We start from the raw sequence: 144,179 nt of genomic DNA, 5'->3' as shown, positions 1-144,179 counted from the left end.
TAAAGGAAAAACACATCTAAATGCAAAGTAGGTGTTTCTGCAAATGGTATGTCTTATGATGTTTCTTTTTAGAGTCCAGAAGCAAATTAGCATGTCTCCTAGTTTTTTCAATCATGTTGGATCTGTCTCCCTATACATGAAAACTAAATATGTACTATATATACTGATACTTTTTTGTATTAGCATATAAAAAGGTAAAGGTTCCCCTTGAACATATGTGCTAGTCGTTCCTGACTCTAGGGGGCAGTGCTCATCTCCGTTTCAAAGCCGAAGAGCCAGCACTGTCCGAAGATGTCTCCATAGTCATGTGGCCGGCATGACTAAACGCCAAAGGCGCATGGAACGCTGTTACCTTCCCACCAAAGGTGGTCCCTATTTTTCTACTTGCATTTTTTACGTGCTTTCGAACTGCTAGGTTGGCAGAAGCTGGGGCAAGTAACGGGAGCTCACCCCGTTACACGGCACTAGGGATTCGAACCGGTGAACTGCTGACCTTTCGATTGACAAGCTCAACGTCTTAGCCACTGAGCCACCGCGCCCCTCTGTATATTAGCATATACATGCTTACTAACTGAAGTATTGTATTCTGCCCATCTTCCAAAGCCCTGGTAGCGCAGCAGACTAAAGCACTGTTATTAACATCAGCTGCCTGCAATTACTGCAAGTTCAAATCTCACCAGGCTCAAGGTTGACTCAGCCTTCCATCCTTTCTAAGGTAGGTAAAATGAGGACCCAGATTGTGGGGGCAATAAACTGACTTTGTATAAATATACAAAAGTATGAAGGCTATTGCTTAACGCATTGTAAGCCGCCCTGAGTCTTCAGAGAAGGGCAGCATATAAATCAAATAATAAAAAAAAATGCCTAATTTTTCCTATTGGCCCAGGTAATAGACATGGGCAATTTTTTTTTTTTACAAGCCTTATTGGTTTCCTGGAGTAACTTCTTGGTGAATGGGCTGTAAGCACCAAAGTCTTGCTCATTTCTTGTTTGGATTACTGCAACTTGCTCTACATGGGGCTATCCTTGAAGAGAATGCAGAACCTATAACTGCTAAAGAACACAGTGACATGGACAGTTCTGGAAGCCCGGAGTGTGGCACATTGCACAAACTGCACTGGTTACCAGCTTGCTTCTGGGTCCAAATCACAGTGTTCATTTCTACCTTTAAATCTCTTTATGATATGGGTCCAGGATTAGGGTTTGGATTAATCAAGATAAATCACTTGCAGATTTTATCACCCTCTTTCCAAGTGCAAAGTATTATAGCAGAATTAGCAAAGTAAATGGTTAAAGAGCTTGGAGGGCAGAGGCAGACTTTAAATTCAGCACTTAATTTATTTATTATATTTCTATACCGCCTTTCTCCCGTAGGACTCAAGGCGGTGTACAGTCAAGAAAAATATAGATACACAAACATCATAAAATTGCTAATTAAAATTATTATTATAACATAGTTTGGCCCAATTAAATAGAACCTAAAATTAGATAACATTTTAAAAACATTCACATGTTCATATGTTTAGCCCCGCTTGTTGGAACATCAGGGTTTTGAGGGCACGGCGGAAAGCACGGAGATCAGGGATATTTCGTATCTCAGGGGGCAGTTCATTCCAAAGGGTTGGAGCCCTCACAGAGAAGGCCCTCCCCCGGGAGTCGCCAGTCGGCATAATTTGACTGACGGTACCCTGAGTAGTCCCTCCCTGTGAGAACGAACTGGTCGTTGGGAGGCTATTGGTGGCAAAAGACGGTCTCGTAGGTACCCAGGTCCTAAGCCATGGAGCGCTTTAAAGGTGATAACTAATACCTTGAATCGCACCCGGAAGACCACCGGGAGCCAGTGCAGCACTTAATGATGGGTGGGGACAAGAAAGATCAGCAAATTTGCTCCCTACCCCCCCAGTTTTTTTGGACAACTTCAGTTTTGATAAATTGTAGTTTTGTATCAATCAGAATAGAGCTGGAAGGGGCTTTGGAGGTTTTCTAATCCAGTCCCCTGCTCAAGTAGGAGACCCTGTCTAAACCATTTCAGACAAGTGACTGTCCATTTTCTTCAGGGGTGGGTTTCAATTTTTTTTACTACCGGTTCTGTGGGTGTGGCTTGGTGGGCGTGGCATGGCTTGGTGGGCGTGGCATGGTGGGCATGGCAGAGGAAGGATACTGTAAAATCTTCATTCCCACCCCACTCCAGGGGAAGGATACTGCAAAATCCCTATTTCCTCCCGACCAGCTGAGACTTGGTAGGCAGAGAATGGATGGGGGCGGGGCTAGCCAGCATTTTTACTACCGGTTCTCCGAACTACTCAAAATTTCCGCTACCGGTTCTCCAGAACTGGTCAGAACCTGCTGAAACCCGCCTCTGATTCTCTTCTTAAAAACCTCCAATGATGAAGCACCCACAACTTCTGAAGGCAAGCTGTTCCATCTGGCTGATTGGTGTCTGGGAGTCTGTAAAAATAACTCATTTTTCTGAAAGTCTGCCTAAGAATGAGAAGTGCTTTTATATGTACACATTGTCCCTATGTGCATTTTTAACTAATATTCCTATTTTGACTATAGCTTTACTAAGGTATTTTTCCTGCACCGTAGAGTATCTACCTTCATATAGAAACCAATCACTCCACTCTGAGTTGAAGGAAGTTCCAGCAGCCATAGTCTTTGAATTCTATATCTGAAAGTAAGAGGGATGTTCTTTGTCTCTTGGGTCAGTGCTAGATATCTCTCATAGGATGGCTCTTTAACCAGCTGATTATTTCATGAACCTATGTCAATAAGACTGTTGGCAAAGGCATGTAATGACACATTGAAGATTAACTGACATAAACACGGGAGAACAGGCCAAGGGTATTACTTAGTTGGCTTAGTTGTTCAGTCATTTGGTCTTGCAATCTGGAGTCTGTACTAATAAATCATACTGTTTTGAGAAGAAGCAGGCTGATCAGCAAGAGGAATAGCTAACAAATATCACATTGCTGCCTTGCCCAGATTTGAGGCTGGGGAGAGGGGATTGGCAGGAGAGAGGGAGAAAAGACTTATAGAGATATTTATATATAATTCTTGATTTTATATGCTGTTACAGTTATCGACTCTAAGCAGCAAACATACCCAACATCCATAAATATGATTTAAAAAATAACAACCAGATCATAACAAATTACAAGCTCCCACACTGCAGCAAAGAACAATTAGAATTGCATTCAACAGATTGAATCACAAAAAAGACAAGTTTCATACCACATCCATCCTAAAGGCCAGTGTTGGGAAAAGCAACCAGAATCATTCATGAAGAGTGTCAACAATAGTTGTACTGGAATAAGAGGAATTATTGAGTTTGTCATCTTCACCTCTATAACTGTCTGGTTTGGTTCTGCAACCCAACAAGACAGACACAGACTTCAGAGAATAATTAGAACTGCAGAGAAAACAATTGGTACCAACCTGCCTTCCATTGAGGACCTGTATACTGCACGAGTCAAAAAGAGGTCTGTGAAAATATTTACAGACCCCTCACATCTTGGACATAAATTGTTTCAACTCCTACCCTCAAAACGACACTTTAGAGCAGTGCACACAAGAACAACTAGACATAAGAACAGTTTTTTCCTGAATGCCATCACTCTGCTAAACAAATAATTCCCTCAACACTGTCAAACTATTTACTAAGTCTGTACTATTAATCTTATCGTTCCCACCACCCATCTCCTTCCACTTATGACTGTATAACTGTAATTTTGTTGCTTGAATCCTTACGATTTATATTGATATTGTTTCCTGATTGTTTATTTGTACCCTATGACTATCATTAAGTGTTGTACCTTATGATTCTTGATGAACGTATCTTTTATGTACACCGAGAAGCATATGCACCAAGACAAATTCTTGTGTGTCCAAAATTCTATTCTATTCTATTCTATTCTATTCTATTCTATTCTATTCTATTCTATTCTATTCTATTCTATTCTATTGATGTACGAGATGACTAGGTGGAGCCGGAGGTTGAGAATCAATTGCATCATCAATTTGGAATCATTACATTCCCACAAGAGACCAAATTCTGTCCCCCTGTGAATTCTGTTGACCTTTATCTAGCGCCAATTTGGCTTGACTGTTGGTAGATCAGATTATTGTCTATAGGTAGCATGAAATAATCTTTTTAGTGCTTTGAACTCTACTCCTGTTCCTGGTTTGTTGCGCCTGACAATTGCTAGTCAACTACCAGACTGACTGATCCCACTGGGAATGGCAACATAAGGCTTCAAGGATTCTGGAGGAATCCTGGCCTGTACCACTTACTGCAGTGCAAAGACTCTAAACTCAGACCCCTCTTGACTCCTCCTTCCAGCCTAGCTGGAGATTCCACCACAGCCAACTGAAACTGTTGGGTTTTGCATACTTGCCTTCATTCCAATGGAATTGGTATTAATTAAGTGCAATTCCAAAGAAAGGAGGTAGCAAATGAGAAGTGGTTGAAATATATGGATTTGTCCATGTTGCAGTCCCTGATTTGTGCTATTTTATGCAAATATTTCATTTGCTTCAAGATATGATAAAATGGTCTGTTAAACTGCAGTTCAATGACTGATTCTTACATATGTTGTGCTTGAATAGACTAGCACATTCCTAATTTATTTTCTTGACTCTGTAATAAGACAAATTGGATCAGTTCAACTCAGACATTGATCAAATTTTTATGCACTGGAAAATGTTCATAAGATATATCATTGTTAGTTACTGCTTTGGCTTATCTGCCAGCAGCTTTTTTGCAGAGTAAAAACAAATGTAAGTAAATTAAGTGCAGTGAAATGCATCATTTTGAAATGAGTACTATACACAATTATATCTATTTGAATTGTTCAGCCAACAATAAATCCTTCTCCCAGGCTCAGTTCCTGTCACTGTAATTTTGTTATCTGCTTTAGTTATGATGGCATTTTATCTGCTTATTGGAGAATTTTGAAGGCAGTATAAACAACTAACTTTAGCTTTAACTTGAAGAGGAAGGTGAAATACCTACAGCCTTTTGGCACATTTTTATAATATTCTTAAAAGATGGGAAATATAAACACTTATTCCTGAAGATGATAGTACATCTTATCAATATTTGGTTTTAATTTGAGAGAGTGGGCTAGGGGTAGATAAGACAGGATCTGTAATAGATATCACCTGAGGATTGTCTGATGACATCTGTGGTCAGCAACCTAGGAACTCAGACCATTAATCCTCTGCTCAAAATAATACATTTTTTCCTAGCAGACAACATCTGGAGAAGGTTAGATGTCATATCTGGACAATAACTTAGGAACTTAGATGTGTGTTGCTAAGGATAGTTTTATAGGAAACATTACTCCCTTCCCTTTAGCAGATACTACATTAGGGAGATTGTGTTGTCTATCTTGTTACAAGTAGGGGATGCAACCTAAAACCAACCAACCAACCAATCAGAATAGAGTTGGAAGGGACCTCCTGAAGTATAGCAGGAGACCCTATATCATTTCAGACAAGTGACTGTCCAGTCTTTCCTTAAAAACCTCCAGTGATGAAGCACCCACAACTTCTGAAGGCAAGTTGTTCCACCAGTTAATTGTCCTCACTGTTAGAAAATTTCTTCTTAATTCCAGGTTGATTCTCTCCTTGATTAATTTCCATCCATTGTTTCTTGTCTTGCCTTCTGGTGCTTTGGAAAATAAATTGACCCCCTCTTTTTTGTAGCAGGTCCTCAAATACTGAAATACTGCTATCATGTCCCCCCCTTGTCCTTCTTTTCTCTAGACTGGCCAAACCCAAATCCTGCAACCGTTCTTCATATGTTTTTGTCTCCAGGCCCTTAATCATCTTAGTTGCTCTTCTCTGCACTTTTTCCAAAAGCTCAACATCTTTTTTGTAATGTGGTGACCAAAACTCGATGCAGTATTCCAGGTCTGGTCTTACTAAGGCTTTAAAAAGCAGTACTAATATTTCACCTCAGGGGTGGGTTCTACTTATCTTTACTTCCGGTTTTCAATGGGGCCACACATACACGCTTCTGCGCATGCACAGAAGCTTCCTGATGACATCAGGGTCAGTGGGCGGAGTCTCCCACTGGTTTTACTACCGGTTCTATAGAACCAGTCCGAACAGGGGGGCAACCCACCACTGCTTCACCTGATTTTGATTCTGTGCCTCTGTTTATACAATCAAGGATTGTGTTAGCTTTTTTGGCTGCTGCCACACACTGCTGGCTCATGTTTAAGTGATTGTCCACTAGGACTCCAAGTCCCTCTCACAATTACTGTTTTTGAGCCAGGTTTCACCCAATCTGTACTTGTACCTTTGGTTTTTCCTGCCTAGGTGTAAAACCTTGCTTTTCTCCACATTAAATTTCATTTTGTTGGATAGGGTCCATTGTTTAAGTCTGTCAAAATCTTTTTGGATCCTGAGCTTGTCTTGTGAGGTGTTAGCTGTTCCTGCCAGTCTGGTGTCATCTGCAAATTTGATGAGTTCCCCTTCTATTCCCTCATCTACGTTATTTATGAAAATATTGAGGAGTACCAGGCCTAAAAGAGAACCTTGTGGTACTCCACTGCTTACTTCCCTCCATGTAGATGTAGTACCATTAAGGACTACTCATTGAGTACAATTTATCAGCCAGTTGCCAATCCATCTGGAAATGATGTCTATCCCACATTTTTCTAGCTTACCAAGAAGTAGGTTGTGGTCTATTTTGTCAAATGCCTTGCTGAAGTCTAAATATATTATGCCCACAGTATTTCGCTGGTCTACTAATTTAGTCACTTTGTCAAAGAATGAAATAAGATTGGCTTGGCATGATCTGTTTTTAATAAATCTGAACTGGCTATTAGTTATAATTTTATATGCTGCTAGATGTTCACAGATCTGTTTTTTGATTATTTTTTCTAGTATCTTCCCAGGTATTGATGTTAGGCTGATTGGCCTGTAGTTTCCTGGATTGGAAAATTGAAAAGGATCCTGAAAGAAAGCAAGGAGGAATCTCTCCCATATTATTGTCAAAAATTATCTGGGCAAGTCCATGAATTCTCAAGGAGTTGAGCTCGAGCTGCAGGAGATTTGACCTTTAAGCAATCAGAATGGGGTGCAATTTATAACATAGGCTTGGAAGATTTAGTGAATCTATATTAAGGTCTGATACTGTATGGATAAGTGCCAGATGCAGTATGTCTGGGTTTTTAAGATGTATTTTGATTAAAAACTATTTTAGTTTTGAGTTAGCATGTTGAATGAACTCAATATGTTTGGTCATCATTCAGTCTGAAATTAGCCATGGTATGTATGGTATATGACTCTGAACAGTCTTTTGGTAACAAATTCTGAAAATTTCCAGCCAGTGTTTCAATTCAAATTCTGGGAACTGCTGTTTGGACAAATGCAGTGGTTACCAGGTAGCAGGTTAACTTAAAAATCAAAGAACGGGAAAACACATTTTTAGATCACCATATGCATGAAAAACAAGCAAAGGCAGCATGTTTTGTCTAAGACTAGAAGACAAGTTGTCATTGCTTGTGTCTCAGAGAATGTCTGCAACTAAATGAGGTCAGCTGTTAATCAGTTATTAAAAAGGACAGTGGCATTTTCAAACTCCATTGCAGGAAGTTACAGATGTTTTTACAGTAATGGTAGAAGTGCAAAAAGCATTTTGTTGCTTGCATAGATTCGCACCCCCACAACTGCGAGTTTTCCTCAGCCCAAATCAATACAGAATTTTCTATAGCACTTCAACCTACACACGATTCAGATTAACACTTTTGACACTGGAGACAAGATGATACGGTATGTAATTCATTGCTATCAGCCCACCAGCGTGGCAAGTGGGCTTACATAAGTCTAGGCATCACGCAGAACACTTCTGTGCTAAAACAGTTGCTTGACTTTGTTAATTCCAACTCCGCCCCTCCCCAAACAAAGTACAATATAAATATCCTCGACTTACAACCATTTGTTTAGTGACTGTTCAAAATTACAACAGCACTGGAAACAACAGTTGACTTACAACTGGTCCTTGCACTTATGGTAGTTGCAGCATCCCTAGAGTCATGTCATCGAATTTCAGGTGCTTAATAACCAATATGTATTTACAATGTTTGTAGCATCCATATGATCACCATTTGTAACCTTCCCAGCCAGTTTCTGATCAGCAATGTCAATGGGGAAATCCAGATCTGCTTAACAACCATAAGACTCACTTAATTGTGGCAAAAAAGGTTATAAAATCAGGTGTGACTCACTTAACAATTTCCTTGTGAAGCTGTGGAAATTCTGGTTCCTGCAGTACAGGGTAGTCCTTGAGTTACGACCACAACTGAGCTCAAAATTTATGTTGCTAGGTGAAACATTTGTTAAGTGAATATGCCCCATTTTCATGACTTTTTTTGCCACAGTTGTTAAGTGAATCAATGTGTTTGTTAAGTTAGTAATACGGTTGTTAAGTGAATCTGGCTTCCCATTGACTTGGTTTGTCAGAAGGCCGCAGAAGTTGATCACATGACCCCAGGATAACTGCAACCGTCATAAGTATGAGCAGTTGCCAAGCATCTGAATTATGATCATGTGACCATGGCGATGCTGCAATGGTTGTAAGTGTGAAAAAGATTATAAATCACTTTTTTCAGTGCTCTTGTAACTTTGAACAATCACTAAATGAACTGTTGTTAAGTGGAATGGAATGGAATGGAATGGAATGGAATGGAATGGAATGGAATAGAATAGAATAGAATAGAATAGAATAGAATAGAATAGAATAGAATATTTTTATTAGCCAAGTGTGATTGGACACACAATGAATTTGTTTTTGGTGCATATGCTCTCAGTCTACATAAAAGAAAAGATACATTTTTCAAGAATCATAAGTACAACACTTAATGATAGTCATAGGATACTAATAAGCAATCAAATCATACTAGGAAACAATAAAAACAATATAAGTTGTAAAGATACAAGCAATATGGATATAGCCATAAGTGGGAAGAAGTGGAGGATTACCTGTAGTTGTAAGCCAAGGAGTTCCTCTAGCTTAAACTCTCCCTTTTTACCAGTGTAATTATTACAAGTTAATGCAATTACAGCCCTGTGTTTAATTTTTATGGTATCAAAAGGCCTGGGGAGACTCCTGCATTTCAAGAGGGAATCCAATAGAACTATCCATTGGCCAAAAAAGGAACAAATGTGTAGAGCTGACTTCACTATTTTGGCTGGAGAAAACAATTGTCAACTGACCTGGAATTGTAGAGAGAAAGGCCATATTTGTTGTTTTGCATTCTGGTGTCTGTGTGCATTTCGCCTGCTGCTTGCCAGCCTCTTTGCACCTTGTATTTATTGTTTTTAATTTATTGCCTATTTTTCTAATATTAAAATTTGGCATGCTGCAATGCCAAGCCAAGCCCAAATCTCTCATGTCCTCGTTGCATCCAAGAATGCTTCTGAGGCTCACTAAGAAAACCAGCAAGTGTTTTTTTTTTCAAGTTCTTGGACTCAAATTTAAGCAGAAGTTATACAGACACAACACAGCATGGCTGGGGAAAAAAATCTATATTACAGACTAGGAAGAAGTCACTTTAAGCAGTTACTGCTCTCTGCACTTTAAATCTGGAGTTTCTTTTTCTGCTTTTCCATGGCATAATGGATATCTCACTTTCTGCTTCTCAATGATGTTTGTTTTGTGCTTTTAATAGGCTGTACACCGCCCTGAGTCCTTTGGGAGAAGGGCGGTATAGAAATAAAATTATTCTTATTCTTATTCAAAGTTGGTACTAGGAAGCAGAAGCAACCAAGTAGCTTTCTTGTTCTGGAAAACTGTGGCTTTCAGTGTGGGTCAGGGGTGAAATCCAGTAGGTTCTGACAGGTTCTGGAGAACCGGTAGTGGAAATTTTGAGTAGTTCGGAGAACCGGCAAATACCACCTCTGACTGGACCCAGGAGTGGGGTGGGAATGGAGATTTTGCAATATCCTTCCCCAGGAGTGGGGTGGGAATGGAGATGTTGCAGTATCCTTCCCCTGCCATGCCCACCAAGCCACGCTCACCAAGCCACACCACGGCCACCAAGACACACCCACAGAACCGGTAGTAAAAAAAATTGAATTTCACCACTGATGTGGGTCCCACAATTTCAGCCCGTTTGAAAATAAGCCAGAAAAGCAGAAAGGAAAACTGAGCTGCATGAGGGCATCTTAGTAGATCCACTTTTCCGAGCAGTGCCATCGATCCCAAAGTTTCCCTAGCCATGCTGAAAAGAAAAGACCCATTTTATGCTAGGTGTTTAACCTGCAGACTGTATTTTCAGAACATTTCAAGCACTGGGCTATGCCTACTTTAGCCATTGTTAAATAAGCTGTATTTCACATGGTCCATGCAATATACAAAGCCATAAAGCACTGCTAACAAATCAGAATATTGAGATTCATAGAACACACGAAACTGTGTTTTAGCAGTAAGTGCTTTTGTGGATTCAGCTGTTGTATGAAATTGGCCTGAGTTGAGAGTTCATGAATTCATGAAAAAGGTTATTAATGGCTGTGCCCTGTGATGGCCACATGCAATTTCTGAGAGCAACGGGAACATCAAGGATATCAGGGGGATGCTCTCTCTCTCCATGCTCTGCCAGAGGTCATCACAGAAGCATCAAGTTGAATATTCAGCGGAAGAAAGCTATTCCTGTCATTTTGTAGGTCCTGGTATGGCTGGGCTTAACTATTACACCAGCGCATGATTTATTCTGTGGCTTATTATATATAAAGTGGTGGCTCAGTGGCTAAGATGCTGAGTTTGTCGATCAGAAGGTCGGCAGTTTAGCGGTTCGAATCCCTAGTGCTGCGTAATGGGGTGAGCTCCCGTTACTTGTCCCAGCTTCTGCCAACCTAGCAGTTCGAAAGCATGTAAAAAATGCAAGTAGAAAAATAGGGACCACCTTTGGTGGGAAGGTAACAGCGTTTCGTGCACCTTTGGCGTTTAGTCATGCCGGCCACATGACCATGGAGAGTCTTTGGACAGCACTGGCTCTTCGGCTTTGAAACGGAGATGAGCACCACCACCTAGAGTTGGGAATGACTAGCACATATGTGTGAGGGGAACCTTTACTTTTACCTATTATATACAGTGATGGAATTCACCCATTTTGTGAAGTTAGAAATCATAGATTATACACCATCAGGTTCAGAAAGCACATTAAGTCAAAACTCAAACTGCATCTTGGCTTAGTGTGACATGTGAAGTCATCAAAATTCAGACACTTGGTTCATATTTGTGACAGTTGCAGTCTCCTAAAGTCATATGATCATCTTTTGCAAACTTCTGACAAGCAAAGTCAATGGACAGCCAGATTCACTTAACAACTTTGTCACTAATGTTAACAATTGCAGTGAAAGATCCTAAAATGGGGCAAAATTCACTTAACAAATGTCTCATTTAACAACAGAAATGTTGAGCTCAATTGTGGTCATAAGTCAAGGACTACCTGTAATACTGTATTCAGTTTCACATATCACAATGATCATAAATGTGAAAAATGATCACAAGTCACTTTTTTCAATGCCTTTGTAACTTTGAATGGTCACTAAATGAACTATTGTAAGTTGAGGACTACCTGTACAGTACTATTCATACTAATCTGTTCTAAGCCCCATGTGTGAAATTTGTCATCATCTATAAATAGAATGTTGTATTTGTAAGGCATTTATATAGTATGATACAACGAGAGTTTAGCACAATACATGAACTTAATATATCTGCATGTAGTTGGTATAGACCTACAGGATACTCAATGTATTCCTCCAATTAAGTTCCCACTAAGCTGTTAGGATCTGCACTGCTGATATGGAATGAAGTCCATTGATGCATGAAACTAAATGCAAGAATGGAATGACTATTGTTTTGGCACGGATGTTGGATGTTCAGAAATCCAGAAATCATGAAGAGATCTCATATTTTGAGATCAGTTGATGTTATTGCTATGGATCGTATGGCTAGCCAATGGTATTTAAACTATTTACCAGTTAGAAAACATTGATTTTTGGAACAAAGGCTAAGAAGTCATTTGTAAATATAAGAAATACACAAATACATTGTGAAATATCGAAACCTGCACTTATTTTGGTGGTGGGCTGGTGGTGGTGACCCAAAATATTAATTAGATGTGTAAGATAGATCTAATTAAAATACCATGGACTAGTGGAATGTTTTGGTAGGGAAAGGAGGAAAAACATTTAATTTAAGTGGCAGGAATGAGCTAACTAATAGTACAGCTGGACTAGAAACTTAATGAAGGATCTGATTCATTAAGAATCTGCTCTGCCTTTTCAAAGTAAGACAAAGAACCCAATTAGCTTTAGGTAAGTAAGTGGTTTAAAGATTGTCCAAGATAAAAATAGCATCACAATTTTTTGTTCTTTTAAACATCTGCCATTTAGCACAAAGAGTCTTGGAATAGTTGCATATTTTCAGATTCCTGAACCTTCCCCGGGGAATGTTTTGTCCATGAATCTAATGATTCAGCTGTCAGGTTCGTACAGTCCATCTTCAAATGTTGTGATTTATTCAGCTGACTGCTATTCTTAAAAGTTAGGTCAATTTTCCCATTGGTCATGGAACATTATACATTTTTATCTGTCATTATTTTACCCTCCAAACAACCCAGTCAGATAGATTAATGTGAGAGATAATGCCTGACTTATATTTACTTATTGTTGATCTTCCTAGCTGAATCCTAATCAACCATAATATTGCATTGGGTGGCCATGACATTTCAGTGTTACTTGGACAGGATTGGGGAACTTGTGGTCATCCAGAAAGTTTAGGAACTCAACTCCAATCAACAATTAAGTTAACATACTGAATGAGTGATGAAATCACAGTTTAGCTAAACTCATAGAGCCACAAATTCCTCAGTTCCGGACATAAAGAGCAAAGTAGTCAGAGATGGATTTCAGCAGGTTCTGACCAGTTCTGAAGAACTGGTAGTGGAAATTTTGAGTAGTTTGGAGAACCGGTAAATACCACCTCTGACGGGCCCTGCCTGCATCTATTCTTGCCTCCCGAGTCCCAGCTGATCAGGAGAAAATGGGGATTTTGCAGTAACCTTTCCCTGGAGTGGGGAAGGAATGGAGATTTTACACTATCCTTCCCCTGCCATGCCCACCAAGCCATGCCCACAGAACTGGTAGTAAAAAATTTTGAATCCCACCACTGAAAGTAGTTGAGATTGTGGTTATTACCGTCAGTAATCCACATGGTTAGTTGGATATTCTCAATGATTAGGGTCATGCACAATGATAAGCCAAAAACATAGAATCCAGCCATCGAGAAGAAGGGGGTAAGATAAAGGGTGAAGAAACTTCAGGATCAAACTTTATAGTGGCGCCTAAAAAAAACCCAAACTTGGAAAAAGTCACTGATATTTAAGGAAAGGAAAAGGAATCAGGTGCTTTGGGGAACTGTTTCAGCTACCTGTGGGACACCCTATTACCCACAATGACTTAGCAAGATATGTCAGGACCTTATACTGTAGTCAGCTTTTCAAACTCCATCATTAAGAAGCAATATTTTTCCACAGCCTTCAGATGTTAATTAGGGAAGATGCCAATTGCAATATAAACCCTTCAGGAAAGATGATTGTTCTGAGAAAAAAAAAAGTTATACTAGTTAAAATTGTTCCTTGGGATACTTTATATGTCAGGCCATAAGTAAAAGATGAAGCATCAACATTTCTAGGTCCGTCAAGTAGCATAGAAAGGTTTATTAATTGTCAATTCAGGTTGAGGATTTGTGTGTGTGTGTGTGTGTGTGTGTGTGTGTGTGTGTGTGTGTGATGGCTTAAAAATCTTACATTTAATTATTGACATTTAGTTTGATTGGAAATAACTGATTAGTTATTGAAGTAGGGAAAGGACTGGATTTTGGAAGGTTGGGGAAGAAATTGCATTTTAAGTTACTGTGATTAGTAATAAATCAAAACATCCCTTTTATTAATTTATATGAATATGAATAACGGAAGCCTTTTAGCCTTAAGGAGTAGCGATGGTGGAGCTGATATAAAACAAATTCCTTGGGGATGGAGAAAGCATTCAGTTAGAATTCACACTTGGAGACAGGGCTCATTAGCTAGCAGAGAAAGTGCATCTGGAAAAGTCATTTGCAGATGCTCACTTGGAAATAATTTAAGTAGCACCAAATGAAGGCATTTCCTGTATATCACACAGAATTTTCCCCTTGACCATTTTTTAGGATGAAGTTTTGCTGATGACTGAAAGCTTATGAAACAGCTTTTTGAGGGGGAGTTCATAGCTCCTGAAATGTAATGCTATATATATATATATATATATATAATCTCCATAGGGGGAACTCATCAAAAGTTGTGCTAGTCTCAAAACCTGAGTGACCCAACAGGTGTTGTTTGGTTTTTTTAAAGAAATGTGGCATCGCTGGAGACTTGCTTGTGAGCATAAAGTACAACTCCATCTCTCCATGGGGAAATTTTGTCTTTTTAGACACTTTAGACTAGTTGTGTGACTAGTTGTAACTCAAGAACTATCTGTACATTAATCCTAGGGGTATGAGAACTGCAACAATCACTTTCACCCTACTGGACAACGTATATAATTGTTGCACTGAAATGGGTGAAGCTATCAGGGTCTTTCCCATAAAACAGTCATTCTAACATCATCTAGGAATAAGACACATACAATGCAATATAGCAACATCTGAGAATAAAGTTCAGCCTGATGTTGCAGCTTTTCAAATAAGATTCATATTTTCCAGAGTTGCCTCTAATATCTTTTCAAAGATATTAGATAACTTTTAAAATATCTTTTAAATATCTTTTAAAAGATATTTTCAAAGATATTAGAAGAGCCTGGTGGCGCAGCAGACTAAAGCACTGTTATTAACATCAAGCTGTCTGCAATTACTGCAAGTTCAAATCTCACCAGGCTCAAGGTTGACTCAGCCTTCCATCCTTTCAAAGGTAGGTGAAATGAGGACCCAGATTGTGGGGGCAATAAGCTGTATAAATATACAAAAGTATGAAGGCTATTGCTGAGCACATTGTAAGCCGCCCTGAGTCTCCGGAGAAGGGCGGCATATAAATAAAATTAAAAAAAATAAAACAAAAATAAAACAAACAAGTGATAGTTTATCAACAGTTTTGCAGCTCGGATTTATTGTACTTATTTTTTCTTTCTTTCAATATACCTGCATTTGCAAAAAAAACCCAACACTTTTTCAGCTGCCAAGTATATTGAAACGAATAAAAGACAAGTAAATGTCATCATGGCTGTCAACAACTGGCTGAACAAGAGAGCCTGGCTTTTTAAAATCTAGAATTCTTGTTGAATGAAAAACATTTTACAGGCTGTAGAAAGTTTTAAACAATGGGAACAATTACACATATCCAGGTTGCGTTATTAGTGATATTGCAAGCCTGTCCAAAACATATGGATATTTTATATTATTACATAACATATTGTACATGTGCACCTACATGCCAGATCACTCATAGTAACAGGCATCATTTTTTTACTCTTACAATCTGTAATGGTTTGTAGGAATGGACTTGGAGAAGAGGAAGCAATGCAGGCTAGATAATGGTCTGATAAAAGAAATTTAAGTATGAAGGAGGAGGAATGGTGAAATGATCTCTGAAGGGACTTTCCCTAGTTTATTGGAGAGTAAAATGAGAGACTTTATAAAGTTTGGAATAGAATGTATAAGTGGTTAGAGAACAGAAGCCAAAACAAGAAATAGGAGTTTTAAATTAGTATTGATTAAATATTAACCAAAGTGACCAATTATTATTAAATTTAAATTACTGATTATAATGTAAATAGATTGTAGGTATGAGTAATTAGTATTGTTATAATTGTTATTATATCATTATAGTTGTTGTAACTGATAAGAAGGCAATGTAGAAGAGCAAAGTATAAAAACAGAACACATACACTGATACGGAAGGCTGTAAAACTATTTTATATTGTTATGTTTGTCTCGTTTTTTCTTGTTTTTTATGTTTTATCTGTTTTTGTTGTTTTTTGTTTTTAAAGGTGAAAAATGTTTAATAAAAACTATACACACACACACACACACACACACACACACACACACACACATATTAAAAAGTGAGAGACAGGAAGGATGTTTTCAGACTTGCAAGATTATATTAATGTAACCTGATAATAAAATTAGAGTTAGGATTTGTTGATGTGCTTCTTGTCTGAACTCCCCCATAGATCTAACATCAATCTTGCAAGTCTGAAACCCATGTGGCTGGGGAATTCTGGGAGTTGAAGTCCACAAATCTTCATGTTGCTAAGTTTGAAAAACACTGGTTTAGACTGAACATTCTCTAATCTATCAAACTGGGCTATAATATTTTCTCCATCTTGGAGTCCTCACACGAACACAGCACAAAATCATATGCTGGAATTACATCTGCCATACTGCAACTACGTTTGCTTAATTTAAAGAGGGGAAAGGATTGTGGAATTTGTGAGTCAGTGGGGAGATAATCTCTCATTGATCTACAAAGTTGTCCCTGTAGTTTTCACCAGTGCTGGGGTTGTAATCAGTGATCAGCGGCTGGGAATTCTGGCCTTATATTTCAACTAAAGAAAACTATGTTATCAAATCTCAGCCTGCCCTTTCTTTTAATGCACTTTAACGCACAGATGAATTCAGATCAAAGGTGTTTTCAGAGCTGTAGAGGGACAGGAGAGAGACTAACATTAGAATTGCCCTAAGGATAGTGAAGGTATTCGAGATGGATTCAGGACCCATCTACAGTTAGAATGTAAACGGTTGAAAAAGGAACTGTACTGCAAAGGAACACTGAAGGCAATTATTTTACAGTACTTTTGATCTTCTTTGGGAAAAAAAGCTATTTTTGGATATGCTGTGTTTTCAACAAGCCTGGAGTTGTTTGTTAATTGAAGCCACCTCCATTTCCCTGACAAGAGATTACCATATTTGACAGACTCTTTATAATCAATGCCAGTTGAGTCCTGGATGCTCTTGACTGTTGCTAGGCAGCTACAGACATTCCACCATGAGGAAGTGGCTCTCTTGGCCAAGGGCTCATTTTATAGTGGATGAATTCTGAGAGTTCCTACAGCTACATTTTGGCTTGGTTTTTGTTTCAAGCTTGCAGCTGTCCACTTGGGTTAAAAATACAGATGCAGCTGAAATGGGAAAGCTGATAAGACAGACCTAAGGAGGAAGGTTAAGATTGACGAGTTTGCCGTGTAATGAAATAATTGTCAGCAGGGCATTAACAATGCTTTATGTTGGTAATGGAGCGGATGTATTAATATATTTGGAGGTGCTATCTGGAATTTTAGGCTTTGTTATTAGCATTTTAAAAGGTGATATTAGCATTTTAACATGGTAATCTAGATCTCTTTTCTAACTTCAGGAAAACTTTTTTTTTCTTAGCCAAGGCTATTTCTTTAGGTGTGTGAGAACTTGGCTTTTCAGCACTAAACAATAGAGAGCATAGTCTGGAAGTCCTTGCAATACAGTTTGAAGTTTTAAGAAAGATACAAACCCAGCTGAGGAAAAATAATGTAACCCATAAATTTGCCACTAGTGGAATGTGATCTAGAATCAATGTTTTCTATTGTTTAAGTCTGGCATGTAATCAGCATCTTTTATTGTTTAATCACTTGCTTCCTGATGTATCACATATACCAAGTCAATGTATCATTTGTTCCTGTAGCCTTAAAAAGACTTAAGGCCCTTAATAACTTTTTTTTGCTTTGCCTGAATTACTTGGTGATTTGGATTTTCAGGTGGGGAAAACGGCTCCTTTGCAAAGGTAAAAGTGTTCCTCTCAAATTCAGGGATCAAGTTCTTACCCAACTCCATGTCAAACTCAGAGTGCCTGAGATTTGAGGCAACAGAGGCTCCAAAATAAATTTGATGTAGCAAGAACAAGCAGAGTCAGAAAAGAGAGGAAATGGCAATTTGTTAAAAGCAAATAGAAACTGTTTTGACCTTGGTGAGGCAACTGGAAAACACGATATATCTTAATATAAACCCTTCCCTTTCTCCCAGGGGTGAAATCCAGCAGGTTCTGACAGGTTCTGGAGAACTGGTAGCGGAAATTTTGAGTAGTTTGGAGAACTGGCAAATACCACCTCTGGCTGGCCCCGAATGGGGAGGGAATGGGGATTTTGCTTTATCCTTCCCCTGGAGTGGAGTGGGAATAGAGATTTTGCAGTATCCTTCCCCTGCCATGCCCACCAAACCAAACCACACCCACCAAGCCACGCCAACAGAACTGATAGTATAAAAATTTGGATTTCATCATTGCCTTCTCCCATATCTCAGAATGGTGTTCTGCTATTCCCAAGGCCAAATCCAGTTTCCCTGAGTATCACACAAAAAGCAACAAAGTAATGGAGTAAAAAGAATATTAGCTTTTAGTAGAACTTGCAGCTTGCTGATTGGAATGTCTGAACTATTTGAATTCAGGAGAGATTTTATACATCAGTGTAGTAAATATGAAGAGTATTTATTTTCCAATTGCCACAATTTATATACTAATTTCTTGATATGTAAATAATGTTTTAGCTAACCAGCCTCACATCCTAAAAGGTGGAACAGGTTGGAAACCATGTCAAAACTCCCACTCAAGTCTAACATGTTTTCAAGAAAATGTTGCAGGAGACAGAAAATGATGCTAATTGGTTTCCAATATATTGTGTAAGAGTTACAGTATGTATCTTCTTTCCCCTGTCTTAAAGATAAAGTCTCCTTCAAATTGAGGTCAATATCTAGTTAATTCATAGACATATTTTATTGTTTTCTGGGAACAATAGGAAGTGGTTACTTTCTTGTTCCAGGACTTTCTTTTGATCTCTTAATCTGTGCCACTGTGATTTCTTAGTGCTTTCTTACCTAAGAATTAACCATAAATAACTCTACTTAGCTTTGCAAGATTAACTCCTCCTTTTACTTATTCTCAAATGTTATTCCTCCTTTCAGTTGAATACCCCACTATGTAGACAGAGTTCAAATATGAATGTTTCAACATATATGTCAAACATCGCCAATTTAGCATGATCAAGATGGTGAGTTGGGGAATTTTCTTTATAGAATTATAAAAGGCATGTCTTACAGAAAACAAGCCTACATTCTCCTTGGAGGTGAAACAATATTGCACAATTATCCATCAATTATCCATCAATTTCTTTAAAAAAATCTTTTTTGGCAATATGATAACAGAAGTAACAGAATAACAGAGTTGGAGGGCAACTTGGAGATCTTCTAGTCCACTCACCTGCTCAGCAGGGTGAGACCCTATACCCGTGATGGCGAACCTATGGCACGGGTGCCACAGGTGGCACACGGAGCCATATCTGTGGGCACGCGAGTGTTGCCTTACCTCAGTCCAGCACGCATGTGCGCGCTGGCCAGCTGATTTTCGGGCCTTCCTGGCCTACCAGAAGTCGGGAAATGGGCTGTTTCTGGGCTTCCGGAGGGCCTCCGGGGGAATGGGGAAGGCTGTTTTCACCCTCCCCAGGCTCCGGTCCCTGGGGACGGCAAAAAAATGGGCCTACCGGGCCCACGGTGCCATTGCGTACCAAAAGCAGGGGGGAGAGTAGGGGGGTCACATGCTCATGCGTGGGGGGATGGGGCGCATGGAATTATGGGTGTGGGCACGAGCGTGCACAATCCCCCCCACTACCCCCGCTTTTGGCACACGACGGCAAAAAGGTTAGCCATCACTGCCCTATACCATTCCAGACAAGTGGCTGTCCAGACTCTTCTCAAAAGCTTCTAATGATGGAGCACTCACAACTTCTGAAGGCAAGCTGTTCCACTGGTTAATTGTTCTCACTGTTAGGAAATTTCCCCTTCATTCTAGGTTGGATCTCTCTTTGATAATTTTCCATCAATTGTTTCTTGGTTCAAATGGATCTGAAAGAATTTCAATTTCTAATCAGTGATGGAAAGTTAAAGTTGATGAATTAAACAATGATTGACAAGCTAATATGGCAAGAAAGACATGTAAAACCTTAGCTAGATTGCAGTCTGCATGTGTGTTTAGACATAGGTTTTCTTGAAAAAAAAATCCCACGATGAAGCAGGAGGCAGCTTGTATTACATTTGGGAACAGATGTTCTTGGAGCTTGTTAATGGTGGTGAATAAATTATTTATAGATTTGGAAGCCATCATCATTGTACCATTGGATATTGCTTGTAAGCATTCAACATATATGGATATGATCCTGGTTATTGGAAATTTTCTCTTCTCCAAGATGTTTGTTTTAAGGCTTGCTTTGATCAGACTAATATGAACTTCACACCTTTTTAATGTTGTGCCCTCTTCCCTCAAGGATTTCACTAGACTGTAGCTTTTCATCATTATTCTCAAAAACAGAGAGGTAATTTACTCTAGACTCCACTTAGCTGCAATCAGGTTATGTTTGCCAACTGATATCAAAGGCACATCTTTCTAGAGAAGTTTTGTTGACAACATCTCCTGTCCCGTCCCCCCCCATGCTATAGATGGCTTCCTTCAACTTTTAGCAAGCACCCAACATCTCTATGGCAACTATAGCATAGCAACCGCTTATGTAGAGAAGGAATCCATTAGAAAAGGACTAATGTGGTTCTTTCTAGTGATGAATGGCATCGATTCTTTTGCAGAATATGTACTGTCCAGTTTAAAAGGTTCCCACCACATATATTTGCATTGGGCCACAGAAAATGGGTTCTCTTCCCAAACAGACAGATAAGACAATAGTGAGGGATCCAAGGATATAAAGTAGAGCAGCCTGCATCTGTTGCTCTACCCCCAAGGGTGACTAGCTCAGGTTCACCTGAGGCTAGCAGGTTTTGCAAGTGGACAGGCCAATCTTCGACAATAGGAAGATTACACAACATGGTTTTGAAGTGAGCCAGTCTTCCAAATGCAACTCTGTTTTCCAATGGAGACATTGGGCTGATGGGTTTTTTTATCAGTCTAGATTCACCTTGAAGTCAACACAGTTCCTGTTAGCCAACAGGTAGGTTGACCAAAGCAGGACATTATTACCGTGTGGTAGTAGAAGGTGACATTCTCTTTCCAGATCATTTTGTCCTTGCTAACATTTAGTTTCTCCCTGATCAGTCCTTCTTCCTGATGCGCAAATCTTGCTTTTTACGTACATGACATTAATAGACGATGTTTTAAACAGCCTTACGTTGATTTTGATTTTTAAAAAATATACATCATAATGTCAGAAATCAGTTAATACACAAATTTTCCAAATTTATGATAAACCCTAGGGTGGATTTACACTAGTATTATTCATTATACTGCTCCAAATCCTTGGAAACCATCCTAACTAACCATTTCCATATAGCGCCTTATGTATTTCTAATTTTTTCTTTCAGCTTCTCATTTCTCTCTTTTTGAGACCTCATCAACTCCATTCAGCCTGACTTGTTCCCTTCTTCCCAACCCATTCAGTTTTCCTTTATATATTTGTTTTGCAATTCATTTCTCATTCATTCTCTCTATATTACCAAAACCAATACGAATAAGAATTCATTTCACACTGGTTTCTTTGTTTGCACTGAATCAACATTCATTTAGCAATCATTCATTCCTGATCCTATTTTCTTCCTTTTTTACTATAAAAGCACTGCAATAAAGTTAACACAGTATTTTTTCTGCATGACTGTATTTTTTATACAAGAAAGTAGGCAAAAGCACTCTCTTATACAGTTGTACTTTTTTTCAGCAAATATTTCTTGCAATAGGCTATAAGTCTTTTGCCAGCATTTGCACATCCTAAAATTTCTCCATCTACTTCAACATCTTTTTATTTTGCCAAGGTACTAAGGTTTGATGCACTATTTTTCTGGACACTTATATTCATTTTTGGTTGTTTTAGTTTCTTTTAAACTTGCTTTCCTTTAAATGTAAGCTACCTACTCTTTCTTCTTCTTCTTCTTCTTCTTCTTCTTCTTCTTCTTCTTCTTCTTCTTCTTCTTCTTCTTCTTCTTCTTCTTCTTCTTCTTCCTCTTCCTCTTCCTCTTCCTCTTCCTCTTCCTCTTCCTCTTCCTCTTCTCCTCCTTCTCCTTCTCCTTCTTTCCTCCTCCTCCATCCTCTCCCCTCCCCCTCCTCCTTTAATTTTTCACCATTTATTTAAACCTTCATGACTCTTTCAAGGATAATAACCTAGATCTTTCTCAGATCCACAATCCTTGTTGCATCATATAATCTGACTAACATCCACTGCAAATAATTTTGTTGGGTTGTCAATCAACAACATGGAATCATCCTCATGTAAAATATATATTCCAGTCCCTAACCAGCACTCCATAATACATTTCTTCACAAACACATTGCACAATCAAAGAAGCATCACACATTCTGGACTTTATCCCTGCTTAGTGGTGAATAATTTGCTAAGCATTCCATTTATACTCATACAGATCTCACAAATGGTGACACAATGTAGAGCACTCAACAATCAGTATTTGTGCAAAGCACTTCCTAATACGCTTTATCCAAATCAACAAATGTTCATAAACTTCCTCATATTCAAGTGTTTCTCTATGACCTTTTGAAAAGCAAAAAACAAAACACCCCAAAACAACCTCATTCTGGCAAGAAATCACTCTGCACTTCCCAACTTTTGCTTATTGCCACCTTTTGTACCCTTTCAGTCAGCATTCCGCCAAACACCTTCCCAAGCATACTTAACAATCTACTCCCACATGATGTGATATCATATGTTATGATAGCTGTGGGTATATTTAGCAACAGGGGCAAGATGTTTTAGGGCACTCAATGGCAGGCATATCAAAGATAATGAGGGTGAGGTGATGTTTCAGTATCTTCTCTATATGTATAGATGTGGGATTTACACGTCAGATGAGGGACAAACATTGATGGGTCAGATTGAAGGGTTAGCACTGTATATATATGAATCAAGTCAATGTTGTTCTAATAAACCAAAATTTAAGCAAACCATGGTTCAGTGTGGTACATGAATCAAGTCAATGAGTTTTATATACATTTAGAAGATTGGCATACAATTGATCATGTGATCACAGGTTTAAATACTCCAAAATTGGCTTGCAGAAGAACTAAGTAGCTAACTTGAGATGCTAACTGTAATTGTTATGGACTCAAAAGTGATTCTGTCGCTACTACTTCCTTTTAATATAGAATAAATAAAAGGCAAATTCAAACTTATAATTAACTGGATTGTGCAAGAATGTCAAGGAGCAGTGTAAAGCTTTTAGAAGAAGCCAAAGGCTAAAGTCTGTTATGGTCTAGCTAGTGATTACACCAGAAAGCTCACAAAAGTTATTTCCATGGAGAAAGAGCTCTTTTTTAAGTCCTAGAAAGAAAGTTTTCACCAGAATAGGCATAGGAGAACAACTAAAAGTCAGCAAGGAATAAAACCAGTACAGCAACATAATTTAATCTGTTAAATTTGTATCATGGATAATCTGAGAATAAGGCATTGCAAAAGAAACTGGTCATTCTCTGCTTTTAGATGTTTTTTCAATTTCCAGCCTTGGTTTTATCTGATACTCTCCCATCCCCATACAAATTAGAGACAATCCCACTTCATATTTTGATATGAGCCAAAATCAGCTAGGGGCGTCTACTTAATTTGAGCTACAAAAATCTCTAATGTCAGTAGAATGGTACCTTGGTACTCAACTACTTTGGAACCCATCGAATTTGGTACTTAGCATATTTTGACAGGATAATTTTGTCCCAGTACTCATCATTTGTTTGGTGCTCAACACACAAACTAGATTTTGTCAGTGTCGGCTGCCTTGTGACTCCTATGTTATTCCTTATGGGAAAAATTTGTTTGGTACTCATTGTTTTTGGTATTCATCACACCTCCCGGAATCAATTACCGTATTTTTCAGACTATAAAATGCACTTCCCCCACAAAAGTGGGTGAAAATGTCTGTGTGTCTTATAGAGCGAATATTGCAGCAGGGGAGGACGGGGGTTGGTGCGGCGCCAATCAGTTGATCTAGGCAACGAGGATTGCCACTGCTGCCTATCGCTGCAACGCGGCCCATTCACCGCCACCCATTCACCGATTGGTGGCGAATGGGCCACAGTGAATGGGCCACAGCGAATGGATTACAGCAGCAGCGAACAGACTGCGGTGGTGGCGAACAGGCTGTGGCGAATAGGTGGTGGTGGCAGCAAATGAGAGGTGGTGGCAAACGGGCTGTGGCAAACAGGCACAGGTGAACAGTTCATGGCAGTGGTGAACGGGCAGTGGTGAATGGGTGGCGGTGGTAGCCGCAGTGAATGGGCTGCAGCAAAGGGGCCATGGCGAACGGGCCGTGAGAAATGGGCTGCACCAAAAGGTCCGCAATCCCTGCCACCTAGAACAGCTGATCAACAGTATTCTGGGAGGCAAATCCAATCGTCAATCAGCTGCTTGGCAGCGAAGGCTCTAGTGTTCCCTGCCGGTGGCACCAGCTTAGCTCAGTTGACCAGTGGTGGGTGCAACGGAGCGGAGCCCTGACGAGCCATGTACTGGGGCTGTGATAACATGCTGAAGCTGACCAGGCTGTTTGCTGTTTGCTGCAAGGATGCTAGCCAGATGAATACTGGGAGGCAGAGGCAGATTTTTTTTTTGTTTTTTTCCTCCTCTAAAGCTAATGTGTGTTTTATAGTCCGGAGCGTCTTATAAAAATAAATATATGGTAATGATGAATACCAAGATACCATTGTGTTGGCTAGGAATTCTCAGAGTGATAGTTCTGTCCTGCCTGGAGGGCAACGAGTTCAGAAAAGCCATTATAGCTGTTTCAACTTCAAGTGGCAGTGGAAGATAAAATATATGTAATATTTTGGAATCTCTATAGAAATTAGGATGCAAAAATATCTTCTAAAAAGCAAGGGATTATTAGATTTATTTATATGACAGATTAACCATAAATTTAAATCCTTTATAGAGTTATACAGAGTCCTTAGAGAAACTGCATTCGTATCTTTGAGCAATCCCTCACATCTACATTAAAATGTGAATCTGATTACAATAGACCTAATATACTGTATTTTATTGTCTTTTCAGATATGGTTTATAACTTTTGATCTAGATCTTTTAAGAGTGTTTGGGGCTATGTTAATCAGTAAATGAATCAGCGTGTTTAATTCTATGGTGAGTTCCTATTACTTGCCCCAGTTCCTGCCTACCTAGCAGTTCGAAAGCATGCAAATGCAAGCAGATAAATAAGTACCACTTTGGTGGGAAGGTAACAGCATTCTGGATGCCTTGGTATATAGTCATGCTGGCCACATGATCATTGAAATGTTTTTGGAAATGCTCGCTCCCTAGACTAAGAAACAGAGATGAGCACCACCCCTAGAGTCAGACATGAATGAAAGGGGAAACCGTTACCTTCTGTGCCCTGAAAAATTCTGTTAGTGGCTTCTGCATAAAGTCGCATGCAAACATTTAGGGATCCCTTATTAAATTGTAACTTTCAATGAATTTTTGAGTGAACAGAATTGGAGAATTCTGATTTAGCTTGTTATATGATCTTAGTCACTTTCCATTCTCTCTAGTCATTCTATTCACAGCAGGATCTGTTTTTATAGTATGTTAATTTGTCCTTTGAGATCCAAGGTCTTAAAATAGACCTGCAAAATATTTGAACTATCAAGTTGAGTGCAATCTACTATTTAGTATTAAAGAATATTTTTTTAGTTTCAAATAAGCAGAAAAATTGGATGAATTTATCGAGCGATTGTTGGACTATCACGCATGGCTAAACGATTGTATTTGGCTGGATAAACCAAATATTGGAAAAGCATTATTTTTAAGATCCCGAGGAATATCTTGAACTACTGCATGAGGATTGTGGGAATTTGCATTCTGGAGGCTTTTCTTTGCAAAAGGCTAATTCAGAAGATTGCAGCTCTTGCTATACAAACCTTTTTCATTATTGTTGGTTTTCTGATCATTTGAAAATTGTGACAATCATTACTGGTACACCTCAGCAGACAACTCAGAGATAAGATAAGTTGTTCAACTGGGTACAATTTGACAAAATGGGTATTATAACAGTGCAAATATGGTAACTATATTTTCTTGAGAGCAGATATATTATAAGAAATAGAACAGAACAGAACAGAACAGAATAGAATAGAATAACAGAGTTGGAAGGGACCTTGGAGGTCTTCTAGTCCAACCCCCTGCCCAGGCAGGAAACCCTACACCACTTCAGACAAATGGTTATCCAACATCTTCTTAAAAATTTCCAGTGTTGGAGCATTCACAACTTCTGCAGGCAAGTTGTTTAATTGTTCTAACTGTCAGGAAATTTCTCCTTAGTTCTAAGTTGCTTCTCTCCTTGATTAGTTTCCACCCATTGCTTCTTGTTCTACTATTTGGAGAATAGTTTGACTCCCTCTTCTTTGTGGCAACCCCTGAGATATTGGAACACTGCTATCATGTCTCCCCTAGTCCTTCTTTTCATTAAACTAGACATACCCAGTTCCTGCAACCATTCTTCATATGTTTTAGCCTCCAGTCCCCTGATCATCTTTGTTGCTTTTCTCTGCACTCTTTCTAGAGTCTCAACATCTTTTTTACATCGTGACGACCAAAACTGAATGCAATATTCCAAGTGTGGCCTTATCAAAGCATTATAAAGTGGTATTAACACTTTATGTGATCTTGATTCTGTTTATGCAGCCCAGAACTGTGTTGGCTTTTTTGGTGAAGACATGTTGTAGAATATTACAAGTAGAACAGATGTGGCATGGAGGTTTATTCCTATCATTTTTGACAAAGTGCTTCTCTCTCTTTTTTTTCACTCAAAAATCCTCTGAAATGTAGCAGCACCCACAATAAGATGCATCAACATTCATTTTTAAGAAGACAGGCTCAGTGGGACGGACAACAATATGCCAGAATTAGACTAGGATGTGCTAAAAGATTGTGAATAAATTAAATAAACTACTTAGATAACAAATGATGGAAGCAAGTAAAACCATCATAATCAACCTTGAAACCTTTGTATAATCATGCTGAGCTGAATGAAGATGGAATGTTCTTGATGGACCATTTCTGTCATTTTTGGTGATTCTGTCACAAGTACATAATTTATATAAATTAATTCATGTGTCTGGATCTTGTTTTGTTTTTTTAAAAAAACACTAAGTTTTGTATGAATATATGAATAAAACTTGAAAGAACATATCTAATTGACTCAGCCTGTCAAGAAAAGAGAAAGAGCCTTCATTCTCTTTAGGGAGTTGAAACATTATTATTTTTATTCTCTACTGCTCTTTATGGATACCCTACTTATGCACGCAAGCACACAAGTACACAAAACACACAGGGCCTGTTTTGCTGCCACCTGAAAAATCATGAAGGACACAATGAATCACCTTCTGATTTCTACTGTCAGGCATATAAATGGATTTAGTTGAGATAATGAGTTTAATATTCCTTCTTGATGTCACACAGATTTAATTCTCCTGGTGCCAGGCTTCTTTCTGAAAATAATAATTTTCCACATTGATTAGTCTCTTGCTTCAACTTGTCTAATTTTGTGCTCTGTTGAAGAAGGAAATTGGTAGAATCATATATTACCTAGTCAATCTAGTGTAACTAAAACAATTAGGTTGAAGGAACTAATTAATGTTCTCATTAATACATAAAAGGTACAGGATACCTTTCATGTTGCGTCTACTTCTCCTTGTCCCTCCTTTAAATCCCTTTTAAATCACATTTGTGAAGATGAAAGAGCAATATTATTGAATATTGGTGGGTTCTGTTTGGGGGAAAAACAAATCACTGAAGCCATATGCTGTGTGTAATATGCCTCCAGGTATCAGGAGTTGGCAATTAATGAGTTGTTACAAATCTCAAAGGAGAAGGTGGCAATTTAAAAGCTTTCTGGGCTCCTGGGTTTGTAAAACGTTTTCCTGTTGTTGGTAAATTTGATTAATAAAACAGGCATGGCTGGGGTTGCACACACTGATCTATGGTTCTTCTATGACGGATAAGCCTACAACCAATTTTTTTTGGGAAAAACTTTTTTCTTTCAACTTGTTACAGGGCTCCGTCACTAAGAAGAAGGCGGAACTGAGTTTATGAAAAGCCCACGTGGATCTATGCAATGTCCTGCCATCATACTGAATATAGGCTCTCTCATCCATATCTAATTGTCATTCAGGGGTTCAGCACTTTCCCTGACCTCTGCTTCCTCTTCCTAGGTGAGCCAATATGATTGAAGAACTGGGTTCAGCTTAATAATGGCTCAATAATTGGATAGGGCTGATTTCAGCCACATTTGCCCTGATTTATTAGACTGGGCACACACATCAACACTGGGCTATCTGGTTGCTTTAAAGCAGACTCACAGGATCCTCTGTTGTCTGCTTTTGAAGTTGAATCTAATTCTCACCCATTTTTAATGTACAGCCCAAAGCAGCTGACATGAGATGATGGAACAACGATAACAATAAACAGCCAAATTAGTCCTTTTAAACAAAAGCCTAAGCCTTGAAGATGCTTTGTTCATTGAAACTGTTCTAAAACATTGCATCTTTCTTGGATCTTCCTAATGTCTGGCAGGATCTTCTGAATAATAATGTCTTTTATTTCCCTCCTAATCCTACAAACAAATTAAGTAAGTTAAAGAATCCTATGATATCATCTTATCTATATCAGTGCTATGACGTGCGATGGATGGGTTGATGGACTGGATCTTTTGAAGCAGTTCTGATGAGAATGGGATCTTGTGTAAGAGTCTGTCTATTGGGGGGGGTGTATTTATCTTATTTGGAGGATGAGGCACAAATTTTTACGTTTGCTCTACTATATACAGTGATGACAACATGACGTAGATGCTTTCACATGCTCTGTATCAGGGGTGAAATGCTCCCGGTTCGGACTGGATCATCCGATCCGGTAGCGATGGCAGCGGGTGGTTCGGAGAACCGGTAGCAAAAATCCCTGCGCCCCGCCCCCACCATGCCCAGCTGAGCCGCACGATGATCAGAGGCTTTTTTTTTTACTTTTAAAAGCATTTTTTCTACAACCTCTTCCGATGAAAAAATGTTTTTAAAAGTAAAAAAAAAAAGCCTCTGATCATCGTGCGGCTCAGCTGGGATCATCAGAGGCCTTTCAAAGCACTTTTTTCTGCAACCTCTTGGCCGAAGAGGTGGTAAAAAAAATGCTTTGAAAAGTTTCTGCTGATCCCAGCTGAGTTCCCTGATCAGCAGAGAGGCTTTTCAAAGCATTAGAAAAAATGCTTTGAAAAGTAAAAAAAAAAAAAAAAAAAAAAGTTGGCCACGCCAATCCAGTCACATTAACCCGCCCCCCAAGCCATGCCCACAGAACCGGTAGTAACAAATTTTACATTTCACCCCTGGTCTGTATCCCATAGGAGGGAATGCATGCTTGCCTTATTTTGTAGCTCCTGTTCTTACAACATAGTTGTCAGATATCAGACTAGGATAAAGCATTGTTTAAAATAATTAAACAATGATTTAATGATTTAAAAAAATCATTCCACAAACTGTCTAGAGATTGACTTGGATATACAAGCCTCAAGTCTTAAAAACATCTAGCTTTGTGTGATGGCTTTTCTTCCCTTCCCACTATCTGATGAAGAATTCTGGAGAAGTGGAAATTTTGCACATCCTTTTATGGGTTTGTAACAGAGTAACAGAGTTGGAAGGGACCTTGTAGGTCATTTAATCCAACCACCTGCCCAAGGAGGAGACCCTACACCATTTCTGACAAATGGCAGTCCAATCTCTTCTTGAAAGTCTCCAGTGATGAAGCTCCCACAACTTCCAAAGGCAAGCTGTTCCATTGGTTGATTGTTCTCACTGTCAGAGAATTTCTTCTTATTTCCAGGTTGCATTTGTCTCCTTGTTCAGTTTCCATCCATTATTCCTTGTCTGGCCTTCAGGTGCCTTGGAAAATAGCTTGACCCCTTCCTCTCTGTGGGTTTGGTTAATCTGAATGAAAGATATCGCCCCTTACAAATTTTGCATTATTTTCCATGGACCCATATTGCTAAAACTGTAGAAAAGGGTATCTTTTTGAAGAAAAAAAAGAGTAAAGGAATATCCAAGGACTATCAAACCAAGAAATCCCTGATCTAAAATGTTTTTTTTTAAATGAAAAAAGAAGAATTTTTTTTGATCAATTGGTACTAGCATTAACAGCACTTGGTGGTCATAGATTTAACTGCTGATGCTGGTCATGTTTTTCTATTATCAGCTGTTCTTTGATCATCTTCACTGGTTCTGATCACCTTCATTACAATGGGGACAGCCCTTGTTTTGTGGATGAAGGTTTATCTCAAGATCACTCAGTTGTCCAAAACAACTAACTGCTCTACAGGAAAAGCATATGCACATTGTGTCATATGGCTGATTTGGTCTTTAAAAACATTTCTTTGTTACTTTAAATTCACAAAAAAAAAAAAAAGCACTGAATGCTGTGCAGCTCTGAGACTGCAAACTACAAACCATGTAAGAGCATTGAACGGGATGGGTGTGAGGGCAAAATTAGGATTCTTCATTTAAATCAAATAATTGCTTTTGAAAAGGCTTTGAACATTATGTGCACCATTGAGAATCTACGGGACTGGATTGTCATAAAATTTAACATTCTTTTTCCTTACCAAGAAATATTTAAAATGTATGTATAAGATGATTGAAAAAAAAAATCACAGTTATGCTAGAAAGACACAATTTCTATCAATGGAGATAGTTTATATACAGTTCACAGTTTGTTGCCATAGAGATGCAAAACTCTTTTTTCTCCCATCTCAATGATTTGAAATGCATATGGAATTTATTATTATAGCCCAAAGCAAAGAGAACTTCAAAAGGCAGCATTTCTTCTGATGAAAAACACTGAATTCCATCCTGGCTGTAACCCATTAATTATCTGCTACCCTCTAGCTACGCTAATAACATTTAAAAGAATATGTGACCAAAGATAAGAACCAGGATGCTTGCTGATAGACTTGGTGACAATGTGGAGTCATCTCTGAACTTGCTCATTCTCAGGATGGTGAAAGAATGGTGTAATGACTCTCTCTGCTGTAAAGTCAGCAGAACTTTTGTCAGGTTCGCCTGATCCGCCAGTTGCGGCCCTTTCTTGATCGGGATTCCCTGTGCACAGTCACTCATGCCCTCGTCACCTCTCGCCTTGACTACTGCAACACTCTCTACATGGGGCTCCCCTTGAGGAGCACCCGGAGGCTCCAACTGGTCCAGAATGCAGCAGCGCGGGTAGTGACGGGAGCAGCCTGGCGCTCCCATGTAACACCGCTCCTGCGCGAGCTGCACTGGTTCCCAGTGGTCTTCCGGGTGCGCTTCAAGGTGTTGGTTATCACCTTTAAAGCGCTCCATGGCATAGGGCCTAGCTATCTTCGAGACCGCCTGCTGCCACCGATGATCTCCCATCGACCCGTGCGCTCCCACAGAGAGGGCCTCCTCGGGGTGCCATCAGCCAAACAGTGCAGGCTGGTGACCCCCAGGGGGAGGGCCTTCTCTGTGGGGGCACCTACCCTCTGGAATCAATTGCCTCCAGAGATAAGGAGAATCCAAGACCTCAATGCCTTCCGCCATGCCCTTAAAACCTTCCTTTTCCAGCAAGCCGGGCTGGCCTAATTTTTTAAGTGTTTTTAAGTGTTTTGTTTATTGTTTTTAATTAATGGGGCCAAATTTATATATGTATATTTTAACTGTATTTTAATATTTGTACTTGATGTTTTTACTTGGCTGTTCACCGCCCTGAGTCCTCAGGGAGAAGGGCGGTATACAAATTCAAAATAAAATAAAAAAAAAAAGTGTGAAATTGCAGCACACTGGCTCCTTCCCCTTGAAGTGCTACAGCTCTGCTAAATTTCAGGACAGACCTTTTCCTCATTGGCAGGATTTCTTACCTGCCTTTGCTTCTGATTTCCCAATAGCAATAGCACTTAGATTTACCGTATAAGATGCACCTTCCCCCCCTAAAACGGGGTGAAAATTTGGATGCATCTTATACACCGAATGTAGTCCTACCCACCCACTGTCGCCCACCCTTTGGCCTTTGCTTCCCAGCAATTTACCTCCTTGCAGCAAGCAGCAAGAAGAAACTGCTCCTTTCTGCTTCAGCACAGCCTAATTAGCACAAGTTGATTGGATCGGCCTTCCGACTCTCAGCTGTTTTGCTCTCAGCTGTTTTGCGGGGGCCTCTGCTGCTTGCTGCAAGGAAGTAAATTTCTAGGAGCAGATTTTTTTTTCTTGTGCTAATCAAGCTATGCTGAAAACGAAAATGAAAGTAAAGCAGGCTGTTTGCTGTTTGCTGCAACGAGGCAAAATTACTGGAAGGCAGAGGCAGATTTCTTTTTCTTGTTTTCCTCACCAAAAAAGGTAGGTGCGTCTTATAATCCGGTGCGTCTTATACTCCGAAAAATACGGTATATACAGCTTCACAGTGCTTTACAGCCCTCTCTAAGTGGTTTACAGAGTCAGCATATTTCCCCTAACAATTTGGGTCCAACCTCAGAAGGATGGAAGGATGTGTCAACCTTGAACTGGTCAGGATTGAACTGCCGAACTGCAGGCAGCTGGCGGTCAGCAGAAGTAGCCTGCAGTACTGCATTCTAACCACTGCGCAACCACGGCTCATGGTGGAAACTCTTGGCTGCTTTCTGTACTTGTAGGGTTAAACCTCCATGTTCTGAAGTAGAACACCTCCACAAGATAATTTGACAGTTTTATTTTGGTGGTTTTATTTGACACCATCAGGGAGTGATGTGGAAGTGCCCTCAAAATGATGCTACATGCATGCATCATGCATCGTGCTACATGCATCATTTTAATATCAGATCAGCTTTCGATCTCAGTTAGGCATGGCGGTTGTAAGATCTCAAGATTGATCAAACAGAATACATGACACATGAGCCTTCTTGGTACCAGATCACCTTTTCCTTTATTCTTAGCTCAACATGAGTAGAAAGACATCAGTTTCTTTACAATATGGACTTATCCATTCAGATACTTAAGCAAGTAGAATTCAACCAAAGCATAAAAATAGACCCACGGCGCTTCCTCTTTGCTTATCTGCAGTGTCTTTCTTGCAAAGGAGATTGGAATATAGCCATTTTCTTGATAGCTTGATTGCTCTAAAAGTCTGAGATTAACTATCTGCCTGCTGGCAATAGTGATGCCTTTGAGAAAATGTAAATGTATCTATGACAAAAAGTAGCTGCTACTAAATTCCGCAAAGAGTTAATCAATGGTTCCTGGTAAATTATCTCATGGCTAGCAAAACCTGGATCTTTTTTCTTGGGTCTTCAGATCCTCTAGCAATAGCAATAGCACTTAGACTTATATACCGCTTCACAGTGCTTTACAGCCCTCTCTAAGCAGTTTACAGAGTCAGCCTATTGCCCCCAACTATTTGGGTCCTCATTTTACTGACCTCAGAAGGATGGAAGGCTGAGTCAACCTTGAGCCTGGGGAGATTTGAACTGCCAAATTGCAGGTAGCCGGCAGTCAGCAGAAGTAGCCTGCAGTACTCCATTCTAACCACTGCACCACCGTGGCTCTAGATATCAATGCAGATGAAATAGATTCCACACTGTATTATCAATCATCCCTATCTAGCAGTCCTTAATGCTGAATTCTTCCTTGGTCTTGAATCTAGTGTTCCTTAAGCAGTTGAAACTCTGTAATTCCCCCTTTGCTTGTTAGCCATATTCTTTCTTCCTGTCCCTCTCCGATTTCCCCAATTTCCTGGCACCTTCTTAGTCCATTTATACTTTTCTCCCTGTGAAAGTTTCTGTGTCTATAAATCCTCTGTATTTGTTTTCTCTCTCTTTCCAGACTTAAGCTTTTAGTCACATGTATAGTTTGTATGTCTGGGATGTCACATGACTGGATGGCAAATGATGTTTACCTTCTCCATTCTGTCATACAGTTCCTGATACCAATCAACTGCAGTAGTTCTTCAATATGGATAAGTCCTTTTCCTATTTTTGAATCTGGCAGATTGTAGAACTGATGGATTCAAACTCTATCCTGTTCAGTGACTGATTCAGAAACTGACTGAATTCAGTTCAGTACCTGCTGATATATCTTCAATGATTTTCAGAAGACTGGCAATTGTTTCTGCCTCATAAAAACAATAGCTCTCACCAAATTGCTTTTCTCACTTAAATTTAATATAGAACAATGTCACTATTAAATGAAAAAGGACCAGTACAGGACAGAAATGGACTTATATACAGTATCAGATGTGGCCACCAATTTAGCCCAAACAATAGAGCTACAATGATAGCAATTTGATGTATTTTCTATTTGACCCAGGACATTCTATATCAATATTTTGCACCAAAATCTGTGATTGGATTTGTTTAATTTCATGCTATTGACAGTTCCTTTCTGACGTATTTAGTATTGTGGCCCGCCAGTGGACAGTGAGGAGGTTGGGGAGAAACATGAGCCAGTCCTGGAGTTGGGAGAAGGCTCTGATGAGGGCCTGCGTCAGAGGCAAAGAGCGGGCCAGGGCCGGATGCCAGCTATCAGCTGCCTTCAGAGTCAGACATCAGTGAGGCAGACAAACAGCTGGAGCCTGTTCCCAGTGTGCACATGCTCAGAGTTGCCAGACGAAGGGAACAGCTAAAGAACAAGGGTTGACTTGGGAGTAAGGCCACAGGTGGACGATGAATGGCCCATCCCAGAGGGAATAAAAGCGAAAGGGGAGTGGAGTTTGCAGGAGACAATTAGCTTGTCTAATTGGTTTGTGACTCTCCGAGACTCTCTGCCAAGTTTTGAAGATATCGGCCTGGCAGCTCTCCAAGCCGGATAAGGTCTGTGACTGTAAATTCTCCCTTGAAAGACTTTGCTGAAGGTGAATGAGAGGAATTCACTGTTGTTTAATAAAAGGGGTTTTGTTTGGACCAGGATTCTGCTTCGTGCTTTTTGGGGAAGCCTAGCTCAGAACATTTAGTTTATCAGTTAAATTGTTTTAGTTTTAGTCTCAGTGGCTCTGAAAGCTTGGTGGGAGGTCTGTTTTCCCACTGGCAGAAACATTTGCTTCATCTAATTCCTTGGTTCAAATCAGCCATAACCATCTTCATCCCATTTAAAAGTTCATGTCCTGGATTCTCTTCCCCAAGCCAGTTGCTATAGCAAAAAACAACCACTGTCCCAGGTATTGGAAAAAGTGACTGGTTGCAAATTTGCTAACATGGTATCACTTAACATACCCTTAGAGAATATCAATACTTCCGTTTACAATGTGTTATTTTAAAAAATCCTTCACTTATTAAATAGCTCTTTATTTCAGCAAATTCCAAAAACAATTATGGATTGAGAAATGTGCTAGCTATTTATTTCCTTTTTGGTCAGTATTTTTTGAGCGAAATCTTGTTATTGTGGTAGTTCAGAAGATGGAATTTTGATTGAATGATGTTCTTACTCATGTTGCCTAACAGAAGGGAGCGTGCACATTGATAGGTTCATGATTCCTACCAATCCTGTAATTTAATCATGAGTCAATTACAAATTGTTCCTTTCTTCAAAGTATAACCCCTGGCTTGCCAAATAGCGCATTAGGGGGCGCATCAAGGGGTAGGGGAATGGCACATTAAGGGAAAGAGGACAGAAGCATTTTTCTGTCTTGATACTTGGTACCCTAAATTAGAGTACTTTACTTTTACAGACATACCGTATTTTTTGGAGTATAAGATGCACTCTTTTCCCTCCTAAAAGAGGCTGAAAAATTGGGTGTGTCTTATACTCCGAATGTAGCTTTTTCAAAGCTTTTTTTCAGTCCTAACGAGGCGATCTACCTCCGACTCTCAGCTGTACTTTAGAAGTTGTTTTTCAGTGAAGAGATCTTCCGTGCTTTGCCTGCTCCCTCCGACTCTGAGCTGTGAAACTTTTTTTCAGCCCTAACAAGGCGCTAGCGAGTGAAGCGATAGGTGTGGTTTGTCTGCTTTTCTCATTACTTCTCTCTCCAAAGATCAGTTGTGCTTTAGAAGCTGTTTTTTATCCCCAAGCAGGGGATAAAAACCAGCAAACTAATGTGCAGAAGCTGACCAGACTAAGGACGCTAGCCAGATAAATACCTGGTAGGCAGATTTCCCCCCCTATTTTCCTCCCCAAAAACTAAGCTGCGTCTTATACTCCGGTGCGTCTTATACTCTGAAAAATATGGTACTTATGATAGAAAACACACTGATAATTATTATACAGCTGGATCATGCCCACCATTCTGTTGGTATCCAATCACTTGAACACTCCATTAACCCTCAGTATTAAACAAAACTTCCACAAAAAACGGAAATAAAAATGGGCAAAATCTTGTGAGATCACCAAATCTGTGTATTTTCACCAAAACTCTTTTGAGACTTCAGCAAGTACACTGAAACCATTCAAGATTTTTTTCCCCTTCATCTGAGATCACATGCATATGCATATCCTGAAATCTCACAAGCTTTGGGTTGATTTCATTTTTTTGGCATCTTCACCAAAACACCGTGAATAGAATCTAACCCAGAACACCTTTTCTAACTAACTACCATTTATGCAATAACAAAAGTCCTTAGTATATTTTAGAAGAGGACCTATTTATTATTCTCTGGCTGCTCCAACCTTCTTGCATGCAAAGGCTGCATTTTGCTTCCTGGGTTCTGTTTATCACCAATATTTTAGCCCTTGGTTAATCATAGGTCTCTCATCCCATTTCAAGAATGCAGAAATCTGCCCTTGTTTATCCTGTAATGAAAACAATACACTGCCTATTTCTGTTTAGGAATTTACTTCTGTTTAGTTGCCTCTGTGGACAGAGGAAATGTTAGGTCTTCCTTAGTCATTCCTGTTTGTTGCCATAACAGACTCCGCGGAGGACTTGTTGGAGCTGTAAAGCAAGGATGGCTGATTGCCCAAAGAAGAACAAATGAGGGTAATTATATTTCTTCAGTAGTTTCACAGCAGTGGATCAGAAGGGATGGCAGCCTTTTTCTGCTCATAACATACTTCAGTTCTATTCCTGCCTTTTTCCCCTCCTCCCTCCATATTGCACACTGTATTCCCCCTCTTCCAGAAAAACCCTAGGCTTTTATTATAGCTATTTGCAAATAGCATGATTCTATCAGGAAATTATAGTTTGTGCACTCTCATTTACTTCTGGTGCTACCAAGCTGTGAGAGCATGTTGTTGAAAATGCATTTTCTTTTCATATAATCATGCTTCCAGAACAGTTTCAGTATGCAGGAGGGAAAGAGAGAAAAAACAGAGAAACTTGTAAGGGCAGCATGCTGTAATTTAAGACTACCACATAACTGAAGGTGAGGTGCTGATTTTTTATTTTTTTGTACTGATGTAGTGGTAAAAGATGTTCAAATGTGCTCCGTGTAACTCTGTAGACCTTTGTAATCTTTTCCAAAGGTCACAGCCACTGAAATGTGAAAATATCTACAGACCCCTCACATCCTGGACACAAATTGTTTCAACTTCTACCCTCAAAACGAGGGTACTGTGCACTGCACAGCACACCAGAACAACCTAGACACAAGGACAGTTTTTTCCCCAATGCCATCACACTGCTTAACAACTAATTCCCACAATACTGTCAAATAATTTGCTAAGACTGTATTACTATTATTCTTCTCTTCCTTACTAGTATCTATCCCTTCCCACTTATTACTATAACCATGTTACTTGTATCTTTCAATTATACTGTTTTTATTTGTTTCCTAGTACGATTTGATAGCTTATTAGTAACCTTGACTCTCACTAAGTGTTGTATCTTTTTATTCTTGATGAAGGTATTTTATTCGCCTTATATACACTGAGAGCATATACACCTAAAACAAATTCCTTGTGTGTCCAATCACACTTGGCCAATAAAAAATTCTATTCTATTCTATTCTATTCTATTCTATTCTATTCTATTCTATTCTATTCTATTCTATTCTATTCTATTCTATTCTATTCTATTCTATTCTATTCTATTCTATTCTGACAGTCTTTTGAGTGATAGCATTCTGTAGCCCAATCCCAGATTGAACATTTACAACAGTGTTTCTCAGTGTTGGTAACTTTAATCTGTGTGCATTTCAACTCTCAGAATTGCCCCGCCAGAATTCTGGGAGTTGAAGTCCACCCAGCTTAAAGTTGCCAAGTTGAGAAACATTGATCTACAAGTTAGCTAGTGGTAGCCAGCTGTAAATTGGCATGATACAAGTAGTAGTAGCTGGGTTCACCCCACATGTTAACCAAGGCAAATATACATGTCCCAGGATAATGTTGCAGGATCCAATCTGGGTTGGTCACTGGGACCAGAGGTCTACCCTTCTAAGCTTTTGGATTTGGATTGGAGCCCATCCTCAGGAAACTTCTGTCTAGCAGAATATCCATACCCAATCTGTATGTAATGTAGTTTATTACCAGGTTGCTAGGACTCTGCATGATTAAAGAATTAAATATACTTTTTGATCCAATATTGTTAATGTTTTTGACAAATGCAAATTACTTTTTGAAAGGCGATGCAGTAATTGTTTTAGTGTAAAATCTGATTGAAAAAAGGCAAACTGTACCTTCATAGCAGGCAACAACTATGTGATGCTTTTTAACTAGAGCAGTGTTTCTCAACCTCAGCAGCTTTAAGAAATATGAACCAACTCCCAGAATTCCCCAGCCAACATGGTGACTGAGGAATTCTGGAAGTTGAAGTCTGCACACCTTAAAGTCGCTGAGGTGGAAAAACATTGCACTAGACAACCTGAGCATGAAGTAATTCATTTTCAGAATTAAATTATACCCTTTTAGAAGAAAACAAAACTCTGGTAGGAAAAAAAAGCTTGCAGTTACCATTGCCTTGCTCCTAACACTTCACTCAAAAATGAGAATTACAGCTGCTTATCTCTACTTGAAATGTTTGAACAGAAGTAATTTTTCCTGCAGGTGGCATTTTGCAATAATTACATGCTGTTTTGGCATCTTGGCAATAATTATCAACATGACCTTCAAGAAAATGTCTCATTTTATTAAAAAAAAAGAAAAAGATAAACATTCCAGCACTGTTTTCTGGGTAATGCAAAGAATAAATGGAAAAATAAGCAATGCAAATATACCTCCCAACTTGATCTGCTCCAGTTTGTTGGATTACAATTTCCATAATTCTCTGCTGTCAATGACAATTCAGTGTTGCATATGGATATGTTATGTATTGCCAGAAACCACTTACAATGAACAATGTGTAAATATTACTTTCAAATAATTTATGAGTACAAATATTTATGTTTACATCATGTGATTGCACTTTAGAGGCTCAGAAACACAGCCACTTTTATAGCTATTTTTCCTTAATTTTATTAATTTTATTAGGTTTTTTATTAGGTTTTTATTAGCTGTTACAAGAATTTTCAGAGAACGGAGAAGGAAATAGTACTGATAGAAATCCACATGCTGTTTATGGGAACATATACCCAATATAAGCAATAAATTATGGGTAAATAATGGATGAAGCAACAAATCTCAAGTCAACAAGAAGTCTAAAATATATGGGCAACACATTGCAATACCCCATTCAAAACCTAAAGTACTCAGAACATTTCATACTTTCATACTTTGACTTCTACTCAAAACATTCTGTTCAATTGTAATAGAATTTGGTTAATTCAATTCAATTCAATTCAGTTAATTCAATTAAATCAGCAAAAATAAAAGCTACAAATAATAAACTGTATTTATATAATACTGTATTATATAATAATAAACTGTATTTATATAATAATAAGTAGATTATATGTCAAATTAAAACATAAACTCTAGAACCCAAATTTCAGATGTGGCACAATTCCACTCATAGAACTGTAGTCTAGAAATGGTTTCCAAATAAGATCGAACTATACAAGATTTATTTTTTAAATAGGAGGTTATTCTAGAGATCCATATTCCCACACTTCACTGAACCATTTTTCCGTAGAAGGATAGACTCTTGCCCAATAAGAAGCATATAAAATCCTTGAAGCTATATAACATGTGCATTGGCAGTTCAGTATATTATGAAGAAAAGTTATGATTTAGTGAAGTTTAGTAAAAAGTATCTCAGCCTAGAATGGAATTATGACTTTCAAAATTTGTTCCATTTTACAATGAATCATTTTCCAATGTTGTTGAGTTCTGCAGTTCTTGTCATGACATAGGGAAGAAGTATCCAATCTATTCACTGCATTTCCAGAACTTCTAATTTTAGCGATTATGATTAGAGTAATATATCAACAGTAAAACATTTTATGTTCAATTCTCTGTAACTATAATGTCAGGGGTAAATTTAATATTATTCTTTCCATGGAACCTGTTCCACTTCTCTGACTGTATTCAAAATGCATCCATTTTATCACACAATCTTTGAGTTGAGCTTCTGAGTTGCATTTACTAATATATTATAAATTGTGTCCAGTAAATATTCAGTACTATGAATTATAAGGTTTTCAGATTCATTTACATTTTTCAATATTCTTCTGTGTTCCTTAATTCTTTTGTTTCTATGCTGCTGATTTGAGAGTATCAAAACCAACCAAGAATGGAAGAGCACCGGTGAAAGACTCAATTGGTCTTAATATTTCCTAGTTAATATTAAAGGTTTGTAATGTAAACATATTTTATTCTGCAGGATCAAATCTGGGTTGGTCACCAGGACCAGAGGTTTAGTCTTCTGAGCTTTCAGACTCTTGCTGGAGCCCATCCTCAGAGAACCTCTCTGTACCAGAATGTATTTTTATTCTTTTACTGAACACCTTTTTTTGGTCCTTTAGATATTAAATAGATATTAAATAGATATTAAATAGATAATAAATAGATATTCAGTAAAATTAACAAGAAGAGAAAAAAGAAATCTGAATTAACTTTTTTTTCTATCCAAAATCCTTAACAAATTATTTAATACTGTGCAGGGGTGAAATCCAGAAGGTTCTGACAGGTTCTGGAGAACTGGTAGCAGAAATCTTGAGCAGTTTGGAGAAGCAGTAGCAGAAATTTTGAGTAGTAGTTCAGAGAACTGGCAAATATCACCTCTGGCTGGCCCCAGTGTGGAGTGGGAATGGAGATTTTGCAATATCCTTCCCCTGGAGTGGGGTGGGAATGGAGATTTTGCAGTATCCTTCCCCTGGAGTGGGGTGGGAATGGAGATTTTGCAGTATCCTTCCCCTGCCATGTCCACCAAGCCACACCCACCAAGCCACACCACGCCGACCAAGCCACGCCCACAGAACCGGTAGTAAAAAAATTTGGATTTCACCACTGATATTATGAAGTCTTTTGAACTTTACTTCTCTGTGTGTCAACTCAGATATATTTATGCAGCCCCTGTAAAGGCTTGCCATGCTTCCACTGAGGTGCTGAAATCTTAAGGAAATATAATCCTTATTACTTAGAAGCAATCAATCTTTTATTCTGTTCATTCCATAATTGATTACCTAACAATTTGGCTGGTTTCTTATCTTTTTCAAAGGATTTCTGTCTGGTAAAATTAAATTTGAGATACTGGCTAAATACCTGTAGATTTTGAACTAATCTATCTCTTACAAATTAGATATTTAGGTATCTGAATAGGCTGAACAGTTGAGAAGTTGGATAGTTGGATGCTATTAATAACATAATATCCAAGGGGCTAAGTTTGTATTATCCTACACATTAGAACTCTCTAGAAATGAATAATTAAAAACCAAGCAGGATCACTTTTATCACATTTATTTCCACTCAGACTTGTATTTGGGCTGCTCACTTTCTTGAGTCACTTTCTGTAACTCAAGACCAGATTCAATACTATTCTCTATCCAATATTATGGACTGATAGAGATTGGTTATGCCTCTTTGTGTGTGACAACTCATCAATCAGCTGAGGAAGATTTCACTCAACTCCTCTCAAGACTAAGCACTCCAAACTCCCTCAGTCTCTCTTAAGAGAAGTTTACAGTCCACAGACCATCTGTACTACTCATCTCTAAAATGACATTTTATTTACTATGTCTTCCACTGCCCTGTTTACATTGAGGGCCAAATTTAAGGAGTCGGAACTCAAACAATTTAATTATTTATTGTCTTGCAGGTGTTTCCCACCAGTAGAAGTTAGGTTGTTACTGTTGCTTTGCTGTCATTTAAACTTAAACATTTAAGCCATGACTTAATTTTGTTTCAACCTCTTTGCATCCATACATTTTATATTATTTGTTTTATTTTTATATTGTTCTATTATTGTATCACTATAACCTGCATTTAAAATAAATTTATTTGCTTATTTACTTATTTGAATTCTTTTTTTTTAAATGGATTTTCTGAATCCGTCTAAAAATCTGGTACTTAATACTGTTTGGAAAATGTTAATGGAGCTATGTTTTTCCCCCCTAAGTTTGTTTCTTTGTTTACTAAGTTTGAGGAATTGGTGCATGATATACAAATAAGTCTGGCTAATCTCCCTCTAGTCGTGCAAAAGTTTTGCTTTCAGGCAGCCATTTTAATAGAAAACTGATAGAAATCTAATAATTACAAATTTAAGAAGGAATTCTCCAAGGCAATCTGGATCAGCCTGGAACCTATCAGGTTTTGGGGCTGCAGCTCCCAGAATTCTGATCCAGGAATGATCTGGCATACTCAGATCTTCTGAAATTTAAATACTCCATTTATTGAACTGGTAGGAGAGCTGTTGTAAAAGGACAATTTATTATTATTATTGCATTTGCTTTTCAATTATGTTTTCTTCAAAGAGCTTTAAGTTGTCTTAGATTTATAGAGTTGTAGAATTAAAAATGTGCTTTGGATTTCAGTTAAATGTGCCTAAATGTTGGCTTCCATTGGTAACAGTAACAGTAAAGTAACAAAGTTGGAAGGGACCTTGGAGGTCATTTAGTCTAACTCACTGGTCATGTAGGAGACCTGTACTAGGGATTCAAACTGCTGAACTGCTGACCTTTCTGATCGACAAGCTCAGTGTCTTAGCCACTGAGCCACCTAGCCAGGCTAGTAGTGTACTAGTAGTGTAGCTAGTAGCTAGTACTGTACATGAAAACTGCACAAACTTCAGGCAGAAATCAGCCCTAAGCTGATTTCATTTAAACCTATTAATTTTATAATGGCCACAGAATCCACTTTATAGTACTTAGAAGGGTTGTCAGGTGATAACAGACAACAAAGAGGTTGCAGATAACCTCTTCTAACAAGGGAAGGTAGAGTTAATTAGAACAGTAACCATTATGTTCTCAGAATTTACTACCCATGGTTTATTTGGATGTGACCTAAAGGAACAATGCTTCAGAGATCTATAGATCTGGTTCGTCTAGTTTGGTTTATGGTTTAGCATTACGTCTGAATCCAACTCGCTGTGGCATAGTTATGGTTCAACAAACAATGGCTATGAGATACAGTTTGTGAACCAACTATGCTGAAATGTCCTGAGTGGAACTCTTGACCTGATAATATTATATTTCAACAAACTATGATTTGAAGTCTTGTTGTTTTCCAACTATTTTCCAGTATATACCAGTATATACCATATATGATATACCAGTATCATATGAAAGGCTTAAATAGTCCAGAAACCTGAGCCAGCAAAGACAACACAAGAGGCAAGAGGAAAAAGCCACCGATCAGAACAAAGAACCACTCAGGTGCTTGAACAACTTAATGCTGACTGCTCCTTATACCGAAGGATGTAATGGCAGAATAACCCAGCATTGTAGTACCTTACACTGCATTTTTACACATCCTCAGTGTTACTTACAGCAGATCCAACTCCACACACTCCTACTATATCACCATGTCACCATGGAGACTGAAAATTACGGGGGGAAAAAGCATGAATAAAAAAGGATCTACTCCTACATAGTAGTAAAGTAGTGAATATATTTGACCTCAGTAATCCATTTTGTCAATACTGCAAGCGGAATAAGGCCTATTTAACTTCAAGGATATCTACATCCCAGTGGTGGGTTTCAAATTTTTTTACTACCGGTTCTGTGGGTGTGGCTTTGTGGGCATGGCAGGGGAAGGATACTGTAAAATCTCCATTCCCTCTCCAATCCAGGGGAAGGTTACTATAAAATCTCCATTCCCTCCCCACTCCAGGGGAAGGTTACTGCAAAATCCCCATTTCCTCCTGATCAGCTGGGACTTGGGAGACAGAGAATAGATGGGGGCGGGGCCAGTCAGAATTTTTACTACCGGTTCTCTGAACCTCTCAAAATTTCTGCTACCGGTTCTCCAGAACTGGTCAGAACCTGCTGAAACCCACCTCTCCTACATCCCCACTTCTTAAACTGCTTTAACTATGTCTGTTACCAAGGCGAGAAACAATCTAGAAATAAGGAGAAATTTCTTGACAGAGAGAACAATTAACCAGTGGGGAAAGCTTGCCTTCAGATGTTCCAACTGGAGGTTTTTAAGAAGAGATTGAACAACCATTTGTCTGAAATGGCATCTCCTGTTTGAGCAGGAGGTTAGACTAGAAGACCTCCAAGGTTCCTTCCAATTCTGTCATTCTGTTATTCTGTTCTGTTCTTAAACTGATATAACTATGCCCTCCCAAGGTAGAATATGCCCACTTCTATTGAAATCCTATTTTGCCAACTTTGAGCACCGCTTGTAACATCTATGAGAAGTCAATAATCAAAACAACAATACATGAGCAAATAATAGATACAAACTCAAGGTAAACTGCTACAAACCCAATTGAAGAAAATACGACTTCAGCAACAGAGTGGTCAATGCCTGGAATGCACTACCTGACTCTGTAGTTTCTTCCCCAAACCCCCAAAATTTAACCTTAAACTGTCTACTGTTGACCTCACCCCATTCCTGAGAGGTCTGTAAAGGACGTGCATAAGTGCACCAGCATGCCTACCATCCCTGTCCTAATATTCCTTTTTACTTACTCTTTTCATGTATTCAAATTATGTTTATACTTTTACCTGTTATCTTATAGATGCTTGACAAAATAAATAAATAAATAATTAAAAAATAGTATTTCCCCTCCCTCCCCCAGCATTTTCCTGCAAGGGTGGGGTCTCTCTCTCTCTCTTTTTAAATCAATCAAGTGTTGATCTGTTGGTTGTGAGAGGAATTGATCAATTGTCTTGTTGCCTGAGCATGACATTGTGGGCTGAGCGAGAGTGACTGGTCCAAAATCACTCATTCAGCTTTCATGCCTAAAGTGGGACTAGAACTCACAGCCTCCTGGTTTCTAATCTGGTGTCTTAACCACTAGATCAAACTAGCTCTTGATCAAGATGATAATTGCCAATGAATAACCAATGGAGAAAGCATTATAGTTTGATAAAAACCAAATGCATTTTTGTAACTGGCATATCTTTAACTCAAGTCCTTTCCAGTGTACGAATCACGTTATGCTTCCACCTACAATACAGCTCTTAATTATGCAAGAATCTCTTCATATGCTGGGCTCAATTTGACTGTGCAAATAATGTAAGGCACTCAATTGTGAAGTACATATATCAAACTTCTTACATTCAGCTGGCTGTTGAATTTAAATACTTTGATTGTGGCAGTCTGAATTTCCTAGCAAAGGGATGCAGATTTCTTAAGGTGAATTTATAATGCAGTCCTATGGACATTTATTTGGCAATAAGCCCTCAATGGAGTTCATTTTGAGAAAAATGCATAATATTAAAGTTGAATTAAGCAATGCGTGGGATGAACAAAATCTCAAAGCGAATTGCATTTGAGCACTGCTAACAGTTACCTTAGACAGTCAATTTGGTGTAGTGGTTAAGGCATTGGTCTTGAAACTGGGATACTGTGAGTTCTAGTCTTGTCCCAGGCACAAAACCAGCTGTCAGACCTTGAACCAGTCATTCCCTTAACCCATATGAAAAAGAAAGCAATGACAAACCACTTCTGAAATCTAACCAAGAAAACTGCAAGGACAAGTCCAGGCAATCACCAGGAATTCACACTGACACAAAGGCATATATAGATAATCCTCGATTTACAGCAATTCATTTAGTGACCATTTGAAATGTCTCACTTAGCAACAGAAATGTTGTGCTCAATTGTGGTCACAAGTCAAGGACTACCTGTGTATAGACATGCGCGCACACTCATTTACATTGCACTGGCTCTATTGGTTTGACACTGTTGAATGTTACCTCCACAGTCTCATTCACTGTAGGATCCCAATTGTTTAGTCTAGCTATTATTTCAAAAATCTCTTTGTCAAAACCACTGGCTTTACTAAATAGCTGACAGACTGACCACAAAAACAAATCAGCTAATTTAAAATAATGCCTATTATATATCCAGGGAAGGATGATTAAACATTTATATTTAAATTAAAATAGTTGCATATATTAAAGTCAATATCTCAAAAGCCAGTTTTTTCTGAACTTTGATGCTAAGCAGACCACCGTGGAGTTCCAGGATTGTAAGGTAGACAACAGCAAGGAAGAAATCAGTGGCATACTGCTGTTAAAAAAAAACACGTTGATTTGTTGTATGTTTTACCTGACAGCATCTTTATCTCAGAATCATCTGTATGTTGCTCACCAAGATCCAGTTTTGGAAAGACAGAAAAAGACAGAATCTGCTGAAATGGCCCAAACCTGTAAATAAACATCTACATTCTGTCAATTCTTTACTGATATACTTCCATCTGAAGTTTTCACCTAAAATAATATCATCCTATTATTATTTTTACTAGCAGCATTTTATGAATCATAAGAGCATAGCAATTTACTTTCTGCTATTTCCAGAGCATTTTGTTAAATTAATTAGATTATTTTGGAACAGCTATGAAAATGTATTGCTTTCATAGCTGTACAAGCATCAGATGCTAGTAAGGTGAGTGAAAGCTGCCAGAAAAGCTGTCTACCATAAGTATCCAAACATTATCTATGTAATCAGGGACTGAGCTGCAAATATTAAACTATATTTAAGAGAACTCTTTCCTGATAATATCCACCTTTCCATCCTGGACAGTCACAGAATGCTGCTCAAAACCCTCACATACAGTACCTGAACAGAACACTACAATAGAACAGATCCAAATGTGGACTTTTTTGTATTTCCCTCCTATAGAATGGGTTACCAGCCCTCTAAGGCAGGACTCTCAAACTCCCGGCCCGCGGGCCGGATGTGTCACATGCTAGCCATGCCCACACCTGATTTAGTGAAGGGGAAAAAAGTCCCGATACATCACGTGATGCTGACGTGATGACGTGAGTTTGACACCCCTGCTCTAAGGCAAGGACGGCCTCCTCTTTTATATTCTTCTGGAAAATTGTAAAGATCTGCCTTTTCCAGGGACTTTTTTGGGGAATTGCATCTGGAGCTATTGATGCAAGACTTTAATTTAATTAAGAACTATATTTCTATAGTTCTTAGGCATGAAAGCTCGCCGGATGACTGTGGGCCCATGACATAAAGGTAAAAGTAAAGGTTCCCCTTGCACATATGTGCTAGTTGTTCCCGACTCTAGGGGGCAGTGCACATCTCTGTTTCAAAGCCGAAGAGCCAGCGCTGTCCGAAGACGTCTCCGTGGTCATGTGGCGGCATGACTAAATGCCAAAGGTGCACGGAACGCTGTTACCTTCCCACCAAAAGTGGTCCCTATTTTTCTACTTGCATTTTTTACGTGCTTTCAAATTGCTAGGTTGGCAGAAGTTGGGACAAGTAACGGGAACTGACTCCCTTATGCGGCACTAGGGATTCGAACTGCTGAACTGCTGACCTTTCAATCGACAAGCTCAGTGTCTTAGCCACTGAGCCACCACGTCCCCACCCCATGACATTAGGCTTGGGCAAAAAGGTGGTTGGTCAATTCCTGTTGCAATCAATGGGTCAACACTTTTTTTTGATCCAAAAAAAGTAGACTGAACTTGGGGGAAAATGTTAGGAAGCAAAAAAAAAAAAAATTGTAAACAACTGCCAACTGCCAACAACCCAAATGAATTGTGGCAGAATGTAAATTTCATAAATAAATAGGCTTTTGAGGTGTTTATTTTTTCCCCAGCTAGACAGATGGACATAATATAACATTTAATCATGTTGTATTTTGAAGTCTTTGCTGTTTAGTCTTCTATAAATTTAATTGATGAACTCTTGAGGACCACAGTGTTGGGTTAAATAGGGTTTGGTTGATTCTTTGTCTTTCTTTTACCTGGGATAGTTAACTGTTGAGCTGTTTTGGAATTAATTCCCTGTGATATGATGTACTATATTGTTGGAGGACAATTATGCTGCCACCTTCACTGTTTTTCAATCTGCCAAGTCCGGCCATTAAATTTTCATATCTCTAAGAACATCTATTGTGCCCAGCTGCTGCTCAAGATTTTACAAACCCAGGTGGACATGTGGTGGTTATATAAAGCCAAAGCTCCACATAGTATTCAAGACTTGAGAAGTCTCTATAAAAACCAATTCTGTGTTTTTGCTGTGTAAATATCATTGGTTTCTTACAAAGCGTGAAATCTAAATCTGCCCGCTTTCAAGGCAGGATACATTTTTCTTTTCTACAGCTTCAGTTCTTAAATGACTGTTCCGGCCAATTGATTCTGCCTGGACTGGAAGACCAGCTTGAGAAATGGATGTATTATTTTTCTCTGAGCTGTAGATTTGAAACAGTTTCTAGCATTCTTTCCGGAAATAGAATCTGTTGATTTTGTTGCTAAAAAGAATTCTGTTGCTAGTATTTTCCCAGTAACACAAAATACAGTGCAGTAAAAAAGGAGACTAAGTTCTAAATTTTGCACTGTGCTTCATTGTTTGAATCAGAAGGGCCTTAGTAATTATGTCAGATAAACTCTATGAGTATTAGCTGCTCATGTTCAGATTATTTTAGGGCTGCCTGTTCGTTATGTAGCAAAAGCTATTCCACAGGAATTGTTGCCATAGTTAGACGAATCTCCCCAGATCACTCTAAGAAAAATTCATAATAGTTTTGGAGGAAATTCTGGTGCATTCTGAGCCAGGTTTCAAAGAGCACAGGACAATTGCTTGAAGCAAAGGTATTTATTATTTATTTATTATTTATTTATAATAAATAAATAAATATATAATGTATTTATTAGTTCGATTTATATGCTGCCCTTCTCCGGAGACTCAGGGTGGCTTACAGTGCATTAAGCAATAGCCTTCATACTTTTGTATATACCTGCTTAGTAGGGCTTTCGCCCCCCCCTCCAGCAGTGTTCTTTTTTATACAAAGTCATCTTATTGCTCCCACAAACCGGATCCTCATTTTACCTACGTCAAAAGGATGGAAGGCTGAGTCAACCTTGAGCCTGGTGAGATTTTAACTTGCAGTAATTGCAGGCAGCTGGTGTTACTTAACAGTGCTTTAGTCTGCTGCGCCACCAAGGCTCTCACCAAGGTAGAGTTTATTTGACCAGCAAAAACAGTTTAGCAATCAAAGGTGGCCACAAATTAAAAGAAAAAGTTGGTTACATTTATAGAAAAGTCCGTATTTTATTTTAGGAAGCATCTGAACATGGAATGCCCCCCCGCCTCCCCCCCAGGGAATGTGCTGGGTCTGATAAGGAGGAAAATGTGATGCCTTACTCTGCACGGTTTTGCAATTCTTGTCCTTTGTGGAGCCCAGTATTGATTTTGGGTGATGGACTTGGAGTTGGGGAAGCTTATTGTGTGTATAAAAGATTCTCTTATCTTGAGAGGATTTTCTTTCCTTTTAATTGAGTTGCTGGTATTTGCCAATTTCCTAGCAACGATGCACTTAGTCAGTTTCAGCCTAGGTGTCAAAATCCTTAAAGGATTAAGCTATGTTTTGTTTTATGATCTGGATTCACTGATAAGTCAGGGATGGTCAGGGTTAGTGAGTGGCATGGACAGGGGTTCTTCTTCTTAAAATGGAATTATTCTAAGAGCCGAGATGGCGCAGTGGTTAGGGTGCAGTACTGCAGCTACTTCAGCTGACTGCTAGTTCAGCAGATCTATTTAGTATACTGTCTTTGGTGTAAGCCATCCAGAGTCCTCAGAGAGTGGGTGGCATAGAAATATGACTAATAACTAACTAAATAAATAAATTTCTATAGCATGTGTCTGCATCTTAGAATGCCAGGTTGTATAACCTACAACTCAAAGGGTATATGGGAGTCCTGAAGCCCTACTGATCTTAATTGGTAAATATTGCTGTGGATTTCTAACATTCTGAAATTACTCTAACTTTAAATATAGGCTTAAAGAATTTTAAAGCACCTTGATTTGTATGTCTGTAAATATTTTTAAATGTTGCCTTTTCTCGGTTTCTCGTTCCTGGAATTGCAGAGCGATACATCTAGAGCAGGGGTGTCACACTCATGTTGTCAAGTCGGCATCATGTGATGTATCGGGACTTTCCCCCCTTCGCTAAACCAGGCGTGGGTGTGGCCAGTGCGTGATGCATCCGGCCCGTGGGCTGGAAGTTTGACAGCCCTGATCTAGAGGGCTTTATACTGGAAATCTAGAATAAAGTTTTACTGATGATACAATTCTGACATGGTTCTGCTGCAAAAGGATTGGCATTTCTAAGAAAACCCAGTAATGTGAAAATAACAGGTCTGATAATGGCTTTTGTTTATTGTGTCAGAGTTGTCCAACCTTGACAACTTTAAGACTTGTGAACCAACACCCAGAATTCTCTAGCCAGCAAGGGTTAACATGTCTTCTGAAATTAGGGGTGAAATGTAAAATTTGCTACTACCCGTTCTGTGGGCGTGGCTTGGTGGTGGGAGTAATGTGACTGGGTGGGCGTGGCCAACTTTTTTTTTTTAACTTTTCAAAGCATTTTTTCTAATGCTTTGAAAAGCCTCTGCCGATCAGGCAACTCAGCTGGGATCGTCAGAGAGTTTTCAAAGCATTTTTTTTAACCATCTCTTCGGCCAGGAGGTTGCAGAAAAAAATGCTTTGAAAAGCCTCTGATGATCCCAGCTGACCCGCACGATCATCAGAGGCTTTTTTTTTTTACTTTTAAAAGCATTTTTTCATCGGAAGAGGTTGTAGAAAAAATGCTTTTAAAAGTAAAAAAAAAAAGTCTCTGATGATCATGCGGCTCAGTTGGGTGTGGGGAGAGGGGAGCGCAAGGATCTTTGGTACCGGTTCTCTGAACCACCCACCACCATCGCTACCAGATCGGGTGATCCGGTCCGAACCGGGAGCATTTCACCCCTGTCTGAAATTGTTCTTCCCACTGTTGATGAATGTGAGTATAAAAAGCTTATATACTGTATAAACTCAGTACTGCATTCATTCAGCATTCAATTTACATTACTTTTGTTGGGGAAAACTTTGTATTATCCCTTTAAATTTCTGTCCTAAAATAAATGAATTCAACATGCTCAGCCATGCTCTAAAGCTTGTCTCTGGGAAATACTTGTGCAGCTATTTGGGAAGCAGTTGTGGCGGCCAAATGACCTTAGCTGTGCAAATAATTGAATGCTGATCACATTGAATTAGTTTTTTGACAAGCAATAACTTTATCTGCTTTGTATAACTGTTCTAAGAAATTATATAGTAGACTACTGATGGTTGGTTTCAGTTGTTTTTCGCGGCTCCACATGCACTTGAGTAAGCTAAAGGTTATAGAGGTTATAGAGTAGTTACATGATTTGTAAATTGAAAATAGGGTGGACAATTTCGGTCAATCCAAGGGCCACATTTAGCTTTTTGGTGGCATAGAGGGCAATCCTAAATGCAAAATCAAGTTTCATTTTGTCAACCTAAAGTTGCCAAATCCAACTTTATCCAAATCCTAAAACCAACCGAAGCCAATCCCAAACATTCACCCGCAAATATGTGCATGTCACATATTTCTATTTGACTAGTTCTTGGTAGAACATGAAGGCTTTGGATATTTGTTTGTTTATTTGTTTATTTATTTATCAAATTTCTATGCTGCCAATCTTGCCAAAGGTGACTCTGTTCAAATGCTTTGATGTGTCTATTCCTACAAAGATCGTGCAAACCATGATATTCCCTGTTCTATAAAAGTGGAAGAAGATAAGAAGAGGGTTGATATCTTGGAACTTTGGTTTTGGAGAAGACTCTTGATAATACTGGGACAGCCAAGGAAACAAACCAATGAATCATCAAACAAATCAATCTAGATTTTTCACTTGAGGCACAAATGACCAGGTTCAAATTATGCTATTCCAGGCAGATTATGTGAAGATCCTGCTTTCTATTGGGAAGGATGGAAGTAAAGAGAAGAGGGGGACCAGCAGCAAGGTGAATGAGCTAAGTTACGATGGCAATGACTGCACTGTTGAGAGAGTTGAAAGAACAGTTTAGTGCTATATTGTCATAGAAAAAATTTACAACTTGATGGCACATAATCAATCAATCAGTGATCAATCAATGCTAGTTTATGATTTCCACCCCCCAACAGAATATGCTTGATTCTACTGAATGAAGGACATTAAAAGTTTTACCCAGCCTTTGGCTCTGGAGTGGCTTTGGATGATTGTTGTGTTCAAACTATTAGATGAATTTAGACTATTAGAAATGATGTATATTTTTTTATAGTAAAATAATATCTCACATAACTCTGTAACATGCTAGCAGGTAATTGCCAGATTTGGAGTATTTGTTTTAAGGTGGAGGAAAAGATATAGGAATGTCAAGTTCTGAACTTTTGCATTTATGAACAATACACAATCTGAAGTTAGTTTGTGTTTCAAAAGATATGTTAAGGGAAGCAGTTTTTTTTTTTTAAAGTGGCAGAGCTTCTTAGGCAGAACTGGGGGGAAAAATCCATGTCTGCAGAGATGTGCATTTGAAATAATACAAATTTTTGAAGTAGAAGCAAAAAGTGGAAGAATGATTGACATCCTTAGTCCATTCCCTTGAGCAATTTTGGATAAGGCTACGTATCAAACTGTACTGGGGAGTGGAGTGTGTTGCAATGTGAAATGAAGCAGTTTCACTCCATATTGACATTATATATTATTGATGCCTTACATCTACAGCAGCGTAAGAACACCACCAGATCAGTCCCTGTGCTGTCTTGGGAAGAGGTACCCTGATGTCCTTATTTTGAAATGTTCCCCATCAATCTCAGCCAACACTGACTCATAGCAAGTGATTCGGAGAATCCAAAATAGCTACTGAGTAGCAGCTATTTTGCCAAGTAGGCTTTGCAACCTTCTTATGGTTAGAAAGTCCAGTTGTAGATCACTCCATATGTTGCCTTCCCATGCCATGCATTTTTCATTATTGGGGTTATAATTTTTATTATTATGGTCCTTTTCTGGCTCTGCTCTAGGCTGATATTTTTTGAAACACAGAACCATTATGCTCTCCATATTTAGATTTATCTCCTGTCTTTTCTCTAAGAGCTTCCAGTTTTCTCCATAATAAAATTCTATGGGTAGAACAAAAATCAGAGCACACCCAAAGTCACTTAGTGAGTTTCATGGCCAAGAATGAAATGGGACATGCTTCTTCTTCATCCTAGTCCAACATTTGGACACACTGGGTATCACCTTAAACATATTCCAGGAGTAATTGTAGTATGGATGTTATGACATCCCCTATAGAGAATTTGTCTTATGAGGAAGATCTGGACTATCAGATGTAGCAGATTACAATCAATATCTCATTCTTGGAGGCAATTAGAGAAAAATTGAGGATGTTTTCTTCCTTCCTTCCTCAAGATACAGAATTCTGTCACTGATAATGATGGCTGTGAAGAATGAATCATTCAAACTTACAACTGCACTGAAAAAAGTGACTTACGGCTTGTCTTTGCACTTATGATCATCACGACATTCTCCACAATCACATGATCAAAATGTAGCCCCTTGGCAATTGGCATGTATTTATGACAGTTGTAGCATCCTCAAATCATGGGATCTCCATTTGCGATCTTCCCAGCCAACTTCCAATAAGCAAATCAATGGGGGAAGCCGGATTTCTTTAACAATCACACAGTTCACTTAACAACTGCAGTGATTTGCTTAACTAACCACGGCAAAAAAGTCATAACATTGGGTATTAACTCACTTAACAACCGCTTTGCTTAGCTATGTAAATACTGGTCCCAACTGTGATCCTAAGTTGAGTACTACTTGTAAATTGCACAGAGTTGCGTATTTTCTATTTCATCTTTTATTAATAGGCTGTGTTCACATAATGTGCTTAATCAGGTCATGTCCTAGCACAGGGATGTCAAACTTGATTTCATTGAGGGCTGCTTCAGGATTGTGTTTGACCTTGGGAGACCGAGGTGGGGGTGGCCTGGGTGGATGTGGCCAGCTCGACATCACTTGTGTTAGGGGCACCTGTAGTGGCCCGACCACTCTGCCAGTGAAAACAGGTTCCTGAGCTCCATTTTTGGCTGCGACGGCCTCCTGCAACCCTCTGCCAGCGAAAACAGAGCTCAGGAGGGCCACATGCAAACGGAGCTCGGGAGACTGTTTTCACTGGCAGAGGCATTGTGGGCCGGTCCTTTGCTGTTTCCAGGGCGGCCCTGCGGGCCAGATCTAAGCACCCCACAGGCCAGATCCGGACTCCAGGCCTTGAGTTTAATACCCCTGTCCCAGGGATGAAATGCTCCCGGTTCGGACCGGATCACCCGATCCAGTAGCGATGGCGGCGGGTGGTTCGGAGAACCGGTAGCAAAAATTCCTGTGACCCCCACATGCCCAGCTGAGCTGCACGATCATGAGAGGCTTTTTTTTTTAACTTTTAAAAGCATTTTTTCTATAACCTCTTCCGACGAAAAATTATTTTAAAAGTAAAAAAAAAAGCCTCCGATGATCGCACGGCTCAGCTGGCATCATCAGAGGCTTTTCAAAGCATTTTTTCCTGCAACCTCTTGGCTGAAGAGGTGGTAAAAAAAATGCTTTGAAAAGTCTCTGACAATCCCAGCTGAGTTGCCTGATTGGCAGAGGCTTTTCAAAGCATTAGAAAAAATGCTTTGAAAAGTTAAAAAAAAAAAAAAGTTGGCCACGCCCACCCAGTCACATTACCCACCACCACCAAGCCACGCCCACAGAACTGGTAGTAACAAATTTTACATTTCACCCCTGCCCTGTCCTAGCACATATATTTACACAACAACACACTTAAATTGTATTTTTATTAGCCAAAGGTCTATATGATTGTTCAGGGTTCATTGCAGCCTATTGTGTAGAAAATGGCTTAATTCAATAACAAGTAGTTGTGCAAATGCAGGCACAAGCAATAGGCAGGAAAATGCTTATTTCCATATAAACCCTCATCTAAACTAAACACTTGCAATTAAACACTCATCCTCGAGGCTCTTTTCTATAGCTACAAGATCTGGGTTGCAAAACCTTTGGCCCCACTGGAAGGCAGGAAAGAGGCTGTCTAACTCTTGCAGAGAGAAACATACAACGCCTGAAGGAACATTCATTTCTAAATGGCTGCTTTTCACAAAAGTAGCTGGGCTTGCCCACCGCATGTTCACTTTTGAGAGGGTTGAATTCTGAATGTCATTCTCGAAGGCAGGAGTTGAAAGATGATTGCATGGAGATATATTTATGTTAGAAGTGTGAGAACAATGACATTTCCTGGCAGGGAATTTATGGCACATATATCTGCTTCAAACCAAGCCTGGGCACGGATTCCTTGCCTACCCACTCAGAAATAAATATTGCTATAGGCAGTACAGCTCGCTCCCAGGTTAGTCTGCATCATGTAGCAGCTTTAAAAGTAAACATTCATTTAAAAAGGCCAGGTTACCTTTTCTGTGTAATGTTTTTACAGTCTCAGATTCTTTCCATTTCTTTTGGCTTTTACTGAGATCTTTTGCTGAACCAGGGAAGCCCTGGTAGAGCAGCCAAGATCTTCAGGCTAGCAAGGCCTGTGATATATTTTTTTTCATTCTTTCCATTTTCCTGCTCTTGCTACCCCTTTCTCCTGGAGTCACTTTTAGCTTCCCATGCTGGGCTCTGACATGGTTTGTCAAGACTGCATCCTGTCTTCAGTTGTGTTGGTGGGGAGGTCTTACTCCCCTTACCCTATTTAGACAAACATTGAGGTGTGACTAAACACCAGGCAAGGGAGTGGAGTTTGTCACAAATAAATGCCTGGTCTCAGATCCAGGGCTGGATGCAAGGGGAGGGCTGGACAGGCCGACTCCCAGGGTCCACCCTAACCCATTGACCCCTCCTTACCTTGGCCACACCCCGGGGGTACTTAAGGTCCAGCCATGCGGTCCAGAGCCAGTTCCAGATCTGTACCTGAAAAAATGAGATACTTGTGAATAAAGACTATTGACTCAAAGAGTACCTGTGTAATGGAGTTATTGGGCTCGATCCTTGAACACCTTTAACAGAGTTGCATTTGAGTTTGCCAGCAAAGTCTTTGCAAGGGGGTGGCAGAGACAGCTGTTGGTCTCGTGGTATCATGTGGTTTTGGTTTCAGAAGGATGGAAGCAAAACTCGGTCAAGAATGAGCAATGGCATTTTTTTCAACATTATTTTTTGGGGGGGGTTGAGGTTTGAAAACAGTCTCTGGCTATTTTTCTTGAAATGGGGTCTGTCCTGCGCCTCCCCCAAGGCAAAAACCAAGCCAGAAAGAAGGAGAGGAGATAACCAAGAACAGGAGCTGACACAACTGAACAACGCAACTAAAAATCCACCTCTCTCTCTTATCCCCCTTTGCAATCCCTGTTGTTGTTGTTTTGAAAGATATGACTTAACTATTTCTTTTTTTTAAAAAAAGGAAAAAAATATTTTTACGCCTTAAAAATCACTCTTTTTTTAAGTAAGTTGTTTCTTTCTTGCCGTTTATACTGATTTTGTCCTTTCTCCCCTTTAAAAAAAATACTTTTCTTTCTTGGTTTTGAATTGATGTTGTATGATATTCAATTTTGTATCCTCTCTTTTTTTTTGGCATGTTAATAACTGTGTGAATAAGACTCTCATACATATTGTTAACATATAAATAAAGAGGGAACATCCTTCCTCCCAATTTCTAAAACTCTCATGTTGTAGAAAGAGCAGAGACTGTCCCTTCTTCTGGGCAACCATTTGCATCATTCAGAAAAATTAAAAATAATATTACCAATATATGAGAAATGATCACTTTTTTAAAGTTGCTTTGTATTTCTTCTCTGTTGTGGAAAGCAAATAATAAAATGTAGGGGGGGAGGGGGAAAGACTGCATCCTGTCTTTAACACTATTGAATTATCCAAAAGAGGGAAAACGCTGTGGGTAATGTGGTGTCTCTTTTTCAAATACAAATATTAATTCATCTATTGGATGCATTGCTTAGGACCACTGTATATCCTTTGTAAAAATGGGACTCAAATGCAGAGAAACCAGAGAACAACCAAGAAAGAAATTGGACCTTGAGATCTGCCATGGAGTAGTGGGTGACATTCTATAGCCCACCGTAGAGATACAAGGACAGATTATTTTTTCTGGAATGGTTTTCTGCACAGCTTCAATTTTGATCTGGCCTATTTTCAAATCCAGACTTTCTTTTGCTATATTCTCCCACCATACCAACTGTTGTCCCATTCTGTTCAGTTTTCAGAGAGTTATATTCTGATGGAGTGACAGAGAAATGGATAGAGAGGGTACCCATTTCAACAATCCCTTAAATTATACAGAATATGTCTGGATATGGGGCCTGGGATTTCACATCTTCCTTCTCACATTCTAAATCAGGGGTGTACAAGTTTGGTAACTTTAAGACTTGTGAACTTCAACTCCCAGAATTCCCCAGCCAGCATGGAAGTTGAAGTCCATAAGCCTTAAAGTTGCCAAGGTTCTAGATGCTACAATGGATACCACACCTGTGATTATGGAAGAAGACTTTTAAAACACTTTACTTCCACCCCTTTTCCCAATCCCAACCCTCCATTCCAACATTATGATTAATCTTAGGGCAAAACTAAGCTGAAGTCCACATAAATTGTGAGGTTGGGAAACACTGAAGTAGATAATGGCTTTTGGTAATGTTTGATGACTTTTGTTAAAAAAAACAAACAAACCTGTATTTCTACTATTTATTTTGTAAGCCACCCAGAGCCGTAACAGATTGGGGTTGCCTATAAAAACTTAATAAATACGTAAATTGTCCATTTCTACAGAATGGATTTGTTTGCATGGTGCGTTGAAACACAGAATTGCCCGTCACATTTTAACATATTATGCTGTGCAACTTCAGCTTGTGTGGCTATTTATATCTCAGTGTATTGTGTGAATGAAAACATTTGGTTAATTGAATAAGCCACAGTTCAGTAAATATGAGGCTGTGTCAAAAGCATACATATGACACTGGCATATGTGTTTTTATGCCACAATTTGTAGTCGGTTCCCAGCTGCCCTTTAATTTATTTCTCCTGAATTAACTGACCTGATGAAGAACTGGTCATGCATCCTCTATAAAATAACACATAGCATCTCCTGGTTCTGTTTCTCATACCACTCCTATCTGCATAAAAGCTCAGTTTACTGATTGTGTTACCTAACATGAATAAACTGGATCTTATTGTTGTTGTTTATTTCTGTTTTGTTTAGCAAACCAACAAGTCATCCCAAAAGTGCTTTTTCAAGAGGCAACTGGACTTTCTGGTTTTTCTTTGAAGACATTTTGCTTCTCATCCAAGAAGCTACTTCTTCAGAGCTGAAGAAGCTTCTTGGATGAGAAGCGAAACATCTTCAGAGAAAAACCAGTTGCTTCTTGAAAAAGCACTTTTTGGACAACCATGACCTGGATGACTGAGAATCTCCATAGACATTAAGACAACAAGTCAGACTAACTACAGTAAAGTTAGATGAATTTATTGTCAATTATATATTTGTTTTTTTCCTAATCAGTTTTATACATATTATAAGAGATATATTCACAAGGGGCGATAGAGTTCTAATGTTTACGCAAGTTAGTTGGGAGCACTTTCTGCCATATTAAACGTGACTGAAATGCCTAATATAGTAACATACAGAACTGCAAATCTTCCATTCATCTTATTCAACACTGTCCAAAGCAGGAACAGATCTCCAGGGTTTCAAACAGAGAATGTTTGCAGCACTACCCAGAGATACTGGGAAATTAATGTGGAAATGTGTTATGTGCAAATGTAGTGAATGAATGAGCTACAGCCCTTGCTGCATCTTATGAGGAGAGGCAGACATTTATTCTGAAGTAAGCATCAAAAGATTTATACCTCCCTCCCCCAAAATCCAACATCCAACCTGATAACGTGGCAATAGGAATTAATATGGGTAACTTGAATCTGTGATATGGAATGATTTGAAGATAGATAATGAACATGGGCTGAGAGATCCCAGAATTAACGGGATTTGAAAATATGGGAGAGTCATCATATTGCAGCAGAACCTAGAGCAGGGCTCGCCAAACTTGGCAAATTTAAGACTTGTGGACCAGGGGTGGGTTCTATTTACCTTTACTACCAGTTTGCAATGGGGCCGCGCACGACGTCGGGGTCGATGGGTGGAGCCTTCCGCCGGTTTTATTACCGGTTCTATCAGTGGTGGATTGCCCCGGTTCGCACTGGTTCTATAGAACCGGTAGTAAAAACAGCGGGAGGCTCCGCCCACTGACTCTGACATCATGAAAATGCTTCTGCACATGCGCAGAAGCTTCTGCGCTTGCGCAGAAGAGCGTGCAGCCCCATTGTGAACTGGTAGTAAAGGTAAGTAGAACCCACCCCTGGGTTCTATAGAACCGGTGCAAACCAGGGGCAATCCACCACTGTTCTGGACCAACTCCCAAAATTCCTCAACCAGTCATGCTTAAAGTTGTGGAGTTTGGAGACCCCGATCTAAAGACAGGCTCAGGGGGCTATCTAACATGCAATTTGCTCCCTGAACTTAGAGCAGAAACTTCTAATATGACTTTCAGGCTTGTAGTGAATGTTTTTTTTTTTTTTTTTTAAATTTGATTTATATGCCGCCCTTCTCCGGAGACTCAGGGCGGCTTACAATGCGTTAAGCAATAGCCTTCATACTTTTGTATATTTTATACAAAGTCAGCTTATTGCCCCCACAAACTGGGTCCTCATTTCACCTACCTTAGAAAGAATGGAAGGCTGAGTCAACCTTGAGCCTTGGAGAGATTCGAACCAGCAGAAATTGCAGGCAGCTGTGTTAATAACAGGGTGCACTAAACCACTGTACTATCAAGGTTAGTTGAGACATGATCCTGGACAGAATAGGAAGGGAAGAACCATGCTTGTTCCTTTGAGTTTCATGGAGGAAACAGCAGAACATTGCTGAGATTGAGATGAACACCATTGGTACAAGCAGAAAGATCCAGGAGCAATATTCAAATTTGTCTTATTTAAGAAGAAGGTGCATGTGAATTCATTTTAATTTATACAAACTGAGCAAAACATAAATAAGCAGCATACATTTTCTAGCAACAGCAGATCAGCTGCTCTATTTTAGATCTCCAGATTGAGGCAGCCTGTACCAAAATTGATCCAAGTCCCAGGATAAAGCTCAGAATATAAAAAGCTCTTTTTTTCACAACCTTTTCTTTTTCCCCTTGAAGCAATTTACAACACCGCTACTTTTAATGCAGTGATTCCCTTTCTCAAGGGACTGTTGGCGGAGGCTCAAGAAGTCTTAAACATTTCTTAATCCTTCAAGGGAAGGGGAAGAAAACACTCCAGAGATTCAGATTACAACCAATTTCATTGTATATATGATGTACAATGCAATGGTGGGTTTCAAATTTTTTTACTACCGGTTCTGTGGGCATGGCTTGGTGGGCGTGGCATGGCTTGGGGTGTGTGGCTTGGTGGGCATGGCAGGGGAAGGATACTGTAAAATCTCTATTCCCACCCCACTCCAGGGAAAGGATACTGTAAAATCTCCATTCCCTCCCCAATCCAGGGGAAGGATACTGCAAAATCCCCATTTCCTCCCGATCAGCTGGGACTTGGGAGGCAGAGAATAGACGGGGGTGGGGCCAGTCAGAATTTTTACTACTGGTTCTCCAACTACGCAAAATTTCCACTACCGATTCTCCAGAACTGGTCAGAACCTGCTGAAACCCACCTCTGGTACAATGACAATAAAGGCTATTCAACTACTGTAGATGTGAAAGAATTAATCAACCATTTGAAATAATGGACAGAACCAAGCAAAGCCCAGAAAATTCAAATTCTAAGACCCAATAAGGAGAAAGAAGCGTCTTTTCTGTCCCAAATAAAATTGACTGTAAATGGGGAGAGAGGCAATACCATTTTACCTTTTTTCTGTATCATCCATCACAGAAGGGAGAAATCTCTCCTGTTTGGTTCAGCCAAGTAAGGACTGAGACACTGAGAATGAGAAGGAAGCTTGGTGAATCAGAAGAAATATCTAAGGAAACATGGAGCTAGATGCTGATTAAGTCCCCACCCTTTTTTATTATTTATTATGGATTGATCTGATCCCTCCCTTCCACCCTCCCTCCCCCACCCTCTCCTTGCTCCTACTTTTTTCTATCTGTACTGTGACAATGTCTGCATTCATGCTTGGAAGATAATTGTGAATTAAATCCTGCAGGACCTATGAGATTTTCTGTTTCTTTTCTTCCATTGTTTTTAGCTTTCAGTTAACACCCAAACCTACATACTAAGTAATTTACCTCTTCTGAAATCCATAGTCTCACTCTGATAGGAAATTTAGCCAACACCGCAACCATTAGCTACAAAATCTGAAGGGGTTCTGCTCACCTTCTCCTGATCAAGTCCAAAGGGATTTTTTCTCGTAGACTGCTGGTTGTAGATATTCCCTATATTGTGAGAGGTTGCAACAGTAGGGCAGGGTAGCGTACATATGAATCTCAAGAGGAATGGTACCCTGCTTGTATTACAGTAGTAGTAATTACTATAGTAATTGGAAGATGCAAATAATCCAGATCTTTCAGTATGAGTGCTTTATTCAATTGTGTGTTTTTAAGATTCATAAATACGACAAACTTCTTTACATGCAAGCAAGGATTTTTTTTTTTTAGTTTCAGGATTAATGTTATGTACAGTATAATGATAACATTATATATTGGAAGAAAGCTCACGCATACTCTTTGATTTATTTTAAATACACAAAACCAAACCCAGCATGGAATTTGTCTTCAATTCCATGTGGACATGGATATGTGTGTGTGGGTGTGCATGTCTGCGTGGTATTAACACCACCACATTACTTTGTCAAATTTGAAATCCCTGGAGATCTCATGTTTTAGGTGAGTGACCTAGATTTGTTCATTAGACTTGTCTTGAGGCCATTTGTGAGGGACATAGTGCTCAGACACCCAATATTTTGGTACCTATGGCACTTGATTGACCTAGAAACTATGCAACTCAGCCACAGGCTATAAAATCTAGAAGCCAGCTTACCGAGCCAGAAAACCAGCTACTGATAATGTTTAATGATCAGTGGTTGGTTTTCTGCCTGGGTATGGATAAAATACTGAAGATTATTCTAATGAAGTGTCTTTCAACCTTGGCAACTTTAAGATGTTTGGACCTTAACTCCCAGAATTCCCTTGCCAGAATCTTGGCCAGAGAATTCTGGGAGTTGAAGTCCAGACTTCTTAAAGTTGCCAAGACTGAGTAACACTGTTCTCAGAGGTCTTCAAACTTGGCAGCTTTAAGACTTATGGACTTCAACTCCCAGAATTCTCTGGGAGAATTATGCTGGCTACGCTGGCTGGAGAATTCTGGGAGTTGAAGTCCACAAGTCTTAAAGCTGCCAAGTTTGAAGACCTCTGTCCTCTACTGAAACTGGTTGTGTAGTTTTCAGTAGCAAGACAGCTTTGCACAGCACTGGCTGGCCAGGGTGGATATGTCACAAAACTGCTGTGCTCCCTCTCACCCCCACACTTCTTTTCTGAAGCTGTTTTGCCACTTAATCTCAAAGGATTTTGCTTTCAAAAAGGTAACAAAAGAATGAAAACTCTGTCTTGGTTTTTTTCCCCCTGCACATATAAAATTACTTTAAAAATGAATTTGGTTCTAAAGTCTAGAAACAAAATAGCTGGCTGCTAAAATCTAGAAGCAAAGTCACTATTCCTTTGCTAAGCCTTGTGAGAGAGGAAAAAAAGCTATTCATTGCTGCCTTTTGTGGTTATAGATGATGCTCAAATATAACAGGTCACTTACAGGAAGGAAATGAGAAAGAAAGCTCTGCACTTAGGCCAGAAAGAGGTAAGGGGTGTTGCCTTAAAGAGACCATCAGCGCATAATGTGGTTTTCTGCTGCTTACTATTTTAACCCCAGTTTATTTGTAACATCTATATTAGTAGTCTTTAAAATGGGTGGACTTCTGGGATTTCAGTTCTGGGAGTTGAAGTCTACACATTGTAAGGCTTTGAGGCAGGGGTGAAATCCAGCAGGTTCTGACAGGTTCTGGAGAACTGGTAGTGGAAATTTTGAGTAGTTCGGAGAACTGGCAAATACCACCTCTGGCTGGCCCCAGAATGGGGTGGGAATGGAGATTTTGCAATATCATTCCCCTAGGAGTGGGGAGGGAATGGGGATTTTGTAGTATCCTTCCCCTGCCACGCCCACCAAGCCACGCCCACCAAGCCACACCATGCCCACCAAGCCACGCCCACAGAACTGATAGTAAAAAAATTTGGATTTCACCACTGCTTTGAGGTTGAGAAACACTGATCTATAACATTCGAATCCTCAGGCATTGTAGGTTGCGGCTGGGCAGCCTGGGAGAATGGATAGCCCCAATTTCATTATTCAAATGCACAATGATTCCTCTCTTGGTGTGCAGATATCAGAGGGAGGAGCTAATGAATAAGTCTATCCAAAGCTATGGTGACACAGGCCAGTGATGCTGCTTCCTTCCATAATGCCTGAATATGGGCAATATCTGGAAGATAACAGAGTCATTGGTGGGCAACGTGTTGTAATATATGGTCTTGCATTTGCTTCAAGGTCTTAGCTTTGAGCTATGAAGCAGAAAATGAGCAATACTGAAAGGCTGGAGCTTCAACTTCAGCTCAGTCTTGTGAACTTTCAGAGACCCTCCAATGTTGCGGTAGAGATGCCTAAAGGCGCGATTCTTATTTGTTTCATATTTTTTTGTTTTGTTTTGTAGGAAGTTAGCACTCACCCGTCTCCTAGAAGAATGAAATATTTTAGGAAATATTAAAAAAGGCAGAATATTGTATTTCCTTGGATGAGAAATGGAGAAACATGTTTTAAAGACAAAGCAGCTTCCTGCCCCCCCCCACACCTTTGTCAATGGACCATCATCTGCAACACAATAGGACCCATCTAGCAACAGAAACTCACCACATGGCACCTGGGAAGATTACATCAGCCAGTAAGGCTAGCTAAGACCCCCACCCGCAGGGAGTCTGACAACCAATCAGGATACTCTTCCTGTGCCCCAGGAAGTTCAAAGCTCAGAGAGGGCATAAAACCAAGGCACACTCAGCATCTCACCTTTTTCTGCTCAGGAACTCAAACCATGCAATCCTGTCCACCATTAAACCATCTTTCCAAGCAGTCTCCATGTTTCCAGAGTCTTTTTCCCCACTTGGAGCTGAACCCAGAAGGATATTTCTTCCAATAGTTTTAAGGCTAGAGATAGGAGTGGAAGGTGTCTGTGACACTGCTTCTTATCTTTAATGTCTTTATTCTCATTTTTGAGGTTGATTTTGAGCCCGAAGAACACCTGCTACCAATACCAGGCATAATTCTCAATAAAATGTTAGAATATCACACTCCTATTATTTGGCCATTTTGCTACCATATTTCTGCAGTGCTATCTTGGGGCGCTAGCAGATAACATCTAGCCCAAAGCTCATGACTGCAAAGTGTCCAAAGGAGAATCTTTTTCTATAATTATTTACTGTATTAGGATTCTAAACTCTTCACCCAAGATCTTCTCTAGATATTCCCACTGAAAGAGGCAAAGTGGAAAAAAAAGACTTATCGATGATAATATCCTTCCTTTGGAATGTTGTGCCCAGCAAGAGGGACCTTTCTTGATCCCTATTCAACATGTTCCTGATCAAGTATTTGTTTTCATTTTAATGGAATCATTAACCTGTTCTTGTTTTTTTTTTCTGAGTTCTTTTTTAATAAGCCATCCAGAGTTGCAATGCTCAAGTTGGACAGCCGCATACATTTCTTACATTTAATTAATTAACATATTTTTATTTCCCCATTTTGGAAACCATTTTGTTATTACCATGTTACCATTTTTTGTTACTTCATCATGAAGTTATGTTGCATTGATTGTTGCTCTTAAATTCTATTTATTGGGCTGTTCTTTGTGACATTGTTTTTCATACAAAAGCAGTGTGTTTGTGTGTGTGTATGTGCGTGCTGTTTTGATATATTGATACCAGTGATAGGTTGCTACTGGTTCGCCCTGGATTGGGCGAACTGGTAGCGGTGGAGGTGGAGGCTCCGCCCACCCGCCCAGACGCTTCTGCACATGCACAGAATTGTTGCGCGCATGCACATGCACGCACCCACGAGCGAACCGGTAGCGACGGGTTTTGAAACTGACTGATACCAACAGATCTTTTTCCCTAAATGCAAATAAACCTTATCATGGATAAGGTTGGATTGCAACCAGAGAGGAAGAAAGAAAAGCTCTAAAGACTGCAACCTTCTTCCCTACTAAGCCAGTATTAGCCAATTAGATCTCTAACTCTAATTCGTATTTAATCCAATTAAAAAGGAATATTCATGGCCGTACTAATTGCACAAATGGCATCCAATTAATCATGAGTACCGTATGTTTTTATTTCAGAAGACCTGGCTACTTAAATTCCATCAATCTCGGTAACTATAGACCTGGGCTAGGAAACTATTTCTGGAATAAGGGCCACCCTTGTTCAGAGTTGCGTGTGGGAGGGCACATTTCAAAAAAGAGTGGATAGAGCCAGGACAAAAATAAAATGTGATTTGACTTCATTTACATTGAAGTAAATACAGTTAACAAGATTACTTTCCACTCATGGATTTAATGGTTCTCTCCCTTTGTCATATTAAACCCTTCGATGTTAAAAATATCTGTTTTAATGGATCAGTTTGAGAGAATTGAATAATCTTTCAAAACAGCAGCCAAAGCGCATTATGGTTATTGAGTTTCGCCATAGCTGCATGTGAAGAACTATAATTAAGGCAAAGACAAAACAGAAAAGCTTGAAAAACATATCTTTTCTCTCTCACGCACACATTCACAGACACAAATAAAGAGCATAGATTATAATCTACTTTTGCTCTCATTCATTCAACACTTCTCTCTTAGTAGGGAGCTATAAATCTATGAAGAGCAAGTACATTTTCCTTCCCGTAAGTACTGAATTAGATTCTTTAGCTGGAGCTGCACAGTCAGGTTCTCTTGCTATTATCTTTCCTTTTCAGTCAATATTTCAAGGAGAGGAGCAGATGTTAGATTCTTCACATTATTAAATGCTCCCCCTCTGTTCTGTTAGAAAAGGCCTTTCTTCTCCTGCTGTTTACCATCTTACATATGTTGACCTCAGGTCACCTAAGTTCCCTTGACATCTGGGCGGTGAACAACTTTTGCTCTGAATAAGATTTTTCTTCTCTATATTTCAAGAGAGATAGGCAGGTGATTAAATATAGCAATCAGATGTCCTGCTGCCCTCTCAGGTTGGACCATAAACCTCCCAAAACAACAGTTCTTGACCTCTTCCCTCCTACTCTGGCTACAGAAAAATTGCTGGGGGACTTGGAAGACTAATTAATTGTCAAATGAAAACAGAAACACAATTCTTTTTTTTAAAAAAGTATTTATTGAATTTTCCGACATTTAAAACACATAACACAAAACACAAATTTACATTTATAACAGCTTTTCCATATCGGTAGCAGAAACACAATTCAATTGTCATTTCCTATACCTTTTAATTACAAGATTTGTGTGAGAACTATGTTCTGTGAAGTAGAGTGAATTTAAGGTTTGAGCAATATGAAGCTATAGCAAAGGAGTTTGGTCTAGTGGTTAAGGCATCAGGCTAGAAACTGGAATATCATGAGTTCAAGTCCCGCCTTAGCAATGAAAGCCAGGAATCACTCTCTCTCAGCCCAACCCAACAGGCTCGTGGGCCTGTTTCTGTTTGCAGCTGTTCTGTTTCCAGACCCCCCAGAGTCTCCTTACTAATGGCTTACTATTCTTAAATTGGACTTTGATGGGATAACTCCCACATGCTCAGATTGAATGTGAAATAATGCATATGTTCAAGATCAAAAATCACCTTTTGGTGAGATGGGTGGCAAATAAATTTAATAAAAATAAAATAAATAAACCCCAAATCTCACTTCTCAGTGGCTAAGGTGCTGTGCTTGTCAATCGAAAGGTCAGCAGTTCAGCGGTTTGAATCCCTACTGCTGCGTAATGGGGTGAGCTCCCATTACTTGTCCCAGCTTCTGCCAACCTAGCAGTATGAAAGCACATAAAAAATGCAAGTAGAAAAATAGGGACCACCTTTGGTAGGAAGGTAACAGCATTCCATGCGCCTTTGGTGTTTAGTCGTGCTGGCCACATGACCACAGAGACGTCTTCGGACAGCGCTGGCTCTTTGGCTTTGAAACGGAGATGAGCACCACCCCCTAGAGTTGGGAACGACTAGCACATATGTGCATGGGGAACATTTATCTTTACCTTTATAGGCTGAAGGAGTGAGTAAAGTATTCCTGAAATATGGTGGATGATAGCAGGGAGCAAGAGTAATGGCCAAGCAAGCACTCCATTAAAGAGTAAGGTAGATCTATCATAAGAATCTGGGTTGGCAGCATAAGGGAAGAGAGTACTATGAAACCTTGCAATTTTTCTTCTTTTCCATCCAACTCATGAACTCATGATTGTGCTTATGATCTTACCTCAGATTTCCTTTGGTTCACAGACTTGCAAAGTTGTAAATGAGAAGATTGGACACAAAGGTACTTTTTCATTGCCATCTTCACTGCAAATTATTGTATGCAAGGCAGTCACTAAACAAGGACATTCACTCATCATCCATATTTGTTATCATCTGCAAGATAACAGATATGTGCAAGAAAAATGATTAATGTAAGAATTTCATTAATGTCTCTTGATTCCTCTGCTTCTTGATTCCTCTGCTTCAAGATCACCCACTTTCTGCATTCTTTAGTTCTGATTCAAAACAAACTCATTTTTCCCCTTCTAGCACCATATCTAATTTCTCCACTGTGGTTTATAGACTTTTTGTGGGCCTTCTCAGTTTGTCTTACTAGCTATTGACAGGTAATTTTAAGGCCCTTTACCTTTAAAAGCAAACATTAGGCAGCTCTTCAAGCAGGAGACGGATGAGGTCTATATATGATAGTATTCTTGGAAGGACCATTTGTTCTTTTTTGTAACTTACTGCTTTAAAAGGTATCTGCAAGATGGAACCAGAGGTGGGTTTCAGCAGGTTCTGATCAGTTCTGGAGAACCGGTAGCGGAAATTTTGAATAGTTCGGAGAACCGGTAGTAAAAATTCTGTCTGGCCCTGTCCCCATCTACTCTCTGTCTCCCGAGTCCCAGCTGATCAGGAGGAAATGGGGATTTTGCAGTAACCTTCCCCTGGAGGGGAGTGGGAATGGAGATTTTACACTATCCTTCCCCTGCCACGCCCACCAAGCCATGCCCACAGAACCGGTAGTAAAAAATTTTGAAACCCACCACTGGATGGAACATACAGGAGCATCATACAGAAAACTTCCAGCTTTGGATCCTGGTTCACCCATTGTTTACTTCAGATATCATGTATATTTCCAGAGATCACCCTTAAGGTAGGATCTTTTTAAAATTCTCTGTATATTTGAGCCCTGGAGCATGTTTTAATTTCTACAGTAGAAGTGACAATGGACATCAAATTATGATCATTTCTAATATTAAACTAGACTTTGGATGTTTCTCTCTCTCTCTCTCTCTCTCCCTTCCTCCCTTTCTCTCTTAAAAAAAAGACTTTAGGGTTTTTTTGTTGCTGGTTTATTTTCTGGTCAAACAAAAACAGAGGATGTCTTTTAGATAAAGCAGGAAGAGCCAGAAGAAATATCTGAATCTTTGGTAGGTTTATGAATGAGTCTGGTACAGTGGTGGGTTTCAAATTTTTTTACTTTCAGTTCTGTGGGTGGGGCTTGATGGGCAGGGTGGGGCTTGGTGGGCATGGCAGGGGAAGGATACTGTAAAATCTCCATTCCCACCCCACTCCAGGGGAAGGATACTGCAAAATCCTCATTTCTTCCCAATCAGCTGGGACTTGGGAGGCAGAGAATAGATGGGTGTGGGGCCAGTTGGAATTTTTACTACCGGTTCTCCGAACTACTCAAAATTTCCACTACCAGTTCTCCAGAACTGGTCAGAACCTGCTGAAACCCACCTCTGGTCTGGTAGCATCTCCTTCTGAGTTTTGCTGCCGTAGGCTAACACAGTTCTCCTACTATAATGCCTATAGTGAGCGATTTGCAGTACATCAGCGAAGATTTTTAGGTCTACTACAAATTATATTGCTTAAAAAACAATGCTGGAATAACTGGAATTGTAAGCAAACAGACTGCAAGCTTCATTTAGTTCAGTTTGTTCTCAGATAAATGGTAATAAAGGTCCACAAGCATTATTTCCTTCTGTTGCCACTGACTACTCCATCAATCCTACTATCTCTGTTGGAAGTCTAATAATTTGGGAAAAGATATATTTATGTGGCTGTGGAGGACAATCTCACACTGAACCCATTTTGTTCGATGAATGGCTAATTTTTCAGTTGCGGTAAGAATATAATTTAACCAAATTGGAGAAAATGCTTATTTAATTGAAGCTCCAGGCCAACAGCCACATGTTTTTCATTAGAGTCTCTTCTAAAAATTCTGCACAATGTGAACTTTTTATCAATTATCTTTGCAGATGGGAGAGATGGGAATGAAGCATCTGATCAAAAGAATGACCGCTGTTGCTCTTTACAGAATAATTTCCCCATGTACAAGAAGAAAGCACTATATCTTAAACGCACCCCTTTCAGAATAATTTGAATTACACTGCCTGAATAATGTAAAAAAAAAAAGGAAGTCAAGCAACTTTTATGATTGACTATGACAGCTGGAACTTATTTATTCAACTGGCAGCAGGAAGCAAATCTAGTGGCCTTTGCTGAAGAGAAAAAGAAGATTAAAAGAGACAAGAGGGAGGAATGTCATGAACTATAGCAACAAGAAAAAAAAGTAGAGCTAGTTGGTTGCTGTGTCCAAATTCAATATAGATGATATTTGTCTCTCTTAGATAAATAATACCTTAAGAGATTGATAGAAAGGTCAGGATAGAGATAATCAAAAGAAGCAGTGGTTACTCTATTTTCTCATATAGGTGATTGGCTTCCACTAGTTTTGCTTTCAGTATTCACAATGTATAATTTGGAGGTTCAGCTGGGTGTGGATGGATTTACTACCGATTGAAATGGTTCAGCTTTAAGACAGGAGTTCATGATGGCTGACAGACAATCTGGTCCAATGATTATGGATTGTTTTATTTGGAAGGACTGTTATTTATTTGGAGGATTACTACTAACATTCTAGATTTTTGTTTTACACTGTTTTTCTCTGAAGTGGTTAGGTTTGGTCTTTTCTCTAGTGTCTTCTTTATTTTTCTGTTAGTGTTATTGTCATGCTTTGGTTTTAGAATTCATTTCATTCTGCAAAGAGTAGTGAAGTTATAGAATTAATGATCAAGAAATATTGACAACTGAGGAAAGCCTAATTATATACCTATATACCAGTGTTGACGAACTGTGCGTGAAGACCAGCTGTCCAGTGCACATTTGCCGGCTCCGCCTGGCCTTTCAGGGGTCCTTGCGCCTCCCTGCCTGCCCCCCTGGTCCCCATCGGGGTGTGGGACATCCCCACCGACGACCCGGATCCGCAGCCCTGGACAGGGAGAGAAAGTTGGATGGGGAATGCCGCCTCCCTCCACTGGAAAGCCGGAGCCCCTTCCCAGCCTCGGAGGTAAGGGGTGTCAGCATACCTGGGCCTCAGGTTGTGGGGCCAGCAGGGGGAGAACTTTGTCTCACTTCTGGCTGGGATGAAGCGCCCGTCCCCCCAGCCCATCACCAAGAACAAGCCAGTGCAGCCCCGCCTTCCCGGCTGCTTCCTGGCTGGCACGTCTCTTACCCCTCAGCGGTGCCTTCCCATTTGCCAACCAGTGTGTCTCTTACCACTCAGCGGCATCTCCATGTATGAGGAGCTGCACTCTCCTCCAGCCCTCCTGGGGCAGCTCACCTCCCCAATGGTGGCCCCTCCTCCTTTTCCTCCTGGCTGCTCCAGCATCCGGGCTGGAAGCAGCAGTGCGAGAACAGCCGCCACTCCCTCACCCCTTGCAGCGGCAGGAGCAGTGGGTGGGGCAGCCGCCCGCCCAGCCAGCAAACACTACCTCGCTGCTCCATGCGCACAAGCTGGCCAGGCCCTCTGGACCATGGATGCGTGTCGGTGCCACGGGTTGGAGGGCTGGTGCCGCCAAGAAGTCCACTCAGACAGACAGGGAGAAAAGCCCGGGCCCACCCATCCTGGCTGGCCTGGCTCTGCTCCCCTTGCTCTTCCAAGAACCGGCACGCTGGCCACCTGGTCTTCACGCATGTGGGAGCGCCAGAAACCAGAAAAGCAGCCGTCTGGTGCGCATGTGTGTGCCTGGAAGATGATCTTCTGGTTTCTGGCGCATGCATATGCACTGGCCAGCTGGTCTTCACGTGCCAGAAACCAGAAGACCAGTTGGCCAGTGCTAGCATGCACACTGGGCAGCTACTCTTTCTGTTTCTGACGCTCCTGCATGTGTGAAGACCAGCTGGCCAGCACGCTGGAATCCAGAAGAGCAATGGGCAATGGTTCGTGTGCCCGGAGAGATGGCTCTGCATGCCACTTCCAGCACACATGCCATAGGTTTGCCATCACAGCTATATACGGTACCCATATGCCACAATATTTCTTTCTGTAAACTTTCTCTAAACTCTAAATTGTGAATGAAAAGCTAAATCAGAGGGTGCTAGAAAGTTCCCTTAACCATCCCTTTTTAACTTGGGATGATTTTCTAAAAGCTTTTGTTGAAGAAAAAGCAAAGTAAAGAGTAAACTTTTAATTTTGTAAACATAGAGAATAGGGAATTAATACATAGAAAAATTCTGAGAAATATTTTCTGACAGTGTTGGAGTCACATCAGGGCTCTGTTTGGCTGAATTGAAAAATAGCAGAGATGAAATGGAGCAAATTTGAGAAATTCAGTGTGGCTTTAAGTTAGGCAAACCAGAATTTTGCTATGCATATAAGTGATGATAGATACATAAATGTGAGAAAGAAAGTAGTTTATTGATTTAGAGAAACTGCAAGTGTATTTCTTCTAGGCTGGTTTGTAGGCTGCTGTTGTGGCCCGTCAGCGGCCTGTGCAGCTAGTAGCTGATTCCGATAGCAAGGAGGCTGGAGAAGATGTGGTGCCAAAGGCAGGGATTCAGCCAGGGCCTTCAGAACCTCCAGAAGCTCCCTTAAGTGAAGAGGACGAAGAGGAGGAGCCTCTTCTCGATGCATGGGTGCGCAGAGCTGCCAAAAGGCAGGAGTGGCTCCTCAGGAGGAGGTCTCCTCAAGAGTAAGGCTTGGGGCTAATTGGCCACTCCCTTAGCCTATTTAAGGAGGAACGCCGACTGAAGCAATTTGCAGGGAACAACTTCGTTCACATACCTTTGTGTCTTGTCTTGCTTATCTCAGCAGCTTCCTGCAAATTGCTTCTGGGCATTCTGCCAACCACAGTAAGCTTTTAGTATTATTCTTTGAATTCTTGGCGGCTGTTAATGCAATTAATTAAACTAAGGTTTGAATGGACTTTGTGTGTGCTGCGTTCTTTGGGGTCCATAGCTGGGGCAGAACAGCTGCAGTTCATGCTTATGTTTTGACCAGCCATAATGTAGAAATACAGGTAGTGACAATCCCTCAACATATGACCATAATGGAGCCTGCCCATTACATTCATATGTCATAACAATCATAAAAACCAGTCGGCCATGTGACTGACCTGATTTTACAACCATTTTTCTAGTGGTCATTAAGTGAACACCATGATCATTAAACAAACCAAAAGTGTGCTGTGGGTGTGATTTGCTGAAAACCAGAGGTAAGTAGTCACATGACTTCAGGATGCTGCAAATGGCTTTTGTGTTGTGTTGCCAAAGTTCGGTCATGTGACTGAATCTATATAGTAAGTCCCCTTTTTCAGGTTGGTCATAACTTCGACGGTTGTAAGTCGATTGGTTGTAAGTAGAGGTGGTGCTCTGCTACTGTTGATCATCCCAAATGGATTGCAACATTTTGATAAGAGTTTTTAAAAAATCCTGCTGTCAATAACTAATCTGTCACTACAGGTTTTACTGTAATGAAAACTGCTGTGCCAAGAGAAAAAAAAAATGGCAACATAGCATAACATTTTGTTACTGGATGTGGTCAATTACACATGGCAGTGAAAAAGGCTGTTGGACTACTTTCTTAAAATAAAAACAGGCAGATTTATGTAACCATGATGCGTGATGGTGTGATGAGAAAATTTCAGTGCTGGCAAAACACAGTGTGAACATTTAGACCTTTTAAAGATGTTAAATAATTTTAAACATTTTAAATATAATCCACTGCATAGTTAGAGATAGGAGCTGTTCCTAAAATTTAATATCATATACCGAGCAGAGAAATGTTTTAGAAAAGGGAGGGGAGAGTTGTTCTTTAAAATACAAACCTGTAATAATGAAAATTGGTTATTTCTTAGGGCAAAAGCACGATATTAAGTGAATATCTCAGAAGTGGTGTTTTTTCCTATCAAAGAAGAAATAACGTTCATGATGGCTGATGTGCCAATGTATTTCCAGCTTGAGTGAGAAAGACTTCAGAGGCATCTGCTGTCAATTTATGCAGACAACATTCAAGGGTCTCCAATCCTTTTAGACTGGAGGGCATATCTGGAATTTTGAGGGGATGTTAACAGATTCTCTGTGAAATGGCCCTTTTGGGATGAGAGTAGCTGGGGAAAGAGTGTTCCTACTCCAAAGTGTTGTTAATCATAGAGTTTGGCCCAGGGCTGAAATACAGCAGGTTTTGGAGAACCGGTAGCAGAAATTTTGAGTAGTTTGGAGAACTGGCAAATACCACCTCTGGCTGGCCCCAGAGTGGGGTGGGAATGGAGATTTTGCAATATCCTTCCCCCAGGAGTGGGGAGGGAATGGGGATTTTGCAGTATCCTTCCCCTGGAGTGGGATGGGAATGGAGATTTTGCAGTATCCTTCCCCCGCCACGTCCAAGCCACACCCACCACACCATACCACACCACGCCCACCAAGCCACGCCCACAGAACTGGTAGTAAAAAAAATTGGATTTCACCACTGGTTTGGCCTGAGAGACTGTTTTCTATGGTGTGCAAGTAGTATTAGTTGCTCAGTTCCAATTCTTTCCCTTTTTGTGAAGATGTGTCATCTAAGAGTAGAAAACATGTATCTTGCAAATCCAGCATCTGCTTTTCTGCCATCCTATGAGGGCATCAAATAGCAATAGCACTTAGACTTATATGCTACAGCCCTCTCTAAGCGGTTTACAGAGTCTGCATATTGCCCCCAACAATCTGGGTCCTCATTTTACCGACCTTGGAAGGCTGAGTCAACCTTGAGCCATTTAGAATCAAACTCCTGGAGTGAGCAGTGAGTTAGCCTGCAGGACTGCATTCTAACCACTGTGCCACCACAGCTCTTACAAGCATGACTAGGCTTACCCACATGTCTAGGGTTGGATTGCTATTGTCCCAGCTTTGTGCTCCTGTCTCTGTGTCCTGGTCAGTTTACAAGAAAGTCCTGGAAAATAGGATTGTACGAAGAGGAGAGTGAGGTTTTCTCCATCCGAGAAAAAAAATATTATTCTCATGCTGCCTGGATATACAAGCAAGTCTGATGTTCTTGACCTTTAACTGTTTGACAATATGGTCACCATATACATCAGTGTTAGCCACAGTTTTTCAACCAAATGCTCTTTTACAAAGGCTTTTTTCGGCTCAACACCTCCTTAGACTATGTACATGCCAATCAGTAGTGGGTTTCAAATCCCGTTGCTACCGGTTCGCTCGTGGGCACATGCGTGATGTGTCTCCCGCTGCCGCTGCTACTGCTTCGCCCGATCCGGAGCGAGCCGGTAGCAATCCACCACTGATTCCAATGCTTTGTATTATTTTTGTTTGGTATGTGTGGTTGACAATCATTGTTTATAAATCGTGATATGGTAAGCATATGATTATAGGTAGCCCTTAGTTAATGAAGGTAATTGAGACAAGAATTTCCATCACTGAATGAGCCCTGGTGATATAGTAGTTAGAATGCAGTATTGCAGACAAACTCTGCCCACAGCCTGGAGTTTGATCCTGACCGGCTCAGGGTTGACTCAGCCTTCTATCCTTCTGAGGTCAGATCAGCTAGAGTTTACTAGAAGATAAATAAGGTGAGTGTGCATAGTAGAAGCAGCTTTTAGGCATAAAAATTTCTATTTATACTAAAGATATGTGCGGAAATATGCTTCAAGTTTCAACAACCAACTTTCTTTGTTTGTACTCTGATTGGGTTTTCATGGAACCAGTTCATTCGATGTATTGTATGAATGCATACTTTTCTTTTTATCAGATATTAGCTCTTCTAATTTTGTTACAGAAGTTTTGAAATATTATTTTATTTTATTGCTGTTTTAATATCTGGAAATTGCCTGGAAGCCTGTAAGGATTAAGTCATGAGATCTTAATTCGAAAAAGATGACTTTAATGTGCATAGTATGTTCATTTGTCTGAAAGATGTTTTTAAAAATGTATTTCCCGCAAAAACGTTTTTTAAATAGCAGCTGTTTATATGTAATTTTCAGGTGTAATTTTTGACAAGTGTAATTTTGTGCATTTTGATTATGGAAAGCTGGAGACTGTTTGTTTGAATGTTAGTATAATGTGAAGTTCATTTGGAATACAATGTACAAATCTGCTCTTGATAGACTCCATAATTGATTTCTTTTGTATCTCTGTCTTGATCAGGAACTTACCTATTCATATTTGAAGATTAATTGTAACTTGATGACAGGCCCCATCTATCTTTTATTTTTATTTTTACTTAAACAAACACCACTGTCATTTTCTCAAAAAACATATCATATCATTACTGTAAATATAAATTACTGATTTGGGGAATGGGATGATTATAATTTTTCCCTCCTAAGAACTGAAATTAATAATAGTAAAGGTGGAAAGTAGAAGGGAGAGCTTGGGAGTTTCTCATAATGTTGTATTCACTGGGGAGTTGCCTTCCACTTGACTTGACTTAAACAATCATTCTTTTGCTCTCCAATAATGCAGTCGGTGGAAAACCGTGAATTATTTTACAGCTTTTGTTCAAGAGCTTTCATTAGTCAAAATACTTTTTTACCTTTTTTTGATAACAAAAAAAAATGTTTTCTCAACAAGGGCACTCTTTATTTTTGCCTTCACAATACAAGCACTCAAACTGGCTGCAGTCTATTAAATTCACCACCCTGTCTCCGTTTTCGATTTAGGACACAAATACAATAATGTCATTTTAAAAAATACATTGCTGAACAAAATTATACCTTAGGCTTTGGGTACAAAACATTCAAAAATACAAGCAATGTTCTTTTAATCACTACTTTTATAGATGATTACAAAATGCTTCACTTTATACAATGAAAGTATACATATTCAATTACATAGTTCTAATGAGGTTGGATTTGGGATAGAGGCCTAGAGCAGTGGTGGGTTTCAAATTTTTTTACTACCGGTTCTGTGGATATGGCTTGGTGGGCGTGGCTTGATGGGTCTGGCAGGGGAAGGATACTATAAAATCTCCATTCCCACCCCATTCCAGGGGAAGGTTACTGCAAAATCCCCATTTCCTCCCGATCAGCTGGGACTTGGGAGGCAGAGACTAGATGGGGGCAGGGCCAGGCAGAATTTTTACTACTGGTTCTGCGAACTACTCAAAATTTCCGCTACCAGTTCTGCGGAACTGGTCAGAACCTGCTGAAACCCACCTCTGGCCTAGAGCCTTTCTTATGCATAGGATGGTAACCAAAAAGGCAGTAAGACTGGGTTGCCAGCTAAACTAAGATATATTTGTCTTTGAAAAAATGGGAGACTCAAAGGATTCAAATCTGAAGCAGGCAAACATCTTCCAGATGGGTGGGCTTTAATACCCAGAATTCCCAACCATCACGGCCATTCCTAAGAAGTTGAGAGTTGAAGTCCACTCATCTGTAGGGTACTCAGATTGGGTAAGACTAAACTCAAGAGATGTTTTTTTTAACCATCAGTTGCTTTTCTTTTCTTCCAGAGAAATAAAATGTGAGGAATCAATGGCCTGACTAGACAAAATCAGCCAGTTAGATGGGAACATCACTTCTTAGGAAGTATCACTTCAGGCAGTGCATAAATTAAAGATATTTGGAAACTGAAAGCTGATTTCCCCCCCCCCCCCACCCCAAAATACACAAAAGCAATAAAGCATGAACTGATCAATCTTATTTTCCAAATTATGTTGCGGGTAAACACAGATATTTAAAGTTTTGTGAGCTTTAATCAGAATCAGTAGAAAACTTATGTTTTCACATAATTAATGGAAACCTGCAAGTAATTCTGAGAAATTGTCGCCTTTACTCCACAAGTTGCTTTTTTTACAATAAGATATGAAAAAAATCAAGATAGTCCTTCTTTCTAACAGTGAATTTATTATAGCTAATAAAAAACATAGGTGTCCTTGAAATGTATCATGATACAAGAATTGCATTATGCAATGTGCACATCTCACCATTTTCTTAACATCATGATGAGCCGTGGTGGGGCAGTGGTTAGAGTGCAGTACTGCAGGCTACTTCTGCTGCCTGCCGGCTGCCTGCAATTTGGTAGTTCAAATCTCAACAGGTTCAAGGTTGATTCAAACTTCCATCCTTCCGAGGTGGGTAAAATGAGGACCCAAATTGTTGGGGCAATATGCTGACTCTGTAAACTGCTTAGAGAGGGCTGTAAAGCGGTATATAACTCTAAGAGCTATTGCTATTGCTATCATAGTCTTGCCAGGGAGAATTTCTATGATTTCTGAGCTATAGCTGAGAAGACCTTGCTTTTTTTTTTAACCAATTGCTATTCCAGCACTGATGTGAAACTTTTCTAAAAATTTACATTGAATTAATATCTAATATTCTGTATATTTTAATTATTAAGATTAATACAGTCATATGAACAGAGCAACTGGATAGGGGTTAAAGTATTGTCCCATATAAACAAAGACACCCAATAAAGTAGACCAACAGCTTCTTCCTAAAAATACTGCAAATATCTTTAATTTTTATGGATTGTGATATCTTTGTTTTCCCTAACAAGGGAAATGGTTGAGATTTTTTGAATGTTTCTTTCTTACACATAAGAATTCCAGTACAGATATTACTTTAAATACATTTGAATATATCAGAACTGCATAAATATATTAATAAATTATATAGAAATAAAAAGATCTGCTTGAAAATATATAAACTAAGAAATCTAAGGAACATTTGATCAAAGTATTTAAACATAGTTTTTGTTATCTCTCTGTTAAGACAAGCAAAATCAAACATGGGCAAGAATTCAATAGTTTCAACAATTTTAACACATTAAATCAGTTGTCAATTTGTTTTTCTAATTATATGATCATTCTTTTTGGCATATTTCATCTATGAAGTCACTGAACTCCTCTTATGATTATTACGAGGTATAATAACTAAATGAAATCTCCATGAAATTGTGTTGTTTCTTAATTCCATTTGATAGATGGCAAACGAAAAGGACTATTGATTTTTTATGTTCCTATTTGTGGTTGCATCTGATAAGTCAACTATGGCAAACAGGAAGCATTTTGTGAAGGTTAACGGAACATTTGATCTGGTCCATATTAGTTTATTCCCTTTTTTGTTTTCTTTTCTTTAAATTCAAATTGACGAAGACCAGAGACAGGCCTTTCTCAGCAGTACTCTTATTTTACTGCAGTAACCTGGGAAATGTATTTCCCTGGATTAGTACACCATGAACATTTTTGTACTTTGAATTTTTATTACATTAGTTATTGACTTTTATTTCTAGATTTTTAAAATAAAATCTAACGTTTGCCAGGACAGTTAGCTGATAAAAATCCAATACAAATAATAATGCTTGTTATGCGTTAAAAAGACAAACCAGGAAATTTGGTTTGTGCCGGTTGTTTCAGGGGAAGCAAAGCAGCAGCCATTCCACATAGCGCATAATGTCTCACTGAATAGTTGAACTGATAGATCATGACAGTTAAAATAATTAGTTAAAATATAATCCCCGAGGCGTAAATCGGGATATTATTATTTTCTTTAGAGTTTTCTCTTCACTAGTCCACTGACAAAAGCAGAGAAGCAAAGAAAAAAGCGCAGGGATGGAGGGAGGGAAGTAAGTGGTAAAAAATCACCCCGACTCGGGAATGCCTTGAGAAGAAATTAAGAAGTGGGGGGCACCATGTCCCCCCAACATTCCTGCTCCCCACTTTACAGAACCCAAAAGGGTTTTCTGGGCAAGTCGGTCGTTAATCTCTGCAGCTCTTAATCCATTCGCCGCCTCGCCTCCTTCCTCCCCTTTTCAGCCCTCCCTCGCCCCCAATTTTCCACAGCTCCGGGGACCCGGGTCAGCCCCGACCGCGCTCCAAACGTGCACACGCGGGTCTGACAAATGACCTCTCGAAATTATCTCAGAGCGCCGGGCTGCCGTTGCTACGACGACCAATGCACTTCGGGTTCGCAGCGAGCCATGTGACAGTGACATTGACGTCAGCCGGAGGCAGGCGGTGTGGCTGGAGTCTCCGCCGGAGCCCGAGCCGTATGTGAGAAATCTGCTGCGTCCGGGGCTACTCGCTCGTTCGCTCCTTTGCCGCCGCGCTTCCTCCGCCGAGAGCAGCCGGAGCATGGCGCATTAGAGAGAAGAATTGCATTTCTGCGGGGCGAGGTAAAGGCTGCCGGAGGGGTTGCGCTTAGGCATTTCCCCGGCTTTGGCCGCATTGCTTTGCTTTGCTTTTTTTTATATATTTTTTTTTTGCCTGCGGTGGAAGAGCCTCCTTTTCCCGCCTCTTGTGTGTCGCTCCCCTTTTCTCCTGCCTCGCGTGGGCTTGCTTGAGGTACCTTACAACTTTCCCCTCCGGGGCAGAAGGCGAGTCGGGGTCCCCCCCCACCCCCAAAAGTGGGGCAGAGGGCTGAGCTGACCGCGGGGCAACGTCGGGGAGTAAAAGTTCAGGGCGGGCGAGGGAGGGAAATGCCAAGCAGCCACCGAGACTGGGCGGGACGCTGTCGGCAGGCGTGGGAGAAAGTGTCGGGGACCGGAGAGCCCACGAAACGCGGCTTCTGTCTTCCTTTCCTTTCCTTTCCCCTCCCCTTTGGCCAGGTTCAAAAAAAAAAGCACCTTAACTGGATTAAAAGAACCCTTTTTGGCCCTCTTCCTTCTCTCTCTTGCTACGAGCCGTGCTGGCTTCCCAGCGGATCGAAGTTGGGAGCATTGGAAATGGCATTTGCTTCCAGAGGAATTTCGAGTTGCATCTCGAGGCTCCACGCACGAACTTGGAAGGAAGCCCCATTCAAGTGGAAGCCAACTTCCAAGTCGGGGCGAGTTGTGAGAAGCTACCGGCGTCTCTTGACCGCCGAGGAGAAGCGGAGCTAATACGAATTCTAGGTTTCCTGGTGTTAGCATTACTTTAGGTTAGAGTCTTTCGTTTTTGGAGAGAGGCTGTAAGAACGAGAGTCAGAAACGGGCTGTTCCAAATCTGAGATGTGCCAATAGAATAGCTAACAAATGGTGTATTTTCAACTACCTTTCCATTCGCCCACTCCACTTGCAGCTTTCCTTTTAAACTTTTCTTCTGGGGGAAACAATGACTTGCAGCAATGAAAAATAGGCTCTCTCATTTGAAAGATATTACTCCCCGTTGAAAAATAAAAACAGGACTGACTTACTTGCTTCCTGTATGAGGGGAACACTGATGAAAAATAAACGGCATCTTTTATAGAATTCCAGACTCTCTGGAGTTGAGGGGCCAATAGATTTCAATAAAGAATGATTCATTGAGTTGTATTTGAGTGAGAGTTAGCATGGGTGCCTTTATATAACATTAATTAGAGTGATGTTGCTATTCCTCCTTTTGTTTAATTGGAAATAAAGGAGCAATAACTGCAATATTGATATTTTTGAAAGAAACAGCGTGACATTTGCTTCAGATCTGCATACTGGTTTTAAAATATCTCTTTGAAACGCACCTATTTAATGAGTGACAAAAATGGCTTTGAAACTTACCAGGTACACTAAAAAAAGGGAAGTTTGAAAAAAGAATAGCATATAATTTGTCTTGATATGGGGGTCTTAACATATGGGATCATATTTGTACATTTTATGTTCATGAGGGGGAATAAATACTTTGTTTCAGTTATTGTTTCCTAATAATTTGTGTTGCATTCCTGAACCTTTTAAGCAGCTTTTCAAAAATTTAATACTTGAAGATTGCTTATCAATAAAATACTAGGATCTGTCTCCTACTTAATATATTGGCTGAGGTAAAAAGAAGAACTAACCAATAAGAAATATGGTAACAGGTTTATAAATATTGCAGTCAGTAACTATATTGCAATGTAGTTTTTAATTATTAAAAATATAGATGTATTTATTGTCTTAGAGGTTAAACAGAGCCTTTTGAAACCCCACTTTTTGTATCAATCAGTTTTAATAGATTTGGTCTATTTTTGGAATGAGAACCCTGATAGATTTAATCTAATGATAACATGTATTATTGAATTAATAAAAGTGCTAAAAGATGAAAGGAATCAAGCATTGACTGACATTTAAAGATAGCCTAGGGGGTGGGGGGTGGGAGTGTGAGGTTGTATAGATGACAGGTATAAGGATGCTACTCAGCAAAATGCTATTCTGCCCTAATTTTCATAAGCAAAACTTTTGGAGAAAAGATAATTATGCAGCTGCAGTGCAAGATAACCATTCCACTCAGCTGCACTCTTAAGTTTGTATATATATAATCATGTAGCAACACTGACAACATCAAATGTACTGACAATTTCTGTAATGATTCATGGGTAGCTAAAATTGTAGTCTTTCCATTTTTACTACGTCAGATAATAGAAGCAACAATTTGCAGTGGTGATAAGACAGAGGTGAAGCAATTCCTGGATGAATGATTAGATTGTAATTTTTGAAGCTGCTGCTATAGCAGTGTTGAATGGTTGGCAGAGTTGGTCTCCTGAGCATGCAATCATGTCTCTTTTGCTTCTGCAGTGATTGGTACTCAACGGGTGGGGTTGGAAAAGGCATCTGACCCATCAGTGCAGGCTGTAACAAGAAGCTTTGTTCTCCACCCAGATGCAAACATCTGGAGTTGCAAAGGACCCACCCAATTTCTATTGGGCAAACTCCCTACAGAGTGTGAGTGGGTTCACATATCTTATAAAGCCATAAACTGTTGTTGTTTTTGCTTCGATTTAGAATGGTGCATTTGGGAGCCATGGGGAGGACAAGTGATCTCTTGTATGGGTTTTCTCAAAATGCTGTCTCATAAACCATGATTGCCAAACCATGATTGCCAAACCATGATTGCCAAACCATGATTGCCAAACCATGATCGCTGGCTCACACAACACTATACATTTTTAAAAGTGTTTTTAAATTTAGATATTTTAAAAGAAGTAGTTGTATTGCAGAGCAAAGCATCAACCCCAGAATCAATTTTAAGAGAGTTTTCCCAAATAACAGCCTTAGATGTTCATGGAAAATAAAAATACTAGTTTTTTATTGTAATTGCTTTGTTTATATTCTGCCTACCTGTCTAGAATAGATAGCGATAAGTGGGGTGTGGTTAAATAGTGTCTTTGGAGTTTAGAGACTGTAACAAAGAGCAATAGGTGGATTTTTCGTGATGCCATTCCACAGCCAATTTTTGATGGAGCATCTCCTCCCATAGCAGCCATTTTGTTCCATTTCTAGATATTTCATGTGCTTGCTACCTCAAAATGGTTAGAGCTTTGCTGTACTTAGAAGTATTATATTTTTCTTCTTCCCTTGTGTGGCTAAATTGCTGTAGGCAATATCAAGAAAGTTACATTTGATGAAGAAAAGTAGGCTATTTAAAAAAGGATTCGTACTTTTTTCCCAAATTGCATCATCTCCTCCCAAACCCTCAAGCCATTAAATGAAAATGGAACCTCTGTAGACCACTTGTAAGCCAGGATTTGATTTAGAAATCAACCCCGTGAGTAATAATACTGTAATACATATTGGTGAATGCACATTTGATCATACATTCTGAATCTTTAGCAACCTCAGGTGGAAAAATGTTACTGGAGAACTGGGTTTCTTTGCTGTTCTTTGCTCAACATTTCAATAGGATTGCATTCTTACTGCAGACTAAAGCAGTTATACATTCATATCATGCCTGTGGAGGGGAATATATACTAAGAAAACCAGCATATCCAATGCACAGCTTATTTGCTTATGACAAAATGACAGACCTGCCTGTAGCATTCCGGAAAATACAACAGTCCCTTTGTACCATTTAGAGATCTTACTGGCAGTGGAATCTCAGGTCATCCACACATGTGAGGAACAAGACGAAAACTCATGTTGACAGGGGATGCCACTATTACACACCTTGACATCGCCATACAGCCGTTGTGCCAGGTGATGCTTCTCAGAGCTACCAGGTTTTTAGCAGAATACACAGAAAAAGAATGTGAGTCTGTACAAGTAATACTCATGTACTCATTGGAGTGCAAGAACCATTTTGTGCAGGATTTTTGCATCAAAGCAAATTTTCTTTGACATAACCAGGATAGGAAGGAGACCCAAAGGTGCTTTTTTCAAGAGGCAGCTGGACTTTCTGGTTTTTCTTCAAAGACATTTCACTTCTCATCCGGGTGGAGGTATACAACATCATCTATCTCCAATCTACAACATAGTTCTTTCAACAGTTCCAAAAAGGTTCCACACCAATTTGCACCACTCGGGTGACCCTGATGACACAGATAAACAACCCACTAAAAGAATGCAAATGTCCAGCTGTCTGCAAGGAGTATAAATCCTTCCATTCCCTACCATCCAGTCAGAGCTGAAGAAGCTTCTTGGATGAAAAGTGAAATGTCTTCAAAGAAAAACCAGAAAGTCCAGCTGCCTCTTGAAAAAAGCACCTTTGAGACAACCATGACCTGGATGATTGAGAATCTCCATAGACAGATAGGAAGAAGACTTTTTGTTTTCTTGAGTCAAAAAACTAAAGAGATGGCCTGAGACATAGCGACCATAAGAAGAAAACCAAAAAGTTTAGTAAGCTGCTGAAAAGGGAAGGAACAACTCCACCCACCTTGTGTAGGGTTACAGTAATGTCAGTTAAGAAAAAAATGGAAACACCTAGTATTTACACTGTAAATATTACAGTTTTCTAATTGGTTCGTCACTTGTAGTCTTGGATATTTGCTGTTCTCCCTATTCCAAAATCCAATGATGAATGCCAGGACCATAGGAAATGCAAACAGAGATTGCATTTTTAAACTACCCTACCCAGGTAGGGTAGTTTAAATTTGAACTCATGTTAGGAAGGGATTAACCACTTCTACAAGTAATTATCTGGTGCTCTATGAGGACTGATCCTTTTTTTTAATGAAACACTTCTTTTTGGTCTGCTTTGTCCTCCCTGCAATTTGGGTGACAGCTCACAGGATACAGCTCATACATCATTGTGTATCTGACAGCCTTACTCCATCACCTGGAACTGAGTAATTGTAAAAAATGAGGGTCATTCTTTCCATTCTTGAAGCAAATTGAGCTATGTCCGGAACACTGCTCTAAAGAGGTGAGAATTTATCAAATGGTGTTGTCTCTGTCTTACTGTGGCAAAGATTCTGTGACATTACAATAATATATTGTATAGGGGACTGGAGGCTAAAACATATAAAGAACGGTTGCTGGAATTGGGTATGTCTAGTTTAATGAAAAGAAGGGCTGGGGGTGACATGATAGCAGTGTTCCTATCTAAGGCATGATGGCCAACACGCGTGCCAGAGGTGGCACACAGAGCCCTCTCTGCTGGCATACGTGCTGTCGCCCCAGGTTATCTCCATAGCATTTCTTTTGTGAGCTTCTGTTTCCCTGAAAACGATGAAATAGAAGCTCACAAAAGAAAAAGATCTTACCTCTTGCTGCGGTGCTGGTGTTGGAATGCCCTGCCTCCCACCGGCCAGCTGGTCTTTGAGTCTCTGCTGTGCATGTGCGCATGTCCGTGCATGTGTGTATGCATCTCCATGCATGTGCACATTCACACATGTCTGCACATGCCAAACGTATTATTCTGTTATATCATGTACTGAATTCATTGATAAACAATTACTATTGATAAGCATAAAACATAAGAGATTTTCCCCCTTTTCCTTCTCGGTTTGTGCAGATAGACCTTGAGTTATGACTGTAATGGAGCCTGTCCATTAAGGTTGTAAGTCATAACAGTCGTAAAACATGACCAACCCACTCATTTTTCGCTATGGGTGCATTTTTGCTGAAAGCTGGAAATAAATGCCAGTTTTCAGCAAAACTATAGTAAAATGCAGTCATGTGACTGCGGGATACTGCAAGTGGCCGTAATGCACCCAAATTCTGGTCACATAACTGCAGGGATATGAAAACAATTAGAACTTTGGATCTGGATCATAAATCCCTTTTTTTTCAAAGAGTAGTAACTTCAGATGGTTGCTTAAGTAAACGGTTGTAAGTTGAGGACTACCTGTATTTTTTAATGTTTTACATTTCTTTTTTTCAGATAAAAACTTTTTAAAGACAAAAATAAAGATGTTAACTAAAAAGAGAGAAAATGACATTGTCCTCTCTTCATTCATGGCAAATTTAAAGAATCACATTTTCCTGAATATAAAGTGTTTGGTTCAGTTGGTTGGACTTTTGTTTCGTGGATACTATTACATTTTTTTTACTTGCTTTAATATTTATATATGTTTGCTAAGAGGTGGTATGCATGTTTCCTGTATAAATAAGTATACTAGAAATAAGTTGTGGGTATTTCAGCATTTATTTTGTGGCAGGGATGCCATAGATACCATCTTATTATGTGGCTTTGACAGAATTACTGTGTTGACCCAACTTCTGATGTTGCTGCTGTAGGTATCCTGGGGAAAGTTGAATGAAAGGACCACAACATTTTTTCCATTCTGCAATTAACTATCACTAGCAATTTTGTGGTCTAGATTATACTTGAGAAGTTAGCAAACATTTGCAGGAGAAAAAGAAAACATATATCTTAATACTATAATAGCAATAACCTCTAGTCCCTAATAAATATTTATTTACTTGTACTCCACCTTTATTATTTTTACAAATAAGGAGGCGAACTTATCCAACAAAACCTCTTCCTCCTATTTGCCCAAGAACAATCCTTTGAGATGGGTTGAACTAAGAGAGCGCGACTCACCTAAAATCACCCAGTTGGCTTTCATGGCTAAGGTGGGACTTGAATTCACAGTCCCCTGCCTTCTAGGCTGGTGACAACTACTAGATCAAACTGGCTCTCCTATATTGAAATAAAAGTCAATATTCTACATATCATCACAGTGTTGTACTAGGAGTAAACAGAACAAAACAAAAGAAAGTATTTAATGTTAAGGATAGAAATTATGTTTAACCTAAGTATGAAGAAAAAAGTACCACATCTAACACACAGAGTAACAATAGTAACAATAGTAACAATATCTAACACACAGAGGGAAGAAATTTTGAAGGTCATTTTCCAGGATTTTGACTTCTATTTAATGAAAGATCTTCCTTGAGAAAGCTTCCTTTGGGAAATGCTATATCCCATAGTGCTTGAACTCTAGTTTCTAATTATATTTCCATAACATTTTTATGACTAATGCACAAATATGGAGCCAAGAATAATTTAAACATCTTAAAATAATCAATATTAGGCAACTTCTGAGATTTTGAGCATATTCTAGGATTAAAACCCTACAGTCGAAACGTGCAATGAGAAACATGTTATCTTGAGTAAGTTACGGTATATAAATATACATTTAAATGGGATATGTATATCATGTTTGTTGCTATCATATCTAAAGTCATTGGAAAACAATACTTTAAGTGTCAAAAGATTTTAAAACCCTATGATGCAACCAATGTATATCAGATGTTATTCCATTTTTGCTTTTTTTGTTGTTATTGTGTTATGTTACTGGACTTGGTCAGTAGCTTATTGAAATCTAGTATGAACAATAACGCTGATTGAAAGGTACAACAAACTTCCCAAACAGCCAAATGTGTAATCTTCACTGAGTTTCAGGTTTAGAAATAACTCAGTGAAATCTTCTGGGAATGTTTAAAATAGCATTTGTTCTTGGCTAAAGAAACATTAGTGAACTTTTAAGCATAATAACTCTAGCAGGTGTTGAAGAATCAAGTAGCTATCTTTAAGAGTTGCCTGCTTTTTATTTTTTTTTTAAAAAAAGTTGGAATGTGAAAGAAAACAAAATTAACTACCATTACGTTGTATAATTTAATTGGACATAGATAACAGATGGATATTTGGGTTATTAGGATTTCTTTCTCTTTTTTTAGCTACAAAGGCCGTGGCATGAAAATAATTTATTAAGCTAATTTTAGCAGGGTTTTAGTTTTAGGGTTTTGTTTTTTTTAAACAATGTTTTAGACATTTCAGATGATATCAATGAAGTTTTCTGGTTCAAAAAGAAAATTTTACTAGGAAGTCTTGTCAGATAAAAAATTCAAGCAGTTCCATGTTATTGGAAAAAAATTAAACCGTGCTGTTGACATAAGTCTCATTTATGCCTTTGGACTCCATTTTCCTTTTACACACTATGTCAACATTAGTAGAGCTAAATAGTTTAATTAGAGCAATTGGTGAAGTTAAGATACTACTTCAAATAACTACTCCAACTTTGGGAAGTTATTAAAAATAATGTTGGCCTTGCTAATCAATTCTCACTGATATTTTCTCTGTTGACTCCAAGTCGGGTGTTTTCTTTTGAGAGAGAAACATTTGGCATTTTTTTTTCTTTATGCAACTGACTTAAATCCCATTCAAAAAACTTTACAATTTCTTCCAAAGCAGCTGATTTTGATTTGTCAAACTGGCTTGATTTCATTCTATGGTAACTGATCATACAAATACATTCATTATATTTTATTTCAGATATTTCAAACTGACCCTTGCCTCTAAGAGCTCCTTTCATTCATTGCAGAATAATCTCTTCCTTTAGGAATATTTTCAAAAGTGATAACTTTAAGACGTGTGGACTTCAATTTCCATAATTCTCCATGGGGAGTTCTGGAAATTGATCCACATATCTTAAAAGGAAGGAGAAGAGTTGTTCATGAGATTATAGCAATGAATTGTAAATTTGAACACTTCCTGGTTGACCAGAGAGTCAAGTAATACATTGTTTATCCAAGGATATTAGGAGTTTTGTTCTGCTAACTTCCCAGAGCAATTGTCATGGGAAGAGGAGCCACTAACTTGGCTCTCATCAGCTGAGACAGGAAACTGTTGGAGAAAATATATTTTGCTCCTTTTGCCAAATAAATCAATTATTGATTATAATCCTGATGCTACAGCTTGGAACAACAGTACACATTAGTTCTGTTCGATAGTGCTGAAGAAGTGACTCATGGCCAGTCCTTGCACTTATGACCATCACAGAGTCTCTGTGGTCACATGATCCAAATGCAGGTCCTTGGCAACTGGCATGGCTTTCTCATGATTGCAGTGTCCCGAGAGCATGTGATTGCCATTTGCAACCTTCCCAACTGGCTTCCGATGAGCACAGTCAATGGGGGAAGCTGAATTCTCTTAATGACCACATGTTTTACTTAACTGCAGTGATTCATTTAATGACTATGGCAAAAAAAGGCTGTAAAATTGGAAACGACTGACTTTACAATTACTTTGTTTAGCAACAAAAGTTCCAGTCCCGATTGTGGTCTTAAATCAAGGATTACTTGTATCAATTCTGGCTACATCTGCTAACCAAAGGAACAAGACACACAAATGGCTATTCAAGGTGGAGAATCAGTCAGAAATGCCTGTTAGCTTACTACTCACTAAGATTGTGCAGATTTTTGCAAGGATTCTTCACTTTGACAACAGTTAATGAAACCTTCCTCAAAGCTTCTTCATGGAGCAACATGGTCTCCTCACTAATGTTGCCTTTTCCAGCATTAGGTGGCCCAAAGTTCTCCTCTGCAGCTTTGGAAACCAAAAGAGGAGGTGTTACATATATTACTTAGAAAATGCAAAAAGTCCATTTTTACTTTTTTAAAGAGTGGAAAATGGAAAGAGGAGGCTATTGAACAAAACTCTTAATCACCTCTTTTGAGACTCCTCTGGGCTTCTGCACAGAGAAGACTCTGTAGCAGTGTTTTTCAAGCTTGGCAGCTTTCAGATGGGTGGACTCCCAACTCCCAGATTCCCCCAGCCAACAAGTTGGCTGGGGAATTCTGGGAATTGAAGTCCACTCATCTGAAAGCTGTCAAGCTCAAAAAATGCTGCTCTATCAGTTTTATACATGAGTGAGGAAGATGAAACGGGGGATACGGATGCACTCTCTTTAGAAAGTACATCACCCAATGTACTTTCTAAAGAGAGTTGGGTCACCTTGCCTGCTCAGGTTTTTGTTGTTGATAACCAATCTTTTTCCTATCTCATTTTTCCAAGATAAAAATGTAGCGAAAAAAGGTACTTACCTTACAGTATGAAAGGGAGAAGACAATGTGTTTCTCAGTATATTAAATTATTGTGGGATTCTTCAGAAATACCCAAGTATAGGTAACAAATCTATGAAAAGACTGATAGTTTGTATGATCTCCGTTTTGGAAGTTATAATGTACTTCACTTAGATGTCCCCAGACAAACATTTTCATAGCTTGCTGGATCAATTTTTCTTGTGTTTGATAAAATTCTGTAACGTTGTCAGATTTGCTTCATTGGTCTCTTAGACTTACTGCACATTACAATTTTTTATCAACTGTTTTTCAAGACAGCTTGGGAGAGAATGAAATAATACAAAAGCAATTAAAACCCTAGTCAAACCATCCAGCAGTCACCATTTTTCTGGGTGATGGGCAATTGCATCTTCCTTCTTGCTCCGCAGTGTTCTTTCTGTTTTTTTTAAACAATATTTTTCTTAAATTTTGATATCATACATTAAAATACAAATTAACACAAGGGGGAATGACAAAAAATACATCACACAAATATAACAAAAGTGACCCATGTCTTTCTTTTTAGTACAGAGATGTTAACAATACAACCACCTTTTTCTTAGTTTAAAGAAATAACACCAATCTACAGAAGATCTTGAAATACTTATAATCTACATATTAAAGACAGTATTCATTAAGTGTTCTCTTAATGTCGTCTAAAAGATAATAAGATATCAAATGTAAATCACCTTATATTTAAAAAGCTACAAGCTACTATTTCTCTAGTCAAGTCCAATCTAATCTTCAAAACCCAAAGATAAAAGTAGATTCTTCTCTTTATCCTGTAAGAAATCTCTCAATCTCAGTGTCCTAAAGGACACTGGAAAAGAAAAAGGGGGGACTTCTAGAAAGTTCTAGAAGGCAGAGATGCATCTACATAGTGGTCCTTCATTGTCAGAAATGGTCAGGCTCCATTATGGTCCTAAGTCGAGGACTACCTGAAATTGGGAATATAAATGATAACACCAGTTCTTTCACTCAGTTTGTTAGCATTATTAAATGATGCGAATCTGCTTTCTTTTTCAAACATACTGTGTTCGTTGTGATTTCAGTGTAAACATATAAAAATCAGTATTGTTCGTTTTGCTTGAGAACAGTGTCTTTATTATTTCCCTGCTGTGTACAAAGAAGCACATTTCATTGAACAAATCCACTTATTTATCATGTTAACATCCTACTGCAAAAGAACAAACAATTCTAGAAATATGAGAAGAGGCAGTTAAGTGGTATCACATTTTTTTCCTTTAGAATTTTTTACAGAGCAGGGTATCTTTTAACATTCATTCACCACAGGTGTTTCATTCCACAGCAGCAAGGGTCCAGTTCTACCTAGTCCATTGCATTGATACAAAAAAAATCTATTTACTGTGCACTCACATAGAGTTAGATTATAATCCTGTAAATAGAATTTATTTCTGAGTAAATATGTGTAGGACTAAATTTTTAATATAATAAAGAGATCAATGCATTTTAACTCATGCTCTGTGTTGATAGTGTTTCTCCAATATCAGTATTTTTGTCCATAGCATATACAACATACTGGTATATTCAGATCAGTGGGGAGTGAAATTGGCAAATTATGGGCTCATCTAACCCACATTTCTCCTTTTTTTTTTAATTGGAAGGGTCCATTTTAGTCCATCATGTCTGATTCCCTGCTCAGTCTGGAATCCAAAGTGAAACATTCTCAGCAAAACATAAAATAAGATAGCCTTGCAAACATGGAAGAAATACTGACTTAAATATAAGAAAACAAGGCAAGCTGGGCTGGTTTGAGCAAAGTTTTGTAATTGCAATCGTAAATAAATTTTGAAATTCATTCCCACAAGATTTGGCGATGGGGTTACCAGGTTGGCTTGAGTTGAATTGCAGCAAAGCTATTAACTTTGATGGCAGTTTGACTGCTTGAAGACCCTGGTAGGCTTCCTTGTAGAGTGATTGGATACTATGAAAATAGCTGTCCCAGAAGTGCTTTTTCAAGAGGCAACTGGACTTTCTGGTTTTTCTTTGAAGACATTTCGCTTCTCATCCAAGAAGCTTCTTCAGCTCTGAACAGTCTGTCTGGTCATCGTCTAGTAACCACTGATAAATGCCCTCGTCCATGAATTTGTCTAGTTCTCATTTAAAACCATCTGAATTGGTGGTGGTGAATTCCATAGTTTTATCTTGGCTTTAAGAACAAAATCTTTATTACTTAGAAGGTCCCTATTATTGAGAAACTATAAAACGTTTGTTTGTTTATTTGTTTCTAACTACATTGGGGAAGGAATGGAAAGGACATAATAATAGTTCCAAGTTTGTAATTTAAATGAAAATATGAAATTGTTAGAAAATTATCCTTGACATAATCAGATAAAGTTGCTTATCAAGTTTAGAGGAATAGTAAGTTACAACTTAATTGAAAGGAGGCAGAAAAAAAAAAAGATTGGGAACAGAGTGTACTAAAACTGAAAACCAGACTAACTGACATTGTTTTATTGCCGAATTTATCATTGTCATATATTTCCAGAATATTTTTTTTCATCTCTCTAGTTACTTCTAAGAGAGAGGCATTGATAGCAGGGACAAAATGTCATTAATATTTTTTTTAAGTTGAGATTCAGGATTTTTCAAATATACTAAAAAGGTAACCTTACGTTGAGTCTTTTTAACTTTATGGACACATCTGTGCAGCCGTGTAGAAGTGGTTTTTCATTGAGTTCTTCTAAAATGCTTTTTTGACTTCTCAGTTTAGCTTGTAGCTATAATTTGGGATCTCTTCCCTTCCGCACTTCCTGGTGCCCTCCAGAGCTGTTTTATTAAGTCTCTGAATGTACAGTAGCAGGTTATTCTGGGTGCAGAACTAATAAGAGCTCTACTTCTATATTGCCTAGCAACTAGCTGGAAGTATAGAAGTTTATACTGTAACATGCTTCTTGTGTGATTCAAGAAAAACAACCTTACACATCCTGTTTTATGATACTGTATATTATACTGAACATATCGCTCAAGGTTTCTGAATAAGCTGTTTGTGTTCTGCATCAAACCTTCCCAACCTCTTCTTCCACAGCACGGCTTTGAAACCGGTGAACCTGTTTTGAATGCTGAAAACCATCTGCTCGCTACCAAGTGGAAAGTTTGAAGAAGCTGATCAGATAGAGAAAATGATTTTGACAAGTGGACAGATAAGAGAGAAAGTGAAAAACTCAGGCATAACAAAACAGAATGGAAATGTGATGAGAATGTTAAGAGGTAGAAATGAAAGTTTCTTTGCATTTTGAGAGAGAAAAGAACTGGTGCATGCGTAACACTGTATTTGCTAAAAGCTGTAGGAATAAAGATGTCCATAGAAGATCGTATTCGTGCCTAGCTTTTTCCTGATGCATTTGTCCTTCTGTGTCCATATTTGTATAAAAGGAAAATTCTTAAAATAAGAACGGTTATAACATGTACTTCTTATATGCTGAAAAAAGGAACGTTGTATATCAGTGTTCCCCAACATTTCTGGCTTTGTGGATGGAGTGGGGGGAAGGAGAGGGAATGGTTCTGTGTGAGAGGCAAGTGCATGTGCACCCAGCTCCATTTGCACTCACTTGCTGCTCGAGCATGTGGAGCTGTGCATGCTTGCCCTCCGCTTCCATGGCCCAGTTCCCAATGGGCCACGGCCCGGGGTTTGGAGACCCTGTTGTCTATGAGTTCAGTGTTTTTGGGGAGCATTGAGGTGTGATTAAATTATAGGACTGGGTTATGTCAGCCAGGCTTTCCAATCTACCTGCGTCCTTTCCCAAAGGTGTTTTTTTCCAAAAGGCAACGGGACTTTCTTGTTTTTTTTCCCTTGAGTATGTTTTGCTTCTCATCCAAGAAGCCTCTTCAGTTCTAACTTCAGTTCTTCATCCAAGAAACTTCTTCCATTCTAACTGACTGGCGGGGAATTTCTTATCAGTCAGAACTGAAGATGCTTTTTGGATGAGAAGTGAAATGTCTATAGAGATTCTCAGTCATCCAGGTCATGGTTGTTCCAAAGGTACTTATTTTTTCAGGAGGCAACTGGACCTTCTGTTTTTTCTTTGAAGATGGTTTGCTTCTCATCCAAGAAGCTTCTTCAGCTTTGACAGGATAGTGGGGAATGGAAGGATTTATATTCATTGCAGACAGCTGGTCATTTGCATCTTTTAGAGGGTTGTTGAAGCACTAGGAGGTTTATCTGTATCCTCAGGGACACCTGAGAATTGTTCCTGGTTCCTGTAGTCTGCAGTTTTTTTTCTGGAAATCCATGCCTACTCCCACACCATTCCACACCAGAAATGGATTTCCAGAGAAAAAATTGCAGACTACAGGAACCAGGAGCAGTACTCAGGTGTTCCTGAGGACACAGATAAACCTCCAAGTGCTTCAGTGACCCTCTAAAAGGATGCAAATGACCAGCTTTCTGCAAGGAATATAAATCCTTCCATTCCGCACTATCCTGTCAGAGCTGGAGTAGCTTCTTGGATGAGAAGTGAAATGTCTTCAAAAGAAAAAACAAGTAAATCCAGTTGCCTCCTGAAAAAGCACCATTGAGACGAGAAGTGAAATGTTTTCAAAGGAAAAAAAAACACAAAAAAAATCCAGTTGCCTTTTGGGAAAAAACACCTTTGGGACAAGCATGACCTGGATGATTGAGAATCTCCATAGAACCCTTGTCTACGTTTTGAAGAACGGAGATGCAATGAACTGTATCTCATCCCCTGTAGTAAAGGTAACATTTTGCCTATTCAGTCATGTCTGACTCTGGGATGCTTGGCTGAGGGAGTCATTGTTGACCGAAGACATTTTCCATGGTTCATGTGGCCAGCATGGCTGTGTGCCAAAGGTGCATAGTATGCTATTACCTTCTCACTGAGGGGGTACCTATTAATTTACTTGCATTTGCATGCTTTCAAACTGCTAGATGGGCAGCAGCCGGGACAGGTCCTCGAACCTTTCTAGCTGACAAGCTCAGTGTCTTTAACTGCTGAGCCATCACGCCCTTTCCCTTGTAGTAGTATAGAATTTCTAATGTTAAAGACAAATCAAATTAGAAGGGAAGAGAGAAAAATGTATCATACATGTCAGAAAGAGAATGCATAATATTGTGAAATACTTATCAAACAGAACACAATAGAGGTCATATAAATATGAAAATGGAGAGACTCAAAATAATGCATATGCACCAAGACAAATTCCTTGTGTGTCCAATCACACTTGGCCAATAAAAAATTCCTATTCTATTCTATTCTATTCTATTCTATTCTATTCTATTCTATTCTATTCTATTCTATTCTATTCTATTCTATTCTATTCTATTCTATTCTATTCAGCACCTCTAAAGACCTTATAAGGTTTTCTCGGCATCCATCAAAGGAAGGGGTTCTGAATTCCATCTTTCTTGAATTAAAGCAATAACTTCAACTATTAAAACATTGTAAATCCAAGCAGAGTAGGATGCATAATAATTGGAAGAACAAACTGTAACGGACAGATCAAGATAGTTGTTATTGTAAGATCTTCGCCTATTTGGGATTGAAATACAAGCCTCATTCAAACTGGGGTGAAAAGTCAAATTAGAAAAAGTTTCAAAGTATGCATCCTGTAAAATCATCCAGTGCAATTAAAAAGATCTGTGTGGATCATTGTTTCCTTATGGATAATTGAGATGAACTGGATGTAATATCAGTATTGATTTGAATGATCTAAATTGAGCCAATTAGATTCATCTGATTTGTATAGTTAAAATGCATGTGTAAAACACATCTGAATTATTGCTTTAGTTCAACTCAGTTACTACCCAGAACACAAAGCAAACCAGAAATTGCATTGCTTTCATAGTTTTGAAGCAATAAAAGCAGTTGGATAAAATACAATCGATGACTAGGTACTCCTCGATTTATAACCAGACACATAGCAACCTTTCAAAGTTATGACAGACTTTCCTGGGGTACTTACAACCAATTTCCATTGGCTGCCCCTCCTTGTATTCACATGACCGCATGTTGGATGCTTAGCCGCGGTCCTGTATGTATTTGCAACTTCCCCCAATCACATGATTGCATTTTACAACCGTGTGGCCAAAAAGCGGCATTTGCTTCTGGTTTTCAGCAAAACTGGACTATAGTCAGTTCACTTTTAATGACTGTGGTGTTCGCTTTATGGCCACAAATATTTGCTTAACAATCATCACAAAAAGGTTGTAAAATCAGGTCGGTCACGTGGATGAGCTGATTTATAACCATTACAATTTGTTTGTTTGTATACCACTTTTATTATTTTTACAAATAAGGCAGTGAACATATTCAACATACCTTCTTCCTCCCATTTCCCCACAACAGTCCTGTGAGGTGGGATGGGCTGAGAGAGAGTGACTTATCCAAAGTCAGCCAACTGGTTTTCATAACTAAGGCAAATATTCGTTTCTTACTGTAAAGTGAAGCCATCCTGTAATATCAGTGAGATTTTGTTGATTGTATTATTGGTACAAGGAGGTGGAAGATTTCAGTTATAACAGCAAAGTCAAGGCTCAGGTTGACTGAACAGAGGCTCACTGTGGAACAGATCATAAACTCATGTGCAAGTTCCAAATGAAAATGAAAAAATGAACCCTTCTAGTTTCCATGATATGATCTCGAGCCATCTTCAAAGAGAATATCACAATTTAGTTTGAAGCCCGAATTCTCATTGATTGATAACTGGAGATCCTGTGGAATGAAATGAGAGAAGTTGAGTGTGGAAAGTACTTGTGATACATACAATAAAAATCCTATTTCAGAAGCATACATTTTATTCCATTAATTCTACTTTAAATCAGAGATTTATACAGCTTAATAGATGAATAAATTCTTTCTTCTCTGATGAGTTAATTGTAACTTGCTCCATTTTCAAAGAAGCATATTGTGTAATTAACGTTATGCACAAAATGAAAAATGCATTTTGTTTTGATTACCAAAGAAAGCCATTGTAGTTAAGAAATTTGGCTGAAATGTTTTGGGCAGATTGTGGTCCACCTGAGCTGAAAACTGGAATATCTTAATTATTCCCAGTTTCAGCTGAGACAAAATCTGGAGGGAACCTATGGGGCGAACAGGAGTGAATTTACCATTCTTTCCTTACTCACCTCCTGGGATCCCTTCAGATTTTGTCACCCCTTTCTGTCCCCTCCTTTCTCTGAACTGTATCAGCTTCTCCACTGATCTTTCCAGCCCCTTATTTTCTCTTAGCTACTATCCTTGAATTCAAGCATTGCACACCTATTGTCTGTCTGTCTATCTATCTATCAGTATCCCGCCTTTATTATTTTTACACAACTCAAGGTGGAAAATATATCCAAAACATCTTCCCCCTCCTATTTTCCCCACAACAACAACCATGTGAGATAAGTTGGGCTGAGAAAGAGTGACTGGCCCAAGGTCACCCAGCTGGCTTTCCTAGTTAAGGCAGGACTAGAACTCACAGTCTCCTGCTTTCTAGTCTGGTGTCTTAACCACTAGACCAGGGGTGTCAAACTCAAGGCCCGACGGCTGGATCCGGTTGGCGGGGTACTTAGAACTGGCCTGGGGGGGCACCCTGGAAACAGTGAAGGACTGGCCTGCAGTGTTTGTGCCAGCAAAAATAGAGCTCGGGAGGGCCGTGCACAGCCCTCCCGAGCTCTGTTTTATTTATTTATTTATTTTTTATTTTTTATTTATTTATTTAGTCAAATATGTACAAGATAACAGGTATAAGTTTAAACATGGACATGAACACAGGAAGTGAGTACAAATAAATTGGGACAGTAGGACAGGGACGGTAGGCACGCTGGTGCACTTATGCACGCCCCCTTTACGGACCTCTTAGGAATGGGGTGAGGTCCATGGTAAACAGTTTAAGGTTGAAGCTGTTGGGTTTTGAGGATGTAACAACAGAGTCAGGTAGAGCATCCCAGGCGTTGACCACTCTGTTGCTGAAGTCGTATTTTCTGCAATCGAGTTTGGAGCAGCTTACCTTGAGTTTGTATCTATTGTTTGCCCATGTATTATTGAGGTTGAAGCTGAAGTAGTCGTTGACAGGTAGGATGTTGTAGAAGACAATTTTGTGTACTATGCTTAGGTTAGACCGTAGGCGGCATAGTTCCAGGTTGTCCAAGCCCAAAATTTCGAGCCTGGTGGCATAAGGGATTCTATTGTGAGCAGAGGAGTGGAGTACTCTTCTCGTGAAATACCTCTGGACCCACTCAATTGTATTAATATACAGTGTGGATTCCACACAGATGAGCTGTATTTGAGAATTAGTCAGACAGAGGGTTGCAGGAGGTAGTTGCAGCTAAAAACAGAGCCTGGGAACCTGTTTTCGCTGGCAGAGCACTCGGGCTGCCACAGGCACCCCTGACATAAGTGATGTCGAGCTGGCCATGCCCACCCTGGCCGCCGGAGGTCAAACACAACCCTGATGCGGCCCTCAATGAAATCAGGTGTCAAACCCCCGCCCGTTGGTAACCTCACAAGGAAAGAACAACTCGAGTCAGCTCTTTGCACGAAGTCCTTTAATCCGGGTCACAACGAGAACGGCAGGTGACATCAATGCAAACTGCAGAAAGTCGGCGTTGGGAGCGGCTGCCTTCCAACGCCTTTTAAACTAGCGCGCCGATAAAGAGACCACCCTTCCGGGTTGGGCGGCCACAGCGCATGCGCCAGAGCTCCGCAAGAGCGGAGGGCGCGCAAACGTATTCCTATCCCGGCCGCAGGGTGACCGACCGCCTGAACACCTGGAACATCACCCCCCTTCACCACAGTGAATTATGCACGGCCACCCCCACCCCACCCCGGTCCACGCTGCTATGAGCGAACGAGCGAACGAGCCCAGGTGCGTCCAGAATGTGGCTGTCGGGGACGCTGCGGTGAGCTGTCGAGGGCTCTTGACAGGCGGCCCCTCCTACCAGTGCTGCTCCTGGAACACAGAAACAAATGTATTACTTTTAACATAGAGAAGCAGATGCTTTCCCCCCTCAGGGCCCAGGTTTGTGTGGATAGTGGGTGTGAAACCGTTTAATCAGCTGATTAGCTTGTATATCATCGGCCCTGACCCACGAGGCATCTTCGAATGGATACCCTTTCCACTTCACTAGATATTGTATCCTGCCTCTCCAATATCGGGAGTCTAACAGGTCCTCTATTTCATAATGATTCCCGTCCACTGGCCCGGGCCTAGGTAAGGTGTCTCGGACTGCGTCAAGTGGTCTCAGTAGGCTACTATGAAACACAGGATGGACCTTACCTAACAACGGTGGTAACTTCAGTTCCACGGTGACAGGGTTAATAACGCGCACAACAGGGAAAGGGCCTAGATATTTCGGGCCTAGTTTTCTACTGGGGGTACGGGGTTTAAGGTATTTTGTAGATAAAAAGACTTGATCCCCCACTACAAATGGTTTGTGATCAGCCCTTTTTTTATCCGCCTGGCGTTTATATGTTTCTGTTGCTTTGTCTAAAGCCATTCGTATATGTGGCCACTGTTTCCAGATGTGTGTAGCCCATTTATCTGGTGCTAGCTGCATCCGATTTTGGATGTCCAGTTCAGGTATAGCAGGAAACTCTTTACCTGATACAATCTGAAACGGGGTATACCCGGTACTACCATGAACCGCATTGTTGTATGCTATTTCAGCAAACGGGAGTAGCTCAGACCAATCAGACTGCTGGTATGACACGTAGCAACGTAGATATCGCTCTACCAGTGCATTCGCTCGTTCTGCTCCGTTAGTACACGGATGGAATCCGGAACTCAGGCCCTGTGATGACCCTATCAATTTCACGAACATACGCCAGAATTTCGAGGTAAACTGGACCCCCCTATCTGATATTATACGTTGAGGAGCCCCATGTAACCGATAAATGTGCCAGATAAACAATCGGGCTAATTTGCGAGCTGACGGTAGTCCAACACAGGGAATGAAGTGGGCCTGTTTAGAAAAGAGGTCTATTACGGTCCAAATTACTGTGTGACCATTACTCTCTGGGAGATCGACAATGAAGTCCATTGCGATTTCATCCCAAGGACGTGTAGGCTCCGCTACGGGTTGTAGGAGACCAAGGGGTTTTCCCATGCGGGGTTTTGCCATAGCACATACCCTGCAGCTTTTAACATATTGTTCCACGTCTTTTCTAAAACGTGGCCACCAGAACTGACGGCGCACTAGATGTAAGGTTTTTTGTACACCAAAGTGCCCGGCTGCTTTTGTATCATGGCACCTATGCAGAACAGATTGTCGTAAAGCCTCGGGAATATACAGTTTATCTCGCACCCAGATAAACCCATCCCGTTGGGTCGTGGCTTGTTTGTGTTCTGTTACCCACGGATCGTTGATCAATTGCTTTTGTAGCTCCTCTTTCCACACAGAGTCTAAACCAGTATAGAATGTCTGGCAAGCTCGTTGGCTTCTTGGCAGTATCGCCTGCACCACCTCTTCCCTTTTGCTGTCATACTGTGGTAAGCGAGACAGTGCATCTGCTAAGAAGTTCCGTCCTCCCGGAACATACCTCAACCGGAAATCAAAACGTTGGAAATATTGTGCCCATCGCACTTGTTTCGGGGACAGCCGTCGAGGATTCTGTAAGGCCTCCAAATTCTTGTGGTCTGTCCATACTTCGAATGCAATACCACTACCCTCTAATAAATGACGCCATGTAAGTAAGGCCCATCGCACTGCAAAGGCCTCCTTTTCCCAGATTGCCCAACGCCTTTCAGTGATGGAGAATTTGCGTGACGTATAGGCACAGGGAAACAACTCTCCTTCTGGTGTTTTTTGCAATAGAACCGCACCCACCGCTACGTCACTGGCATCCGCTTGTACCACATATGGTAACGCAGGGTTTGGATGTCGTAAGATAGGTGCTTGTGCGAATAATGTTTTTAACGCCTCAAAGGCTTTTTGACATTCTGGAGTCCAACAGAGCACCTGGCCTGGTCTTGCTTTCCCCCCCGATGCTTTGGTGCGCAATAGATCAGTTAACGGGAGAGCTATGTGTGCAAAAGCAGGAATGAATTGCCGGTAAAAATTGGCGAAGCCAAGGAAACTTTGTAGTTGTTTCCGGGTCGTGGGCGCTTGCCATTCTAGCACTGTGCTCACCTTTTTTGGATCCATCTCCACTCCAGCCCCTGAAATGCGATACCCTAAATAGTCGAGTTTCTTGCGGTGAAACTCGCACTTTGATAATTTAACAAACAACTTCGCCTGGAGTAGTTTCGACAATACTTGTCGCACTAATGCGACATGTTCCTCCATCGTTTTGGTGTAGATGAGGATATCGTCGAGATAAACGAGGACCCCTCTATACAGATGTTCATGTAGTACCTCGTTTATCACCTGCATAAACACAGCTGGGGCGCCTTGTAAGCCAAAAGGCATAACTCGAAATTTATAACTCCCCAACGGGCAATTAAACGTTGTCTTCCACTCGTCTCCAGGCTTAATCCGTACTCTATAATAAGCCTCGCGTAGATCCAGTTTTGTAAAAACCCTCCCGGTGGATAGAGTAGCCAGCAGATCTTTCATTAACGGCAGGGGGTATAAATGCTCGACACAGACAGCATTCAGACCACGAAAGTCCACACATAGACGTAGGCCCCCATCTTTCTTCTCTCTAAACAACACAGGTGCAGCTAAGCGGGAACGGCTGGGTTGGATAAAACCCCTGGCTAGATTTTTGTCGATGTAACGTCTTAGTTCCTCCAACTCAGGTCTTGTCATCGCATACATACGTGGTTTGGGTAGGGTAACCCCTCGATGTCACCTGCCGTTCTCGTTGTGACCCGGATTAAAGGACTTCGTGCAAAGAGCTGACTCGAGTTGTTCTTTCCTTGTGAGGTTACCAACGGGCGGGGGTTTGACAGAAAAGTCGGCGTTGGGAGCGGCTGCCTTCCAACGCCTTTTAAACTAGCGCGCCGATAAAGAGACCACCCTTCCGGGTTGGGCGGCCACAGCGCATGCGCCAGAGCTCCGCAAGAGCGGAGGGCGCGCAAACGTATTCCTATCCCGGCCGCAGGGTGACCGACCGCCTGAACACCTGGAACATCACCCCCCTTCACCACAGTGAATTATGCATGGCCACCCCCACCCCCACCCCGGTCCACGCTGCTATGAGCGAACGAGCGAACGAGCCCAGGTGCGTCCAGAATGTGGCTGTCGGGGACGCTGCGGTGAGCTGTCGAGGGCTCTTGACATCAGGTTTGACACCACTGCACTAGATTAAACTGGCTTGCCTGCCACTCCCTCTGATCTTCCAAACTTTTTCCCTTACCGCCTCTTTGCCACTTGTCTTGTCTTTTTTCCCCATCTGTACCCGGGAATATCTCTGCTGAGAACAAGCATGTTTTGATCCATACTACATCAAAGACATCTGTCTTGTGTTTGCACCTGTACAAACCATGTATATTTTGCTAAAATATGATCCATCCAAAAGTGATTATTGTGTGCATAGAATGGTCTGCATAAAATGTTTTGTATGTCCTTATTACAGTATCTCATACCAAAAAATAGTTACATCAATCCTTTCTGATATGAAAAAAAGCCTACTGTTTCCCATTTCATCTTCTAATTAATTATTGATCATACAATAATTAGGCTGCCCAGAGTCACTGTGAATTGGACAGCCATATAAAGCTATTTAAGAAATAAATAAAATAAAAATACACAAAAAAAAAAAGATATATCCAGGGGCTATTTAAAATATATATTTAAACTGTTGTCAGTTTGTTGTCAGACAGGATTGTAGGAGCATGGACTGAATTAGCAATTCAATAGTGTCTTATGTTACAGATTTTAAAGATACTGTAAATACAAATGATTGAAATACAAGGAATCTAGACTAAAGCAAATTCTGTGTATTGAAATAGGCAAATATATTCATGTTATCAGTGATGGGATTCAATTTTTTTTACTACCAGTTCTGTGGGCGTGGCTTGGTAGGTGTGGCATGGCTTGGTGGGCGTGGCAGGGAAAGGATACTGTAAAATTTCCATTCCCTCCCCACTCCAGGGGAAGGTTACTGCAAAATCCCCATTTCCTCCCGATCAGCTGGGACTCGGGAGGCAGATAATAGATGGGGGCGGGGCAGTCAGAGGTGGTATTTACCGGTTCTCTGAACTATTCAAAATTTCCGCTACCGGTTCTCCAGAACTGATCAGAATCTGCTGAATACCACCTCTGCATGTTATGAAGGAGAAAAGGAATACAACATTTTGTTTAATTACATTTGCTCTTAAATCTGGAAAAAGAATGTGAATCTAGGTATAGTTTGGGAAGAAGAATTACAATTCAGGGTTTAATTCAGATCCTCTCCATTCCTTACATGCTCAACAGACATAATATGCAACATTGAAAATGTGTTTACAGGGTTTTTGGAGAAATGAGAACAACATAAAGAGAGAACTACATTTTCTTTCAAACTGCCTTATCTTCGTGCATTCCATTGCACTGACCCTGATTGTTTATTTAATGAAATATTTTAGAGTGCATTTTCTTAAAAAGAAAAAGAAAAAAAGAAACTCCTCCACAGAAGATTTAACTAATTGCAATGCAAGGCGTAATTGGTGAACTTGAACAATATTACTCTTTCATATTCGTTACTAAACAGGATGCCTTTTTCTGTGTTAAAATATATTCCGAAATAAGTTTAGCTTTTTAAATTTCTACCATTTAATTTTGGTTTTTAATCAGTATCAGTTCTAAATGTTTGGGTTGATTTAAACAGATGCTTTTAAAATAATTACACTTGTTCACCTCTTTACATTGAATGCTTTCTATGCCTCAGTAAATAATGTGTAGCATACGAAGTATTCAATATCTTTATCTTGTAGTAAGCCTTTAGTAACTATTATCAGTTTCTGTTCAGATAGAACAGAATTTTAGATAACTGGGTGCCTCTATGGACCCAGAAAGTCTATCATTTATGCTCCATTATTCATATATTGCTAGCCTTTTGAGATAGGCCAGGCCAGGAACTGCTACTGTGAAGATTACAGGAATGTCTGTAATCTCCATACTGGCTGGGAATTCTGGGAATTGAAGTCCATACGTCCAGTGGTGGGTTCTAACCGGCTTTACTACCAGTTCTCTTTGTGCACGCGCTTCACGCGCGATCGCCGCGCGCATGCTCGCTTCACGCGCGATCGCCGCGCGCATGCTCGCTTCACTCGCATGCGCACCAAACTTGCACTCTGTGCAAGCGCGTTACAAATCTTCTCAGCTGAGGTGCGGCAATCCACTCTGCCGCACCTATCAGTTGGGCTAAAAAAGAAGAAATAAAAGGTAAGAATAACATGGGGGTGGGCTGGAGGGCCCAGCTCCCGAACAAAGAGAACCAGTTCGGTGACGTCATATTGTACATATGTTCAGCTCGGCCGAACCGGGAGGAACCCACTACTGCATACATCTTAAAATAGCCAAAACTGAAAATTGCTGCTATAGCATATAATAATAGAAACTTGAAATCCTGCAGAAGGTTCTCCTTGCCCACTCTTTTAATGAACAGACTTGTTGTTTTTCCATCCTTGACATCTCCTGCAGTTTATCATCTAGGTTATTTTAGCAATCCTTTCCACTTATTTCTAACTAGCTGGACGCCTGTACTTCGCTACAAAACTATGTGCTCGGGCTTGATAAATTGACACTTACAGCCTGAAACTTAATGTAGAATGTGTAACTCCGTAGCATCAGAGTGTGTTAATATAATGCAACTGGCAGTTGGAACAGAGGGGGAGGTGGAACAGAATGTCCCAGCCCGTAGCATCCATCGGTATTCATCTGGCTAGCATCCTGTCAGTGTATGAGAGAGTTGAGGGGTGTTTGGAAACTGAAACAGTATTTGTTATGTGAGCAAGAAGGAGACAGGAAGGAGGCTGGGCGTGGCTTAGCTCAAGTGTTCTGTATTAAAGCTGCTTCCTGCTGTGAAAGTAAAACTGAAAGTGAAACTCCTCTGCTTGTGTTTTGCATTTGGAACAGATTTCTTTTGAGGTGGGGAGGGGGAATAGAATTCCTTAGCATCAGAGCGTGTTAATAATAATATAGGAAATACTAATGCTCTGATGGTCATTTCTAAAAATCCTTTCTTAGTGAGCACCTAGAAGCCAAGAGTAACATACTGGCAAATTTCAAGTTTGTAGGCTTTACGGTTCTGGAGATTTTGTGATTAATGTGTGAGTGGTTTTCGCTTCTATATATATAGATATTTCTATGTTCTTTAATCAATTAACACTCTTAAAAAGAATATCCAATTACCCAATTGGTTAGGCTTTCCCGGGGAGGACCTCCATTGGCAACATTTTAAAATGGCTACTACTTTCTTTGTGTCCTTGCTAACATTCTGAAACAAATCTTAGAGCACAGGACTTATATAGATACTGTGCTTCCTATTGTTATGAAAGATTTGTCCTATCTATTTGATAGTTATATTCAATATTTTTCCATCTGATTATCTGAAAGAGACTTACTTCAACAGGAATATAATTTACCAGACACTATCTAAATCAGGGTGGATTTGATTTAAATTGAGTTGATTTAAATCACAATTTAAATCATGATTTAAATCACTAGTAAAAAGGCTTGATTTAAATCAACTCGATTTAAATCATAATTTTTAAAGAGCAACTGTCATCCCTGCTACTCCTTTGACCCACTGTTGACTCACCGATAGTCCCAGTGTTGCAGAATATACAGCCTCATGCTACATAACTAAGTTCCATTTCATGCTGAATAAACTAAATTATTTATGTATCTTAAATACAAAACTACTTTACGATAGATTTTTACCCAAAAGTTTTTTATTAAAATAAATTCGATAAAAATCAAAAAATCCAATTTAAATAAAAAAATCCGATTTAAATCAAAAAAATCTGATTTTTTTGATTTTTTTTTTAAAAAAATCATTGATTTTTATCCACCCTGATCTAAATCCTCCTTCTTTACTTTTTTTAAAAGTGTCATTGGCCACTTTCTCATCTTCTGATACAGAGACCAGATTTATGACATTAATATTTTATTAGAATATTAGCACTTTAGCAATTAAATCATTTAAAGCACTTGCACATCTATACTACTTGATTTTGTTTGTTTTGTTAACTCCCCCCCAAAAGTTCTAGCACTGCATCTCTTATCACCACCTCTTGATTTAGTTATCAAGGGAGCTTTCTTTCTAATGGTATAGCAATAGCAATTAGACTTATATACCACTGCATAGTGCTTTATAACATTCTCTGAGCGGTTTACAAATGTCAGCATATTTTCCCCAACAATCTGGGTCTTCATTTTATCGACCTTGAAAGGATGGAAGGCTGAGCCAACCTTGAGCCAGTCAGGATTGAATTCCTGGCTGTGGGCAGAGTTAGCCTGCAATACTGCATTCTAACCACTGCGATACCACAGCTCCTTGTATTAGTTTAGACATAGCTATAGGCTGCTCATTTTCTTCAGTGAAAATAAATACGTAAAATTTATCCATCCTTACCACATGCCCTTTATTTTCCTTTAATATTCCTTATTTTCATAGATAAATTAGATTTTTTTTGGTGCCATAAAACTAGTAATGAAAACAAACTGACACAATACAGAATGTCTGTTCAGTATTACTATAATGAGTTGAAAGTTCACTGTAGCTACTTTAGATAAAATTTTGGATTCTTTATACAATGAAAAAGATAGACGGCGTTTGGGATCTAAATTTATGATTCTCTTTTGGTTCTTTCTTGGCTGGCTAATAGCTATTATTTCTTTTTCCTAAAAGCTGCAGGTTATTTATCTGGTGAGGGCCTCTGCAGAAGACTTTTGGCAAATTTCAAATATTAGTAAGCTTAACCCTATTTTTTTTCCTCCTCCAAATCAAAGAAACAGAGAAAAATTTTATTGTCTGTGATCTGGATGATGAAATGAGGTGCTTATTTAAATCTGAAATGAAAAAGTTTGAGAGGAGGAAGGACTTTTAAAATCATTAAATATTCTATTCAAGGCAGATCTGTGAGAAAAGAATTTCAGTGTCTTTTATAGTTAGGAAGTTTAAATTCTAATTACTTCAAGCATTATGCTTCTTTCTGCTATTGAAATCAGTAGGATTCAGAGGGATTAAATTTGGATTCTGACTATTGCTTTAATGTACTTAGCTGAGGGATTACTTGGATTGATACTGAGGTTAGTCCTAAAGCTGCTTTGGTTACTTATAGCTGGTTGAATTCTCATCTGAAATCACCTTAAAACCTGATTTTATTAAAAAGTTATTAAAAGCTTAACTTATAAGAATAAACCATATAAAGAAAATAGAGTGAAAAAGAAGAAGACGGAACAAAATAATGTTTAAATACATTTCTAGGATTGGCTGGATATTGTTGACTACAAGAGAATCTTCATACTGAAACTCTGAAAGCTGATCTGTAAATGGATTGTTGTTTTTGGAAATTTGATTATAAGCCGAATTTATAAAATGAAAACTTTCCATTGCCTGCTAATGAAGAATGATTGTTTTACTGACTGTTTGAAATGATAGTAATTGGAGCCGTGATGGCGCAGTGGTTAGAATTCAATAATGCAAGCTAACTCATCGCTCACTGCCAGGAGTTCGATTCTCGCCGGCTCAAGTTTGACTCAGCCTTCCATCTTCCGAGGTTGGTAAAACAAGGACCCAGATGTCAATATGCTGATTCTGTAAATCGCTTAGAGAGGGCACTATGAAACGGTATATAAGTCCAAGTGCTATTTGTCAGGGTTCCGACGGATACCCTAGTTAAATCATGAGCCTTGAGCCAAGCTTCAAAAGAAATCCAGTCATTTATTAGGAACTTTATGTCAGCATGTTCCCAAGTGAAGCCAGCTCTGACTCTATGTAGTTTACTCCACAATTATGACCCTGTTTCCCCCCTCCCCCCAGGGTGTGTCATCAATCACATTCGCCAATGGAGCAATTTCGCGGGTTGTAGAGGTCATTCCCCTCTGGCTGCTGTAGGTAACCCTGAGATACAGCCTTGAGAGAGATAAGCATGAAATGTGCTGCCTTTGGTTGCTGTGTCGTTTTGCTAGCATATCCCCCCGGCCTATGGCAACTTGAGAGCAGGCCAGGGATGCTTTGCGAGTTGACACTAATGCTAGTGCTATTGTTATTTCTTACTACAGATGCAAATTACTTGACATTTTGCCTATTTTTAAAAGAGAGATTGGTCCATCAATTCCCCAATGTTTACCTGATTTTTTTTCTCTATGTATGAAAAAAGACTTTGTCTAAATCAGACTGGGCTGATATTTCTGATTCACTAGTAACTTCTTCCAAACACCTGGGATGTGAGGCTTTCCTTGTACTTTGAAGGACATTTATTTATCTATTTATTTATAGGGATAGCTCAGATCTGCTAACCTATCAATGCTAAGATGCACCTTGAATTGTATCTGGTGTCTGGCAATCAGTGCAGCTTTTTAAAGATACTAGGTGGGTGTCTCAAGGGGTACTCATTACAAACCAAAGTGCTATATTTTGGACAAACTACCACTTCTAAATGCTCTTCAAGAGCAGCCTCATTTAAACCAGACATTATGAGAGTTAGATTTACCATTAAGTTCTTCCTTTTTTATTTGTGCACAAGAAGAAGAAATGTCCAGCTTCAATTCTATTTGTAATAAAGCACCATTCATCATCATGTTTACTCATGTCTATATCTCAGAATGCAATGAGAAGTGGGTTAGTTAGTATATATAAAAGTTAAATATCTGCATACAACTACCTTGATGATCTTGATTTCCCTAATGAAGTGGACTGTGAACCATCAAAACTTATGTAGTGAAAAATTTATTACTATTTAGTAAGCAGCAAGACTTATTGTGTAAAAACTGGCCAGTCTAAGAGTTCTTTTTAATGAATAGTAGCTGTCGGAGGCAAAAATCAGATTAAAACCGACACTGATTGAAATTCCCGTACTCTTTATTTTCCCAAACTAAATACTCTCCTAGGATGGGTTAAAACAAACACATTAAACAAGGGATGCACCAACCACTTGAAAATAGTTATGTCATGCAAAGGAATATATTTTGCATCTCAGCCTCTCTAACAAAATAACTAAAAACATTTTTGGATAGATGGTTCCTGGTTGGGTCAATTCTTTTTTTAAAAGACCATTGACTGTAATAGAAACTTGTTGAGATCTTGAGGTCAGCTGGAGATTCTACCTTACAGATGTCATCACTTTCTCATGCTTGTTTGTCATGCACATAATGGAGGACACTATGTGACACCCCCAAGCTCTGGAATGCATCCCTTGGAACTTGTACTCAGCCTCTTGTCTACTCTTTGATCTTTCTGGAAGAGTCAGCCTTTCCTCTTCATGAGACCTTTTCAATTTAAAATAGTTCATGAGGATTTATCTGTTTTTCTAAGGTTTTTAGTATTGTGGTTTTGATTTTTTAGAATTCTGTTCCCAGGAATACCATTTAGGCAGAAAAAAAGGATGAAACATAGTAAATATAAGTAACAAAGAATACATGCATGTTATTAAATATATATATTATTCTATATTTTCTCCTGTAAATGCATTTACTGTGGCAAGATGCAGAGAAGAACAGTGAGAAGGTAATGTCTACAGAGCCCTTTTAAAATGAGTCTGGGTAATTGCTTGATATATACTCCTGTAAAAACGCCATTCCGTTTAATTCCAGATATCCAGATAGCTGTGTGTAGAGTAGTCTTTTTCTGTCTCTTGTTTTCAAGATACAAACACAGCTGGTCCTTTTATTTCCTGCTATGCTGGAGTAGCGGAAAGGGGAAAGGCAGCTAATAACTCTGCAACAGACATCACCACTCCAAAGTGACTATTATTTTTAGAGCAAAAATACCCCAAGAAAAACTTGGTTCAAAATCTCTTAGCGCATACCAGGTTTCCCTCGTCTTTCTCACAAAACTAAGCAAGTCTTGGGCCTTTTAAAATCCCTAACATCTGGATTGTATCCGTAGCCTGTATCTGTGTATGTACATGAACATTCCTGAGAGTGAGAAAGTAATTTGAGCAAGGATTAGTGAAACAGGCTTATAGCTTTCAGAAGAAAGAAGATTCATTGGAGGAAATACGTGTTAGGATGGGCAAAGTTTACCACTTACCCCACCAGAACAAAGTCAGGGACAAGTGCTCAGGGACTCCAGTCCTGGAAAAACAGGTAGAAAGAAATTACCCTGAGGCCGGAATCTTATAAATGAAGAGCAAGCAGAGTGGAAGACTAAGAGAGGACGTATTGTAGAATAAATCCTGCACTTTTTATCTACATACCGATGTCCCTTGTGCTAATTAGGCAGTGAATATTGATTTTTAATTGCTTGAGACCAGAGATAATGTGAAGAAATAAATGCAATCTACAGCTAGCACAATTATACTAAAAAAATGATCTAACCTATCTTTCCGCCCCAGTGGAAAGAGTTCATATTTTGTTCTATTATAATAATTGTATCACTTTCAACTTCTACATCAATAAATCTGGTGACCTAATTTTTCAGCTTTGGTTCAACAGCTGGAGGGAGGGCTGTAGTTTTTCTGACATCAAAGATTTGAAGTCAACAGTAAACTCAGCTTTCCCTAAAATATGTGTTAAATTACTAAATTCCTTTTTTGCAATTAAACAAGGGGAGCTGATCTGATCCAAGCTAGTAGAGGTGCAATAGCCCCTTTCCACCTAACCCTCTGTTCTGATTGTGATGTGAAAGTAAAATGCACAAAGAGTAGTTCCGATCAAAAATAAGATTCAGTCCAAACATTTGTCTTTTTCTTTTTAGATTTAGAAAAACATGCCTCTTCACCCTGTGTTATTCTCTTATTTTCCTTTAAATACATAGAAGAGTTAAATAGCAAAATACTCCTGTGATTTATCTGTTCTCATTTTAGCTTTGGCTGACAGGAAGTAGCATCTCATGGTTTTGTTAAACACAGGCTTTTCCCACACTAACCTGAGATCTTTTAACTGGGATATTTTAGGTTGAACTTTCAATCTCCTAAGAAATTGGATATTGAATTAATATGTAGCCTGAAGCTACACACCTAGTTTTCATTTTAAGTCATTGCAGACATGCTGAGATGTAGCGATTCACAGAAAGCTTGAAGCATATGAAGAAGAAAACTCCCTTTTTAGAATCATAAGGCTGGAAGGAAACTTGGATGTCGTCTTGTCCAAACCCCTGCTCTAGGCAGGAGACATTCCATCCTGGACTGTCCAATCTTTTCTGGAAGACTTCCAGCAATGCGGCACCCACAAATCAAAGAGGTAAGCTGTTATTATTGTCAGAAAATTTCTCCTTAGTTCCAGATTCGATCTCTCTTTAATAAGCTTCCACACATTGCTTCTTGCCCTGCCCTCAGGTGCTTTGGAGAATAAGTCGACACCACCTCCCCATAACTGCCTCCCAAGTATCGGAAGACAGCTATGATATCACCCCTAATTCTCTTCGTTAGGCTAGTCATATCTAGTTCTCTTAACAGTTCATTGTATACACTTCAGTCTCCTGTCCCTTAATCATCTTTGTTGCACTTCTCTACCTTCTTTCTAGAGCAGGGGTGTCAAACTGGCGGCCCACGGGCCGGATGTGTCACGTGCAGGCCATGCCTACCTAACTCCACGAAGGGGAAAAACATTGTGATATGTCACGTGGTGGCAATGTGATGCCGCAAGTTTGACACCTGTGTTTTAGAGCAGTGATGGGTAACCTTTTTGGCACCAAGTGCCGAAACTGGAGCATGTGTGCTGGAGTGCTGGAACCCGGAAAAAAGCAGCTGGCTGGTGCGCATGGGTGTGGCGGCCAGCTGCTCTTCCGGGTTCCATCAGGATTATGCGTGCTGGACCAGCTGTCCGGCACGCATGGGCGCACCAGAACCCATAAGGGCAACTGGCAACGGCATGCGTGCCCAGAGAGAGGGCTCTGTGTACTCCCTCTGGCACATGTGCCATAGGTTCACCATCACGGTTCTAGAGTCTCAACATCTTTTTTGTATTGTAGTAACCAGAATTGGATACAGTATTCCAAGTGTACACTATAACTTTTTGTGATCTTGATGCAGCCCAGGACTGCATTGGCCTTTTTGGCAGCTGCAACACATTGCTGACTCACACTTAAGTGATTATCCACCAGTACACCAAGAGCCCTCTCACAGTTACTATTGTTGAGCCAGGTACTGCCCAGGCTATAGCTATGCATTTAAACATCAGAACTGCAGGATTAGCAATCTTACCCACTGGGGACTATAGAAGCCTGTGCAAGGCACAATGACATCACACACATCCTGACATCATCATGCCAGTTTAGTGTAGTGATGAAGGTGCTGTGAGTTCTAGTTCCACCTTAAGACATGAAAGGTGGCTGGGTGACTTTGGGCCAGTCACCCTCTCTCAGCCTCACTCACCTCACAGGATTGTTGTTGTGGGGAAATTAGGAGGACGGAATATTAGGTAGGTGTGCCATCTTGAGTGACTTATAACTAATAAAAGTGGGATAAACCACCTGCCAACCACAGGAGCCATGAATTTGCTATAATTAATAGAAATTGCATCCTTTGTATTCATAATGACATAGTAGCCTATGCGGTATCACTTTTCCCCCTCTACGGACTCCTATGGGAACCTGGAATTAAGCATGAAAATACATTGTGAAATTTGGATGATGAAAAAAAGTAAAGGAACAAAAACAGGAAGCTGAGGAAGAAGCTGGGGGAAGATATGGTAAATAAGAATAATGGAAAAGATGAGAGAGTGTGAATTCCGTTTTTTTTAAGTCAGCAATGTATTGACTTAAAAATTATAACATTCAGAAATTTCTGTTGATCAAATTGACTGCAATGGCCTAAAGCAGGGGTATCAAACTCAATTTCATTGAGGGTTGGGTTTGAGGGTTGGGTTTGACCTCGGGCGTGGCCAGCTTGATGTCAGTCGTGTCGGGAGCGCCTGTGGGAGCCTGAGCGCTCTTCCATGAAAAAGGGCTCCCAAGCTCAGTTTTCAGTTGTGACGGCCTCCTGCAGCCCTCTGCCAGAGAAAACGGAGCTGGGGAGGCCGTGTGCGACCCTCCTGAGCTCCATTTTCTTCGACAGAAACACCACAGGCCGGTCCTTCACTGTTTCCAGGGTGGCCCCGCAGGCCAGATCTAAGCACCCTGCAGGCCAGATCTGGCCCCCAGGCCTTGAGTTTGACATCCCTGGCCTAAAGGGTGGATCTGTTTATTGGTTAATAGTTGGCTTGTAAGGAATTTAAGACAGCATGATCTTTAGTTGTATCATTGCTTTCTATCATTCAGTGTTTGAAAATGTTTTTATCCTAGGTGTATTAATAAATTATCCGCTTTAACATTTTTGTTGTTATTTAAATATTATCCACTGCAATGCAAAAGAAATTGTAAAATAGAAAAGATACGTGTAAAATCTTGTGTGCTATTTTTTTTTTTTTTTTACATAGTGGGATGTAGGTGGGAGCAAGAGAATGAGATACTTACCTTGAATTGTAACAGCAAATTTTCCTTATTGGTTAGGCTAGTTTGTGGTTGCCATGACTGCAACCTTCACCATATTGTGCTTTTTTTTTAATAGACATTAATAAGAGTAAAAGAGCAGATGTATAATTATGTTATTCTTACTCAGTCCATTAGATGTACAGATGGCATTATAAAATAGTTTCATTTGAAAGTATGTATTTACTTGTTTATTAATTTCTATATTGGCAGATGATTAATTCAAACCCACAGATTCTTATGGAGGGATTTCAGAACACCCTCAAAGGACTCAAAAAATATGCGTCTACTTAATACCTGCCCTGAAAAGAAAAATGAAAAGACAAATATTCCTCTGAGAAATGGAGACTGGGATCTTTTATTATGAATTTAAAAACAAAAGCAAGTATTCCACTTACATCAGAGGCGTCTGCAGTTGGGAGATCAAAAGAGTCAAGACGGCAGCTGCTACTGTTCGATCAAAGCCTGACCCTTTTTAGATGCATGGCATGGCAGGGTCATATGAAAGGAGTGGGGCCGCCATCTTGCCTTTTTATTACTTTCCCATCAATGCTCCTAATTTGGGCCATTATTGATAGAATTCTGGGAGGAATTCTGGAAGGTAAAGTCCACAGGTCGTAAAAGTGTCATAGTTGCCCACCTGTGGCATGGATAGACCAGTGGTGGGATTCAAAATAATTTAATACCGGTTCTGTGGGCGTGGCTTGGTGGGTGTGGCATGGCTTGGTGGGCGTGGCTTGGTGGGCATGGCAGCAGAAGCTTACTGTAAGATCTCCATTCCCACCCCACCTCAGGGGAAGGTTACTGCAAAATTCCCATTTCCTCCCGATCAGCTGGGACTCGGGAGGCAGAGAATAGATGGGGGCGGGACCAGTATTTACCGATTCTCCGAACTACTCAAAATTTCTGCTACCGGTTCTCCAGAACTGGTCAGAACCTGCTGAATACCATCTCTGGGATAGACTTGAAAAATTTGGTCATTGTAATGATATGTGACCTTGGGAGACAGGAGGAAAAACCACAGACTAGACCAGTGGTCCCCAACCTTTCCAGTTTGGTGGTTCTACTTGCTCGAGCAGAGGGCGCTTGAGCTCATGAGCAAAGTTCAGCTCGCATGGGCAGAGGGCACTCTCATGTGAAGCACCATTCATGTGAACAGTGCTTCACATGCGAACTGAGGCATCCTCCACTTGCACGAGTGGAGTTTCATGCACAAGCGCTTGCCCATTTCTCCTATGACCCGATTTCGAACAGGTCCCGGCCCGGTAATGGGCCCTGCCCCTTGGGTTGGGGACCCCTGGACTAGACAACAGTCAGATAAGAGGCAGTTGAGTCCATAGAAAAAATGGGGCAAAAGGGAAGCTCTTTAGTTTCTTGGACTGTAAAAGTGAGTGGGAAGAGATGTACTTTGAGACTTGCAAGATTAATACCAGCTTTGTAAGGTAGTCCAGATAATTTATTTATTTATTTTATTTATTAATTTAATTTGTATACCGCCCTTCTCCCGGAAGGGACTCAGGGCGGTGAACAGCCAAGATTAAAAAACATACAAATGCAAAAGTTAAGATAATTAAAAGAATTAAATCATTGGCTACCCAAATTTAAAACCCCAAATCCATAAAATTTAAAATCCCAATTAAAAACCATTTAGGCTAGGCCGGCTTGATGAAATAAAAACGTCTTCAGGGCTTTACGGAAGGTCCGGAGGTCCGGGATCAATCGTATTCCAGGAGGCAGCTCATTCCACAGGGCGGGTGCCCCCACAGAGAAGGCTCGCCCCCTGGGGGCCGCCAGCCGACATTGCCTGACCGACGGCACCCCGAGGAGGCCCTCTCTGTGAGAGCGTATTGGCCGGTGGGAGGTTATCGGTAGCAGCAGGCGGTCTCGCAAATACCCTGGCCCTAAGCCATGGAGCGCTTTAAAGATGAGAACCAACACCTTAAAGCGCACCCGGAAGACCACCGGGAGCCAATGCAGCTCGCGCAGGAGAGGTGTTACGTGGGAGCGCCACGTCGCTCCCATAATCACCCGCGCAGCCGCATTCTGCACCAGCTGGAGCCTCCGGGTGCTCCTCAGGGGGAGCCCCATGTAGAGAGCGTTACAGTAGTCCAGGCGTGACGTAACCAAGGCATGAGTGACTGTGCACAAGGAGTCCCGATCCAGAAAGGGGCGCAACTGGCGTATCAGGCGAACCTGATAAAAAGCCCCCCTGGCCACGGCCGTCATATGCTCTTCTAAAGACAGCCGTGTGTCCAGGAGGACGCCCAAGTTGCGAGCCCCCTCTGTGGGGGTCAGTGACTCGCCCCCAATAGCCAGCGATGGCACCAGCTGGCTATACCGGGACGCCGGCATCCACAGCCACTCGGTCTTGGAAGGGTTGAGCCGAAGCCTGTTCCTCCCCATCCAGACCCGCACGGCCTCCAGACACTGGGACATCACTTCGAGGGCATCATTGGGGTGGTCTGGGGTGGAAATGTACAGCTGAGTGTCATCAGCGTACAGATGGCATCGCACCCCAAAACCACGGATGATCTCACCCAGCGGCTTCACATAAATGTTGAACAGGAGCGGCGAGAGGACCGACCCTTGCGGCACCCCGCAAGCAAGGCGCCTCGAAGTCGACCTCTGCCCCCCTGCCAACACAGACTGCGACCGGTCAGAGAGATAGGAGGAGAACCACCGCAACACGGTGCCTCCCACCCCCAGTCCCTCCAGCCGGCGCAGCAGGATACCATGGTCGATGGTATCAAAAGCCGCTGAGAGGTCTAACAGGACCAGAACAGAGGAACAACCCCTGTCCCGAGCCCTCCAGAGATCATCCACCAATGCGACCAATGCCGTCTCCGTGCTGTACCCAGGCCTGAAGCCGGACTGGCACGGATCTAGATAGACGGTTTCATCCAGGAACTGTGGGAGCTGGCGCGCAACCACACTCTCCACAACCTTCGCAACAAAGCGAAGGTTGGAGACCGGACGATAGTTTGCCAAAACGGCCGGGTCCAGAGAAGGCTTCTTGAGGAGGGGCCTCACCACCGCCTCTTTCAAGGCGGGAGGCAAGAAACCCTCTCTCAGAGAAGCATTTATGATCCTCTGGAGCCAGCCTCGTGTTACCTCCCGGGTGGCCAGTACCAGCCAGGAGGGGCACGGGTCCAATAAACATGTGGTTGCGTTTAACCTCCCCAGGATCCTGTCCACGTCCTCAGGAGTCACAGGGTCGAACTCATCCCAGGTAACATTCTCAAGACCAGCCTCAGTCACCCCGCCGGGATCTACCCAGTCAGAGTCCAAGCCTTCCCGAATCTGAGCGATTTTATCGTGCAGATACTGTGCAAAATCCTCAGCCTGCCCTTGCAAGGGGTCCTCCCGTGCTCCCTGATGTAGGAGGGAGCGGGTCACCCTAAACAAGGCGGCTGGGCGGTTATCTGCCGATGCAATAAGAGCGGAAAAGTAGTTACGCTTTGCCGCTTTTATCGCCACTAGATAGGTCTTAATATGAGACCTAACTAGTGTTCGGTCGGATTCGGAGCGACTCGCCCTCCAACCACTCTCTAGGCATCTTTTCCGGCGCTTCATCTCCCTCAGCTCCTCGGAAAACCAAGGAGCCGGGCAGGTTCGGCGTCGGGTCAGAGGCCGCAAAGGCACGACTCGGTCCAGAGCACCGGCGGCTGTCCTATCCCAGGCAGCCACCAGATCTTCAGCCGAGTCGTGTGCCAGAGTTTCAGGAACTGGCCCAAGCTCCCTCTGGAACCTATCAGGATCCATCAGGCGCCTGGGGCGGAACCACCTGGTCGGTTCCGCCTCCCTGCAGTGGGGTGCAGCGGTCGAAAGGTCCAGTCTCAGGAGAGAATGGTCCGACCATGACAGGGGTTCAATAACTATATCCCCTATATCCAGACCACTCCGCCACTGACCAGAGATAAAAACCAAGTCCAGAGTGTGTCCTCCCGCGTGAGTGGGGCCATGAATTAATTGTGTCAGGTCCATGGCTGTCATGGAAGCCATAAACTCCCGAGCCATCCCAGACGCCCCACCGGTAGATGGCAGGTTGAAATCCCCCATGACCAAAAGTCTGGGGGTACCAACCGCCACCCCGGCAATAACGTTGAGAAGCTCGGGCAGGGCCGCTGTCACGTGGCAGGGAGCCAGGTACGCGATCAGCAGGCCCACCTGCATCCCATGGCCCCACTTCACCAGGAGAGACTCACATCCGGCTATCTGAGGTACAGTGGCCTCCCTCGGATCAAGACCTTCCTTTATAACGACCGCCACCCCCCCACCCCTGCCCTGGGCCCTTGGCTGATGGAATGCGCGGAAACCTGGTGGGCACATCTCTACGAGGGGGACCCCCCCCTCTTGGCCCAACCAGGTCTCCGTAATACCTGCCAGGTCCGCACCCCCCTCCTGTATTAGCTCACAAATGAGGGGGGCCTTATTAACCACGGACCTGGCGTTGCATAACATCAGTCTAAGGCCTGGGCTCTGAGACTCTGGACAGCCGGGGAAACGAGAAGAGTCATGGGGGCCGAGGCATGCCACCGCTTGGAGATAGCGGGTGCGTGCCCCCACCACCTGATGTGGCCCCCTACTCCCGCCATATCTGCCCCTCCCAACCACGGTCCTGATAGAACTGCCCTCCACCCTATCCACACTGAGCTCCTCCACACCCCGCTCCCCGCCTTCCGTTCCATGCCCCTGTAACGGGCCTGACCTATGCCCCTCCCTCCCCACCCCCCGCCCTAAGCCCCTTAAAAGATTACAAAAAGACAATTTTAAAAAACCCCACAACCCCCTCTTTGCGGCATGCCACCTCTCGGGGTTCCAAAGCCCGTCATCGAGGTAGGCCCTCGATAGAGTGGAGGGCCAAGCCTGCGAGAGGGGGGAGTCTCGCAGACCAAGAAGCTCCGCTGCGGAATACATCTTGACCACAGAGGATGGGAGCAACCATATCCTAGGGGTCCATATAGAAGGTCCAGGGGAGAGACATGGAATGGGAGTCTCAAAAACATTTTCAACAGGACCGGTCCACTGTCCCCTCACAACAGAGGATGAAGTCAAGTTCCAGGTCGACCACAGTCCAAGGGGGGGGGAAGGGGGAAGACCCAACCACCCTCTCACGGAGGTCCGATCAACCATTCGACCCCCTCTTGTGGTGAGATGGCAGCGATGAACCAATGCAGACAGCACAGCATCCGGGGCTCAGGTCCAAAAACCGCCCTCTCACGGCGGTTGGTCCGATGGTCAGGTCCCCTCTGCTGGCAGATGCAAGAATTCAATATCATCCCAGTTCAGCCCCCAGGGGCCCCGACATCAGAGCCACCCTCTCACGGTGGTTTAACTGAGCCCAGCCCTCTCAGCTGATGGGATGGAGCCATGTACCAGCCCCCATTCAGATTTAAATAGTCCTCCCCACAGTTAGGGAAAGTTCAGATGAAAATAAACTTGGCGTCAGGTGAGTCAGTGAGCTAGCCGACAATCCAAGGTGGGCATAGTCTTGGTAGAGAAGCATTGGGGGGAACAGGGGCAGTTATCTCTAGCCCCCCCCCCCAGCCCCCACATAACAATGGAGGCATCCCAAGATCTGAAAGCGTCTCATGCCAAGTCCTTGCCCAACCCAAAAGGCAGATGATCTCCCGGCCTCGTTGCCCCCCCCATCCCCAACTTCCGGGGGGGGTGTCTCCTCCCTGCCAGACCCTCTGGGCTGCCATCACAGCTGCCGTCGTCATGCCATCGCCGCCGTCGCTGCCGTAGCGCCCAAAAGGGTCTGGCAGCGTCCCAAAGATCTCCTGGGAAATCCGGCAACTCCCATAGCACTCCGGGCAACCCCTCAGCCTGGGAAATCGCCGTACCGCAGCGCCCCAGGCAAAAAACACCGCCACGCCGATTCCGACGCCCACGTGGACTCCAGCTGGAGGAAACGCTGCCGACGCCCAGCTGAAGCAGTCCGCTGCTCCCGACATCGCCCGCTCTCTCTCTCTCTGCCCAGCCTCAATATCCGGAGGGGAAAAAAAAACCCTCTCCGTGTGGGCAGAGAGTTCTCCTAACCGGGCCTGGGGTCGTAGATCTTCACAACGACCCCCAAAGACCCCAAAGGGTAGGTCAGTCCCTCATCCTCATCCTCAAGCCGCGATCTCGGCAGCCGTCGCCATCTTGGGCATGCGCATGTTAATGTGGATATATAATGGATATAATGGAAGAAAAGGGCAGTCTAGATATGATTCCATGCAGTCAAGAGTAAAAAGTGAGTTACAGTGATATTACAAAGATGTAACTACTATCTTGGAGAAAAGTGGAATAATTCAAAGGATATAATGTGGATATAATGTGGATATATAATGTGGATATAAGAAACATGTCCAGAAATACCAGCTCTATTTTTATTGTAAGGTTAGATTAATATTGAACAATATAATTGTTCAAATCTTGCAATGTAATTTTTAAAAAATCTCTTCTGCTATGGGGAAAATAGGAGGAAGGAGTATTATATATACTCGCTGAGTTCCTTAGTGAGGAGTTGTCCAATGAGATAATCCAGTGATCGATATTTGGTAAAAGATAGTTCATGGCCATAATTACACAATGAACTTTCATTCTGAATATGGGCAATATTTTGACTACCATCCTGAAAGTTATTACAGAACGAGAACAAATTTTGCATTGTAAAGATTGCTTGGAGATGGGAGATACTTCCAATGTAATATACCTGATCTTCTGCATGGATTGTCCCATGACTATATAGGACAGACAGGGAAGATGCTAACCACCAGATTGCAAGAATACAAGCAAGTGGTCAGACAAGGAGACCCGAACTCATTGGTAGCGTTATAGTGCAATGAACAAAGACATACATTCAATTTTGCAGCTACTAAGATTGTTGGATGAGCAAGCACAAAAACAGCCAGGGAAGTGATTGAAGCCTGGGAAGTGTGCCCCTTGTCAGTCAACAGGAATGCTTATTTACCACCAGCTTATCAAGTAGTTAGGAGAAAAGGGCTTGGCAGCACAAGGAAACAACAGCCAACAATTTAATAGTAAGTAATTAATGCCCCTTAACAATAATCCTAGGATTTAATTTATAGCAGGATGTGTGGATTTTTCTGCAAAGTGGTTTTATTTAAGTGGATTTAGATACAGTATTTTCATTTTCAAAAGGCTGTGTTCATTATAGTATGGGGGTCTCTTAACAGTTAACTGGACCTATTTGACACTCCAATAAAATGGTGCTGCAGTACCTTCTTTAGTTAATCTCCGTCTTTAATTTAAAAACGATATCATTTTTTAAAAAATTATAAAGGAGAATTTTAGTAACGTGTGAATATAATTCAAATGTAACTATACATAAAAACAAAATAAAATTAGAATCTTAGCATTGGTGTAAAAAACAGAAAAAGGAAAAGAAACCCTTTGAATTATTCCACTTTTCTCCAAGATAGTAGTTACATCTTTGTAATATCACTGTAACTCACTTTTTACTCTTGACTGCATGGAATCATATCTAGACTGCCCTTTTCTTCCATAAAAAGCTAGTTCAAAAGTTGAGAATGTATAAATTTTGTTAACCAGGCTTTAAATTCTGACATGTAAGTATTCTTCCAGGAACATAGAATCTCTTTTTATATATGTATATATTCTCCATATGTCTTTAATTAGATTATTTATCTTTAGATGGCTTTTCTGAAGCCTAATGACCTTAAGTAAGACTTTCCCAAATAGGTATTTTCCTCCTATAATCCCCAGCCAGAATGGGAGTTAAGAGCCAGTTTATCCGGAGTTCCCCATTGGAGAAAGTGATATATGTGGAAAAGAATGCGGAGGTATAAACATTTTTTCTCGTTTGAAGTGGATTATTATGAATGTTTTCTATATTCCAGGAAGTCAGCTGGAATGAAGAATAAAGGTTTCAATTTTCCAACAGGCGTGACATTCCAGGAAGGAGTCTTGGAAACTGGAGTTTTGTGGGGAGGAGATGATTGCAGGCTAAAAACTCCTACTGAAATGGATGGCGTGGGTTTAGCCAAGTGCCAAAGACAGGGTAGTTGATAAAGGCACTGACTTCAGTAATTGGAAGTCAGCAGGAAATTGTGTTGAGGTGCTCGCTTAATGACCCACAGTCCTTGCTTAATGATTGCAATGGGGACTGCAGGGATTGCAGTTGCTAAGCAAGGCGGTCATGTAATGTGCTTTACAAACCCATTGCTTAGCGATAGAAATTCCTGCCATAACTTGAGGACTACCTATAGTTGAAATGGGGAAAACTTGGAGAAGCAGACTGCACAAGAGTGGGGTTCAATGTCTTAACAGGATGTGATTAGTAATATTTACCCCCAAAACTGGAAGAAATCAGACAAATGAAACAGGACCCCCTCCCCTTTGGAAAATTGCTAGTTTCTGTAGAGACAATAGTAAAAGTCTAGGAATGAAATCATGTTCAGTTCTTCCTTTTGTCTATGTGTTATCCTAAGCCAACCTTATTTTCTTTTGTTTTGTTTTTTAAAGTCTATATACGAATTAGAAAAATTGAGCATCTGTCTCGGCTTTGCTTTTTATTCTTTGGGCTTGAGAAGAAGATATTAATTTTGTTTGTAATATTCAGTATATTAACTTGTATCTGCTTCAGTCTACAAGAAAAAACATTCATAACTTCGTCTTTTAGTCTGCTTGGAGCATTTCTTAAATTTGATTTTATTATCTCTAGTGTTATTGGTTTATTTCCCAAGGGAGATATGAAGGGCTAAAATCTCTGGTTACTTGCCTCTAAGCTATATATCTAGGAGATTCTCATTGTAAAAATTATTACATTGTTTTTCAGTTTTATCTTCTAATCACCATAGGGTGTGAGAGGCCTATCTCTCTTCGGGTTAGGACCCCAAGTGGGGTGTTTGCTGGTGATGGCAGCAGGTGTCCTACAGCAAGAAGTGCAACTAAGGTGTGAAGACTAGATGGTCTACAACAGGGGCGTCAAACTCAAGGCCCAGGGGCCGGATCCGGCCCGCAGGATGCTTAGATCTGGCTCATAGGACCACCCTGGAAACAGCAAAGGCCCATGATGTCTCTGCCAGCGAAAACTGAGCTTGGGAGGGCTGCAGGCAGAAGGTTGCCCAAACCCTCGGGAGGTGAGCTCGGGAGCCCATTTTCACTGGCAAAGCATTCAGACCATCGCAGGCGCCCCTGACACAAGTGATGTTGAGCTGGCCACGCCCACCCTGGTCCCCCGAGGTAAACACAACCCTGATGCGTCCCTCAATGAAATCGAGTTTGACATCCCTGGTCTACAAGGTCATAAAGAACCTTCAACCAATCAAGACTTGCTTTTTCTGGCAATAGCACTTAGACTTACATAGCACTTCTGGGAGTTGAAGTCCATCCAACATAAAGTTGCCAAGGTTGAGGAATACTGAGTTGGAGCATCCTTGACTTTATAATTACTAACCCCAAGGAGCAGTATACAGCTAGTCTCATCCCAGTAAGAAGGATCACATCAATTACACACAGCTGTCATACACTTATTCCTAGTAGTCAGAAGTCATAAAAAATTTTTTTTCAGAAATATATATTGAAAAACGCCACACTTTAAGGGGTCTAGTCCTGGAACCTCTAATATGAAGACATGTCCTAAGATCTATCGCTCTTGTGTGAGAGCTCAAAGTAAAGAAGACTATGCCACTCATAGATAGGCTTGGATCTTAGCTTCCAGATTTTCTACTCAGATGAGCTGGTACTTATGTGAGTAGAAATCCAACCCATCTAAAGAATGCTAGCTTGGAAAAGTTGACCTTTGGTGTTTGGATTTTACCCAGTTCTCTGATAATTATGAATAGTGTTACAGAAATATGTAAAGAAATAATTCTTCCACTCTAAATTTAGTAGTTTGGGCCGCATTGATTTCATGTGTACCAGCTTATTATGGTTGTCATATTACAAACACAGAGATTTCAAGTGCTTAACTTTGGCTAAATCATGGCAGTTATCTCCTGGCATGTGCAATAATGATGAAATTGTGGTGATAGGGACCATTGATGGGGACTCATGACTGCCATCTGAAGCAATAGTGAAATATGAAGTGAAGTCTCAAACCATTGACAAGAAGGTCTTGGAAGACACCGACTTTCTGATGAGGACATTTTTGCTTCTTCCTGTCTCCCCTCACATCTCTACTCTAGCCACCTGCTGAGCCACTACAGAGAAAAGATAAAGGGAAGTTGAAGACAAGATGCAGCAGCTGTAGAACATCTATGCCAGAATAAATCTAGAGAACAGAGCCTTCTCTTTTGATCTTTAAATTCCATAAACAACTAGAAACCCATAAAAAATAGCAGTCTGCAATTACTTCTGTTTATACCTTTGACATTTGACATTAACAAGCATAATCTGGAGAATGATGTGTGGGGAAAGGTATTCATTGAATATACTTTGAGCAGGTAATAATTTCAATGTCCTTACATTAAACGTAGAAAACAGAGTAGTTGGGCGTGAGGTCATGTATATTTTTACTCAGATTAAAATCTTAGTTCTTTAGATGATCTAACTGTTTTACTTGCTAACATTTCTGGAATACTTTAAGAAACTTGATATTTCTTTCCATGCTGTAATTTATTAGAAGGACGTGTTCTTAAAAGCCCTATTTTAAATTTCAGAATGGGTTTATTTATACATATATTTATGATAACCTGAATAATTTTGTGTGGCATTTGTTGCACTTTTATTAATAAAAGTGTGAGATACGACATTTGGAAAATAGATACAACTGTGTCCTGGTTTGGCAAGGGCCAAATTCTGAAGAAAATAGATTGCTACTTCCATGGATTTTGATTTTTTTAAAACGTTAAAAGACTTTTTGGAATTTGTATTGTTTTATGTTTATTGTGTATTTTCAGACAGTGTTGTACTTTTTTAATTTATATTGAATTTGAAATATTTTTACATAAAGTATCCAAAGACATTTGGTTATTGGACAGCATAAAACTATCAAAACATATGTATAAATAGATGATCAGAAGTCTTGGGTACAGGTCATGCCAGAATTTTTTCTGTTTCTTTTTTTTTTTCAATGAAAGAGGGTTTATGTTTGTATTCAGATGAGGAGAAATTCCATGCTGGAGTGTGGTCGTTTTAAACTCATGCAGTGGTTGAGTGGTATCTGGCCTGTGAATATCTTGTTCTTTATAGGTAGTCCTCAACTTACAACCACAATTGGAATCAGAATTTCTTTTGCTAAGTAAGGTGATTGTTAAATGACTTATACTTGATTTTATGACCATTTTTGCTGTAGTTTTCTTAAACAAATCACTGTAGTTAAGTCAATGTGGCTTCCTTCATGGACTTTGCTTTAAAGAGCTGTCTTGGAAGATTGCAAATGGTGATCAAATGACCTCAGACCAGAGGTCTGATCAGTTCTGGAGAACTGGTAGCAGAAATTTTGAGTAGTTTGGAGAACCGGTAAATACCACCTCTGACTGGCCCCGCCCCCATCTATTCTCTTTCTCCGGAGTCCCAGCTGATTGGGAGGGAATGAGGATTTTGCAATAACCTTTCCCTGGAGTGGGGTGGGAATGGAGATTTTACAGTATCCTTCCCCTGCCACACCCAAGCCATGCCCCCCCCAAGCCACACCACATCCACCAAGCCATGCCCATAGAACCGGTAGTAAAAAAATTTGAATCCCACCACTGTCCCAGACACTGCAATTGTCCTAAATACATCCTAGCTGCCAAGCATCCACATTTTTATCATGTAATTACAAATTAACAGAGTTGGAAGGGACCTTGTAAATCATCTATTCCAACCCACCCACCCCCAAGCAGACCTACACCATTTTTGACAGATGGCAGTCCAGTCTCTTCTTGAAAGCTTCCAGTGATGAAACTCCCACCACTTCTGAAGGCAAGCTGTTCCATTGTTTGATTGCTCTCACTGTCAGAAAATTTCTCTTTATTTCCAGATTGAACCTCTCCTTGTTCAGTTTCCATCCATTATTCCTTGTCTGGCCTTCAGGGGCTTTGGAGAATAGCTTGACCCCCCGCTCCTCTCTGTGGCAGCCCCTCAAATATTTGAACACTGCTCTCATGTCTCCCCTGGTCCTTCAATTCACTAGACTAGCCATGTCCAGTTCCTGTATGTTTTAATCTCCAGTCCCTAATCATCTTGATTGCTCTTTTCTGCACTCTTTCTAGAGTCTCTACATCTTTTTATAGTGCGGTGACCAAAATGCTGCAGTGGTTGTAAGTCACTCTTTTCCATGCTATTGTAACTTCAAGTAGTTTCTGATGATGGTAGTAAGCTGAGGACTACCTATAGATTTTCGAGCCTCCTGGGCTTCCCACACTTCCATCTAATTCCAAGGAAATCTGTCAGGGCAGACTTCTATTCATTGGGCTATTTAGATAACAGAAGACTTGTCAACTATATGGAGAGCCAGTTTAGTCTAGTGGTAAAGGCACCAGGCTAGAAACCAGGAGAAGGTGAGTTCTAAAAAAGGCTTGTTACCTACATATATATGGTTGTTGGAGACTCTCTTCATAGGATTGAAATTCTGTGAAGAAGAATGCTCAACTAGGGCTCAGGGAAAGTAAAAATTTATTCGACAAAGCTATAGCTAATCACTGTCATTACACACATTGTGTGATAACTGATTGTTTTCTAAGAAGCTTTGAGGTTTCATGCTTTGTCAGAACATCTTCTGCGAAAGGTGCTTATATTGTTTTAATAGCATCATGAATAATAATGCAAATCTTCAGGAATAAATCTTTATAATGCAGGCAGATTTACTGCAGGCATACAAGGCACCCTTCTGCAGAATTCTACTTAATGTCTCCCAAACCATTTTTAATGTAGCTTATTGTGTATAATTTTAATTATGTAAGGGTCTGCTGGGTCCTGATTATAAGTTCTATCACCAGTCTCAACAGCTGAAGGGTGCCTATGCAAAGTCTGTTATTGATATTGCATATCTTTATCTTTATCTTTATTTGATTTATATATCGCCCTACTCCCGAAGGACTCAGGGCGGTGAAGAGCCAAACAATAAAATACATAAATACAAAATTTAAAAACAGAATAAAACCGAATTAAACAATTTGGCCCAGACAGATTTAAAACACCCCAATCATTTAAAAACAGATTAAAATTTTCATATTAAAAAGAAAAAGGGAAAAGATTAGGCCAGGCCCGCCTGATGGAATAAAAAGGTCTTGAGAGCGCGGCGGAAGGTGCGCAGATCCGGGATCCTCCGTATCTCCGGGGGGAGCTCATTCCAGATAGTAGGTGCCCCCACAGAGAAGGCCCTGGGGCCGCCAATCGACATTGTTTGGCCGACGGCACCCGGAGGAGTCCCTCTCTATGAGAGCGTACCGGCCGGTGGGAGGCTATTGGTGGTAGTAGGCGGTCCCGTAGATAACCAGGTCCTAAGCCATGGAGCACTCTAAAGGTGGTAACCAAAACCTTGAAGCGCACCTAGAAGACTACCGGGAGCCAGTGCAGCTCGCGCAGGAGAGTTCATTTTTTTTAATACTTGCAACTAGTGTCAGTGCCCTTCTATGGTGCAGAATTTACACACTGCATTGCACTGGCCCTGAATGCATTGATTGCAGTAGTGGGTTGCCCCTGGTTCGGACTGGTTCGCAAGAACCAGTAGTAAAACCGGCAGGAGGCCCCACCCACTGCCCCAGATGTCGTTATCGGCGATCTGCGTATGCAATCCTGTTGCGAACCGGTAGTAAATGTAAGTAGAACCCACCCTGATTGATTGATATTTTTCATAAAATTGGTATTCATCAGATATTGGGCTCCCAAATGTTATCTCCATTCCTTGTGCCATTTGCAAAAATCACGTTGTTTTCAGTTGCTATTGCAAAACATATTCTTTGAGTTTGCCAAGTACAGCAGGGGAATGTCTGTCACTAGGAATCGAGCAGCTTTATTAGTATAATAAAGGCAAGATAAAAATAGCATGTTTAAATCAGAGAGTTCCAAAGTGTTATGGGCTCTTGCTTTTGTAAATGTTATAAGTATTTACCTGAAATACATAAATTCCTGGCTTGGTAACTCCAGTAGCATTCCTGGATCACTGAATTGAGTTATTTGTTGGATGTTGAATTGGGTATACTGTTGCATTTGCGAATTGTGTCTCTTGGGACTTCCTGTCTCAGGTGTTCAATATGCTTTTGCTCTGTGAAAGAGAAGAGAGCAGCTGGAGAAGGTACTCCTATCCCTTAGTGTATGATCTACCAAATGACAAAAATGAAGGAACCTGGAAGGCTGAAAGGATAATCTACTATGAATTCATTTACAAATCCTTTTGAATTGTTTCATGGTGTTAATTGTCAAAGACAGATTCCTGACTTCAACATGGAGATTTCCTAGTACATAAGGAATATTTATCTAAGATACGCGTTAAAAAGCTGAACCCAGTCAAGGTTAGTTGGCATGAATGATCAAGACCATCATTGAACATCTAATCCAGGAGTGTCAAACTCAAGGCCCGGGAGCCACATCCAGCCCATGGGGTGCTTAGATCTGGCCTGAGGGGCTGCCCTGGAAACAGCAAAGGACTGGCCCACAGTACCTCTACCAGTGAAAACAGAACTCTTGAGAGCCTCCAGAGCTCCATTTTCACTGGCAGAGGGTTGTAGGAAGCTGTCACAGCCGAAAACGGAGCTCGGGAGCCCACTTTTGCTGGCAGAGCGCTCAGCCCCTACAGGTGCCCCTGACACGATTGATGTTGAGCTGGCCACACCCACCCTGGCCATGCCCATTCTGACATCACTCCCCCCCCCGAGGTCAAACACAACCCTGATGCGGCCCTTTAATGAAATCGAGTTTGACACCCCCTAAGCTATTGGGAGAAAAAAGGAAAATAGTTAAATAGTTCAAACATGTATCATTAAGCAGCTGAAGCTAATTAAATATTAAAAAACAAATGCAGTTGAAACTATACGTTCTCTAGCAGGGCTCTGCAAAGTATTTGAAATAATGCTGTGCTGAGTACATTGATACAAGTGGTACAGCTCTTTCCAGAGTGTTAAAATAACTATGTTCTTTGTAAGGGTTGCACAGTTGCATAGAAGGCATCTCCCAAATATTTATGTGTGCATGTACACACACTGACAGCACTCATATTGACACTGCTAGTAAAGTGACAGAGAATTATAGTTCCAGCATCATTAAAGGGCTCCAGGTCAGGGAAAGCTGGGCTATGTTTTGAATTCAGAAAACTGGTCCTATATAAGTTAAAACACATTGATACCCCTTCCTGGACCCCCAGCATGGCCAGATTGTACCTATGAAATTTGATGGCAAAATCACTGGATTTTGTTGGTGGGACTTTTTAGGCTGTTTGGGAAGATTTAAGAGTAGGGAAAGGAGTGGGTGGACCCACAGGTCATCCTGCCTCCATTTCTGCCCTAATCCCTCAGTACATAGAAAAAGACTGGAAAAATTTACTCCTACCTCTTCTAGGGATGTTACGTCATTTTTTGTAAACCACTCTGAATTGAGAAAGGTTAGAGCAGCCTAGAAATGTTGTAATATACAATCAAACACAAATAAATGTCTATCTGGAAAAAAGAGGAGGCCAAGTTGCAACCCAGCTGCTGAAATGTTGCCTCCTCCTCCTTTAATCCCATCCAATCCATGAATTGAGGTTCCTTTCTTAAGCATTTTTAGGTAATCCAGACTTAATTTACTGTATGGAATCATGTTCAAATCGGAAGATAACAGCCCTTTTCTGAAGGATACACTTTCAATTTAGTACTTGCTCCTTATTTAGAGGATCGTTTTGCAGTAATGCGTTGTCAATTCACTCTTCCCCTCTCCTACTAGCGTTTATTTTAGGATTAAATACTTTAAAAATTGTGTCTTGGCTAAGAAAATATCTAAATGCATTTTTTATTATTTTATTATAGTTAAGTATATTTTGCACTCAAATTTCGTGTATGCAAACTTTTTGTTCCTTAAAAATGTTTCTGACCTGGTGTGTTTTTTTAATATAAAGAAATTTTTACATGAAATTAAAAAAAACTACAGAACATAAAAGGAAAAACATGAAAAAGAAATATAAAAGAACCAAAGAAAAAGTGAAAGATAACAAAAGACAAAGAAAAAGAAGGGTACCTAGAGAAGTAACTACCAATCTTTCCAGCCGTTACAAACATAATAATTACCATCTCCACTCTACTAAGTTACACATCATGGTTCTCTTTTTCCCTTAAACAAACCTTTTAAATCAATAAATTTCCAAACCACCCATTTATATTTATCCATTTTCAACAAAAAGGCCATAAAGGGTTTCCAGTCTTTAATAACTGTTGTTCCTTCCTTAATCAAACAAGTCAATTTAATCATTTCTACAAGCTCTGCCAGCTTCCCAATCCATTTCTCTATTATGACTATTTCTGCATTTCAGGTCTGTCATTCCTTATGCTCCAGATGCTTCATTCATTTCACTGGAACATGATCAGTGTGTGTGTGTGTGTGTGTGTGTGTGTGTGTGTGTGTGTGTACGCGCGCGCGCATTTAACTACCTCCCAAAACTTTGTGAAGCCTATATAATTGTGGCTTTCTTCCTGGTTGAATTTTCTTTACCAGAGATGCTGATATAATTATGGATTTTGGTTTGTTTTATGTTTTGTTGGCCATAAAGATCACTTATACCCTTTGATTTGCTATTTAGCTTTATGTCATCTGACCTTTATAGTTAGGATAGTTAGCTGAAAAAATGTCTCCTTGTTTTGGTTCCCTTTTTTTGGCAACTGGGATATTTGATTATTAGCCCTTTGCAGGTTCTGTTTGGATAGCTGCACGTACACGTCATGTTTCCTATTAGGAGAAGTAAAACACTCTCTTCCAGTTGGAAGTTACTTGAATAAGAGACCAATCACAGAAGGATAACAAAAAGAACAGGTAAGGCAACATCCTGGAAAAAAACTTATCTAAGAACACGCCAACAATTGGAAGGAATCCAATAGTTGTTTTATTAAAGCTAGCCAGTTAAGAGTGAATCGCTGGTCTCCTGCCATAAGAATGCCAGAGACTGTCAGCAAAATTCTTATATATGTTACAAAGATTGAAGAAGAACACATTTGACCATTAACAAAGAATTGCTTTATAACTGATAAGGAATACAATTAGGACATACATAATTCTGTTCGTCCCCCTATCTGGCAAGATTTTAAAAGGGTGATTAAGCCCCGTGAACGCCAAACAAACTGGCTGTTATTCTAATTGCTTTACCCTGGATCTTGCTTTGGTAATGCTATAATACCATTATCAGCATCTTTGAGAATGTTACACTTTATGGAGACATCGTTTGTGAATCAAATGCCATTCACTGATTAAACAAAGATTGCAACTCAAGGAAAAAATATGTCATGATAGAATAGTATTCAGGAAGATAGTTAAGCAGTTTAGTGACTAAATCTATTGACTTATACACAAACAAGTAGAGATTGAGGGAACATGGATGTCTTAGGTGTGAGCACATTGGGCACACACTGAATAATAAAAAATCCTTCCACAGCACTTCTATTTGGCACCATCCATATATGTTGATCTGTGTGGCTGTGGTGGCTGGGCCAATACATTGGGGCTAGAGGGAAGCCAATACATTGGGGCTAGAGGGAAGCCCAAGTTGGAAAAGCCATTAAGATGCTGCAAAAGATATAACAATTACTGCAGCTTACTGGGAGTTCATATTTAGTCTTAGCCTGTGTTGTGGTCCACCAGCAGCCTGCGGAACTGGCAGCGGAGTCAGACAGTGAGGAGGCTGGGGAGGACAATGGGCCAGTCCTGGAGTTAGGGGAAGGCCGGATGAGGGCTCTGCGTGAGAGGCGGAGCGGCAGGGGCATCTGGGAGCGATGCGCAGACTCTGGAGCCTCCAGAGGTGGGCAGCAGAGATGCAGAGGAACAGGAGGAGCCTGTTCCTAGTGCACGCATGTGAAGAGCTGCCAGAAGGCAAGAGCAGCTAAAGCAAAAAGGACAACTTGGGAGTAAGGCCAGGAGATGATTGGCCCCTCCCAGAAGGCTTAAAAAAGCAGCTTCGGTTCTTTGTAGGAAAGCAAAGTTGCTACATTTGTTTCTTGTTTCTGAACTTCATGGGGCTTTGCCAAGAAAAGCCTTTGGCACGATGCCAAAGAAGACAGGTTTGTGATAAGGTTGAAGGACTTTTTCTGAAGGATTTGTTTTGGAATTAATCTGGACTAAGATGAGAATGAAGTAATTCTCAGCTGTTCTAATAAAATATGTTTGTTAGGACTGATTGTGTCTGGTAATAACTACTTGGGCCTAGGTTACAACAGCCTGTGGAACATTACTATTAAACCCTTATTAAAGCATACCTGAGGATTGGGAAGCCATGAGTTCTACTCATGCCTTAAACACAAAGTCAACTAGTTGACATTTAGCCAGTCAGTTTCTCTCAGCCCTAGGAAGGAGGCAACAGCAAACCCCTTCTGAGAAACATTGCCAAGAAAATTGTAGGGATTTGTCCAGGCAGTCTATGAGAATTGGACAAGATTGAATGGAAGAGGAAAAAAAATCAACCCTACATTAAGAAGGCCAAATACCTGTAAGAACTAATGTAGCATCATGGTTAAAGTCTCAGAGAAAAGGGAAAATGTCTGTATTTGAACTAAGTCATATACCGGTAACTAAGTGACCATCCACCAAAATATAGTCTTGTTTACCACCACTTCCCTGTGTAGAAATTGCAGTTGTAGCTCCCGAGATAATTCTAAGAATCATTCATTATTCAAAAAGTTGAGAATCTTTTTCTTCATGTGCTCCCTTGAGGAGAACTATTGAGAAAGCTAATGAAATTGCTGAATTTATTGTTGAAATGTTGTTTTTTAAAATGTTGCTTAATAGATATATGGCATGATTTTAATTTCTTAGATTCATTATGTCTATAGCAAAGTTCTGGTAATGAAATCTAACCTTCATAACTTAATTATAAATGTGGACATTAGAATTATGTTTGGGATACATTTTTAATAACTTTCAGGGGAAAAGAATTTTCAGTTTTATAAATGTGTGTTTTATTGACTTTTTTCTTTTTTTTTAAAAAATGGAAGAATCTTACCTAGATCACTTTAAAATGACTAACTGTATTTGATAGCTGGTCATTAAGGAATATAAAGGAGCATGAACAATTCATACTGCACTGAATCCTTAATCACATTCTCTATCTTTTATTTTTACCTAAAAAGTGCTGTGTATACTTTCACAAATTTATGATATAATAGTCACAGAAACATGACAAACGATTAGAAAAGAATCACTAATACTTACAATAATGTGTATTAAACACAGAAATGTTGTCTCTATGACGTTACTAATCAAATTAGTTGAGTTCCAAGCAGGCCTCCTCCTGTAGGGCTTTGCATTGGCTTATTAGATCATGTCTAGCTATAACCTTCTTCAGTCTCTCATGTCTCCTCCCAGATTCACGTAAGAGCAGGGATCTCTCTCCATACTGTCTTACAAAACAAAATGGTATTCACGTAAACAAGTCAAAATCTGGTACTTCTCATTTGCATGCTGAGGGTTTCTTCTGGTTTTCAGATGAAAATGTTAATCATCACCAAGAGAATCAACCTTTTAAAAGGTTGTCTAAGGCCCATGCTGTTCATCATCCCTTGGTTTTGTAAACAAAAGAATAAACTGCTTTTTTACCCCTCCCTTCTTTAGATAAAATCCTGATACCACCATGGGAAAACAGAACAGCAAGTTACGCCCAGAAGTGATGCAAGATTTGCTAGAAAGCACAGACTTTACTGAACATGAGATCCAGGAATGGTACAAAGGCTTTCTCAGAGACTGTCCAAGTGGACATTTGTCCATGGAGGAATTTAAGAAAATCTATGGGAATTTTTTTCCTTATGGGGACGCTTCTAAATTTGCTGAACATGTGTTCCGTACATTTGATGCAAACGGCGATGGAACAATAGATTTCAGAGAATTTATCATAGCTTTGAGTGTAACGTCCCGAGGGAAACTGGAGCAAAAGCTGAAGTGGGCATTCAGTATGTATGACCTGGACGGAAATGGATACATCAGCAAAGCAGAAATGTTAGAAATAGTCCAGGTATGTATCACTTATAAAAATCTTCCATCCTTCCTCCTTCCTTCCTTCCTTCCTTCCTTCCTTCCTTCCTTCCTTCCTTCCTTCCTTCCTTCCTTCCTTCCTTCCTTCCCTCCCTCCCTCCCTCCCTCCCTCCCTCCCTCCCTCCCTAAACAATGAATGCATAAATTTGTCACCGTTCTTGAATTACCATGTTCTCTTCACTATAAAAATGTAATATAATATTAATTCACTGGCTAGAGTAGAAAGAAAAATCTTATCTCTGCCAAGATATTCAGATGTGTCTCCTTCTGAAGACCATTAAATAAGAAATTGGATTCTCAGTGTAAATTCTGTTTTATCTAATTGTTCCATATTTTGATTGGTAAATTATGTTATTCTGTCAACTGTAATCCCTCCCTGTGTGACCAAAAAACAGTGGCTGTCAGCTCTACTAAAAAAGTAAAGTAAAATGAGATCTACAGTAACCAAGGCAATTAGAAAATCAAGGCAATTAAAAAATTCTATTCTCGGGATGGTCTACTATGTATTACAGAATTTTGATTCCTTATTTGGCTAGTGTGGGTATGTGCAGTATGAATGGTTATAGCCAAGCCAGTGAAAAACCAATATGTTGTAGCAGCTAACCTTGGATTAGTACTTGAAGTGACAAGGTTCAAATCAGGAATCAGTGGAAGACCTTCAGCCTAATTTACCATGTTGTGAAGATCACCTTTCCCAACCCGATGCTCTGATCTACAATTTCAATACTCTTGGAGTGAGCTTTGGAAATCCTCATTATTCTTGTTGGAATAAAAACTTGATAGATAACATTGTCCCCGTAATCCTTTTGTCGTACAGAGGGGCGAATTTTCCTACCCTCATTTCTCTACTGGTGCTGCATTCTTACCTTTCATCACCTTTAAAGTTGTTCTGTTCCTTGAGCTGACACCTGTCTTCTTTTGGCTATTTTGAAGTGTTCTTTGTGCTGTTGCTTCCACCATTTAAACCAGGGGTCTCCAACCTTGGCAACTTTAAGCCTGGAGGACTTCAACTCCCAGATTTCCCAGCTTTGCTGGCTGGGAAATCTCGGAGTTGAAGTCCTCCAGGCTTAAAGTTGCCAAGGTTGGAGACCCCTGGTTTAAACAATAACCAGTGGATTTCACCACCCCAGAGTATTTAAGATAAAGTTTTAGTATAAATGTTTCATCTACTTCAGGTGGCATGCTAAACTGATGTTATTTCATGTCCCTTCTGTGGAATTGAGGCCAGAGGAATCCCTGGTGACCATTAATATAATCTCAAACGAGACGTGGGCCAGCAAAACTGTGGCACAAGCTGTTGAGTTTCCAATTTGTTTCTGGGAGGAATAAAAAATGTCAGATGTCAGAAAGATTTTCTTAGAGATCTATTTTAGCTTATATAGCAACTATTTTTTGTAGTTCTATAAATAGCCTATTTTAATTAGGTTTCTGAAATTCATGTTTTTAATGAAGGGCTGTTGTTAAGGTTACCTTTGTTACCTGCCAATCTGATTTCAAATTAGAGTTCCCAAGTTTAATGTTGAATTTTATTATTTTTGGCAACTTGTGTCATTCCCATAGTATTTGTTGGAATTGCTCACAATAATGGCAAGGTGAAAGAAGGGAAGGGAAAGGACAATTTAGATCAGTCTATCAGGAAGTAATCTGAATTTCTTCTGGTTTAAATATAGATAAACGTAGATATAGTGTGGCACATTGCAGTGGAGAAAAATCCGCTTACATCTGGAAAAGCATTAAAGGCTACTTTAGCATATACTAAGGCTATTCTCTGTATTAGCATTTTTCCTGTGATCTGTAGGCATTTCTTTCCTGATGCTATTTCTGCTCAATATTCAATTTTCCCCTCGTGAGTCAATTAGGGCTACAATAAATGCTTGTTGCAAAAATCTGTATGACTGCTAGAGGGCGAAACATTTTCTGTGTCACTTTCCTGCCATCAAGTGGTCATACGGATTGTTGCAGAGCTGTTCAACTATGTAGGACATTAAAACAAATGATATTTACTATTTTTCATTTATACTTTATTATTAATTTGTCTTCAGTGAGTAGCAGTTGAATTTAAAAATAAAAACTGGTAAATAAAAAAATAAAAAATAAACATTTATTTAGATGTCCAATATCGGAGAAACTAATACTGTGTTTCCCCAAAAATAAAACCCTGTCTTAAATTTTTTGTGAACTCCGAAATAAGCGCTTGGCCTTATTTTTGGGGAGGTCTTATTATTTTGGGGCGCATGGAACAAGATGGGGCTCCTCTTGCCGTCTTACTTGATTTCCAGCTCTGCGTTTAAATATTTTCAGGGAGGGCTTATTTTCGGGGGAAGGCTTATTTTAGTGCATGCGCTCAAAAGCCCGATTGGGCTTATTATCAGGGGATGTCTTATTTTCGGGGAAACAGGATATACACACGTAATATAGGGTTATAGTACTGTATTGAATTAACTGAGAATAACTATAATTACCAAGACTAATTCTCTTTTTTTTAAAATAAATTTTATTTCTTTAAAAAAATACAAACAGAAAGTTTATCAATAAACAGATCACAGTGAGAACCTTACACAATACATTACATTCAGTCCAAATACTGTATACAAAAGAGAGGTAAAAACTAAGCTAACATTGTCCTCTTTTTATTCTATTATTTAACGAAACATACCATAGGTCCCAACATTGGAAATATGCAGAATCTTTTTGATCTCTTAAAATTTTTGTTAGCCTATCGGCTTCTGCACATTCCATAATTTTCCCTAAAATCATATCTTCAGACGGTAGGTCTTTACCCTTCCAATTTTGGGCAAGACATATTCTTGCTGCAGTTGTAATATAGACAGTCAGATACCATTTGTTAGCCTAATGTTTAATAAGTAAAATAAGTAAAACTGAAACCCAAGACTAATTCTCAATGGAGATGTCTAAGATTTCATGGTTAAGATATATTCTAAGGTTCAACCACATGTCCGTATCCTTTGAACACGTTTCAGAGAATATTTAAGTGGACTTCCTTCTTCATGGGAGGGAATAGGGTTTCCTTAAGGTATGCTTAGGAAGGTACACATTTATTATACTTGCAATTCAACTTTATGTATATCTGCATCACATAAATCTCCTAGTGTTCAGTAGGAGTTATTTTCAAGAAATGGTACAGAATTACTGTACTTCTTTAAATAAAATAATCATCATTCTAATTTTTTTTACAGGTTAGATTTTTTTTTCCTGTTAGTGTTTTTTAGTTGTACAGTAATATTTTTAAGGATGCTTTATCCCCCCCCTTTATTTTAAATGTACAATATACTGAATATTTATGGTAAATAAACACAAAAACATTATTTACAAGAAATATACAATTAGAGTATGTATTGGATTGGTCATTAACTTTTACTCCCACTGTTCAGTAATTAATGCTGTAAATAATGAGCACTTACTTGCTCATTCAGCATTTTCTGTATTAGTTATTGCAACAAGTGTTTTGGCATAACCAATAGGGATGGGACAAGAAGCGGTTCCAGTAAGTCTTTTCCAGGGGTGGGTTGCTGGGGATTCGCAGGGGTTCGGGAAAACTTCTAGCTAAGATTCTGTGCAGTTTGGAGAACCCCCAAATCCCACTCCTGGCTGGCCCCTCCCATCCTTCCCCTCCCAGAGTCCCCACGCGGCCTGTTTTGGCTGCAGGTAAGTGCAGGGCGCGCACGGAGGCTCAGGGAGGGCGAAAAATGGACCTACCGGAAGTTCGGGAAGGCCAGAAACGGCCCATTTCCAGCCTCCAGAGGGCCTCCAGAGCCTGAGGAGGGTATTTTTGCTCTCCCAGAGGCTCGAGGAAAGCCTCCGGATCCCGGAGAGGGCAAACACACACCCCGCCGCCGTGGTGCAGGAGGCCGACTAGGCATGCCCACCTAGCAACCGGGCAGAGAACCCCTTCCTAAAGTTTTTGGAGCCCACGCCTGGTCTTTTCACATACAAAAAACTATAGCATAAAGTGTAGAGGTGTGATGTGTAATTGAAAACAAAGGGACTAGAAGTCCTGGGAAACCAAGATCTCTGTGTACTGGTGTGAAAATCGATTTAAGGCTATAATTGTATGCTTATTTACATGGAACAACATTTCAGTAGGATTTAATTCTGAATAACTGGAATTAGAATTGTTTCTCTAAGTGCCCCACAGGAAGGTATTGACTGCATTGTGGATCCTGTTCAGTTCAGTTTTTTGCCCATGCTTTAACTTGCTTGAGCTGGAGTGAGGTTGTCCTAGTGATCATAATACAGGGATAACATTTAGGTGAATTAACCAAATGATGCTTCTGCTGCAAACTAAGACTATTTGTTATTACAGTTTTCGGAAAAACCAAATCTTCCCTTATAATTGTAGAATCTAAACAAACCATAAGGAAGCATCCACCCTTAAACTGCAATGAAATTTCGCTAGCAAAATATCATTTTGTTAATAACCCCCGTTGATAATCATTATGTCTTCATCTCAGTGTGTCTTTGAGGATAATGAGAATTGTGTGATATATCTGTAAAGTCCAGTATAGAAGAGGCAGCTTTAGTTACATAAACTCCTGAAAGCTACCTGGGATAGGTCCGCCAATGCACAGAATTCCCATTGAAGTTTCTGAAATTATGCAATTCTAGACCCTTCCTTTTCATATTCCATTTTTTTAGGCAATCTACAAGATGGTTTCTTCAGTTATGAAGATGCCAGAAGATGAATCAACACCAGAGAAAAGAACTGAGAAAATCTTTCGCCAGATGGATACCAACAGAGACGGTAAATTATCTTTGGATTAGCTTCCTTTTAACTTGCTTCTGTTGTTTCTGATCTCTCGATGCCTTTTGAAGAGCAGACTTGAATAAGTAGCAGCAGTGGTGAAATCTAAATCTTTTTACTACCGGTTCTGTGGGCGTGGCTTGGTGGGCGTGGTGTGGCTTGGTGGCGTGGTAGAGGAAGGATACTGCAAAATCTCCATTCCCACCCCACTCCAGGGGAAGGATACTGTCAGCTCCAGCGTGCTCAGCTCAGAACCACCATGTGGGGGGGGGGGGGGAGAGAGAAAAGTCTTACTGCAAACACCAGACATTACATCATGCCCCTTACAGCCTGAGGCGAACCTCAGGAGCACAACTTACAACTCGGGGGTGGGGGTGGGGGGTGGGTTGGTGGGCGTTGCAAGGGAAGGATATTGCAAAATCTCCATTCCTACCCCACTCTGGGGCCAGCCAGAGGTGGTATTTGCCGGTTCTCCAAACTACTCAAAATTTCTGCTACCAGTTCTCCAGAACCTGTCAGAATCTGCTGGATTTCACCCCTGAGTAGGAGTATGTCACTGATTCATAGATCCAGCAATAAACCTCTGTGAAAGAATGATGGCTAATGTTACTGTGAAAAAGTTTTGGCAAGCCAAATGCTGCTTCTTGTTAGGTTGCTGTCTTGCAGCTCAACCCATTACTCAGATAAGAGACCCCTGTGCTAAACAATGCAGGGCAAGAGATACGGTACAAAAGATCAGGTGGGAAAATGGGTGGAAAAAGTTGTGGTTGCCTCCTTGACTAATTCAGTAACAGATTCAACGCTGCAGAAATTTTATATATAGAGGCAATCATGATGCTTCAGATCAAGATGTTATTTTTAAGGAAAACATTTATAGGGTTATATTTGCTTGTATATACTGGCTAAATTTGCATTCCATATTAAACCATAAAATGTAGTTTACAAATCACAGGGATTAAACCAAATCTCAAATAAATTATGACAATATGTTGCATGAATTATATTATGTTTTGTTTTGGATTAGCATGTTGGGAGCACAAAGTATAGTGGTACCTCGGTACTCATCATTAATTGGTTCTGGGAGGCACGATGAGTACCAAATTTTTCCATAAGGAATAATGTAGTGAGTCACAATACAGCCGACACTGACAAGTTCTAACTTTTGCATTGCATACCAAACAAATGATAAGTCCCGGGACAAAGTTTTCCCATCAAAATATGTTGAGTACCAAATTTGATGAGTTTCAAAGCAGTTGAGTACCAAGGTATCCCTGATTTTTTTTCCCAATTTTTATTTATAAGTACAAACTACACAGAACAATGAAACGTACAAAACATAAAAACATATAAACACCCATTTCAATACATGTCCAGTTTGTCGCAACTGTAATATACATTTCTCTTTGTATTTTGACTCTTCCTTATTTGGTCATTCCCTTTTGTCTATCTACTATTGATCTTTGTTGACCTATTTCTGTTCTTTGTTTCCATCATACTATATTTGGTCATTTTGTTTACTTCCTATTGCTTCATCTCTTTCCTATCTTTCAACCAACTATACCACTTTTCCCATACTAAGTAAAAGTCATGTTCTTCCCTATTTTGTAATTTCTTTGTGAGTCTATCTAATTCCGCACATTCCATAATTTTATTGATTACTTTATCTGGTGTTGGTATATCACTACTCTTCCAGTGTTGCGCGTATAGTATTCGTGCTGCTGTTATCATATGTATAATTAAATATGTTGTTTCTTTTTCGTAGTGTCCATTTACTATGCCTAGTAGGAAGCTTTCTGGTCTTAGTTCTATCTTTTGGTGTGTTATTTCCTCTATTTGTATTTTGATCCTTTGCCAATATTGTTTCGCCATTGGGCAAGTCCACCACATATGGTAATAGGTGCCTTTGTGGTGGTTGCATTTCCAACATGTTGATGGTACCCCTGATTTTTTAACCATAATTTATGGCCTAGCATACTCTCTGAACCTAATAATAAGTAGTGATGATTCATATTTATTTTGAAAACCCAAACCAACATCTCTGTTTATTTTTTAGGAAAACTTTCTCTGGAAGAGTTCATTCGAGGAGCCAAAAGCGACCCATCTATTGTCCGTCTCCTTCAATGTGATCCCAGCAGTGCTGGACAGTTTTAAAACTGATGTTTATTATTACTTTGTGTCTTTCTGGTTTGTTTCTTTTGTCTCATATATCTCTTCACCAGAACAACATTCATGGGTGTTGCCTTTTTAAGGCTACCTTTGCCTTCTTTTGTGGCATTATCTGCTTTCCTCGTGGCCAGCCATGAAGATGTTGTGCTTACAGTCTCTCTAAAATGCATCCCGGATTACAGAGAATGCAACTGTCACAACAGTGTCCTTTTTCAAATTGTAATTATTTGTGGCCTGTGTGCCACTGAGTATGAATAGGACTTACTTCCTAATTGGGTTAATTGCCTTAAGTCTTGTCTAGTTTGCCAATTCCAAACTGGTTCCAAAACTCTGTAAGATCTGAGGCACATGTGGAGAAGACTGAAGTCAGCCAATAATTGCCATCAATCAATCAAATCTTTATTACGGTCAAAGACCAGCATAAGGAGGATGGAATACAGTCAATTAAAAAGCATAGAACATACATAAAGTAATTGTAAAAAAAAACCCCAAAAACTATAAAACAAAGTATATATAAAAACAGAAGATTTAAAGAAATCTTAACAGGAGGGGTAGAAGCATTAAATGGGTGTAGGGAGCATGAAGGACAGCGTGTGGCAAACTCAATCTACCATAGTAAAGAGCATTCTTGTATAATGAACTAAATGCTCCTTATTATTAGTTTATGGAACATCTGATGGATGTTCAGCAGTGGTGCACAGAACCTGACAATATATGTTACAGCAAGGTTAGCATCTGAAAGCAGCAGGAAGGGGTAAAATAGTATTGTGCACTCCGGATATGTATGCAATAGTGGAGAGATAATGCTAATATGAATGTCTTTGCAAAAGAGGCAGAGGACAAGTATATGCTCTGTTGTTTTTGTGTGTCCAGTAGCACAGAGACATCATCTCTCTGGATAGGAAATCTTACTGTATTGGCTTTCAAAGACAGCTGAGGGACATCAATCCAGAGTAAAAACTCTACATTCGTTAGGTACTTCAAGTTTGGTTAGGTATGCCATTGGGGAGTACCTGCCATCTTCACTGGCAGTAAAGATTGGGGACTTGGCTAGATCCAGATGGTGCTACATTCCATTTAATGAGTGTCTTGTCCCCAATAGCTACCATGTACCTTCCAATATTGGGGAATGCCAAACAAGATTTTTTTTAAATGTCATTCTAGTGAATAAAGAGGCCAGTGATCTTGGGGGGCTTAATACATTTGCCAGGGAGAGTGTGCTAATGTTTACATGAGATCTGGGGTTAAGATACCTTATGTACAAATTTCTGTTACCATATGAGATTAGACACAGGCTGTATTATTCGCTACACATTTTCCTTAAAGGTATTGAAAAATAGCTTATGCTAGGACTTAGGGTTAAATTCGTAGCTGTGAGAAGTACATGAAGAGCCAGTTTGGTCTAGTAGCTAAACTGCTAGATTAGAAGCCGAGATACTAGATAGTTCTGCCTTAGACATGGAAACCAGCTGGCTGACTCTGGACCAATCTCTCTCACACTTAGAAAGAAAGCATTGGCAGGCTACTTCTTAAAATGTTGCCAAGACTTATCTCTGTAGTCATCAGGAATCAGGGTTATTTCAATGGACCATAACAGCAACAGAAGCACTACTACTGTTGAAGAAATCAATGCAAATCTTATTTTCCAATAGAGAAGCCAAGATGGTAAATTAAATATGTGCATTCATTCTAAGAAATCCTTAGTGATTAGTATATGAGGTATGAAATCCCTTTTCTAAATGATGGTGATTTCAATCCTCCAGTCTGAATGTTGCAACAAAGGGACCAATGGCACCATGGAGCTAAATTTAAGTAATACACAATTAATGTTTTGTCTGCAAAGCTGTGAACTATAACAGAATTAATGATAAGAAATAACTAACACTAGCCTATGCCTGTACCCTTCAGAGATGCCATACTATTTGTAAAATTATAGAAAATAATGGGTTTGTACAGATTATATTAATATTTCCGCTATTTTAAAAAAACCAACCAGATTTCTACAAATGACATTCCTTATCCTTAAATAGAGATTCATTTAGAGAAAAGGCAGAGGAGAATTATATTTTATTTATCATTATCTTGTTTATCATTTAGCATCTTGAATCAGGAAGTCATTGTGCACGTTGAGAACTTGAGCTGAAGAAAACTGAGTTAAATATTGAGACTAATTTATGCCATTAGAGGAGAATGAAGGCACTTTTTTTAATCTGAAAGGCCTCTAGCTTTGAAGAACTTCAGGAAAATGAGAGGATTTGGTGATAATAGAATATTGTACCTGCATGTTACAGAGCCTTATTTTGTTTGTACTTAGTTGAGGAGAATCGGTAGTTCCAATATAATTGAAAACATATTTTCTAAGCATGTAACTTTGCTAAGATAGATTTGCAGAGTAGAAATAAAGCAGGCAGGAAAGACATGGTTATACACGATCTTTTGCCACGCCAAAGCCATTTCCCTCTTTAGCTTCAGTCTTGAAGCTTGGCTTTTAGAAAAACAATAGAAATGGGAAACAGGGCATTGTTCCAGGGAAGAATTAGAGATCTGGAAGTACATGCAAAAAGGAGAATCAGCTGGCAGGGAAGACATCTATATATTTAACCATTTAGGCACCAGCCAGGTTTTCCTCTTCAAATATCTTGCCAAGGCAATTTCCTCCATCATCAATGATTTTGGAGCCCCATTGGCACAAAAAGAGCAGAAAGGAAATATTGTAATGGAGAATTGGAAGGGGTTAACATTGCTGTGGTGTTGCAATTCCCTTTCTTACATAATAGTAGCATTTGCTTTGTAACATGTAGTTTTGCTCAAGTTCGAATGGAAAAGGGTTCAAAGAAATTGCATTATTTACTGTAAGCACTTGACACCCAAGGAGGAGATTGATGTGACTGCATTTCAAGTTCTGGAGTGGCAGAGAAAGAATTCTTCCAAGGTAGATTCCCTACCTCAATCATTTTCATACCCCAGAAGTAACTTGTAAAATTTATGCACAGTCACGCATGCCCTAGTCACTTCTCGCCTGGACTACTGTAACGCTCTCTACATGGGGCTCCCCTTGAGGAACACCCGGAGGCTCCAACTGGTCCAGAACGCAGCCGCGCGGGTGATTATGGGAGCGACTTGGTGCTCCCATATAACACCTCTCCTGCGCAAGCTGCACTGGCTTCCAGTGGTCTTCCGGGTGCGCTTCAAGGTATTGGTTCTCACCTTTAAAGCGCTCCATGGCTTAGGGCCAGGGTATTTACGAGACCGCCTTCTGCAACCAATAACCTCCCACCGGCCAATACGCTGTCACAGAGAGGGCCTCCTCAGGGTGCCGTCGGTCAAGCAATGTCGGCTGGCGGCTCCCAGGGGGAGAGCCTTCTCTGTGGGGGCACCCACCCTCTGGAAAGAGCTCCCTCCCGGAATACGACTGATCCCAGACCTCTGTACTTTCCGTAAGGCCCTGAAGACTTTTTTATTCCACCAAGCCGGCCTAGCCTAAAAGGTCTTATGGGTTAGTTTTTTAAATTGTATAGATGTGGGGTTTTAAATTGTGAGGCCGATTGATTTAATTGATTTTAGTTATTTTAACTTTTATATTATATGTATCTTAATTCCGGCTTAATTCCTGAGTCCTTTGGGAGAAGGGCGGTATATAAATTTAAATAAATAAATAAATAAATAAATAAATAAATAAATAAATAAATAATAAAACAGCCTGTGTTTCTTCCAAATTCATCCTGCTCACCATGTGACGGCAGGTTCGCAAAAGTGCAGATCTAAGCTGCACCTCAAAAGACATAAAATACAGGACTCATGTAGGTCTTAATTAAAATACAGGATACCACTTATAATGTATTTATAAATATATCAATATGCATGCACACGCGTGCACGCACACACACATATAATGGACTTTTTAAAAAATGTTTTGTGCTTTTTATTCA

General features: G+C 40.1%; 1 protein-coding gene across 1 annotated transcript; it reads left to right on the top strand.

The window, feature by feature from the left end:
- Positions 1–79,624: 79,624 nt before the first annotated feature.
- Positions 79,625–142,945, top strand: NCALD (neurocalcin delta). Its single transcript, XM_034422129.3, has 4 exons — positions 79,625–79,944; positions 132,906–133,302; positions 137,979–138,084; positions 140,138–142,945. Exons 2-4 carry the CDS (start codon positions 132,925–132,927, stop codon positions 140,233–140,235), a joined length of 582 nt encoding a protein of 193 aa, XP_034278020.1. The 5' UTR covers positions 79,625–79,944; positions 132,906–132,924; the 3' UTR covers positions 140,236–142,945.
- The last annotated feature ends 1,234 nt before the right edge of the window (positions 142,946–144,179 follow it).

This window comes from Pantherophis guttatus, chromosome 3 (assembly GCF_059756535.1).
Source record: "Pantherophis guttatus breed Tessera chromosome 3, ASM5975653v1, whole genome shotgun sequence".
Classification (NCBI taxonomy): domain Eukaryota; kingdom Metazoa; phylum Chordata; class Lepidosauria; order Squamata; family Colubridae; genus Pantherophis; species Pantherophis guttatus.
The sequence above is the reverse complement of the archived record's forward strand: the minus strand, read 5'-3'. Positions and strand labels throughout refer to the sequence as shown.

What these genes read in the sequence shown, in the direction of transcription:
- NCALD (XM_034422129.3), top strand. Translation starts at nt 132,925, where the DNA reads ATGGGAAAACAGAACAGCAAGTTACGCCCAGAAGTGATGCAAGATTTG. An exon ending in AAATGTTAGAAATAGTCCAG is followed by an intron (nt 133,303 to 137,978) that starts GTATGTATCACT and finishes CCATTTTTTTAG; the next exon opens with GCAATCTACAAGATGGTTTC. An exon ending in GATGGATACCAACAGAGACG is followed by an intron (nt 138,085 to 140,137) that starts GTAAATTATCTT and finishes TTTATTTTTTAG; the next exon opens with GAAAACTTTCTCTGGAAGAG.